Genomic DNA, 144,179 nt, shown 5'->3' with positions numbered 1-144,179 from the left:
TCTGTAGTACTGCAAATGGGATTGGGCAGTAAGACCTGGAGAATAGTATTCCTGCTTGTTCTGCGGTACACAGTACAGACTGCATACAGGTATGTACAAATAACTTGTTAAAATGTCTTTCGTAATTTCTTAAATCAGTGAAATGGTTCGGGCATCACCCTTCTGACAGAGTGATTACAGTGCAGCACTTTTAGTTGTTTGTTGGCATTCAATGCTGATTGGTATCAATGATACATAGCAGCCCAAGTGATGTACAGCTACTAGTCCGGCTTTCAAATACTGTACCACAACATTAAGATCGGAATGCATCTGTGGATTGCAAACAAATGGTTAGATGTGCTTGCTGTCTTCAATTGTACTTCTGGCTTCAAAAACCTGTTATGTGACTTAGGCTTTAAATAGGAAGGTTGTAGCTTGTCTGTTCAACTTTCCCTTTTTCTAAAAGCTGCATTTGCATTTTAAGCTTTACCAGGGCCATCAATGAAGCAACATGATCGACATAAATTTGCAAAAGATCACAGTGCAATAACTGAAATGTCAATTGTAATTTTGTTTGGGGTTTGGAGAAGGGGAGGGCTGGGTGTGTAATTGCCTGCAACTACAGAGGCAGCTTGATCTGCCATTGAGTTTTTGAATAGTGGAAGTTGAAATAATACTACTTATTTACTTGCTCTTGAGTCTGTCAGACCCCCTTAGTCTGAAACGTGTTACCTATTCATTGTACTTGGTTATTCTCCTGTAATTTTTAGTATAGGCTGGATACTGTATGCATTTTAGCTTTTGACAAGCTAATTTCGTGATGACTAACTGCAATCTACCTTGAACCACTGGGTTATCTGGCCAGGAATCCTAAGACCAGGCATTGTATAATATACTTGAATATAGGATGATTGATCTAAAGTTCAGATTTTTAATATATACCTTTTGCATATGGTAGATATCATTTCTGTAAATGTCATTCACTACTTCAACTGCATCTGGCAATATATACTGAAAATAAGAGTTTATTACTAATTTACTACTTTGGTAGAAAATCAATCCTTATGCCATGCTTTGACTGGGTATATAGCTATTTGGCTGTTCAGGCTTCTGGATGTCATTAAAAGTCATTAGCTTGAGTAGCCCTCAGCCAAATCACATTTCTTTGGCTTTGCTTTCTTTGAAGCTGTTAATCAGCAAATGGCTTATTAGTCAATCCAGTAAAAGAGAATGTTCCAATAATCATGATCACATCAGTACTGAGTTTGACATAGTGGTAGCTTTCTGATAAGCTTGTCTCTGAAATATAATTCCACATTCTTGAAACCATCCAGGCGGCAAACACTTGATAAACATAATGAAAAGTTGATTTTTGTCTTAGTAGTTCGGATTACTTAGATTAACTAAACGTTTGTAAAGAATGTTTAAGATTAGGCTGCAAGAAGTTGTAAATGTTGTCTTGGTCGTTGACCTGATTGTTCAAGTCTTTGGCCATTTTAGTTTATCCTGTTGCAATGCTGGAATTTTGACACAGGGCATCTGTGTAAATTGCAGTATTCTCTGGTGAAAGCTGAATTTAGTTCACAAAGCAAACAGCAAGGTTAACACTTAATGCAATATTAGAGCTGAAGTGTTGGTCATGCTTGTATTCTGTTTTTGGGAGATATATTTGCTAAATCAAAAAAATTCTGTTTGGACTGAGCAACGAAGTATGCTTGCTGTGTAAAAGGCAGTCTTTGGCTTGTCCCTAGTGCTGAAATCATGTTTCAATTCTTTATATTGGACGAGTGGGATCTGAAAATAGATAGTTAAGTGTCTGCACTGTATTCCTTCTTGATTATCCTCTACAAGACTGAGTTTTTTCAGTTCAATTTGGCTACAATATTTTGAGCATCTGTGCAGGAGAGTGATGCCGGAACATAATAGGGATACTTGGTGTCTATTAGTGTTGTAAAACAGGTTAGAATCACTTCTAAGATGACTGTAACTTCCCTTATGCCTGATTTGGCATCATCTTTCTGTGCCAACTTGGTCAATTTATTGGCCTCTTCAAAGCTTTAGAATTATTAATTTTTGAATTGTTTTAACCTTGTTTTCATAATGCCTTATTTGCCAAAGTGAAGCTTGGCTTAATGCATAACTTTTGCTTTGCACCTTTCTGTGGAGCTTTGCAGGCAAGTCAGTACAAAAGTACAGTTGTTTTTCTGGTGTAATTCACTGATACACATCAGTTGTGTGAAAGATACATTTTCTCTGTATCCTGCCACCAGTTAACTTACTCCTTCCCCATAATTATTAGTCTATGGGTGCTACTGTGGAAACAGTGGCACTGAGACTACTGGGGAATTCAATTTTTTTTCTGTTCTGGATCACATTTAGACTGGTTTTGTATGACAAAGTTTTCTGATGTAATGTGATCTGTGATAATTAGTTAACAGTTGGTGTTGTGTTCACACTAACTTGATGTGTTCTCTTTAGGCATGGAAAGAGCTTGATGCATGTTGACAAGCAGCTTTTGCATTAAAGTATGCTGGTAAGTGCCATATTCCAGAATTCTGGCGTAGACTTTTGATCATGCTTAGAGGGCTGTGAAGAATGTTAAGCCTGAAGTCTTAGATATGTTTGCACAATGGCAGAAAACAGCCATTTGACCCATTTGCCCCCACTTGTCCCCTGTCCATCATTCTATTTGTACCTGAATCTGTGTCCCTGTCATTGGCCCTGTAGCTTATGCTACTTTGCATCCATGCATAACTCTACCTTAAGCCAGCTCTTAACTAAAATTGTGCATCTTGTTTAGCAATGATGACCAGAACTAAACAGATCCATGGGCTTTATTTTCCTTTCATTAGTTTGCCTTGTGCAATATGCCTTACTGAAATGTTCCTTAAGATTTCATGTTTTGTGCTGTGTGGCTTTGCATGTGAACTCTGCCCTATGTTTTTGCTTTAAAATTCCAAATGTTTTGAGCATCTCATACACAACAGGACTGGTGTGTGATTGTCTTACACTGACAACCTAGTAATGGAATGCAACTTACATTTTGGGTAGAGTAGCCTACTTGGTTTGGGAAGCAATGTTGTGATTGAAAATTAAACATCCTGATTTCTGCTTTCATTTCCAGCTTCTGTGTAAAGCCACATAACCAGAATGTTTCAAATCTGGTCTGTCATTCTTGCGTCATGAAGAGGGGTGAGTATTTTAAATTTGAAAGCCAGTTATTACTATTGTATCCGGTCTGCATGAAAGCTTGCAATTATTAGTCTTAATTGCATTCTCAGTTCGCATTTTAATACATTGCTGCTTGACATGTTACTCTTTTGTACCTGAAGTGCAGAACATTGGAAATTCATTGCTATCTTTGGGAACATCTATTTGGAATGAAGTTTTGATCACAATAGATGCAGGAGTAGGCTATTCGGCCCTTCGAACCAGCACCACCATTCACTGTGATCATGGCTGATCATCCACTATCAGTACCCTTTTCCTGCCTTCTCTCCATATCCCTTGACTCCGCTATCTTTAAGAGCTCTATCTAACTCTCTCTTGAAAGAATCCAGAGAATTGGCCTCCACTGCCTTCTGAGGCAGAGCATTCCACAGAACCACAACCCTCTGTGTGAAAAAGTTTTTCCTCAACTCCATTCTAAATTGTCTACCCCTTATTCTTAAACTGTGGCCTCTGGTTCTGGACTCCCCCAACATCGGGAACATGTTTCCTGCCTCTAGCGTGTCCAATCCCTTAATAATATGTTTCAATCAGATCCCCTCTCATCCTTTTAAATTCCAGTGTATACAACCCCAGTCACTCCAATCTTTCAACATACCACCATCATGGAAATTAACCTCCTGAACCTACGCTGCACTCCCTCAATAGCTAGAATGTCCTTCCTCAATTCACATTCAGTAAATTTTGATTCTGTCCTATCAGATCTTAATACCCCACTAGCCACTGAACCTAGAAACTTTTAACTGGTTAATTTACATTTGTAAACTTGGATTTCCTGATTTTTTTATTTGTACAGTTTGGAACAGGGCTATTTACAATGACTGATTAACCTGAACGTCGGTAGAAGGCAGGAAATCAAAGTACCTGGAGGAATCCATGTGGGCAATGGTAGAACATACAAATTCCCTGAAGACAGTGTTGGAATTGAAATCTGAACTCCAAAATGCCCCAAGCTATAATAGCATTGTACTAACTGATGCTACCATTGTCTCTGATTTTAAATCCCTTCTAAGACTATTCAATAAAGAACTGTAGTAGAGCTGGATGGGTGGATGGTTGAACTGTAAATCATCTTTTATTGGGCATGCTTACACTGGGAGAAGTTGGATAAATCCTTGAGGTGGTCTTTGGTGTGCTGAGAATGGAAGGACCCAAAATGCCCTGGTATGGAAATTGTAATGATGTTGCAATATAGCAAGTTATTCATAGCAGATTTTGCACTGAAAATGGTCACATGCAATTAAAGCAACAGATAAAAGATGAGAGTTTCGGCCGGAAACGTCGACTGTACCTCTTCCTAGAGATGTGCTTAGCCTGCTGCATTCACCAGCAACTTTGTGTGTTGCTTGAAATTCCAGCTTCTGCAGATTTCCTTGTACATGCAATTAAACTTGGATTAACCTTTTGTATGCATAAGGATTATTCATAGTGCTTTGATGCATTTTTTTATACTTGATTAGTTAGACTTCTGAGCCAGTTAATAGCTTTTGACAAAACAAATTTTTATTCATGCAAGTTGGATTATTCAAATTCAGCAGAAGATTGAAAAAATACCATGGCCATCTCCATACTGAGAATATTATGTTTATTACAATTTAGAACACATGTAATAGACTGTTTAAAAAATGAATACAAGCCTTAACTTTTTTTTTAATTCCCCACAGGATCTTGGATGGCGGTTCACCTGGAAATCACAGCCTCAATTCATGACACCAGTGTATTGTCATTGTAAATAAAATTAATAACTCAGTTTTTGGAATTGTCGTCTTTGTAGGGATATGGTTGACAAATTGGAGCTGTTTTGAATCACTTGCGATGAGCACTTGTTGATGTAGTCCTGATTAAGACTGATAAGATCTTAAGCACAGTGCCATATTTTGCTTTTTTTTTTGGAGGGCTCCTTGTAGGTGTTGTCCATGTACTTGATCTTGTTTGCCCAAGTAACTATAATCATTGGGAGAAGGCCACTTGTCCCCTTTTAGTTTGCTCAAGGTTTCATCTACCATTAATCATGTCACTTTGTGCTCTTAACTCCAAGTACTATCATAGGGGTTCAACCTTGTAAGAATACTGAGTCAATCCAGTTATCAATGTGGTAACCTCTGAATTACTACTTCTACATTAATATCTTTAAAGATGCCAAAATGTGTGGAGTATGTCAGTTGTTCCTGTTGGTTCTCCAAATAATATTTGTATCCAATCCCCTTGCAATGAACTTTGATTACTGTAGTACCTGCATTGCTGTATTTTCCATGTTAATATTCAGATCCCCCAACATCTGAGAATGCCATCTCTTTGGCTAACGCCATTAAATATGGTTGGTTAACCAGTCTTTCTGTCCTCAAGTTTACATCACACCACAGATGTTATTTTCCATAATAGATTTTGGGTTTTTTCTAAGTACACTTACGTATATAAATTGTACAACCTTGATTGGTCTGCTTACAGGCAGCCACAAAACAAGAAACTGGAAGGAGCTCAAATTTTGAAGAGCAGCATCCAATGTGAAAAGCAGAAAAAACTAAAAGCTGGCAACAGCATTTGGAGTGAAATGGGAGTCTGTAGACATGAAGCACGGAGTGGTGGTGTGGGTCTTGAGGCTTCTCTATCAAAGTTCAGACTGATAACAAGAGGAGAGCATAGCCTGGCTTGGGGTGGTGTGTGTGTCAGGGTACTTGATGGATGCTGCTTTCCATGAACCGTGCTCTGTGTACATCTGTTCAATGGTGGGGATGGCTTTACCTTTGTTGGACAAGGTTGTATCCACTACTTTTTATAGAACTTTCCGTTCAAGAGCATTGCTGTTTCCAGTCGTATTCCCCTCCACGCATCTGTAGGTGTAAGTCAAAAGTTTTAGAAATCACTTGCATGTTGGGCCCAGCACTGATCCTCTATTATGGTGATGCTGAGAAATTTAAAGTTGCTGACCTCCTCCCAACTCTGATTTCCCCCAATGAGAACTGGTTTATGGACCTCCAGTTACCTCCTGCTGAAAATCATCTCAAAGGTGGTTGTGGCACCACTGGACCAGATTTTCAATGACCTTCCTATGGGCTGATTCATCACCACCTTTGATTTGACCAAATACAATCTGCATTGGAGCTGTGCTGTGTTACCCTCACCATAAGTAATCTGAACTGTCTAGTGTCAGCAAATGCAGAAATCAAGGATCTAGTTACACAATGAGATTAATATTAGAGGCCTAGATCTTGAAGATTATTGATTAGTTTTGAGGGGTTGATAGTATTAAGTGCTGAGCTGTAGTCAATGAAGAGCCAATGAAATGGCATCTGCTGTTGACTTGTGATGGTAGACAAATTGAAGCAAATCCAAGTCACTTCTCATGCAGGAGTTAATGTTTCATCATCAACCTCTAAGAACTTTATCTCAGTGGGTGGAAGTTCTATGGGAAAGTAGCTGAGGCAGGTTACCATATTCTTAGGCACCAGTATAATCGAAGCCTGCCTGAAGCATGTGTGTACCTCAGACTGTCAAAGCAAGACATTAAAGGTATCAGTGAACAACACAGCCAGTTGATCAGCATTGGTCTTTATTACTCAGGTACTCCATTCAGGCAGGATGCTGTCATGTCAGCCTCAGACTGAAATCACAATAATTTGGGGGCTATGGGAGTTTGTGAAGGTGCCTCTGTGTTTCAAAAGCATTGAGCTCATCTGGGAATGAAGCCTTTTTGTCACCAATGTAGCTTGGTTTTATCTTGTAGGAGGTGACAACATCAAAGCCTGCCACAGCTGCTAAGCATCCTTCTGTGATTCAAGTTTTGTCCAGTTTTGCCACTTTGCATGTGGTTTGCTTTCCAGCGATAAATCTTGGGATGACTTGTATTTAGCCTAGTCACCAGACCCGAATACCACTGATCCTACCCTCATATTTTGGATATCATGGTTAATCTAGGGCTTGTAAGGGAAGACTGGATGATTTTGTGGGGGGAACATTATTCTATGACTATTGGAAATACAGGAAAGATTCTTGCTTGGATAAAGTAGTAGCTGATTAGCAGGCAGCAAAGAGTGAAAATAAAGGGAGCTTTTTCTGGTTGGCTGCCGGTGACTAGTGATGTTCAAAATAGGTTTTTTAATGTTATGTCCATAATTTGGCTGATGGAATTGATACAGATGATATGAAGATAAGATGGAGATGCAGGTAGTTTTGAGGAAGTAGAGAGGCTACGCACTTGTACAGATTAGGAGAATTGGCAGATTAGATAGTGTTGCAAAGTGGTGCATGGCAGACTAATTTCTAAATGGAGGGAAAATACAAAAAAAATGAGGCACAAAGGGTCTAGGGAGTCCTTGTGCAGGATTCCCTAGAAGTTTATTTGCAGGTTGAGTCTGGTATGTAAGGCAAATGTGTCGGCATTCATTTTAAGAGGACTAGAACACAAGCAAGGATGTAATGTTGAGATTTTTTTTTATATAAAGCACTGGTGAGGACTCACTTGGAGTATTATGAGCAGTTGAAGAGGATTATCTTTAGCCAGAGAGTGGTGAGTCTGTGGAGTTCTTTACTGTAGGCAGCTGTGAAGGTCAAGCCTTTATGTATATTTAAGACAGTTTGATTGGCCAGGGCACAAAAGGATATGGGGAGAGGGGGGAGATTGGGGCTGAGAGGGAAATTGGATTTGCCATGGTGAGATGGTGGAACAGACTCGTGGGCCAAATGGCCTAAGTCTGCTCCTATCTTGTGATATTAAATCATTAGAAAGGGGTGATATAAAATTGGAAGGTGTAACGTGTCTATAGGTTGAGTTAAGAAATGGCAAGGGTCAAAGGACTCTAATGGCAATTGTACACAGGCCTTCAAACAGCAGCCAGGATGTGGATTACAAATCACAGTAGGAGATAGAAAAGGCATGTCAGAAGGGCAATGTCATGATAATCGTTGGGGATTTTAAACATGAAAGTGGATTGGGAAAACCAAGTCAGTACTGGACCTTGAGAGAATTTGTAGAATGTCTAAGGGATGGCTTGTTAGAACAGCTTGTTGAGCCCACTAGGGGATCAACTGTGCTGAATTGGGTATTCTCCGATGATCCGGAGGTGATAAAGCTTAAGATTGAGGTAGACCTTAAGGAACAGTTATTACAATATGATTGAGTTCAAATTGAAATTTGAGAGGGAAAAAAATAAAATCCAATGTGTTGGTATTTCAGTGGAGTAAAGGAAATTACAATGGCACGAGAGGTGAACTGGCCAAAGTTGACTGAAAAGGAACATTTGCAGGATGGACAGCAGAGCAGCAATGGCTGGAGTTTCTGCATAAAATGAGGGAAGTGTAAGACATATATTCCAAATAAGAAATTTTCAAATGGAAGGACACTACTGTGGCTGGTCAATGAAGTCAGGGCCAAAATAAAAGCAAAAGAGGATATACAAGGAAGCCAAAGCTAGTGAGAAGATACAGGATTGGGAAGCTTATGAAAACTTGCAGGAGAAACTAAGGAGGTCATTAGAAAGGAAAAGAATTATGAAAGGAAGCTGGTGACTAATACCAAAGATGTTAAATGTTTTTTAAGCATATAAAGGGTAAAAGAGAGTTGAGGTTAGATAAATGACCAATAGAAAATAATGCTGGAAATATTGTAATGATAGACATAGAGATGGCAGAGGAACTGAATGTGTATTTTGCATCAGTCTTCACAGTGGAAGACAGCTATAGTATACCAGACATTCAAGAGTGTTAAGGGAAATGAAGTATGTGCAGTGAAAATTACGACTGAGTGCTCAGGAAGCTTAATGGTTTGAGAGTGGATAAATCTCCTGGACCTGATGGAATGCACCCTCGGATTCTGAAGGAAGTGGCTGGAGAGATTGCGGAGGCATTAACAACAATCTTTAAGAATCGATAGATTCTAGCATTGTACTGGATGACTGGAAAATTGCAAATGCCAGTTAAGAAGGGTGGGAGGCAGCAGAAAGGAACCTGTTAGCCTGATGTCAGTGGTTGGGATGTTGTTGGAATCGATTGTTAGGGTTGAGATTGCAGAGTACTTGGAGGCATGTGACAAGATAGGCCAAAGCCAGAATAGTTTCCTGATAGGAAAATCCTGCCTGACATACCTCCTACAATTTTTTGAGGAAATTACAAGCAGGGTAGACAAAGATGCAGTAGATGTGTACTTGGATTTTCAGAAGGCCTTTAACAATATCTGGTAAGGCTGCTTAGCAAGTTAAGAACCTATGGAATTACAGGGACCGTGCTAGCATGGATGGCACATTGGCTGATCAGCAGAAAACAGTGGGAATTAAGGAATCCCATTCTGGCTGGCTGCTGGTTACCAGTGGAGTTCCACAGGGGTTGGTTTTGGGACTGCTGCTTTTTAATGATGTATGTCAATGATTTGGACAATGGGATTAATGGATTTGTGGCTAAATTTGCCGATGATACAAAGGTAGGTGGAGGACTGGGTAGTGTTGAGGAAACAGAGCCTGCAGAGAAACTTGGATAGTTTAGATGAATGGGCAAAGAAGTCACAAATGAAACCTAGTGTTGGAAAGTGTATGGTCATGGACTTTGGTGAAAGAAATAAAAGGGCAGACTATTATTTAGATGGGGAGAGAATTCAAAATGAAGAGCTGCAAAGGGACTTGGGAGTCCTTGTGCAGGATACCTTAAAGGTTAACCTCCAGGTAGAGTCTGGTGAAGAAGGTGAATGCAATGTTGGCATTCATTTCTAGAGGTATAGAATATTAGAGCAGGGATGTGATGTTGAGGCTCTATAAGGCTCTCATGAGAACACTTGAAGTATTATGTGCAGTTTTGAGCTCCTTTAAGAAAGGATATACTGACATTGGAGAGGGTTCAGAGAAGATTCACGAGAATAATTCCAGGAATGAAAGGGTTACCGTGTGAGGAATGTCTGGCAGTTCTTGAGCTATATTCCCTGGAGTTCAGGAGAATGAGGGGGGGATCTCAAAGAAACATTCTGAATGTTAACAGGCCTGAACAGATTAAATATGGCAGAGTTGTTTGCCATGGTAAGGGAGTCTAGGACAAGAGGGCACAACTTCAGGATTGAAGGATGTCCATTTAGAACAGATGCAAATAAATTAAAAATGCAAACACGAGGAAATCTGCAAATGCTGGAATTTAAAGCAACACACATAAAAGTTGCTGGTGAACACAGCAGGCCTTATGGAATAATAAAAGACCAAGAATTAATAAATGTCACTTACAAAAATTGAAAAAGGATGGAGGTCTTGCTTTGCCTAATCTAAGAATGTATTATTGGGCTGTTAATGTGCGATATATGTCTTTTTGGTTATACTGGGTTGATAAGAGTGATCGGCCAATTTGGGTAGACCTGGAACTGAAAGTTGTAAAACAGTTTTATTTAATCCTCGATATTGGGAGCTCCTTTACCTATGCAATTAGTTAAAGTTGTTAATTTAAACCTATATTCTGTGATTAAGTATTCTTTACAAATTTGGCTCCAGTTCCGCAATCTTTTTAATCTTAAAAAATTTAAACTTTGTAGTTTAATTTACCGAAATCACTTCTTTGAGTGATCCAATTTTTTTACTTTGGAAAAATAAAAGTATTAATTCTTTTTTGGATTTATTTAAAGAAGATAGATTGATGTCTTTGGAACAATTAATTGATAAATATTCTCTTTCATACTCACACTTTCTGCAATACCTTCAAGTTGGACATTTTTTACAAAAATATTTAAGTAATTTGCCTTGCATATTGGAGGCTGACCTGTTAGATACTATTATGAGAATGAATCCTTTGATTAAGGGTTCTATTGGAAGAACTTATAATTTATTATTACAATAGGATAAGCATCCTTTATCTAAGATTAAACAGGATTGGGAAAAGGAACTTAATTAGACTTTTATGATGGAGGATTGGTTGCGGATTTTGAAGTTGGTTAACTTCTTCAATTTTGCTGGCCATTCATTGATTCAATTTAAGATCGTACATCGTTATCATTTGACAAAGGAGAGGTTTTCTAAAATCTTTTCTAATGTTGATAGTTATTGTGATAGATGTAAAACTGAGATAGCTACACTGACGCATATATTTTGGTCTTGTTCTATATTGGAACAGTTCTGGAAGTCGGTTTTTTCAACAATTTCTAAAGCACTTAAAATTAATTTACAACCTAATAAATTAACTGCTTTTTGGAATAATTCCTCAAAATATTCATGGTATTTCTGTGTCTGACCAACATGTTATTGCATTTGATACACTGATAGCTAAGAGGGCCGTTTTATTGAAGTAGAAGGATACATCAGCCCCCACTTTGTCACAATGGTTCTCTCAAGTGATGCTATGTCTTAATTTGGAGAAGATTAGAAGTCGAACCTTTGAACCTCTATTTGATTTTGAGAAAAGATGGGGCTTATTTGCTCGTTATAATCATTTGAGTTCATTGATATAATTTTTCCACGATCTAATTGTAAATTTTTTAGTATATTTTCTTTTCTTGCTCATGGTTTGATGTTTATTTTTAGAAGCTTTTTGTATGACGCATGACTCTGGGGTTGTATGACGCATGACTCTGGGGTTGTATGACGCATGACTCTGGGGTTTTTTTTTCCTCACTTTTCTGCTTAGTAGGTTTTTTTGTTATCACAATTTTTTTTCAATCTTTAAGATGTCTTTTTTGAGACATTGTAAGTGTTGTTACTTCAATGTACTCATGTTATTTTTCCTGTATAATATAACAATAAAAAGATTTGAAAAGAAAAGAAAGAACGCAGCAGGCCAGGCAGCATCTCTAGGAAGAGGTAGAAAAAAAAAGGGGAGGGGAGAAACCAGAGGATGGGCAAGGGGTATAGTGAGGGGGCAGAGGGAGAAAAAGGAGAGGGAGAGAGAGGAAAAGGAATATGTGTATATAAATAAATAACGGATGTACCTCATCTGTTATTTATATGCCACCTCCCCCTCGTACCCCATCTGTTATTTATTTATATATACACATTCTTTTCCCCTCTCTCCCCTTTTTCTCCCTCTGTCCCTCTCACTATACCCCTTGCCCATCCTCTGGGCTTCCCCCCTCCCCCTTTTTTTTCTCCCTAGGCCTCCTGTCCCATGATCCTCTCATATCCCTTTTGCCAATCAACTGTCCAGCTCTTGGCTCCATCCCTCCCCTTCCTGTCTTCTCCTATCATTTCGGATCTCCCCTTCGCCCTCCCACTTTCAAATCTCTTACTAGCTCTTCTTTCAGTTAATTCTGACGAAGGGTCTCGGCCCGAAACATCGACTGTACCTCTTTCTAGAGCTGCTGCCTGGCCTGCTGTGTTCACCAGCAACTTTTATGTATGCTGCTTGAAATTCCAGCATCTGCAGATTTCCTCGTGTTTGCATTTTTAATATCCTAGTGGGAAGGTTTGTTAATGCTACACAGTAGGGTTTAATCTGGAATTGCAGGGGGGTGGGAACGGTTAGTGGAGAGGTTGTGGAGATGGATGTTGGTAAGACGTCAGACAAAGTCAAGGATCAAAAGGTTGAGCATGGTGTGACTAGTGTCCTGAGCTGCTTATATTTCAATAAAAGAAGAATTGTAGGAATAGCAAATGAGTTCAGAGTACGGATCAACACCTGGAACTATGACATTTGTAACCGTTAGTGAGACCTGGTTGCAGATGGGGCAGGACTGGCAGCTCAGTATTCTGTGGTTCCATTGTTTTAGACGTGACAGAGCAGGAGGGATTAAAGGAGGAGGGGTGGCACTATTAGCCAGGGAAAATGTCATGTCACAGCAGTGTTCAATCAAGACTGACTGGAGAGGTGTTATGGGTGGAAGTGAGAAATAAGAAAGCTACTTGTCCAAATGTGACACGGATTAATTCCTCTGTTGATAAGTAATAAACATTTTTATTGTACTGCAGTAGTATTGATAGTGTTCTAATTTGTATTTTATTTAATACAGAACAAATATAATATATTATTTAAATATTAAATATATCAATTGTTTCTCAGTTGTCTTTTTTTTATACCTTATTAACTACTTCCATGAAACTTCAGTTAATTGGGGCAGATGTTTATTTGGACTAAAATATTCTTGTCCTGATATATCCCAATTAACCGGAATCCACTGTATTCATCTTTCTGAAGTGAATAACTATTTCCTCTTTGACTACTGACTGCAGCATTTTGTCAATAATAGCTGTTAATGTAACTAGTCCATCAAGTCCTGGAAACCTGTCTACCTTTATTTTCTTTAATATCCCTTGTAATTGGGATTTTTGTATGTTAGTGCATGTGATATTCTAAGGATATTAGAAATGCCTTCCTTGCTAATGTTGCAAAATTTATTCAGCATGGCTGTGCTTCAGAAGGCTCCAAAAGAAAAATCCTGGCAACTACAGACCAGTGAACCTAACACTAATGGTAAGTTATCAGAGGATTTCAAGTGACAGAATCTACGTGCATTTGATAATGCAAAGAATGATTGGGGGTGAGTCAGCATGACTGTATGTGGGAAATTGCATCTCGTGAATTTCTTTGAATTTTTTTGACACGGTGATCAAGAAGCTAGATGAGGGTAATGCAACAGGTATCCACATGGGTTTTAGCAAAACCTCTAACAAGATACTATGTGGTAGGCCTGTCTGGAAAGTTAGATCACATGAGATCCAGAGTGAGCTAACCAACTGGATCCAAAATTGGCTTGATGATAGGAGTCAGGGGAATACAACGGATTATTTTTCAGAATGGAGGCCTATGACCAGTGGTCTATTGTTGTTTGTAATATTTATAAATGATTTTGAATGTGAATGTACAAGGAAAGATGTGCTGGCATTGGAGATAGTTCAGAAGAGGTTCATAAGGAAGATTCCAGGACTGAAAGGGATTATCATATGATGAGTGTTTGGCTCTGGGTCTGTACCCAGTGGAATTCAGAAAGATGGTGGGTGGGGGGGGAGCAATCTCAGTGAAATCTTTCTAATGTTGAAAGGCCTAGACAGAGTAGATGTGGAAAGGATGTTTCGCATGGTGGGGGAGTGTAGGATAAGAGGGTGCAGCCTCCGGATAGAGGGGCATTCATTTAAAATGGATGTGGAGAAATTTCTTTAGCTAGAGGGTGGTGAATTTGTGGAATTTATTACCACAGGCAGGTGTGGAGGCCAGGTTCTTGGGTATATTTAAGGCAGAGATAATTGGTTCTTGAATGGACACAGCATCAAAGGTTACGGGGAAAAAGCTAGGAGTGGGGCTGTGGAGGGGAAAAAAATCAGCCATGGTTGAATGGTGGAGCAGACTTGATGCGCCAAGTGGCCTAATTTGACTCGTATGTCTTATGGTATGATCACATTAACGTGGCTATATTACAGACCACCCAACAGGCCGAGGGATTTAAAGGAACAAATTTGTAAAGAGATTGTGGACTGTTATAAGAAATCATAGTAGATGATTTTAACTTTTCACATATTGATTGGGAATTCCATACTGTAAAAGGACGAGATGGGATACAGGTTGTCAAATGTGTTTAGGAAAGTCTCCTTTATCAGTGTGTAGAAGTCCAATGAGAGAGTGCAATACTGGATCTGCTATTAGGGAATGGGGCAGGGGTGACAGAAGTGTGTGTAGGGGAACACTTTGCATCCAGTGACCACAATGCCATTAGTTTCAAAGTAAATATGCAAAGAGATAGGTCTGGTCTGTGGGTTGAGATTCTAAATTGGAGATGGGCCAATTTTGATGGTATCAGAAATGACCTAGCAAGTGTGGGTTGGGACAAAGGTGTACTTGAAAAGTGGGAGGCCTTCAGAAATGAAATTTTGAGAAAAGAAAGCTTGTATGTGCCTGTCAAAGTAAAAAGGTAATGATAACAAGTGCAGAGAACCTTGGTTTTTAAGAGATATTGAGGACCTAGTTAAGAGAAAAAAAGGAGGTGCACAGCATGTGTAGGCAAGTAGGAACAAATGAGGTGCTGATGGAGTACTAGAAATGTAAGAGAACACTTGAGAAAGAAATCAGGAAGGTGAAGAGGAGGGCATGAAGTTGCTCTAGCTGACAAGGTGACGGAGAATCCTAAGGGATTCCTTGGTAATGTTAAGACCTAAAGGATTGCTAAGGACCAAATTTGCCCTTTGTAGATTTGTCCTGGGTGCAGATCGTTGGGAGTAGGCAGTTTAAATGGTTTCAGCATAGACTAGATAGGCTGAAAGGTTTGTTTCTGTGCTGTTCTTCTCTATGACTCTAATCTCATGATATCTGTAACCTCTAGATTTATACTCTGTCCTTTCTGTTGCTGTGCTTCATCGGTTCATACTTGTATCCTCCTCTCCACTTATCTTCCCTTGTCCCCACTGAGTTTTAAATCATGTTCCTCTCTCTCTGCAGTTAACTAGGGCATGCACTGAGCATAGTTCTGTTGTAGATCAGAGATTATTTGGAAATTCTGCCTCATTTGGTGTGCAACTCTGCTTCTTGTCCTGGCCACATTCCCAGCCATGTGTCATGACAATTTAATTTTCTCTTCCTCACCCCCTGCCCCCATCAGGTTGCCTTCCAGCTCAGTGCATATGTCTTAAATCCTTGGTGTCAGGCAGGCAACAGAGCTTTTGAGATACTTGCTCTTACTGCGCAGAAGTGTTAATCCACTATACTGCTGTTACCCTTAAATATTTTGCTTCTACATTCCCGGGTAACAGTGTAAAAGGTGATTCATTACTACTAACTGAGAGAACCTAATCACCCTCCCACTGGACAATCGAGAAAGTTAGCATCCCTGCGGTCTTCTGATTTGGAATCTGCACGTCTTGTGCAGTGCTTTATTGTCAGGATAAGTAAATGGATAATGGATTGAATGGTGGAGTACCTAATAGGATGGCAATGGAGTAACTGATTTATTTATTTATTGAAATACAGTGAGGAATAGGCCTTTCCAGCCCTTCAAGCCACTTCCCCCAGCAATCCCCTAGTCTATTCCTAATTTAATCCAAGTCTAATCATGGGACAATTTGCAATGACCAGTTAACCTACCAACCAGTAGGTCTTTGGACTGTGGGAGGAACCTGCAGCACCCACATGGTCACGTAGAGAACGTACAAGCTCTTACAGGCAGGGGCAGGAATTGAACCCAGGTTGCTTATACTGTAAAGCATTGTGCTAATCACTATGCCACGGAGTCACCCCCTTTGATAGTATTGGATTTGCATTGAAGTTACACTTCTAAGCAACTGACTCTTCAATCACCTTGGCAAATGGTGTTGGAATGGCCTTGAAATATCAACCTCATGTGAGCTATTTGTAGCTGGACCATTTAAATGCACTGAAAACACCAAAAAGTTGTGTTAGAGATTCTAGTAGAGCCTTTTAAATCCATTTGTTTGTTCCATTGCTACAGTTTCAATAGAGTGTGATGACTGTATCCTGTAAAATGGAGGAAATAAATTCCTTAACCCATAATGCCCAGTTGGGTTTTGTTTTGCAATATGAAGACTGGACCAATTTAGAGCAGGCCAAAGATAAGTAAGTTAACCCTTTACAATTAACACATTGAATCTGACATCAGAAGACGCATATTTGTGAAGAAAATATTGATCAGCATTAAACCACCCTACTTCCAGAGTTTGAGTTCCTAATGATGGAACTGCAAGCATCTATTCAGACTGGTCCCTGAAATTGAAGGATGTCAGGACTGCACTTATGTTTATGCTATATCCATAGATTGACAAAAGACACCTATTGGTATACGAATTGGTGTAGTTTAATTGAGGAATTTTATTTGAAGTGCATTTAAGATTTCATTAAAATGAAAGTTGAACTCATTGGCATAGGCAGAAGCACATGTATACATGGGTGCAATGCAAAACTTCATGTAGCATTTGCATCATAGCATCAGATACACACATTCATAAGAAAAACATAAATTAAGTATAAATGATACAGAAAGAAATCAATTAGAACAAAAAGAAACAGTATAAAAAAAATAGTCCATTGCAGTGCAGAATGGTCATACTGTTGTAAAACCAAGATAGCAATTGGGAATGAGCAGGTTGGTTTTACAAAGGGATGGTTGAAGAGAATTAGATATTCTCAAATCTGCTGGTCCGAGGCTTCAAGGTTTGGTAGCAGTAAGATGATGTCATAACCTGGATGGTGCTGATTTTTGACAGATGTTGCCTTCTTGATGCAGCATCTTGTAGAGACCACTAATGATGAGGAAGGATGCGCCTGTGATGAATTGGGCTGAGTCCACTTGACCGAAGTTTGGGTTCCTGTGAATTCATATTGCCAAACCAAACAATGCTGCTCCCAGTCAGAGTACTTTCAGCACTATAGAGTACTGTACAAAAGTCTTAGCCACATTTAAAAAAAATCTAAATTGAAGATGCTTTCAAAAATAATGACAAAAACTTCCTAAATACAAAAAACTATAAAGAGCAATAAACATCAAAAACTATAAATCAAATCAATATTTGGTGTTACTGTCCTTTGTCTTCAAAACTGCATCATTTCTCTGAGATATACTATCATGCAGTTTAATTTAAAAAAAATGGCTGGTAGGTTGCTCCAAGTTTCTTGGAGAACTTGCCGCAGTTCTGCAAACTTTGGCTGCCTTGCTTGCTTTTGTTTTTCCAGGTAATTCCGGGCAGCCTCGATGTTGAGATCAAGGTTCTGTGGAGCACTACCATCTGAAATCACATAAAAATTCCAGGGTGTCTAGGATGTTTTGCACAGCACTGTATGTGTAGAAAAATATTAGTGATCATGTGCTCCATTGATGAATAAATGAAGAGTGACACATTGAAACTACTTAAGCTTAAGACCCTGGCAGACGTTCCTTGTGATTGCATCTATTTGCTTGGCCCAGAAGCGATCATTTGCTATGTTATTATTCAGGAATTCAAAGCTGCTGATGCTCTCCATCGATGTAGATGGGTGCATGTTTGCTCTCCTTCTCCTTCAATCAGTCAATCAACCTTTTAGCCAAATATATATTTCTATTGCAATAAGTGCTATAATGGTGGATCAGATATTCAGGTTCTAAGAAATTAATGTAAGCAATTAATACTGGAGGTGCTTAAAATGAAATCATAAGACCATAAGACAAAGAAGCAGAAGTCAGCCATTCAGCCCATCGAGTCTGCTCTGCCATTTTATCATGAGCTGATCCATTCTCCCATTTAGTACCGCTCCCCCAACTTCTCACCATAACCTTTGATGCCCTGGCTACTCAGATACCTATCAATCTCTGCCTTAAATACATCCAATGATTTGGCCTCTACTGCTGCCCATGGCAACAAATTCCATAGATTCACCACCCTCTGGCTAAAAAAACTTCTTCACATCTCTATTCTGAATGGGCCCCCTTCAATCCTTAAGTCATGCCCTCTCGTACTAGACTCCCCTATCATGGGAAGCAACTTTGCCACATCCACTCTGTCCATGCCTTTCAACATTCGAAATGTTTCTATGAGGTCTCCCCTCATTCTTCTAAACTCCAAGGAATACAGTCCAAGAGCGGACAAACGTTCCTCATATGTTAACCCTCTCATTCCCGGGATCATTCTAGTGAATCTTCTCTGTACCCTCTCCAACGTCAGCACATCCTTTCTTAAATAAGGAGACCAAAACTGCCCACAGTACTCCAAATGAGGTCTTACCTGTACCTTATAGAGCCTCAACATCACATCCCTGCTCCTATACTCTGTTCCTCTAGAAATGAATGCCACCATTGCATTCACCTTCTTCACCACCGACTCAACCTGGAGGTTAACCTTAAGGGTATCCTGCACGAGGACTCCCAAGTCACATTGCATCTCAGAACTTTGAATTCTCTCCCCCATTTAAATAATAGTCTGCCTGTTTATTTCTTCTGCCGAAGTGCATTACCATACACTTTCCAACATTGTATTTCATTTGCCATTTCTTTGCCCATTCTTCCAATCCATCCAAGCCTCTCTGTTTCCTCAGCACTACTGGCCCCTCCAGCTATCTTCCTAACATCAGGCCATGTTGTATTCTCCTGTTTCTGTCTGTGAGACTTGCATTTAGCCTTGCTATACTTTTCCATTTTACAAATCTTCAAAATATTTTTAAAAAATCTAAGTCTCTTTATGTTTGAAGTATGCCAAGTATTAACTTTCATTTCGAAAATGCCAGTAATTTCTTCTCTGGCCTCCCACAAAGATTGAGGATGCATTTTGTCAGGCCCTAGGGATTTATCCATCTTAATGCATTCTTAGGCAGCAAATATCTCTTACCCTGGTATATGAAGTTCTCCAAAACATCTCCATTTGTTTCTATTTTCTCTTGAGCAGCCATGATTTGATCAGTAAATGCCGAGGAGAAACATCTGTTAAAAATCCCACCTGTGTCTTGAGGTATAGGCTGTCCTGCTAATTTCTAAGGTGACTGACTCTCTCCTTAGTCACCCTTTTTAATATAGCTGTATAACCCACCTGGTGTTTTCCTTAACCTTGCCTGCTAGGTCCATTTCACATCCTCTCTGCCCTCCTGTTTTCCCTTCTAAACAGTCACCTGATGTTGCCTGACCTGCGGAGTTCTTTGTGTGTTACTATGCAATGCATGTTGCAGGCCAGGCCAGTTCAGTTATCAACCGTCCAGTTCAAATTAACCTCAAAGACAACCAAGAGACTACAGGTGCTGGAAATCTGGAGTAAGACATAATACGCTGAAAGGACTTAGCAGGCCAGGCAGCATCTATGGAAGAAAATAAGTAGTTAACATTTTGTCTAGACTTTTCATCAGGATCCAACTTCAAAGACACTAGTATCCCCAACACCAACCATTAGGAATTACCTCATACTTCCCAATCATCTGGAAAATGGCCATTCACTGCTAATATATTGCATTCCTTAGAAAGTTTTGTAAGCCTTCTCCATTTATTCCCTTGGGCTATTTTCTTCAAATCAAATCAACTCAACTCTTAATTCACCAAGTGCACTTTAAAAATATGGATGCTTACAGTCAACTTTATCAGGGATCTCAAAGAAATCAGGCACGGCCCTAACATTTACTGATTTCTTTTGACACATTTTTCCAAGTAGACTTATTTGCTCCAAGTTATTACCTAAAATCCCCATGACTGATTGCTTTGTAATTCTTAATTTTTTTTTCTGTTCTTTTTATTAAAAGGTGTTAATTATTGTTTATTTTCACTTGCGAAAGATTTTTTGGAAGCCCTTTTGTGGCACCTACAAATCTATTAAATCGTATACTCTATTTGTCACCTTCATTTGGTTTTTTTTAGTTTTTACACTACTTGTATTCTGCAACATTCCCCTGAATTTTGTTTATTATGCTGCCTTTTTTTCTGTTTCACTATAATCCTTACTTTACCAACCCAGTGAGTACCAGATTTGGATGTTTCTCTGTTGTTGGGCTCAAGTCCTGTAACTTGGCACACTCATGCATTCTTAAAGTGCACATTTGACGAAAAGTCTGCATCAGATCATGTTTAGCAGTGTGTTAGCAAACTTGCTGGGAAATTATGCTTATGAAGCAGATTAATCTTTATGGTACCATGCATATTATGTGGTGATATGTCACTAAAAAATTAACAATAGATTAGATTTATAGCAGTCTTTTCTAGGTGCACGTAACTGTGCTCAAACCAATTGATTGTGAATAGGGGGGGGGCAGCATTTATTGATGTACTATATGCTAATTTGTTATTTACATCATCCAGGAACACATCACATAAAACAACAATGGCTTCTGGAAGCATCATGGTTTAGATATGGGAAAATATTAGTAAAATGGCAGAGAAATTTTTTTTTTTGCCACTGTACATCGTTATTAGTTTTGTTGTTTCATTTCTTTTGAAATGAGGAATATTTACTGCAAGTAGACATTGAAAGTTCAGTATTGGCTATTAAATATGAAAGTTCACAATGCAATAATTTTCAAAAGTGGGCTAGTTATTCTGGCTTCTTCTGCCTTTCTCTCCAGTGCTGATGAAAGGTCTCGGCTGGAAACATCAATATATCTGTGGCTTGACTTACGGAGTTCCTCCAGCTCTTCGTGTGTGTTCCTCACGATTTCTAGTATCTGTAGAATCCCTTGTTTTCTAAAAGGTTGATTAGAAAGTGGGACTTATTCACCAGGTGTTGTCTAGGTTTAAAGTTTCATTGAATGGTGCATCACTTTAACATTTAACAGTGAATAATGCAGCACAGTACAGGTCCATCAGCCCACGATATTGTGCCAACCCTTTAACGTGCTCTTTCCGTTTTCTTTCATCCATGTGCCTTAAATGTCTCTTAAATGTCCTTAATGTATCTGCCTCTACCACCACCTCTGGTAATGCATTTCACATACCTACCACTTTCTGTGTTTAAAAACCTACCTCTGACCTTCTTAACACACAATCAAGTTTCCTTAGATCCCAGGCCTCCCGACTTCCTGAATCAGCCTACCATGGGGAACCTTGTCAAAAGCTTTATTAAATTCCATATACTGTATACCATATCTGCCATTCTACCTTCAGGAATTTGTTTTACTTTTTTTTTTTGAAGAAGTCAATCAGGCTTGCGAGGCACAACCTGCCCCTCACAAAGCTTTGCTGACTGTCCCTAATCTGGCTATGTTTCTCTAAATGCTCACAAGCCCTGTCTCTAAGAATCCTCTCCAATAGTTTGCCCATCACTGATGTAAGACTCACTGGTCTTTAATTCCCAGGATCATCCCTATTACATTTCTTGAATGAAGGATTAACATTTCCTTCCATAGAATTTTCTGGTCCTCGTCCTGTGGCCGGTGAGGATGAAAAGATCATGGCCAATGGCACAGCAATCTCCTCTCAGACTTTCCGTAGTAACCTGGGCGTATATCGTGTCCTGTTCTGGAGACTTGTCCGTCCTAATGATTTTCAAAATTTCCAGCACATCCTCTTTCTTAACGTCGACATGTTCCAGCAAATCAGCCTCCTCTACACTGACCTCCCATTCATCAAGATTCCACTCACTGGTGGCCTCCCCTGCCTCCTCCAACTCCAGGCATGTTTACTCATTTATCCCTGTTTGCTCGTACTCTCACTTCAGTCATTCTCCTTTTCATACATATCGAACATGCTGGGGTTTTCCTTAATCCTACTTGACAAGTCCTTCTTATGCTCCCTTCCAGATCTCCTCAGTCCATTCTTAATCTCCTTCCTGGCATCCTTGCAACTCTCTATAGCTCTGACTGATCCTGTTTTTTAATCCTTAAATATGCTTCTTTCTTCCTCTTGACTAGATATTTCACATCCCTGGTCAACTTTTGCCCAAATATACAATGCAGGATAATAAACAATTTTACATTTTCTCTATTGCACATGTTATCTAGGAGTTGAGGCCTGGGAAATTCAAGAGTGATGAACAGCAGCTTGAAGCAACATAACCTTGGCCCTCTGCGCTTGCAGTCATTGAACTGGGAGCTTAGGTCACCAAAGGGAGAAGTGTAACCAAAAAATAGTTGCGGTACCAACAGCTTCCCCTCATTAAAGAGAAGCAGAAGGAAATTGGTGGTATTGGTCTTGAAAGAAATTGTAGAAAGGGGTGGGAATACATAGATGAGAAAGGGAATGCGGTGATGGCTTGCGCAAAATTTCAACGAGGGAATTTGTAAATTGTTCTTGGAGGCCAGCAACTCAACAGCCTACTTTCAGACTCACTGTAACTTTGGACAGAAAATGAATAAGAGAATCAAGTTTGAAATCGGAACTGTAAATATTCCAGGTTACAACTCAAGGGTGTTTGTCTCTTTAAATATTAAATATGTGTCAGTAGCATGCAAGAGCAATCCCGTAAGTTAACTTCCCCACCTTTCTTCATTGGCTTGCATTTTCTCCTTTCAAGCACTTATAACTACTGCAATTCCACCTGCCTGCATTGAACACTCTCTTCACCCTTTTCCCGATGTATATTCCAGCCTTGAACTAATTCATCGTCATCATCATCATTATGTGCCGTGTTGTATGACATAGGCAATCATGGACTTCCATCTTCTCTATCCATGACCATGGTTGTTCTTGGTAAACTTTTCTACAGAAGTGGTTTGCCATTGCCACCTTCTGAGCAGTGTCTACAAGATGGTGACCCCAGCCACTAATGATGCTCTTCGGAGATTGTCTACCTGGCATCAGTGGTCGTGTAACCAGGACTTGTGATATGCACCTGCTGCTCCAGTAGCTTCACGTGACTCTGATCAGGGGGCTAAGCAGGTGCCACACCTATCTTGCCCAAGGGTGACCTGCAGGCTAATGGAGGGAAGGATGGCCTTGCATCTTCTTACCAGCCGTTGAACTAATTACCTGTCTTAGAAGAAGCTTTTCCTCACATCACTTCTGTTCCTTTTGCCAAGTACTATTAAACCATGTGGCCTTAAAAAGTTTTCATAAAATTGAAGTTGGTGGGCAAATCAGGCGAAAATCGTCTTTTAAGTGGAATCACACCTAACAAAAAAAGGTTGTTTCAGACCAGTATAATAAGTTCACCTACTTCAATCATCTATCCTTCATAAATAACTAAATTAATATGCTCTATGATTGTGCAGAGTTCAGCTGTATTTACATTTTTAGTTAATATGCCATCAATTGGAAATGAGTCGAAATGTCAAGTAATAGCTATGCTTCAGATCTGCCATGTACTTACAATCAACAAGAGAGACACTAACTTCATCTTTGCATTCTTGTTAATGAGGGGATGATTGAAGCATACAAAACCACTAAATATGCTAAGTTGTGTGGTTGGATGATCAGGTTTATCTTGAATGAAACACTCAGTAAAGTTTAGAAATAACTTGCAGATCTATCAGTGTTTGAATAGCAGATGAATAACCTTTCGATATAAATTTTTTGTAGTGCTGTGACTGAGTTGTAACAAATATTGTTATTCAGAATTTCCTGTTTTTGCTTTAAGCTTTTTCCAATAATTTGTACATAAAAACCCCTCAGACTATCAACCCATTTTCTCCCTTTTGTACACAAGTGAAATAAACCTGAGAAGATTGATATCTGTTGATCTATGATAATTGATAACCTGGATCATGGATAATTTATAAGATCTATAATACAATACTAGGCTTCACCAATTCATTATTTATATACTGATATTTGTTAAGTATTGAAACGGTTATTTATAAATATACTAATACCAATGGCGTTTTGCCTAATCCCACTGAGCTTAATGTCCTGCTTAGTTCTGATGTTTGAATTTTATTGAACCGAAGAAGTAGGAACAAGTTGTCAGGAATGGCTTGTTGCCACCATCCAATCTTCTGGTACAACTTCTGTGGCCAGTCCAGTGAGGATGAAAAGTTCATCACTACTGGCTCAGAAATCTCAGCTGCACTCCTTACTCAGATTCAAATAGTTGTCCAGGCTAACGTGATAAAGAATCATCTCCTCGGTGATATCACTCTATAAGGAGTCATCAGCTCTGGGTCTCAGAAGTATTTACAGGGACAAGGATCACTACTGCCCAGTAGGCTTTGAGTTTTGTGCTCGACTGCGAAACTCCCTTTTCCTCAGTCGATCAATTGTGCTGCTGTAGTGAGGTAGTGTTGGATTTCATCATCCATGTGTGCTGCAGTTGAGATGTCAGCAAAATGATCAATGTTTTAAAGGTCACACTGTGAACCTTTACGGTGGGAGTGCAGAAGAGAGTAGCCAGTAGAAGATCTTTGTCTTGCAGATGTTAGGAGATATTGCCATCCCACCATACAATATGCTTTCAATTAAATATCCTTGTCTTCTTAGCATGCAGTAATGTGAGTGAATTGCTACATTGCTGCATTGCATGCTCCAACTCAGCTGCTGAACATTGGGTGATCTTGCTTCTGGAGTGTAGTTTTGTTTGAGCATCTTCCCAGTGGTGCTGCTGCTGTTTTGGGAAGTGTGTTGGGCAAGAAATACAACACTGCAACATGAGGGATTGAGAACATCGACGGCAGTCAACCCAGACCAGTCTTGCCAGCACCCATGACTATGAAGAAGCCTGCTATACACAAACTAAAAAAAACACATAGCCTCAGGAGCAGATGCTATGCTCACTGAACCTGGCACAAAGAACTTCAGTCATGAATCCACAGCCTCGATATCCACATCTGGGAACAAGAAAATATTCTGGGGAACGGAGGGACGCTGTAACTTGACTGTCTTCGAGAAAGGAGTTTGGCTGATAACTACAGAGGAATCTATCTATCTGCTGTCTGACAGCCCACTGCTTGGCTTCTTCTAGATCACCTCTGTGGCTCAAGCACAGTGGACGTGATCTCAATCAGTGAAATGCAGACTTCTGGGTGGAAAGAAATCTCCCTCAGATCCCCTCCCAGTCTCTTACTCCTAATGTTAAACCCATGCTTTCTCCTGTGGGGAGAGTTTTGTTATTGTCTTCCCTGTCTATGGCTCTCAAAATTTTGTATGTCTCTCTCAGATGCCTCTCGAGCCTCCTATGCTTCAAGGAAAACAAACTCAGTCCTCGTTGAAATACAGAGTATGAAAGGCCTAGACAGGGAGGACGTGGAGAAGATATGAAGATATTTCCTACAGTGGGGGAACCTAGGACCAGACTCAGAATACAAGGACGTCCCTTTAGAACAGAGATGAGGAGGAATTTCTGTAGCAAGAGGGTGGTGAATCGCTGGAATTTGTAGCCACAGACGGCTGTGGCGGCCAATCCATTGGGAATGTTTAAGGCAATGATTGATTAGTAAGGGCGTCAAAGGTAGGAGAGGGATAATAAATCAGCCATAATAGAATGGCAGAGAAGTATCAATGGGCTGAATGACTAAATTCCTCTCTTATGGCTCATGGTTTCACCTTAACCAAGTTCACGTAGTAGATCTCTGCAATGACTTCAGTTAGTTTTCTGCTCACGGGATCACAGCACTCAAACGTACTCACCCAGTTGTGTCTTGAAGGCAGTGTATTTATTGAAGCACAATTCTAAATCTGTTCACTGCTCTCTCATTTAAATGCCAGTTTATCTAGCCAGTGAGTATTGGCTGCAAGGAAGGACTGTCATGGTTAAAAATGATCTGGACTCTACCACTGGTGATAAAAGCACTGTTTTCTAGATGGGAAGTCAAAGGCATTTGAGGATGAAAAGGGCTATTAATTAGATTTTTGCAAACCGAACCAGCATTTGAGGGGTGTGGTTATATCATTGGCATGGAATACAAATGTATTATTAGCATTAAAAATAATTGGAAGATAATATTTCATCATGCAGTTATCTTGAACGAAACTGTGCGCTTGTTCAGTTATAACTGAAGGCACTGACCATCTATTGTGAGTCAAAGCCTATTATGCTCCCCAGCAGATGGTAGAAGCTCCAAGGCCACTTATTCATCTCAGGAAGTCAGGCACAAAAGTCCTAGTGACACAACCTGTTTCCATAGGAACACAAATGAACTGAAATGATCAGGGTTTGCGCTAGGGTGCACAGGAAGTGACTCGACAAAGGAGTTAGACTAAGATAAACAAGGCAAACAAAGAAATAATTCTTAACTATCAACAAATAATTATTCCCTTGAGAAATAAATTGTATCACAGCCGACAATAAGGACTGAAGGAAGAGGCTTTTAATGCTGCCAAAAGTAGTAAGCTTTGGAATAGAAGGCTTTCAAATTCAGCAAAAGACAGTCAAAAAATTAATAGAGAGAGGTAAACAAAATAAAATTTAACTAGAAAACAATGTAAGCAGGGACAGTAAATATTATAGTAAACAGTAAACAGATGGTACATGGATGGCCACCTGAGGAAGTCAGGAGAGTAATCAGTCAGTGCAGGGTTCCCATGTGGCCATTTCCCTCAGAAACAATCATACCCCATTGGATACTGCTGGTTGGACGACCTATCAGGGCAGAGCAGCAGCAGCCAAGCCAAGGGCACTGAGGTCAACCCTGAGGCTTAGCAGGAAAATCAGGCGGAGTGGTAGTGAGAGGAGACTCGATAGTTGCGGGGGGGGGGGTGTGGACAGGAGATTCAGTGGTGGCAAAAGAGAAGCCAGGATGGTGTGTCACCTCCCAGGTGCTAGGGTCCAGGATGTCTTAGAGTGGCTGTGGAAGTTTCTCAAGAGGGAGGGTAAGCAGCCAGAGGTTATAGTGCACTATAACATAGGTAGAAAGGTGGAAGAGAGCATAAGGAGTTAGGGAAAAGGATGAAGAACAGGACCTGTGGATTACTCCCAGTGCCACGTGCTACTCAGGGCAGAAACAGGATGATGGCACTGATGAATAAGTGGCTGAGGAAGTGGTGCAGGGGGCAGGGTTTCAGATTTCTGGATCATTGGGATCTCTTCTGAAGAAGGTATGACCTGTACAAAAGGATGGGTTAAACTGGAACCCAAAGGGGACCTTTATTCTCATGGGCAGCTTTACTAGAACTGTAGGGGATGGTTTAAACTAAACTGGCATGAGATGGAAACCAGAGTGTTAGGGCTGAGAATGGGGCAGTTGGTATACAAGTCGATGAAGTGTGTAGTGAGACTTTGAGGACGGTCAGGCAGGTGATAGGGCAAAATTGCATTCAGTGGTATGAGGTGAGGTGTAACATGGAGGCCAAATTGAAAAGGGTATTGAATTCAGGAATGAAGTGTTATATCTGAATGCACACGGTATACAGAATAAGGTAGATGATCTTGTAGTGCAGTTAGAGTATAGCAGATATGACGTTGTGGGCATCACTGAGACGTGGCTGAAAGAAGATCATAGTTGGGAGATCAACATCCAAGGATAGACATTGTATCAGAAGAACAGGCAGGTAGGCAGAAGGGGTAGGATGGCTCTGTTGGTAAAAATGAAATCAAGTCATTAGAAAGAGGTGACATGGGATTGGAAGATGTAGAATCCTTGTGGATAAAGTTATGAAATTGCAAGGGTAAGAATACCCTGCTGGGAGTTATATGCAGGTTACCGAACAGTGGCTTGGATGTGGGATATTAATTCCAACAAGAAATAGAAAAGACATGTAATCCGTTCAATGTTACAATAATCATGGAGGATTTCAATAAGCAGGTAGATGGTGAAAATCAGGTTGGTGCTGGATCCCAAATGAGGGAATTTGTAGAATGCCTAAAAGATGGCTTTTTAGAGCAGCTTGTGGTTGAGCCTACTAGGAGAAAGGCAATACTGGATTGAGTGTTGTGTGATAAACCAGATTTGATCAGGGAACATAAGGTAAAGGAACCCATAGCATCCATTTATTGCCTTCTTCCTATCAAGTGATAGTCGATAATTTGTGGCTCTTTGTTCTTAATTAGCAATGAGCTCGAATCACTCCAGACAGCCACCAACCCCAACATTCACAAATCTGCATGTTATATCCACCAAAGAACATCTAACAAATAACTTCTTATTTGGAAATTATCTCCAGTCCAACAGATTACCTGAAATATCTTTGCGTCTTCTTTAAAACATTGATCAGGCTAAGTATGTCAAGTTCACAAAAATGGAGAATAGAGTGTCTTCATAAAATGGCAGCCTCCATCCCCCAAGCATATGGCAAGAACAAAGACAGTTAGTCTGTCTGCTTCCACTGTCCTTGATTCATTTGAAATCACTGATTTATAAAATGTAGTTCTTTCTGGCCAACAAAGGCAAGCTCCTCTCTCATGCCTCTGTACTTCCCTTTATTCCATTGCAATACTGATAAATGTGACTTATGCTTCTCCCTCTCAAATTGCAGTATGAATTCAATCATATTATGATCACTGTCTCCTAAGGGTCCCTTTACATTAAGCTCCCTATTAAGATCTGGGTTATTACACAACACCCAGTCTAAGATAGCCTTTCCCTGAGTAGGCTCAAGCACAAGCTGCTCTAAAAGCCATCTCGTAGGCATTCAACAAACTCCCTACTCGGAGCATGAAAAATTTGATCTCGTCCTTTAAGTATAAGATCATTTCGCTCTATGTTTAGCATACTTTTGGCATTGCAATCATGTTCACATTATGAAGCAACAATACATGTTAGTCTGCATTGTCAGTTCACTAAGGAGACAACCCGTGTGTAATCAATAAGTAGACATAGGAACATAGAAATCCTGCAGCACAATACAGGCCCTTCGGCCCACAATGCTGTGCTGAACATGTACTTATTTTAGAAATTACCTAGAGTTACCCGTATCCCTCTATTTTTCTAAGCTCCAGGTACCTATCCAAGAGTCTCTTAAAAGACCCTATTGTATCTGCCCACCACCACCGTCGCTGGCAGTCCGTTCCATGCACTCACCACTCTCACTGTAAAAAAAACTTACCCCTGACGTCACCCTTGTACCTCCCTCCAAGCACCTTAAAACTATGCCCTCTCGTCTTAGCCATTTCAGCTCTGGGAAAAAGCTTCTGACTATCCACATGATCAATGGCTCTCAGTACCTGTGCTCCTCACTAAATAGATATTTATTCGCTGTTTTATTAGTCACAGTAGAGGGAGGGATACTCTGGGGCTATGAAGTTACATTTTATAGTGGATTTAAATTCTGTTGCTTTTGAAAGCCTCATGGATTCCCAATTTGTAACATTAGATTAGTTATCAATTTAGCAAGGGAGTAGTAACCCAGCACACAATAAATGCTCCAGGAAATATGACCTGACTTTATCACCGCAAGGATATGCAATTATCACTGGGTGTATACGATCACTGCAGTGGAAAGGATATAAAATTCAAGCTCAGTCTGCTGTGAAGTGTAATTTCCAGTTTAAAAGATATCTGTCTTGACTTGAATCAATAGCTGGGGAAGGGAATGTAGTCAGTGCTAAGGGCAGGAAGTTTATGAGTGTAATCAGTGCTGAGGGCAGGGAGTTTATGCAAGGGTCAAAGTTGTTCTTCAGAATCTTAAGGATACTGTTAAGAGCACTTTACAGCTCATGTGACGTATCTCCACCCTGCCATCCAAAAGTTTCCTTAACGGCTTCAATATCCTAACTCCATATGTTGATCCATGCCTTGAACTCATCTGCCTTTCCTACAATACTTCCTGCATTGAAATACATGCATCTTTGAACATTAGCCCCACAATGCTCAACCATTTGCTTTCAGACTTTGTCCAAGGTCTCAACAACAACTGTCTCCACAACCACTGTACAATCTGTTCTGGCGCTCTGGTACCCAGCCCCCTGTATGTTAAACCCTCCCGTGCAGTACTAGCAAACCTTTCTGTTGTTTATTTTATATTTCAGTAATATTTGAGTAATTTTGTATATATATAGTTTAATTAAGCATTCTTATTCATTTAAATAATTAATTATGGGTTGCATGTAAAAATACATTACATTGCATATGTTATCATGCTACCACGTGATACATGCACAAGTCATGGAGTTACACCTACATTTTGCACTCCTTTGTCTTCCAGGCGATCAGGTATTTTTAAAACAAGCCCGACATGGCTACCAACATGTTGAAAGTGCAGCAAGATAGTCAAAATAAAATGAAATGCAGCGAGGAACGATTGAGTTATGAAAAACATATGTTCTTTGGAAGGGAAGACATGAATGAGTTTTTCTTTAAAAATAAAGAAATTGGAAGAATTCACATGTTTCTAAAGAGTGAGTACTGAGTGACAATAATCATTTTCAAAAAAACAGAAATGGCTGGCTACATCAGAAAGATTGATGAGGTTGATTACACAATAGGTAATTGGCTCATGTTTACTGTACTATTGGAACAGTACTTTGAAGCAAATGAAATAGCTAATGAAAGCGAGTGCCCATTTTGCTAAGTGCTTTGCATTTAGAGGCACACAGTTTGCTTCAAAGTTCAACTGATCCAACCAAACCAGCAGAAATGAACTTTGGTGGAATTGTCAAAGTCATACAGGAACATTTGGAACAAAAGCATTGTTGACTGCAGGATGCTTTAGTTTTCATAAGAAGAATAAAAAAAAAGTGGGGTCCATTTCAATGTACGTAGCTGAATTGAAGAGATTGAGCATGGGCTTAATGATACATTAAGTGGTTGTTTAGTTTATGGAATGTGACAGGAAAGCTTTCAAAAATGGCTCCCAGCTGAAGTACAACCCGCAGTGGAAATCGCTGTATCAATGGAAACAGCAGTCAGAGACACAGTTGAGTTGCAGTCATGAATGAAAGTGAGCATGAATAAAATTGCAATGACTAAACAGAAGCTGGCCTGGCCAAACAAATTGTGTTACCAATTGTGGCAGTGGCTCATATTCACCAAACAATTGCAGGTTTAAAGATGAAACTTGCAGAAAATGCAACAAAGTAAGTCATGTACAAAAAGTAAATCGGGTAGACAAAAATAAATGGGCTGCATAGGGAAGAGGAAATGCTAAAAAGTCAAGTTGCAGTTTCAAAAAAAGTACTGATCTTCCTGCTGCTGTTGAAAGATGATAATAGTGACACAGGATTGTGTAGCCTTGGGAGTTACAGTGTGAAAATTAGCAATAGACAAGAAATATGGCTTATACCAGAAGCAAATGGTAAATTAATTAAAATGGAATTGGACACTGGTTTAGCTGTTTCAGTCATTGCAGAAAATGAGTTTTAACAGCATTTCAAACATATTAAACTAGTGCCTCTAGATATTTAACTAAGAACTTATACTGGAGAAAATATAACTCCTGTGAGAATGACACTTGTGACACTCCAAGCACTCAGTGTTACCTGGATGGCATCATTGTTACTGGTAATGATGACGAGGAACATCTCCAAAACCTCAAGCCAGTGTTAAAAAGATTAGAAGATTATGGGTTTGGAGCATGACACGACAAGTGTGAATTCTTTAAAACAAGCATCACTTCTTGTGGTCAGACGCATGACACACAAGGAATACTCAAATGTGCTGAGAAAACTCAAGCAGTGGTGGATGCCCCAAGGTCAAAGAACATGCCACTGTTGTGGTCCTTTTTTAGCATTTGTCAACTATTATAACAGGGTCCTTCCTAACCTGGCTACGGTGTTCCACCCCTTGAACTTGATGGACAATGCAGTGTGAGGTGGCTTTCAAAAAGGTAATGGAAATGATGATGTCAGACGCTGTACTCACACATTATGATTCACATCATCCAGGGAAACTTCCCTGTGACACCAAGCAGTCCTGTCGAGGGACGACAGAAGTGATCAAAAGTAGCTACTCATAAAGATTAAGGACTGAACTGGACCACTGTCCTGCGCAGTGCAGGTTGCGTCTGATGTCATCTGAAAACAACACATCAATCAGTTGAGGAAAGCGGAGACAACTGATAAAGCAGAAAGTTGGCTACTGCTATCAGAACCACTTCCTGCAGTCTCAGAGTCAACTCCTACAAGCACCACAGAGGAGACCCCAGAACTTGTTTCACAGCCACGAGTCCCACCTGCCAAGCAGAGTGATCCCCCTTTTCAGGAAAGACATTACCCCACAAGAGTAAGAAATCCTCCACAGCGATGAAATCTTTAGGCCTGAATGGGACAATTTGAAATTTATTATGTTGTGAATGTCTGTATATAGTAGTCGTATTATTTAATATACTGTGTATATTGTTACATCCTCTATTGAACTGGAGTTTATAGCTAAGCAGGGAGGAGTGTTTTGTATTTAATATATCAGTAATATATGAGTAATCTTGTATTTATATTGTTTGATTAAGCATTCTTGATCATTTAAATAATTAATTACAGGTTATATGCAAAAGCACATGAATCGGATACATCACCATGCTACCATGTGACATGTGCACTCCTAATTTAAAGTAAACTCGAACTAGACCAGTAACTCCCATTTCTTCCTTTGAATTAGTTTTATGGTTTTCAAGTACAAAACGTTACTCTTCCCACTTGGATATTAGTCCCCCTGCAGTTCAGGTGCAAACTGTCCCTTCTGTACAGGTCCCACCTTCCCTGGAAGAGAGACCAAAATGATCCAAATATCTTATGCCCTCTCTCCTACACCAACTCCTTACCCACAAATTAAACTGTATAATCTACCTACTTCTGGCTTCACTGGCACATGGCATGGGTAGCAATCCTGAGATCACAATCTTGGAGGTCCTGTCCTTTATGAAATATGAAATATGTCCAGGACCAGCCTATTGGCTCAGGGTGTCTGACCCTCCAAGGGAGGAGTTGTAAAGTTTGATGGCCACAGGCAGGAATGACTTCCTATGACGCTCTGTGTTGCATCTCGGTGGAATGAGTCTCTGGCTGAATGTACTCCTGTGCCCACCCAGTACATTATGTAGTGGATGGGAGACATTGTCCAAGATGGCATGCAACTTTATATGGGCTACGACCTCTGGCTGCTCACCCTGTCACTTATGTATGCCGAGGACTCGATCCAAGTTGTCCCGGATCCTGGCACCTGGGAGGCAACATACCATCTGGGAGCCATCTGGGTGAAGAAATCACATTTCTGTATTGAGGAACTGACCTCTTATTTTGAGATTGTTACTCCAAGTTCTGGAAACTTCAGTCAGGAAAAACGTTATCATTGTATCTTGTCAACTCTAGGTTTCAACTAAATCAACTTTTAAAAAAAAATCAGTAGGTCTAATGGCATTACATAGCACATCTACGCCCATCCTCCCATCCTAGAAATCAATGGTGATTTTTTTTTCACTGCCCTCTCTCTATTGGAAAAATAAGGAGAACAGATCTTCACATAACAATGAAGGTGCAGAGGTGTGGCCTCATATATAATTCAAGTCCAATAAAGAGAACGGGCGAGGTTATGGTAGAAGGAATACATTGGGGAAAAATGTGAGGTTAGGTACTCTGGAAGAAACAATAAAGGAAAGGGTATATTTTAAATGGTGAGAGATTAAAAGGTGATCAGATCGCACCGAATGTCATTGTACATGGACCACTGGAAAATATTGTGGAGATTCAGCAAGGACCTGGGCACCAAAAAACTTAGACAGTCCGCCATTGCAGGAGAACCCAAGTGCAAGTATAAGATGTTGTTTGCAGGCGAGTTTGTATGTACAGTGTACAAGTCTGGTCTCCAATTCGAAGGAAGGATATTATTGCATTTGTGGTTGACTGGTTGAGAACTCAAGGTCTACACTCCATAGAGTTTAGAAGAAAGGGGAGTGATCTGATTAAAAAAAACGGAAGATGCTTACAGGATTTGACAACGTGGATGCAGGTTTGATGTTTTCCCTGGCTGGAGTGTATAGAACCAGGCGTCACAGTCTCAGATCAAAGGGCACAGATGGAAAGAAACATTTCACCCAAAGGATGGGATATCTTTTAAATTCTTGACCAGTTGGGAGGTGGAGGCTCAGCCAATGAACATATGCAAGATAGTGATGATTAAATATTTTAGAATTCAAAGCAAATGATGTTAGTGGAGGAACAGATAAACCACGATCTTATTGAATATGAAGCTGCCACAAAGGACCATATGGACTTCCCTTGTCCCATGTTCCTCACATTCATGTTTTACTCATTATTAAATCCTGTTGTAACATATAACTTGGCTTCCCATGGCCTAATATATCTCCATGCCAATGTTCAGTCATTTGGATCCAGACTTATCACATTAACATGGCCAAAATATATAGTGAACTTTATCACTTGCATTAACAACTAACACAGGGAAGGATGTGCTGGGGACAGCCCACAAGTATTGCCACACATTCTGGGTCGACATAACATGCCCACAACACTTGGCAGAACATCACAGAACACAACAAATCAGAACACACCAATCAACAAAACAACAACAGCAAAACGAGTCCTCATCCCTCCCTCCCTCTCGCCCACCCAGCAGGCAGGGTCACTGAACAACTTTTCAGTCTGTCTCCAGTTAAGAAAAAACATCCTCATTTTCTGTTCTTTCTACCAAAATGAACTTCAGATATTTTTCCTCCATCCCTAATTATTTCTCCTGAAATTCTACCAGCTCCTGTGTGTACAGTGTGATGGGGCAGATAATATTTTACTTCACAGCCACCAACATCTATCATTTTACACAGAAACATACAAACACAAAGATGTAAAGCATAAAGGGAAATGATATACAATTAAGATGTTTAAGTTTTTTTAAATCTTAACAAATCAAGGTGTGCAGGATTTCAAATGCTTTTATGGATTAAAGATTGTTCTGTCTGAAACTTGGATTGTGCTTGGAGAATGTTATGAGTAGTGGGCACCATCCTGATGGTTGGGCAGCATGGTAGTGTAGCGGTTAGTGTAACGCTGTCACAGCTTGGAGTGTCAGAGTCTGGAGTTCAATCCCAGAGCCCTCTGTACGTTCTCCTCGTTGAATGCATAGGTTTTCTCCTTTTTTCCCCCACAGTCTAAAGGCATACTGGGCAGGTTAACTGGTCATTGTAAGTTGGCCTGTGATTAGGTTATGGTTAAATCGGGATGTCAGAGGTTGCTGAAGGCGCAGTTTCTAGGGCCAGACAGGCCTATTCCTCACTGGATCTCGAAATAAATAAATAAATAAAGTTGTGCCATATTGACCCAAGCAGTTATCTCCTGGGTGAGGTACAGGCTGGCATCTAATCAAGTTCTTTTGCCATAAATGGTTGAAATATAATGGAGTTTAGTAAACTTATTTTCTTGCAGAGTTGAAGACAGTATTTTTCTTACCATGGCCAAAACAGTAAGGTCATTAAACTTCTTCCAATACCATTCATTTCTGGTGCTCCTGATTGAGGAACATTGTGGTTGCTTTAGAGAGGAAAATTCTAATATATGGCAGTACCGTGCAAAAGTCTTGGATGCATATATATTTATAGCTAGGGTACCTAAGACTTTTGCACGGCACTGTAGTAATTTTATGCATTGCACTGTTCTGGTGCAACAAAAAAAACAGATTTCGTGACATATCTGATAATGATAAACCTGATTCTGATATGGGTCTCTATTGTGGACTGAGAGTGGAAAGGGGACAGGGAGAAGGGGGTCATGTTTGGGAAAAGGGGAAAGGACAAGCAGAGGGAGCGGGATGCACCAGAGGAACCCCAGACAAAGGATCTCGATCAGAAACATCGATCGTTTACTCTTTTCCAAAGATGCTGCTTGGCCTGACCAGTTCCTCCAGCATTTTGTGTGTAGGACATTCTATAGTGATCAATCCACCAATTGTGTGGAATCAAATGACCTTGCCTGGTGTCTCGGAGCTAGATGTGTCTACACCCATGCCATCCCCTGCCCCTGGCACTCCACCACCGGTCCCACACCCCACCTGTGGCACTCCACCCTCACCATTCCCAACATCCTTTGCTCCCGCCAGATTTACAAACTTGATCTCCGCTCCACGTTGACAAATACAATACTATGCAAAGGTCTTAGGCACCCTAGCTATGTATATGTGCCTAAAACCTTTGCACGGCACTGTATTTTGCAGCATTTGCTAAACCTCCTGTGTTTTTGTTTTAATTAGAGCATAACATTATATTTATTTTAATGCTGTTTCACAGGATCGTGCTTTACGCCAGCGCTGGTATTAACTGACCATGAGATTTGCGCGATTCCTGCTTCACATCCCGGCGCGAATATGTGGGTCACGTGTCGTAAACCATTTTTTTTTCCCGCAGTGAACACTTATTGGAAGAGAGTAGAAACTTGATACAAACAATCTCGCCGCCCACTAAATAAAACAATGGAAGTATAAATTTCCGACCAGGAGTCGGCCAGCCCTTTACAGCGTGTTCTGCTCAAAGGAAGACAACCGAACCTGCTGTTGTTAGTAGAACTGGAAACATTACAGCAGGAAAAAAACGTCAGGCTAGATTTATTGAAATTTGCAACAGATAAAGCCCTATTTAAACTAACAGAGGAAATATTTAAATATTTTGCATAGAAGCAAATATCAACTTCAACAGAAATAAATTGCTCCGCGTGTTTGGAATCGCGAAGTAATGCGGAGTTTGGGAGATGGGCTATGCTTTCGGTTGGTTTGCTCTTGGCAGGTAACAGTGTTTGCCTGGATGTCCCTTTAAGAGTGCTTGCGTTTTGCCCCCCCTTGCGTGTGAACTTGGCGAATTGGTGCTCATGGCGTTCATGTTCGCGGCTCTCCGGTTGGTTGTCGGGTTTTTATTCGTTTTTACGGGGATGATCAAGGTGACAGATTGGATCTCCCCTGAACTGTACGCCGAGGGGGTGAGTGTTAGCTGGGGTAGACGCCCCCGTCCGTTCCGTATCCCGGGACAGCAATCAGCAGCGCCCCTTTCCACCTCTGTTCAATGGCGCTAAATGAACGCCGGCGGCAAAAGGGGAAGCTGGCGAGTCGTGAGCGTTTCTGTACAAAACAGAAATTCCGCACGGGATCGAGGAAGCGACATGTCTGTGTAACTCCCCACAATAAACGTACAGCAGTTTAGATGTCTAAGCGTGGCGATTTTTACTTGCAGTGCCACTGCGGTTCCGGATCTCCGAGCGCGGTTACATTTCAACTCGGTGCTCAGTTTGCACCGAGATTTGTTTCCAAGAATCTGACACAAGTCCAGGGCGAAGCGGCTTTGTATTGACTCGCCAAGGTAAAATGGAGGTACATTTTTGGAAAACAAAATGTGACAATATTAAAAAAGACAAGCGCGCGTGTTAATGGGACTGGAACCTAGTTTTGAAAATGCTAAAGCCCTCAAGGGTAAAATCACGAGGGCGAATGCATTCAGTCTTTTACCCAGCGTTGGGGCGTCAAGAATTGTAGGGCATAATTTTTGGTGAGAGGGGAAGATGCAATCTTCTTACACAATAACAACTTAAAATAATAATTTGTACAGGTACAAGGATTGGAACGGGGTTTCCAACCTCGGGTCCACAGACTCCTCTGTTAATGGCATAAAAAGTTTGGGAACCTCGGATTATGGGCCAAGTGCTGGCAAATAGGACTAGTTTGGAAGGGTATTGTGGTTGGTATAGGAGAGTTAAGGGCCTGTTTGGAGTGCTCTGTGACTGTGGTAACAAATATGATGTCCTTAATGGGTCAGCCCATTGGGTTTTCTACTGAGGTTTATAACAAGGAATTTTATTTGTGTTAAAATATTCAGAAGAACTCAGTGGGTTGAACAGAATCTGTGGGAGGAAAGGAATTGTGAAGGTTGATCAGGACTGAGAGGAGTGAGGCAAGATAGCTGGAGTTTATAAGGGGAAAAAGTAAAGACAATGCAGTTTTTTGTTTCTTCATGCAGATGATGCGGCTTGGCGCTAAGGAAACTTGGTGATGAGGATATTTGGTAGGAATGCTGTCCTCCATAAAATGAGGGTTGCCTGTAATCAGTTCTCCCACACCTGCCCATTAACACCTACAGAGGTATAATTTACAGTAAGCCAATGAACTCAACATGTTTGGGAAAGGAACCAGAGCGCCTGGGGGAAATCCATGGTTAAAAGGGGAAAACCCACCATGGACAGCATCCGAGTTCAGAATGGAGCCTAGTTGGCAGTGTTTGATGTGGCTTTGTACTGCCCTTTTTGTGTTCAGAGAAGTTCTGGGTACTTTTCTGATTGGGTGCTGACGTTGGCAGCTTTGGTGATTATAATTGAGAAGAACGAGAGTGTTTACAGTATTAGTGTTATGGAATATGGGTGTCCAGGGAGGTGTAACACCTCTGGTGAAAGGGCTTTGTATTGTCATTCTGCGGCAGCTCATTAACATTTGGTCCCCACTGAACACTTGGCTCTGATGTGTGGCTCCAAGTGCCCACACCCCAGTACACCGCTTTGAGAGGCAGGCTAAACCAGGTGAGGGTAGCCGGTGGGCCTCAACCTGGTGAGATAGGGACATGTCTGTCCTAGCATGTGAATTCAGCTCTGGCGGACTGGGTGCATCAGATCAACGGGGAGATCAAACGGTCATGGAGACTTTCCTGCAATATTTTGTGGAGAGTGAAGAAGTCATGGTCACTCACTACAACCAAGGAAGATCCCATTTGTGATGACTACTCATACCGCTGGACCCGAACTTCCCAGGTTGAGAGAGTGGAATTGCTCCAGTGCAAATGCTTTTTAAAAACTCCCCTGAACAAGTTTCTCAACGCAGTTCACATCATCTAAAAATAACTACACAAATCCAACTGTCATCATTGGAAAAGACAGACAACCAATCATTCAATCAATCAACATGGAATCCAGGTAAAATTGTTGGTTCACTGTGAATGAGGTCCAGGGAACTTGGCTGGTGGACAAGGTGAACTTAGAGACATCAGGACAAGAGATAAGAAAGCCCAGAATGTAGGGAGAATCTACCTGCCTGTCCCACCAGAGTCTGGTATTGATGATGTCCACCTTGGGTGGACTGTTACATATATAATCCCTAGAGGGATTGCTTGACACTCTCATGATAATGTTGCTGTCTTGATTTCTTGGTGTTCAAAGGTTACGGGGAAAATGGGGTTGAGAGGGACAATAAATCAGCTGTGATGGAATGACAGAGCACTCAATGGGCTGAATGACCTAATTCTGCTCCTATGTCTTGCCACAAAGCCAATTCAAGTGTTTTTTTTAAAGAAATCTGAAGTAGGCATTCTGTTTTTGAAGATGTTGGTATGCTAGTAGAATAGCACTGCTAACTGATGTTCAAGTTCCACAAGTACAGTAAACTTTGACAATAGAGGGTACCACAGCCAAGCTCAATGCTGGCCATCTGTGAACTCAGCACTAGTAATTGACATTGAGAAACTCAGTCAGCGATCATTCCCTCATTAACCCAAGGGAACTGCTGTCAGTTATACTGTAGCTTCACACATGACTTTCTCGCAGAGATCAGCTAAGTCAGTAATATCTTGGGATACGATGATATGCAGAACACTTTGACAGGAAAAGATGGAAGAGCTGAGAGATCAGTGTACTGACTCTCCTTGCAAACCTCAGGGGAGTCTAAGATGACACTTGTTTTGATGTGAATTTGTCACTGGTACATCACTCCCAGAGGCAGTAAACAGCAGGAGCCTTGTGCTGATCCGTTCCTGGAACCAGCCCTGCATGTAAGCACTTTCTATCACATGAGAACATCTTAAAATTGTGTTTTTTTTAAAAAGAAACACAGCCCATATAGCTACATTCCTTTTAATGACTTTGGCATCTAAGATTAACAAAAAATAAGATGGTTTATCTAGTTAATCTTGTTTGCAGCAACACTGCAGACAAAACCACTTCATGTAGTTAGTTGGTGTCAATAATTTCCTGATTTACAGTATAATTGGGAACACAACTGTGGCATCATAAGAATGTGCAAAAAACTGCATTGTTTACAAGGATTCAGATTTATATATCACATGTACATCAAAATATACAGTGAAATGTGTCTGGGGCAGCCTGCAAATGTTGACACACATTCCAGTGCCAACATAGCATGCCCCCTATGCTCATCTCCCAAGTCAATGTGCTGGTAGGAACATTGGAATCACTAAGACAGTCTCTGATACAAACAGCATTTTCCCCCACTTGCGCTGTTTGGCAAAAATGAACCTTAAATTGACGTCATTTTGGAGAAACCAAGTGCAGATTGGGTGATCGCTTTTCAGAACACTGGGTGCTCTGGAGCACCTGCACCAAGTCCCCATGCAATCACATCTTCCTAATAGCTATTAGATCATATTTGTATGTAGCTATTTGTGTCTTCAACTCACCCATCTTCTTTTATGCGGTTGCTGCATGCACTCAAATAAAGAATGTTAGCTTTGATTTTTCTTTCACAATCTTACTCCAATTTTTTTCTTTTGATCCACGTGATTTTGTTTTTTCTTCTGCTCCTTTCTGTCCTACTTTGTCATTTCCTCCTTGGTAGCCTGTGTCACTGCTGTCCTACAGAGGAGAAGTTCACACCCTGCACGCACAGGTGCCAAGATAACAACCTCTCCCTCAATATCCAAAAAAACAAAGGAGCTAACTGTGGATTACAGAAGGAATGGAGATGGATGACATCAATGGGACTGCAGTTGAGAAAGTGAGTAGTTTCAAGTTGCTCAGTATACACATCACCGAAGATCGAACCAGATTTGGGAACAGCTTCTTTCGAACTGTGATAAGACTGCTGAACGGATCCTGACCCGGATCTGGGCTGTACCCTCCAAATGTCCGGACCTGCCTCTCGGTTTTTTTGCACTACCTTACTTTCCATTTTCTATTTCCTATTTATGATTTATAATTTAAATTTTTAATATTTACTATCGATTTGTACTCCAGGGAGCGGGAAGTGCAGAATCAAATATCACTGTGATGATTGTACGCTCTAGTATCAATTGTTTGGCGACAATAAAGTGAAGTAAAAAAAGTAACCTGGACTGTACACACCGGCTCTGTGGCAAAAAAAAAAGCACAGCAGCATCTCTTCCACATCAGGTGACTGAAGAAGTTCGCCATGAGCCCTCAAATCTTCAAGACCTTCTATAGGGGCACCATTGAGAGCATCCTGACTGGCTGTTTCACTGCCAGGTATGGGAACTGCACCAACCTTGATTGCTAGGCACTGCAGAGAGTGGTACGGACAGCCCAGCACATCTGTGGATGTGAACTTCCCTCCACTGAGGACACTTACACAGCAGGTGCATAAAGAAGGCCTGGAAGATCATCGGGAACACCAGTCACCCCAACCATAAACTGTTTCAGCTGCTTCCATCTGGCAAACACTACTGCAGCATTAAAGCCAGAACCAACAGGCTATGGGACAGCTTCTTTCTACAAGCAATTAGCCTTAGAAATTCACATGTCTGTACACTGCGACGGAGTCATAATGCAATGATTTTTACTCCCTCATGCTGTGGGATGGATGTAAGATTTAAATGAATTCACGTTTCCTCTTGATGTATTAAATAGCTCGTCCTTGGAGCCCCAACCCTTCTGAAAGAATGTTAGGCAAATACTTGTTCAGCTAATTCTTAAACACCTTGCTCTCTTACCAGGTGTGGTAAGAAACTCTTAGATAGGCACATGGATGATAGAAAAGAGGACTATGTAGGAAGGAAGGATTAGATTGATCTTAGAGTGGGTTAAGTAGTCGGCACAACATCGTGGGCCAAAAGGCCTGTATTGTGCTGTACCGTTCTATGTTGGCCCCACTGTGTCGCATTTACTGATGGATGAAATTTGCATTATTCTTTGGTTTGGTTGCCTTATGAGTGAGATTGTATGACGACGCAAGTAGTCGATGAATTTGACAGCCTTGAAATTATATCGTAAAGAAGGGTTTTGGCCCAAAACGTCAACAATCTATTCATTTCCTTAGATGCTGCCTCACCTACTGAGTTCCTCCAACATTTCGTGTGTGTTGCTTTGGATTTCCAGCACCTGCAGACTTTCTCATGTTGTTGGAATTTATATCTGCCATCTAAATGTTTCCTTTGAATGAAATCCTTTATTACATTTAATGAGAGGGCACCGCCTCATATGAATGGGCTCGAATATGTGTATGGCTTAATTCCAGTGCTCGTGTCTCTTAACAGCAAGTCACCCAGTGGCGCATTCACAGTTTGATTGTTCAGAGATTTGTCTGTCAGCAGTTTTAAGGCTAAGAGTGCTGTTGGTGGTTTTGGCAGCAGTTCATTTAACTGGGATGTAATTATTGATTACCACTTTGCTTTTGAACCTCATTTCTAGATAGCTTGACAAAGCTGGGATTAGCCCTGTGTCAGGACGTTACTAACTGCTGGTTGGAGAGAAGGGACCTCTTTGAAGTAAATTATCTCCATGGCTGATTACTGCATACAGTGGACTTTGTTCAGAAACCTCTCTGGTTAATCTTCAGTAGAAACACGCTGGTGTTGACGTGCACGCTAGTTTAGTGGGCTCTGACTTGTTCTCAATTTTTGAGACACCACAATTAAAGAAGTCTTGGGTTAGGGGTTGAGGGATAGGGAAATTGGCACCTGTGACAATACTGGTATTGATTTGTCAGAGTGGATGGATTCATGGGGGGGTGAGGGGGTGGGAAATCTCTTGCACAGAAAACTCAGGCACCAGCCATGAATGAGTCTCATTTAGACCTCAGGGTGATGGACTCATGTCAATATGCACATCACAAAACAATTTAGTCTGGCTGACAGCTTTGCACATTTTCCTTAGTTTGGAATAAGATCAAAAAAGTTTCAGCACACCAGGTGCTCTATGTAACAACACAAGCTTTCTATTGGTATTTTTCAGAATGTTTGTGTTTAATGTAGGGCTATTTTTTTAACAGATAGACATTTTTTAATGTTTGGAAGCACATTTTAGGGAGCCGAGTTAGTTCATTTCTAAGTGAGAATGGACTCTGTTGTACACATTATGTTTTTCTAGTTTCTGGTTGCTCCATTTTTTGTTGTATTTTGGGCAATTTTGATCGGGGCTGGTCTGTAGATAACAAACAGCACAGAGCTAGATTGAAATGAACTGATCTGAACTGAATATTCCTGGGCTGTTTTGATTTTGTGTTTTATATTCTGTGTTTTTTTTTCCTTTTTTGCCATTTGTGAGATTTGTTTCTCTTCTTGGGGGGGGGGAGGGGGTCGGTATTGATGTTTATCTTTGAAGGGTTTCCAGGATTCTCTTTTGTTTCGTGGCTGCCTGTGGGAATGCGAGTCTCAGGGTTGTATACTGCATGCAAACTTTGAAAATAAATGTACTTTGAACCTTTAGAGTTACTCTGACCTGCTAAAACCCATAGGAGGTGGCGCGGTAACGTAGCGGTTACCGCGTGCATTTACAGCGTGCATTTACAGCACCAGCTGTAAGATCGTGGTTTGATTCCCACTGCTGTCTGTAAGGACTTTGCCTGTTCTCCTGTGACTGTGTGGGTTGTGGAGCTGGTGACGCGTGTGGGTTGCCCCCAGCACATCCTCGCTGAATGAGTTTGAAGCTAGCTATACATTTCACTGGGCCAGGCAGCATCTATAGGAAGAAATACAATCGACGTTTCAGGCCGAGATGTCGACTGCACTTCTTCCTATAGATGCTGCCTGGCCTGCTGTGTTCCACCAGCATTTTGTGTGTGTTGCTTGAATTTCCAGCATCTGCAGATTTTCTTGTGTATACATTTCACTGTATGTTTTGATGCTTCAATACACATGTGGTGCTCCTTGATCCTTGATGATAAATGTAAAACGTAGCAGTTCCGAATAATGTAATTTTATTTCTGGCTTGGCTCGCGTTCTTGCGTCTCCAGAGGCAGTTCATTTTATATGAATGTCACTTCCTGTACATAAGCTGTTTTTTGTATCATTTCCTGCGCAGGTTGGTTTTGATTCGATTTGAAGCATATGGTGGGAGACGTTCATTTCCATCACTCTGTTTTTGCTTTTGTAACAGCAATATCTTTTCACAAGTAAGAGATCTTATTGAAAACCCTGAAGAAAGCTTTAGTCTGTAGTGATTTTTGAGGAGTTGTTTAGCTCTCTGCATAGCTTTGTAGAGCACGCAGGGCAGTAGAGTGAAAAGAGCAGGTTTTCAAAGGCATTGTGTGTGGACTAGAGATGCATCTGAATGCTATAGATGATAATTTTGGCTTTGGACTTGAGCAATATCAATTGCCGAGACCTGGAAGTCAGTTCAGAATTCAATTCAAGTTTAATTGTCATTCAACTTTGTATGAATACAGCCAAACGAGACAGTGTTACTCCAGGGTCAAGGTACAAAACACAGTACCGACAGTCACACACAGCATAAAGCACACATAGCATGTATAAGATGGAAAGGTACAACCACTCAAACTGCAGCCAACCGATGGCGCCAAAATCTGCAGATTATCTCAACAGAGCTTGTCTTCTACTGAGCGAACACTGGGAGGTTGTGGGGTGGGGCAGCACTGACTCAAGTCTGGATTCTGCGCCACACTGGCTCCAGTGCTTCGCCCTGGCAGCTGTAAACAGGCAACACCTCATCTTGAGGCCTAGTCCTTGCAAGATAATAGGATATCAGTTAAATACAACCATTCAAAATCTGTATGTATATATGTAGTACAGACCCTCAGTCCATTGTCCTGCCAAGCGCTGCGGGGTAGGGGCAGCACCAATTCCAGCCCGGATGCTGTGCTACGCTGCCCCGGTGGAGTGCACTGGCCCTGATACCTCTTTCCCTTGAGGCCCAGAGTCCAACTGAATATTGCCAAAATCTGCAGTCGACCACAATGGAATGTGGTGCATCTACAGTGTCTTCTCGATGCTCAGGTGAAACCACAATTAGTATAGCTGCAGCACAAACTTGCAGAAGGAATGAGAGCAGCAAATGCTAACTGTGAAGTTGAGATGCAAATGGAGAAAGCATGCTTCAGCATGGAGGAAGCAGGGATGAGGTTATAGTAAGTGCACTCAAGGAAGAACATGTCTGTCTCAGCAGAGGCAAAGTGTATGAGCAGCAGCTGACGTAGACAGTGGTGTCTGTAACTGGTCACGCTTTGCCATCACAACAGCCATTGCACCTTACCAAAGAATCTGTCCAAATGCACCTTGGTTATAAAAAAGACAGTGATGAAGCTGTCCACAACACTCAACCAGCATGACTTTGAATTGAATTGACTTTATTTCTTACATCCTTCACATGCATGAGGAATAAAAATCTTTACGTTACATCTCTCTCTGAATGTGCAATGTGCAAATTATAGTAATTTGTCATAAATAATATGTACGGTAAGATATACAACAGAACAGTCAATATAGCTTAGGAATCAGCTTGAATTAATCAGTCTGATGGCCTGGTGGAAGAAGTTGTTCCGGAGCCTGTTGGTCCTGGCTTTAATGCTGTGGTACCGTTCTGGATGGTAGCAGCTGGAACAGTTTGTGGTTGGGGTGACTCGGGTCTCCAGTGATCCTTCGGGCCCTTTTTATGCACCTGTTGCTGTAAATGTCCTGAATAATGGGAAGTTCACATCAACAGATGCGCTGGGCTGTCCGCACCACTCTCTGCAGAGTCCTGCGATTGAGGGAAGTGAGGTTCCCATACCAGGCAGTGATGCAGCCAGTCAGGATGCTCTCAATTGTGCCCCTGTAGAAAGTCCTTAAGACTTGGGGACTCATGCCAAACTTCTTCAACTGTCTGAGGTGAAAGAGGCGCTGTTGTACTCTTTTCACCACACAGCCGGTATGTACAGACCAAGTGAGGTCCTCGGTGATGTGTATATTGAGGAACTTGAAGCTATTCACCCTCTCAACCTCAGATCCATTGGTGTCAATAGGGGTTAGCCTGTCTCCATTCCTCCTGTAGTCCACAACCAGCTCCTTTGTTTTTGCGACATTGAGGGAGAGGTTGTTTTCTTGACACCACTGTATAAGGGTGATGACTTCTTCTCTGTAGGCTGCCTCATTATTATTTGAGATACGGCCAATCAATGTAGTATCGTCTGCAAATTTAATTAGCAGATTGGAGCTGTGGATGGCAACACAGTCATGGGTATGCAGAGAGTAAAGGAGGGGGCTTAGGACACAGCCCTGGGGGAATCCTGTGCTGAGGGTCAGAGGGGCAGAGGTGAGGGAGCCCACTCTTGCACATTATCCAGGTATCCATAGTCATGATCTGCACCAGTAAAGACCTACTCTTGCAGTTCCATGGAGAGGTTGTAAACTGATTCGAAATTGGCTGTGTGGGAGAAGACAGAGTGGTAGTAGATGATTGTTTATCAGACTGGAGGCCTGTGAGTAGTGGTGTGCCTCAAAGATCTGTTGTGGGGCTATTGTTGTTTGTTGTCTATATCAATGTTCTAGATAATAATGTGGTAAATTGGATCAGCAAGTTTGCTGATGACGCTAAGATTGGAGGTGTTGTGGACAGCGAGGAAGGCTTTCAAAGCTTGCAGGGGGATCTGGACCAACTGGAAAAATGGGCCGGAAAAATGGGCCAGAAAATGGCAGATGGAAATTAATGCAAGTGTGAGGTGTTGCATTTTAGAAGGACAAATCAGGGTAGGACATGGTAGTAAATGGTAGGGCACTGAGGAGTGCGGAGGAACAAAGAGATCTGGGAGTTCAGATACATAATTCCCTGAAAGTGGCATCACGGGTAGACAGGATTGTAAAGAAGGCTTTTGGCATCCTGGCATTCATAAATCAAAGAATTGAGTATAGGAGTTGAGATGTTATGGGGAGATTGTATAAGGCATTGTTGAGGCCAAATTTGGGGTATTGTGTACAGTTCTGGTCACCTAACTATAGGAAAGATATCAGTAAGATTGAAAGAGTGCAAAGAAGATTTACTAGGATGTTGCCAGGTCTTCAGGAGTTGAGTTACAGGGAAATATTGAACAAGTTAGGACTATTCCTTGGAGCGTAGAAGAATGAGGGGAGATTTGATAGAGTTTTGCAAAATTATGAGAGGTATAGACAGAGTAAATGTGAATAGGCTCTTCCCACTTAGGAGAGATAAATACGAGAGGACATGGCTTTAGGGTGAAAGGGGAAAGGTTTAGGGGGAACTTTAGGGGGAACTTCTTCACTCAGAGAGTGGTGGGAGTGTGGAATGAGCTGCCATCTGACGTGCTAAATGCAGGCTCACTCTTAAGTTTTAAGAATAAATTGGACAGGTACATGGATGGGAGAAATCTGGAGGGTTATGGACTGGATGCAGGTCAATAGGACTAGCGGAATAATGTTTTGGCACAGACTAGAAGGGCCAAATGGCCTGTTTTCTGTGCTGTAGTGCTCTATGGTTCTATGGTTCCACCACAGCAAGAACCTCAGTCAGGAATTGTCACTGATGCCAATCCTATCTGCACAGGCGTGGATAGGCTGAACTTCCACCCATCCCAAGACCCACATTTGGCAAACCAGTCGCCACAATGTTTTGATTCAGGAGCTGCAGGTGCATTAGATTTGGCTTGGTATCTGGCTTGTTGAGACCTAGTCACAGCAAGACTAAACATGTTCGACAGATAGTCTGCCTGTTATCTGACCTGAAAATTAGGCTTTCACAAGGGCTAAACCTCAAACCTAGTAAGAGCTACACCTTCTCTGGAAGTGGCTTAGTGGGGAGTCACTGCAGAGCAGTTCACATTAACAACCCAGCTACGGATTTACATATGTTGGGGCAGAAGCTGAACAAATGCTGTGGCTCTTTGGAGGCAGTCTAAGAAAATCTCTTCAGCAGACGCTATAATTTTCCAAAGCTCTTGCACAAAGAAACACAGAGGGTACTGGAGCTTGCAGATTTGCTGTTGGAACTGCAAGCCGCAAAAAATAAGGGTTACCTACTAGGGCTGAGTTTCTTGGACACAGCAAGAGGAATAAACCCTATAATGGAGAAACTACTGAACAACATCCAAGAATGTTGGGTAACTGAAGATCTCAGGTATACGACAGAGCATCATGCCCTGTATCTGCCATTTGCATTCTTTGTGGAATTTACTTGCCACCACGCAGAAATGTAAAATGACCCCAGCTTTAAGTTCTCAACTTCTGGTAACACATCACTCAAAGAGAGGTCTCCAGCAACAACATTGAAAACCAAAACCCAGATTACAGTCAACAAAACTGAAGAGGTAAACTGTATTATGAAACGTGATAGACCAAAAGAAACCAACCTAACCCTTTAAAGAAATGCAGAGGATTCACAGGGGAAAAAAAAGCTTGCAGACTGGAGACACTTTCTAAAGGAACACTCAATTTGTTTGGCGGGGTGGAGATATGTCTCTACCAAAGGCAGTGTAAGGCACTCCCTACATATGGGCCACCCTTGGGCAACCTGCTTAGCCCCCGATCAGGGTCATATGAAGTTATGGGAGCAGGTGGTGGATGGTCGTACGAACAGCTGGTACGTATCACAAGCCCTGGTTATACGACCACTGACACCTGGCAGACAATCTGAAGAGAATAGATAATGGCAGGGGTCACCCACCTTGTAAAGACACTGCTCAGAAGAAGGTAATGGCAAACCACTCTGTAGAAAAATTTCCCAAGAACAATCAGATCACCATGATTGCTGAAGTCATATGACATGGCACATGTCAACCACATCATCAAGTTCACCGATGACACGACCGTGGTGGGTCTCATCAGCAAGAATGATGAGTCAGCATACAGAGAGAAGGTGCAGCGGCTAACGGACTGGTGCAGAGCCAACAACCTGTCTCTGAATGTGAACAAAACAAAAGAGATGGTCGTTGGCTTCAGGAGGACACCGAACGACCACGCTCCGCTGAACATCGATGACTCCTCCATAGAGATCGTTAAGAGCACCAAATTTCTCGGTATTCACCTGGTGGAGAATCTCACCTGGTCCATGAACACCAGCTCCATAGCAAAGAAAGCCCAGCAGCATCTCTACTTTCTGCGAAGGCTGAGAAAAGTCCATCTCCCACCCCCATCCTCACCACATTCTACAGAGGTTGTTTTGAGAGCATCCTGAGCAGCTGCATCACTGCCTGGTTTGGAAATTGTACCATCTGGGATTGCAGGACCCTGCAGCGGATAGTGAGGTCAGCTGAGAAGATCATTGGGGTCTCCCTTCCCGCCATTACAGACATTTACACCACACACATCATCCGCAAACCAAACAGCATTATGAAGGACCCCACACATCCCTCATATGAATTGTTCTCCCTCCTGCCAACTGGAAAAAGCCACCGAAGCATTCGGGCTGTCACGACCAGACTATGTAACAGTTTCTTCCCCCAAGCCATCAGACTGCTCAATACCCAGAGCCTGGACTGACACCAACCTACTGCCCTCTACTGTGCCTATTGTCTTGTTTATTATTTATTATTATTTATTGTAGTGCCTGCACTGTTTTGTGCACTTTATGCAGTCCTGGATAGGTCTGTAGTCTAGTGTAGTTTCTGTGTTTTTTCTTACGTAGTTCAGTGTAGTTTTTGTATTGTTTCATGTAGCACCATGGTCCTGGAAAGCATTCTCATTTTTACTATGTTCTGTACCAGCAGTTATGGTTGAAATGACAATAAAAGGTGACTTGACTTGATGGTGAATATATATGATATGATTATGAGGACACGCAGTCCCCTTTTATTGTCATTTAGTAATTCATGCATTAAGAAATGATACAATGTTTTTCCAGAATGATATCACGAAAACACATGACAAACCGACTTAAAAACTAACAAAAACCACATAATTATAACATATAGTTTACAACAGTGCAAAGCAATACTGTAATTTGATAAGAACAGACCATGGCACGGTAAAGTCTCAGAGTCTCTCGAAAGTCCCATCATCTCACGCAGATGGTGAACCTCCAGCGCCACCAACTTGCCGATGCAGCATCCTAGAAGCATCCGACCACAGTCTGACTCTGAGTCCGTCCGAAAACTCCGAGCCTCTGAGCACCGAGCACCATCTCTGCCGAGTGCTTTGACCCCGGCCCCGGCAACAGGCGATAGGCAAAGCCGAGGATTTGGGGCCTTCGTCTCTGGAGATTCTCGATCGCACAGTAGCAGTGGCAGCGAAGCAGGCATTTCAGAAGTTATTCCAGATGTTCCTCTGTGCTTCCCACGGCTGTCTCCATCAAATCCGGATTGTGCACGGCCCCCTAGTTACAGATAATTGATATTCATTCGGAACGGCCGCGCGCGCTGTGTCGCCATCTTCTCCTCCCTTGAATATGTTTCAAGTGTTGTGCTTTGACTGCACATACCAAACAAAAGACTGTAGAGCTATCATGCACTGCACTGATCGCAACAGTGGCTAGCACATATCGGCATTCATTCAGGGCCCGCACCTTGGACTACTACTCGTTCCAGCACACCCGCAGCAGAGCACAACGGGGAGCCAGCTTAGCATCAGATGTAGCTACTTCCTCATGTACAGTGGTATGCAGGACAGTCTCCCAAAGCAAATCCTGCTCTAAACTATTTCCAATCAACCTCTATCCGAAAGGACACCCTGAGGAAAAAAAATAAAGCCTTATGTGCTATTGGATTATCAGAGCAATCGGACTTGGGCAAAATCAGCATTCTTTGTCATATTCAAAGTTCTGTTTCCCTATACACTCTAAAGACATGTTCTAGAACATCGGAAGTTGCTGGAAGAAGAGCCAGTGGAATTGTTGTGGAGTCAATAGGAGGGGAGGTCTGCTTACCCTTGCCAAATATCATTGTGTAGCCATATTCCCAGCTCCTGAAGGTGCACATGGTATTCGTGTCATAAGGCCGTAGATGACAAAATTTCCCCACTTTGTTCTTCTGATAAGGTTTGACAGAGACACTATCTGTGTGCACAAGGTATGTGAACAGCCCAATGGTTGGCACAATGCGCCTTATGCCCAATGACTGGACTTGGGTTGGGCCATAGTGGGTTGTTGTGGCTATCCCCCGAGGTCAAGGATGATGGTATTCGGTCTGAAGAAGCGGCTCACAGAGCGGAGACGCCTGTGCGTGTATTTGTTTAATGTGTACTTGATGTTGCACTCCAAGAAGCACATGATACTTCACAAATCCATCAACTGATTCCAATGGCATGGAAACCACGACGATTGGAGCTGATGGGTTTGTTGCAGCCTTCATCCATCTTCACAGCCTTTGAGTTCGAAGTAACTTCGTCCGCCTGTTCCACCGTTGAGGCCTTGGTTGGATTGTTCTTTGTCAGGGATCTCACCCTCGACCTTACCGCCATGGGTGACCCTACCTGGAGTGTAGCTCCAGACAGCATTGCTCTCGGGATCACAGGACCACACAAGCCTCTCCACCACGACAAGGTGACAATCCATGGAGAACCATAGTGGGTGAAGTCTGCCTCGATGATGCTCATCAGCCCACTGACAGCACATTTAAGATTAATGTCCTTGATAACCAAAGAGCTGGACACAGAACGAGATGATATCAAGTTTTTTTTAAAACAGGCACCAAGGTTGTGCTTGGTTACATATTGAATGAAGCAAGGAGATTCTATATTTATGTACGTAACAGGATCTAACCTATCATGTGATCAACTCAGAAGAGCCAGTGGAGCTGTGTTCCTCGTGATATAAACCCAGCTGATTTGGCCACAAGAGGGCTCCAAGCTAGTCAGCTCACCCTCCCTTCATGGTTAACTGCCCCAGCGTTTCTTGGTGATCCTCAACTTGAATGTTGTCAGCAGGAACCTTTTGGTTTAGATGTAGATGTAGAACTACGTCCTCAAGTGTTGACTAACATCACTCCATTATCACCCCTCCAACTTGGCAGTGCATGCTTTGAGCGTATTCCGAGCGGCAAGTCGCTTACCAGGCAATTGCCCAGCTCTCATGTATTGCTCATTCCGTTACAGGAGTAGCCGAAGATAGCCTTTGCAATGGCTGGCACATTTGTAAGACACCTCTCAGTGCAGACCAACTGAATCGGGCAAAGGTTAGAATCCTTCTTGTTGGTCAAAGGCAGGTGTACGCAGAGGAAGCGCTGTGCATCCCAAAGCAGGAATCTCTCCCAAAGCAAAGTCCTCTTAGTAAACTCTGTCCCTTTCTTGACTCTGAGGACGTATTAAGAAAGCACATCATACTTCAGAGGAAGCTCACCCGTTTGGCATCATGTAATCTCTCTGCTCATCAGACATTACCACGAACAAGTATGTCATCGAGGCCGTCGCTTTACTAAAGGAGCTGTAAGAGCGGCCGGTTTATAGATTGTTGGAGGAAAGTGAACTATCAGTAGCCTTGGGTGACATGTTGCAAGTTTTTGGAGCGTAGACAGTAGGAACAGCAGATGGCAGACTTGCCAGCAGATGGCTTAAGCACTGACCCAGCATTTATGTATGTGGGTTTGGATGTTTTCTGGTCGATGGTCCATCACTGCAAGGAAAACACGTGGAAGTCATGAAAATTGTAAACGTTGAGCTGTTACTTTTACATGCATGAGCACATGTGCTATTCACATTGGAGCAATCGAATCAATGGACTTACCTGGTTTCATCAATGCCCTCCGACATTCCTTTGCAATCAAGGGACCAGTGAAGCAGTTAAGGCCTGACTGTGGAGCCTGTAGAGAGCTTCAAATTGATGCCAAAAGCTGCAATATTAACCATGTGAATAACTACCTCTCTGACCATGGTTACACATGGATTTTCAATCCCCCGCACGCTTCACATATGAGCAGTTCTTGGGAAAAGATCATCGGCATTGCGCATCGGTTCCTGGATACAATGTTCCTTAAAATTTGGTCTCTGAAGTTCACACATGGCATGCTGATAACCTTTATGGTTGAGGTCACAGCTATTGTAAACTCCAGACCACTTACTTCAGTCTTTACAGATGCAGATGAGCCTCATACTTTAACCCCTACACAAAAGATTGACTCCCCTCCTGATCCACCAGGTCACTTTAACAATGCACACCTATACAGGCAGCAATGGAGGCAAGACTAGTGTTTGGCCAAAACCTTTTGACTGAGGTGGTGAAAGTGATCACTTTAGAAATCTCCAGAGTCAGAGAAAGTGGAGAACTGGGAAACCAAATTCAAAAGCAGGTGAGGTCACCTCACTGAAAGACAACCAAGCTAAGAGGTATGAGTGGCCTTTAATGTTAGTCAGACAAACCTTCCCTAGTGAAGTTGGGAATGTTAGAAAGCTCAAAGTGAGAATGAGTAAAGATGGTGTAGTAAGACTGTTTTCAAGACCAGTATCCGAGACTGTCATTCTTTTGCCAAAGACTTGATGAAATGATCATTTGACTTTTAGTTCATTAGTTAAGTTTGACATGCTATGGATACTAGATAGGTAGTGTTCTAGTTCATTTTGTATGAACATCACTTCCTCCTGTACGTATCATTTCCTGCATGGGCTCGTTTTGATTTAACTTGAATCATACAGTGGAAGACATTCATCTCTGTCCACTCTTTATTTGCCATTGAAACGGCAATATCTTTTCTCAAGTAAGAGGTCTCATTAAAGATCCTGAAGAAAGCTTCCATCTTGGGTGATTTTTGAGAAGAGTTACTTAGCTTGCTGCATAGCTATGTGTAGGCACAACAGGCAGTAGAGCTCACCTTGAGAAAACACTGGTTGTAATAGTTCCAGATGCTCTAAGCTGACTTTGTATCACCCCTGCCACAGGGTTCAGATCTCAACCAGCCCCTGGCTGATGCCACCAAATAGGAAAATGTACTGGAGAAGAATGGCTAGTGAAGGAGTTTACTTGGATTAAGCCAGACCACGAAACACCTGTTTAAAGTTCAGAGTAAATTTATTATCAATGTACATGTATGTCACTATCTACAACCCTGACATTAATTTTTTGCGGGCATTCACAGTAAATAGAAGAAACATGATAGAATCAATGAAAGACCGCACCCAACAGGAAGGACGAACAGCCATTGTGCAAAAGTCAACACATTGTGCAAATATGAAAAGATTAAAAAGAAATAATAAGTAAATATAAAGAACATGAGTTGAAATGTCCTTGAAAATGAGTCCATAGGTTGCGGGCACAGTTCAGTGATGGGGCAGGTGAAGTTGAATGAAGTTAATCACCTCTGGTTCAAGAGGCTGAAGGTTGAGGGGTAATAACTGTTCCTGAACAGTTAATGCTTAAATGTTAAATGTTTAATGCTAGCACTATCTAGACTATATTGTGGAAGTAAAATTCTTTCTTCAAGTCCTCTTCATGGTGAGCATCCAATCTTTACATTAAGTACTGCAGTAACAATGTGATTATTTGAGTCAAGTTTGATGTTCTTCTCAGTGATTATTCCCTTAATGGGGGACACCTGTGTGTGACTTTGTTTAACGTGGGGAGGCTGAAGCACGGACAGCCGCCACGTGGTCCTTGACAGATCAGGGTCGGGGTCCAGTCGCGTTGAATGCAAGGTGACTGGGCCCCGTTGCTGCAGCCTTCCTCTGCCTTCACCACCATTGGGATGTGTCAACATCTTCTGCCAGCTCCTCTGTTGAGTTCTTGGTTGAATCACTCATTGTCTGGAGCCTCCCGCTTGACCTTACCACCGTGAGTGATCCTACTAGGAGCTCAGCTCCAGATGGTACCATTTTCGGGATCTCTCCACCACGACAAGGTGTCAAGCCTCAGTAGATACACAATGTTTGGTACTCTATGTTGTGGAAACAAAATTCTTTCTTCATGATGGTGATGAGCACCCCATATTTACTTCCTTTTTCCGGCAGCTGCCCTCTGACAGAAAGCCAAGTGGGAGCCATAAATTAACTATGCTCAGTGAGCTGTAGGTGAGCAAGAGTGGCCAAGTGATAATTGTCCTGTAATCTTTTGAGATTATTTGATATCATCAGTAACAGACTTAAAACAAGGCATAAATAACACTCAAACACGAGGAAATCTGCAGATGCTGGAAATCCAAACAACATACACGAAAAATGCTGGTGAACGCAGCAGGCCAGGCAGCATCTATAGGAAGAGGTACAGTCGACGTCTCGGCCCGAAACATCGACCGTACCTCTTCCTATAGATGCTGCCTGGCCTGCTGCGTTCACCAGCATTTTTCGTGTGTGTTGCATAAATAACACTGCTATGATATCAACTTGATGGACTAGTTTCAGGCAGATCAGCCACTATAGTATTTTCTGGAGCATAAATAAATGAGGGTAGGAAGGGATGCTTAATAAAACTTGTCTATGTAAAATATAATTGATGCAGAATAGGTTGCTTAAAGATCTGGTATAAATAGGATAAAAGTAAAACGAAGAGAAGATGATGGAGAGATATATTGAGAGGATCAGCCAATAAAGTTGATCAAAGAAAACAATCTAACTTGGACAAACGCCATACAATGTCGGAGGAACTCAGCAGGTCAGGCAGCATTTAGGGAGAGGAATAAACAGTTGAAGTTTTGGGCCGAGAATCTCTATCAGGACTGTTGAGGAGGGGGGAAGAAGCCAGAATAAAATACTGGGGGGAAGGGGCTGGAAGGTGTTAGATGAAACCAGGTGAGGGAGGACGTGAGTGGGTGGTATAAAGTAGATGGACTTCCACTTGTTTCATAGGTTCTTATGTCTTTTGATGTTCTTTCCCTTTATCTGTGTTTTGTTAACAGCTGGGGGAGTTTGTGAAGTTCGCAGACGTATTTCCATTAAAGAGGTTCGGGATCAGCATAGAACCCATCACTTTCCTAACAGCGGTGGGCTGGATCGAGCTGGTTGGAGGTTTGCTGCTAGCAGTTGGGCCCAGAATCTTGCAGGAAATCAGTGATATTGTCCTCTCAGTCATCATGATAGGTAAGGAATTGCGCAACACGCACTTCAGTCAGACATACTGTGAACACGGCTGGACGTGTGTACACATTGTTCAAATATTTGATCTGCTGATGTCCGTGCAGAACCCGCAGGTCAGCGAAACACTTTGGATTGCAGACAAGAGTTTCCAGACCAGATGTGTCGACTTACGGGTACAATGGAGAAAAAATGGTATCTTGTTCTCAAGGTATATGAAGGGTAAACAGTAGAAGGATATTAAACTCCACATGCAAAAGAAATTTAGAGCATGACAAAAGAATAGGAGATGATACCAGGAGGCGACCCACAAATTTGGGACTGACGTCAGGACCGATCTCCTCACAGTTGGAATCGAACTAGGAGGAATTGAGGACGTTGACCTATCACCAACTGGTCCAGGTTAGGCAATTCACTGTGCAACTCTTTAATTAATCAAAACTTGCACTTTATTGACTGTGCATGAATATCAACACAACTCTGTCGACCCCAGGCCAACAACTTAAGTCATGAATTCTATTGTTCCCTCTGTGCCAGAATTCCCTCAGACCACTTTTCCAATTTATAACACTGAAACAGGGGATCTCCCGTTGGTGAAATCATTTTTCTCCCAGTCCCGGCAAGGGGGTCATCCCTTTGCAGCTAATGTAGAAGTCTCTAAAACTACCATTCTGAGTGAAAAGTACATCTAAAAGCAATGTTGCAAAGCCACAGAAGAGTGTGCACGCGAATCATTACAGTCTGAGTTGTGTCGGGCATCTTGTGTTAAATCTAAGATAAAATAGTGATGCTCCCAACCACCAAAAGGGTTGGAGTTGAGGTGGGAAAATGACTTCCTTTTCATTCCTAAGGTCAGAGATGAACGTCAGTACATAATTCCAGCGGTAGAGAAGCAGTTCCTGCAAATTACCCTGTTGTAAGTGGATAGTAAGAAATAGCCTTTTCCTTACCCACTGTTTCTGTACTTAATTTATTTTACAAATTGAGATGTTTAATTTTCTAACTCTTATGTTGGTTCAATGCTGTTAAATAAGCCATAAGTGTATGAGGGTTATTCTGCTCCCCGATTCTTGCAATATACGGTGTCACCTTGGGTCAAGATGAGGTTAGTGTGATAATTAGTGTCAGAACCTGATGGCGCTAGACTCCTGGGTTCAGGCCTGTCTTCAACCCCAGTCTGCATTGAGCTTTCATCTTTTCTCCATGATTGCATACCCTTCCTCTGGGTGGTGTGGTCTCCTCCCACATCCAAGAGAAGTACTAGGTGGTTATAAACACAAGAGATTCAGTCCTGAAGAAGGGTCTCGGCCTGAAACGTGGACTGTTTACTCTTTTCCATAGGTGCTGCCTGTCCTGCTGAGTTCCTCCAGCGTTCTGTGTGTTTTGCTTTGGATTTCCAGCATCTGCACGTTTTCTCATGTTTGAGATCCTGCAGATGCTGGAAACCCAGAGAAACGCACACAAAGTGCTGGAGGAACTCAGCAGGCCAGGTCGCGTCTATGGAGAGGAACAAACAGTTGACGTTTCAGGACAAGACCTTTCATCAGGACTCTCATGAGGAAAATGGCACAGAAACAATAGTATGGATGCTGGAAATTTGAAATATATGAAACAGAAAATGTAGGCTACAGAGAAACACATTGGGTGGTATCTATGTGGGAGAAGAGAGATATAGAGTTAACAATTCAGGGTAGAGGAATTAAAATAGAGATCATAAGGAATGGAGGAATGGAATTAGAGCTTTTACGAAGCTAATCCTTGTGCCATGACTGGGGATTTCAATAGAAGAGTCTGTGGCTGATTTGAGACAAAGGAAATGGTACCTGTGACAGCTGTTGGGCTATCCATGAATAATGTTTGTATTTCATTGGCCCTGGAGTGTGTGTGGTGATTGGTGTTTATTTCGGAGTAATCCTTGAAAGGTTTTCTCTAAAGTTTCTCTGTTGGAAAGACAATGTCACAGATGGTAGCGCCCAACCCAAAGCAGCCCGTGATTGTTTCCCACTCTTCATCCCCTCCTCACTCCTCCCCACCTTTCTTTCACTGAACTACTTTCACTGCTTCTCGAGACGGGAAGGGAATTAACCAGGGTGAACAGTCTCAGTTACTACCAGTGATTCTTGTTAGGAAGTGCATCTTTCATTCAAAATCTTGCTGATTCTAAGCGTAGCAGCTATTCGAACAAAGCAATGTCGCTGCTGGTGACTAGACGAGTAGTTATCTTCTATGATGTGCCCTCTGATCAATCCAATAGTAATGTACTAAAAAGTCAAAGAAATCTATTCAATCCTTTATTAACACATACAATCTTGAAGTGACGTAATTAAGTGGTCTACTACAGATAGGGCACCCAGCGGACCCCAGCTCTAAGCTACCGAGAACAAAGCACAAATACGTAACTAACCACTTTGCTTTTACTGTGCACCCACCCACGTGACTAGTTACCATAATAAACGCCCAACACGGCATACAATGCAGATGGAAAACAGATGCATGGCTCTTACACTAAGAAAGCCCCACTGGGCAAGGTGGGCGAATAAAAACGAAGGGGATAATTTGCATGTTTCCTATCACTAACTTTGGGAGATGAAGGGTTGCAACTCCATCCTTTCGTCATCTTACATTTAATTGACCTGCTGATTTATTATGCCAAAATTCTGATTACATGCTGTGTAATTAAGAGGATGAACAAAATACAGAGCTAAGAATGTATGACTCTAAAAATACAAGATTGGAATCAACGGTTCTGATCTTTCCACCGTAAGGGTGCAAATTGTGCTGACGTACTGTCCAGTGGGGGCGAGAGTGCTGCAGTACTTCAACCTGGTTACTGGTTTTCATGTACCCTCCGTTGACCCCACAGTGATTTAATGACCCAATGAATGAAAGCTGAAGCTTTGGTTCACACTCCAACCCTGTGATATGGAGGTTGCCTTCTCTCTCCTCTCTGTTGCTCCACTGTTGTGACAAACCTCTGGAACCTAATCTCAAGACTTTTTCTCACTCCTGTCTTCCTTCCTATTTCTGTTTTTCTCCCATCTTTAACTGTCACACATTTATCTTCCTCTCTACCTCCTGACCTCCATCATCTGACCTTCTCCTCTCTCTCTCTAACCCCATCTCTTTTTCTCTCTCTATCTCATTCTCCATTTATCATCTTTCTACCCTCCCTCTCGCTTTCATCCTTCCTATTTCAGCTCCTCCTCTCTCCTTTCCATCCCACTGTCTTTCACAGCTCCCCACCCTTCTCTCCCTTTCTCCTCACCACTCCTCTCCATCCATCTTTCTGCAAGTCCAGAGCCCCTGTCTAATTGGGTACAGCAGTGGGAACATTGTGCTCCAACTATACAGGCCTCTGGTGATACAGCACTTGGAGTACTGGGCGCATTTCTGGCTGCCAAGCTATAGGAAGGATGTCATTAGCCCAGAAAGCCATTAGTGCAGAAAAGAGTGTCGCTGGGACAGAATGGTTTGAGATACAGTACTATGCAAAAGTCTTAGGCACATATATATAGCTAGGGTGCCTAAGACTTTTGCACAGTAACTGTAGTCATTTTGTATATTACATTGTACTGCTGCTGCTACCAAAAAAAAAACAAATTTCATTACATATATGACTGATGATAAACCTGGTATGTGTCTGTACTGCGGACGGAGAGTGGGAAGGGGGCAGAGAGAGGGGAATCATGGTTGGAAAAAGGGGAAGGGAGAGAGGAAGCATGGTTGGGGAAAAAAGGAAGAGAAAGGAGGATCATGGTTGGGAAAAGGGGAAGGGAGAGGGGAGGGAACAGGAAGCACCAGAGAGACATTCTGTAACGATCAATAATTGGAATCAAATGACCCTGAGTGGTTTATCAGGGCTGGGCGTGTCTGCACCTGCGCCATCCTCTGCCACCTGTCCCACGCCCCTCCTGCAGCGCCCCACCCTCACCATTCCCACCGTGCTTTGCTCCGCGGTTTACAAACTCGCCCTCCGCTCCACGTTGACAAATACAGCACTGTGAAAAAGTCTTTGGGCGCCCTTGGCTATATATATTTGCCCAAGACTTCAGCACGGTAATGTGCAAGAAGGGGTTTGAGAAGTTGGGGTTATTTTCCCCGGAGTAGGGAGGCTTATAGAGGCAGTTTAAATCCTGAGGGGCATGGATAAGGTCATGGTCATTTTGCTGGGTTTGGGCAGTCCAAAGTGGAAGATTTAAGGCGAGATAGTAAAAGTGTAAAGGAGAACTGAGGGCAGCTTTTTTGAGGGTGGTTGGTATATAAAATGAGCTGCTGGAGGAGGTGTAGAGGTGTGTTCAATTACAATTTTTAAAGCAACATTTGAAAAATAGTTGATTCGGTGCCCAGGCCTCTCCACCCTCACCCAATTGAGGGATTTCACACTTCTGAGGTCATTGCCTTAGTGGAAAGGAGTGTAGCTGGAACCTTGCTTGCTGACACCGTTAAAAGGCAGGACAATGTATATCCAGTCAAGGAGCACAGTAGTTTCATTGATCCTATATAATGGATGTGGATAGGATCGAAGCAGTAAGAAGAAAGGCTTTATTGCCACACTAAAAATTCTGTGGAAGCTGAAAATCCTTGCCACAGTTCAGGCCTGGTGAAGAGAGAAGCAGCGAAAATGACTCAGGGCTTGTCACCGCAGCTTCCATTTCCCTCGAATGGGCAAGAAATTTTAAAGAGAAATGCAGTGCAGGCCAGAGTTTAGCATGAGAGTGGCAGTGAATAAATATTTGACAAGGGTGATGGTGGCAGAAGTCAGTGATACTGGCTTTATTTGCCTGCCTTGCAAAACTTGGCATTGCAGGACGTGTGAATGGCCACAGGCGAGCTGCAGAGGAGGAAGGTGTGGGGAGAATCTGGCAGAAGTAGGCAAGCGTTTAACCAGCGTCAGTGTCACGTAAGAAGGACCCCCACAAGAGCCCTTGTACCAGTTCAGCATTTCCCTACCCTGATCTCCAGAGAAAAATGGTTAAGCCGTCTAGGTGATGCATTATCTTGGGAGCCCAGCGTTAAATTGTAGTTGCAGGAAAAGAAAGACACATGGAGTGTTTTTCTCGCAAACACAAGAAAATCTGAAGATGCTGGAATTTCAAGCAACACACATAAAAATTGCTGGTAAACGCAGCAGGCCAGGCAGCATCTACAGGAAGAGGTACAGTCGACGTTTTGGGCCGAGACCCTTCGTCAGGACTAACTGAAAGAAGAGATAATAAGAGATTTGAAACAGGGAGGGGGAGGGGGGATCCAAAATGATAGGAGAAGACAGGAAGGGGAGGGATGGAGCCAAGAGCTGGACAGGTGATTGGCAAAGGGGATATGAGAGGATCATGGGACAGGAGGGCTAGGGAGAAAGAAAGGGGGAGGGGGGAAGCCCAGAGGATGGGCAAGGGGTATAGTGAGAGGGACAGAGGGAGAAAAAGGAGAGAGAGTGAGAAAAAAACTAATAATAAATAAATAACGGATGGGGTATGAAGGGGAGGTGGGGCATTAACAGAAGTTAGAGAAGTCAATGTTTATGCCATCAGGTTGAAGGCTACCCAGGTGGAATACATGGTGTTGTTCCTGTTCACTCTCTTAATTTTGCTGGTCCCTGGTGTATGTAGTCGAGTGACTGTTTATATGCTATTATTTATTCAAACTTAAAGTTGCAGTACTCCTTGATTCTATAATGGACCACTAGATGGCGCCAGAAGCAAACATAAACTCAATCTTGTAAGTTAGACAGCGTAGAGAAAGCACTAACATAAACAGGATTGTCTGCAGTGGCTGGAAGTTTGAAACAACACATACGAAATGCTGGAGGAACTTAGCACGTTGGGCAGCATTTTTGGAGGGAAATAAACAGTCGACGTTTTGGTCCGAGGCTCTTTATCAGATCTTATAGAAAATGCAATTGAAATGTGAAAAATATGAAATGTGTTATTTTAAGCAAAAGTGGGGAATGGAAAGTCCAATATTTTATTGAATTCCTTTAGAATCTGGACAGTATCTCTTGATAACACTTTGAATTTTGAGAGCAAAATTCTGGAGGGACTTATCAGACCAGGCATCATTGATGGAGGGAAGTGGGCCAGGTGAAAGGTCTCAACCTGAAATGCCAGCTGTCCACTTTAGTCCCTTCACCTGTCCCATTTTCCTAAACAAGTGCTTCCTGACTCACTGAGATCCCCCAGCATTTGTTGTTTTGCTCCTGATTCAGGCTTGTGCGGGCTCCTGTGCCTCCAGTATTGGTTGAAGCTTGGAGCCTGGAGTTACGAGGCCGTCCTGTACAGAGGGCCGTGAATGCCTCTGGGTTGCGTGGAAAACTGCAGTGACATCCGACCAGTTCAGGCACTGAGGTGCAAAAACCATCTCTCAAGCAGTTCAACTAGGGCCTCCATTCCCTGAGCTGCAGAGTGTCATAATTTTCTCTCATTCCACTGAAAGTTGTTCAGAAGAAACAAGCAATACTGTCCTCAGTATGACTTAGGGGGGCATCAGAATCAGGACTAGGTTTAATATCACTGGCATGTGTCATGAAATTTGTTGTTCTGCTGCAGCAGTACATTGCAATACATAGTAATAAAAAGCTACAAATTACAGTAAGAAATAAATATGTTTTAAATTAAGTGTGCAAAAAGAGATCAGAAAGAAAATAAAAAATAGTGAGGTAGTGCACATGGGTTCATCTTCCATTCACACATCTGATGGCAGAGGCGAAGCAGCTGTTACTAAGATGTTGGGTATGTGTCTTCAGGTTCCTGTACCTCTTCCTTGATGGTAGCAATGAGATGATGGCATGTCCTGGGTGATACGGATCCTTAAATAATAATAATAATAATAATAATAACAACAACAAGTACTTTATTGATCCCGAATGGGAAATTCTTTCATTACATCAGTAACATTTAAAAACACACTTAACAGTATGCACACTTAACTAATTACAGTATAAAGTACAGAAAAATAATATACACAATTATAATGGACAAATGTGCAATAATAATATACAAAGTAATAAAGCACAGACTATTGTAATATTAGTCCTGGTTATGACTCCAAACTGCAACTGGTGATGAGGCTCTGATTGGGAACTTTCAGAGTTTTGGGGAAAGTGGAGTTACCCCTTAGTCATTCATTGCTCCCAGGCCCGCTCTGACCCGGAACGGTAGCACCTGCAAGGGTTCTTGCTCAGGAGACGAACGAAGGCCAACGGCAGATCCGGCAGGTTCAGTAACTGAGCTTGGATGGAGAAGGCAGATGAGCCAGGACCTCAAACGTCAACGGCTATAGTACAGGCGAATGAACATTTGGGAAGAGAAATGGTCATTTCTTTACTTCACCCAACGGTAGGCAATAGCAAACCACCGTTGCTAGATACTAGGTTTCCTAGAATCTATTTGCTAAGAAAACCATGGTCAAACTCACAAAATGTATCGCACAACAACAGTGTCAAGAGGATCTTCAAGACAATTCTGAAGCTGTTTCGCTCGGTAGGGTTGATTCTGGCCAGCAGGGGATCCCCAACCTTCATCAAGCTACTCCTCATAAGATACAAGTAACACAAAAGAAAATTATTGCCACTTGGAATGTAAGAACCCTATATCAAGCAGGAAGATTGGACAATGTGAGAAATGAAATGGAAAGACTAAAGATGAACATCATGGGAATTAGCAAAGTTCGTTGGATAGATGCTGGAAAATGTCAGATTAGAAATAAAACACTAGTTTATTCTTGTGGAACATCCCATACTAATGGAGTAGGAATTCTTATGGATGAAAACATGGCAAAAAGTGTTTTAGGACATTGGACAATAACAGAAAGAGTGCTCCTTGTTAGATTCAGAGGATAACCATTTGATTTAGCAGTTATACAGATATATGCACCAACAACAGATGGAACAAATGACAATATACGTAAATTCTATGAAGAGCTTGAACAAGCAAGGAATGCTTGCAAATCTCAAGATATTGTTATTGTCATGGGAGATCTAAATGCTAAAGTAGGACAAGGTGCTGATGGAAATACCATAGGAAAATTTGGACTAGGGGAAAGAAATGAAAGAGGTGAGAAATGGGTAGAATGGTGAAAAATGAAAAGCTTATGTCAAAAAGCCAAAGAAGAATGGTTAAACCAGGAATGTGAACAAATAGAAAGAATCCCTATTACTGATCCAAAAAGGTTACATCAACAAATCAAGAATATCACTGGTAAAAAGCTCCTCTGTTCTTCAGGTGGATGTTTGAAAGCAAAGGACGGTACCATTATCATGGAAAAAGGTAAGATTATGAACAGATGGATTGAGTATACTCAGGAATTGTTTGAAGACGATCGAGGTGAAAAACTCAAAATTAAGAAAAACATTGAAGGTCCAAGTATTCTAAAATCTGAAGTTTGTAATGAATGAATTAGTAGTAGAACAAATTATCGCCCTTGAAGATTATGGAATTGAAAAACTTACTGATTTAATCAATGACATTTATGAGACTGGAATAATACCAGACGAAATGGAAAAATCAGTATTTATCATTCTTCCTAAGAAACCTGGAGCAATAGAATGTGAATTACATAGGACCGTAAGTTTAATGAGTCATATCACCAAGATACTTCTAAGAATTTTGATGACAAGAACTAAAGATAAGATACAAGCTGAAATAAGTAAAGAACAATGTGGTTTTGTGAAAGACAAAGGTACAAGAAACGCAATATTGATGTTAACGATACTATCAGAATGAGCTATTCAGGTGCAAAAAGATTTGTTTGCTTGCTTTATCGACTACACAAAAGCATTTGATGAAGTGAAGCACAATAAGTTATTTGAAATATTACAGAAAACTCTAGATCTAGATTCGAAAGACCTCCGCCTAATCAGAAACCTGTACTGAGAACAAACTGCCGCTGTAAGAATAGATGGAGAAGTGAGTCAGTTTACGAAAATCAAGAGAGATGTTAGCCAAGGGTGTGTTTTCTCCCCTGATTTTTAAAATGTGTACAGTGAAACAATATTACAAAAATTAAGAGACATCTTGGGAATCAAAGTTGGTGGTGAAAACATCAATAATTTCAGATATGCAGATGACACTGTGTTAATTGCAAGTACGGAGGAAGAACTACAAAACTTAATTGATATAATTGTTGAAGAAAGTGCAAAAATGGGTCTATCAATTGCAAAAATACAGAATGTATGGCGATATCCAAAAAGAAGGAGAATCCTATCTGCAGGCTGAGAATAAACGGGGAAGACATAAAACAAGTAAAGAACTTTTGCTACTTAGGAAGCTGGGTGACTTCAGGTGGCAGGTGCGACAGGGATATCAAAAGAAGAATAGGGATGGCATAAGACACCTTTACGAGAATGAAGAGTATACTGACCAATACTAAACTAGGCATGACAACCTGCCTCAGAGTACTGAAATGTTACGTTTATCCAGTTTATGTTATATGGCTCAGACTGTTGAACAATATCTAGTAACATGAGGAAACGAATTGAAGCAGCAGAGATGTGGTTTTTGAGGAGGATGCAAAGAATATCATGGATGAAACAAATATCTAACGAGGATATCATGAACAGAGCAAACACAAAAAGAGAAATAATTTATGAGATCATGAAAAGGCAACGTAACTTCATTGGACATGTGATTAGGAAAGAGGAGTTAGAATGCACGGTAATTATGGGAAAGATTGAAGGGAAGAAAGCAAGAGGAAGACAAAGACAAATGGTGATAGAGACAGCAGCCAGAGAACTGGAAATGAATTCCAATGAATTGATCCACTTGACCCGAAACAGGAGTGTGTGGGCCATGGCAGTCAAAGCTCAAACTGGGCATGGCACCTGATGATGATGATGATTATAGTATGATGGGTGTTCCCCTGTCACACAGAGATGAACTGTTGTATCTGCTTATTGCATTTGGTAGACTTAATGATAAATGTTGCTTTTCTGAGGCATCACCTTTTGAAGATGTCTTTGATGCTGGGGAGGCTAGTACCCATGATGAAGCTGGCTAAGTCTGAGATCCATTCTTTTGATCGCAAAAATAACTTTCTTGCCCTCACAATCTAGCACGTTATGATCTTGCACTTTATAGTTTACCTGCACTGCACTTTCTCTGTAGCTGTTACTCCTCATTCTACATTGTCATCATTTTCCCTTTTTCTACCTCAATGCACTGTGTAATGATCTGATCTGTATGAGTAGTGTGCAAGGCAAGCCTTTCACTGTATCTCATTATGGGTGACAATAATATTCCGATTACAAATAAACTGGAATTTTCTGAATGTTAGTATTGAAAGAACATGTGCAGTTCTTTGGAGTTTTGGTGATGATAAGACTGACTCTAAAACATTGTAATTTAAACACTGTTTTCATCTTGTGTACCAGCCCTAAGAGAGGGCTTTATCAGTGGTTTTCTGAAAATGTGGCCTCACTGTGCATCGGCTTTATTTCCTTCCTTTTTTTCTCCAGTGTGACTCCATTCCTTCCACCAACAACAATTCTCCATGCAGGTACTGGAAGTTCTGCAGAACATTGCGAATACCTTATCTAAGAAAGGATGTGCCCGGCATTGGAGGGGATTCAAAGGAGGTTCATGGAAATGATTCCTAGTTCATAGTCGTACTTTATTGATCCCGGGGGAAATTGGTTTTTGTTACAGTTGCTCTGTAAATAATAACTAGTAATAGAACCATAAATAGTTAAATAGTAATATGTAAATTATGCCAGTAAATTATGAAATAAGTCTAGGACCAGCCTATTGGCTCATGGTGTCTGACCCTCCAAGGGAGGAGTTGTAAATTTTGATGGCCATAGGCAGGAATGACTTCCTATGACGCTCAGTGCTGCATCTTGGTGGGATGAGTCTCTGGCTGAATGTACTCCTGTGCCCACCCAGTACATTATGTAGTGGATGGGAGACATTGTCCAAGATGGCATGCAACTTAGACAGCATCCTCTTTTCAGACACCACCGTGAGAGAGTCCAGTTCCATCCCCACAACATCACTGGCCTTATGAATGAGTTTCTTGATTCTGTTGGTGTCTGCCACCCTCAGCCTGCTGCCCCAGCACACAACAGCAAACATGATAGCACTGGCCACCACAGACTCATAGAACATCCTCAGCATCGTCCGGCAGATGTTAAAGGACCTCAGTCTCCTCAGGAAGTAGAGATGGCTTTGGCCCTTCTTGTAGACAGCCTCATTGTTCTTTGACCGGTCCAGTATTCCGGGATTGAAACGCTTATCATATGAGGAACATTTGATGGCTCTGGGCCTGTATCAACTGGAATTCCAAAGAATGAGAGGGGGATCTTATCGAAGCCTATTAAATGTTGACAGGCCTCGATAGAGTAGATGTGGAGAGGATGTTTCCTATGGTGGTGTAGTCTAAGACCAGAGGACACAGCCTCAAAACAGGAGGACGTCCATATAGAACAGAAGTGAGGAGGGATTTCTTTAGCCAGAGAGTGGTGAATCTGTGGAATTTGTTGCCACAGGTAGCTGTGGAGGCCAAATCATTGGGTAAATTTAAGGCAGAGCTTGATAGATTCTTGATTACTCAGGACATGAAAGAATGTGGGGAGAAGGCAGGAGATTTGGGCTGAGAGGGAAATGGAACACCTGTGTTAAATGGTGGAGTTGACTCGATGTGCCAAATGGCCGAATTCTGCTCTTATACCTTATGGTCTTCATACAGGTCACTGATCATATTAGTTGAGAGGTAGTAATATAGAATTCCTCTTTTAGCTCACCTAGATAGTCATATGGTTATATGACGTACAACAAGACTTCAGATGTCTCAGATACTTTATCTCCCACCTGTGCTTGAAGGATATTCAGTGGAAATAAAAAGACCATGAGCAGAAAATGCGACTTGCTAGCGACAGAGATGCTATTTGCTAGTGGCAGCAATGGTTTAGCTGGAGCTGAGCACTAGCATTAGCTGGCCAGTAGTGTAGTGGTATCCGTACCGGACTTCAAGTCGTAGGTTCAAATCCAGCTGGCGCCTTGCACCCTCTCCATCTGTGCTGAGCTAGCAACTTGTCCCCATGAGAAAACGAGCTAAAGAAATGCTAAAGAAACAGCAAGGTTGCCACCTGATGCACCACAAGCCGTGGGGAGGAAGAACACAAGCACCAGCACATTGTGTAAAAAGCAGAAGGCCAGCAGCAAGCAACAGACAAAGGGAAGCTGATTGCTGGAGCAGAAATCAAGTTTAAAGGAACAGTCTGCCACATTTACCACACAGCCAAGCTGGTCCTTAAGTACTAAAGTTCTGTTTTGAACAGTTAGCATGTCCTTAAGTGTTGGTTTTGTACAGCTTCCCAAGAAATATTATGCTGACCTAAAACAAAGACAGTGGAAATGTAAAAATGTCATGTAAAGGTATCATTTAAAAGGCTTTGTGGCAAAAAAAAGCACAACAGTGTCACTTCCACCTCAGGCGACTGAAGAAGTTCGGCATGGGGCCCCAAATCCTCAAGACCTTCTACAGGGGCACCATTGAGAGCATCCTGACTGGCTCTACCACCGCCTGGTACGGGAACTGCACCAACCTTGATCGCTGGGCACTGCAGAGAGTGGCACAGACAGCCCAGTGCATCTGTTGAGGTGAACTTCCCTCCGTTGAGGACATTTATAACAGCAGGTGCAGAAAGAAGGCCTGGAGGATCACTGGGGACACCAGCCACCCCAACTATAAACTGTATCAGCTGCTTCCGTCTGGCAAACGATACTGCAGCATTAAAGCCAGGACTGACAGGCGACAGGACAGCTTCTTTCAGCAAGCCATTAGACTTTAAAATTCACTTGTCTGGACATTGCGACGGAGTCATAACACAAAGGTTTTTACTCCCTCATATTGTGGGATGGATGTAAGATTTAAATAAATTCTAATATTCCAACATTCAACAACATTTACAAGGATGTTACCAGGACTGGAGGACCTGACTTATAGGAAAGGCTGTATACGTTAGGATCATTTTTCCTGGAGTGTAGGGGAAAGAGGGGAGATTTGATCGAGCTATACAAAATTATGAAGGGTGTGGATAGGGTAAATGCAAGCAGGCTTTTTTTGCAACGCACATAAAAGTTGCTGGTGAACGCAGTAGACCAGGAAGCATCTCTAGGAAGAGGTACAGTTGACGTTTCGGGCCGAGACCCTTCGTCAGGCCTAACTGAAGGAAGAGCTAGTAAGAGATTTGAAAGGGAAGGGGGAGATCTGAAATGATAGGAGAAGACAGGAGGAGGAGGGATGGAGCCAAGAGCTGGGCAGGTGATTGGCAAAAGGGATATGAGAGGATCATGGGACAGGAGGCCCAGGGAGAAAGAAAAGGGGGAGGGGGGGAAAGCCCAGAGGATGGGCAAGGGGTATAGTCAGAGGGACAGAGGGAGAAAAAGGAGAGAGAGGAAAAGAAAGTGTGTATATAAATAAATAAATAACGGATGGGGTATGAGGGGGAGGTGGGGCATTAGCGGAAGTTTGAGAAGGCAATGTTCATGCCATCAGGTTGGAGGCTACCCAGACGGGATATAAGGTGCTGTTCCTCCAACCTGAGTGTGTCTTCATCTTTACAATAGAGGAGGCCGTGGATAGACATATCAGAATGGGAATGGGACGTGGAATTAAAATGTGTGGCCACTGGGAGATCCTGCTTTGTCTGCCAGATCTGGAAGGTCCAACTGCTGGTGAGTCAGTATCCAGGTAAAAACTACACTGTAAGGTCAAAATAACACATCAAGCAACCGCGAAAAGGTTGTCGTTGAATATCAGTTGGAGTATAGTTAAGTCAGTCATCAAGAAATAGAAAGAGTATGGCACAGCTGTAAATCTGCCTAGAGCAGGCTGTCCTTGAAAACTGACTGAACAAGAAGGGGACTAGTGAGGGAGGCCATCAAGCAACTAATGACATCTCTGGAGGAGTTACAAGCTTCAGTGGCTGAGATCGGAGAGACTGCGCATTGGATTACTGTTGCCCAGGTGCTTCACCAGTCGCAGCTTTATAGGAGAGTGGCAAAGAGAAAACCACTGTTGGAAAAAGTCTCACATGAAATCTTGGGTACAGTTTGCCAGAAGGCGTGTGGAGAGTCTGAAGTCTGCTGGAAGAAGGTTCTATGCGCTGACAAAACCAAAACTGAGCTTTTTGGCCATCAGACTAAAAGCTTTGTTTGATGTAAACCAAACACAGCACGTTATCAAAAGCACATCGTCCCAACTATGAAGCATGGTGGTGGCTGCATCATGCTGTGGGGATGCTTCACTGCAGCAGGTTCTAGAAGCCTTGTGAAGGTAGAGGGTAAAATGAATGTGGCAAAATACGGGGAAATCCTGGAGGAAAACCTGATACAGTCTGCAAGAGAACTGCGACTTGGGAGAAGATTTGTATTCCAGCAAGAAATTTACCCCAAGCATAAAGCCAAAACCACACAGGAATGGCTTAAAAACAACAAAGTTAATGCCCTGGAGTGGCCAAGTCAGAGTCCAGACCTCAATTCAATTGAGAATTTGTGGCTGGACTTGAAAAGGGTTGTTCACTCACGATCCCCATGCAATCTGACAGAGCTTGAGCAGTTTTGTAACGAAGAATGGGGGAAAATTGCAATATCCAGATGTGCAAAGCAGATAGAGACCTATCCACTCAGACTCTAAGGCTGTAATTGCTGCCAAAGGTGTATCTATTAAATATTGACTTGAAGGGGGTGAATACTTATGCAATCAATTATTTTGTGTTTTATATTTGAAGTTACTTTAGATCATTGTGCTCTGTTTTCACTTTGGCATGGGTCTTTTTCTGTTTATCGGTGTCAAGAAAGGCCATATTAAATCCACTGTGATTCAATGTTCTAAAACAATAAAACATGAAAACCTTCAAGGGGGTTGAATACTTTTTATAGGCACTATATTACAATATTGCCTTTATAAAATGTGAAATGTTTCCTTATTTATATTGTTATAGAAAACCCTCAAACTATCTATCTAATATACACTCGCTTAGAATAGCCATCCCCAGTTGTTGGTGGTAAATGTACAGTATCATACCCTAAAGGCATACATTGAGTTGTGGATACAATGTACACCTTGCTGATGCTTCAGTGTTACCTGAGATAACACTATTGGCAGGTGATAAAGTTCAAGGTATGTTGCTAGAATAAAACTTCAGAATCTAATTTAGAAAGTGGTTGCAAGGGTAGCAATATGTAACAATATATGCATAACATGTTCTATTTGACATACTGAAGTTGACCCACAAAGTTCTTGTTGGAATTTTGTCAACACTATTTCATTGACCAGTCAAAGCTAACCTGCTGTTTATCATCTTAGCACATATCCATGGGACTTGTTGCCTCTCTGAAGTCCACACTCCTTAACGAGTGGCTTTCTGGCCAAAATGAGGGATGCACGTCATCCAAGAGTTTATGAAGCTTGCATAAAGACTGATCGCAGGCAGGAGTAGGCACCCCAGTTTTCTGACAGGAATCCTGAGGCATTGGCAAGGGAGGGTGGAAGGTAGGCCCACTAATTACATGAGACCAAGTAATCTCAAGGGAGTTAGACTCTAGTATGCTGGGTGCCAGCTCCGTGCTATAGTGTGATATCTTGTGCAGTTCCTGTGTCTATCATGACTTCATATGGTGTCTCTATGATGATGTGAGTGGAGCATTTGGCTCTGAGCACTGCTGGGGAAACCTCAAATCCTGGCAGTCACTCTGCAGGCTGCTAAATTGTAAGTGAAGCTTATTGCCATGTTCACAAGTACAAAGGGCGGCACAGTAGCACGGTGGTTAGTGTAATGCTCTATAGCATCAGCGATCAGAAATTTTGGGTTCAGTTCCCGGCACTGTCAGCAACAAGTTTGTACTATCTCCCCTTGACTGTGCGTGTTTCCTCCAGTTCCCTGCTGCTTTCCAGACATGCAGAGGTTAGCAAGTTGGGGGCATGCGATGTTGGTGCCGGAAACAGGGCAACGCTCGCAAGCTGTTGCCGCAAAAGGTGCATTTCACTGTATGTCTCGTTGTACGGGTGAGAAATAACGCTAATCTTTAAAAAAAATGTGGATGCCCAGGGGCGATGAAATAGTTTCTTGCAACTGCGTCACAGGCACATAACGTCAGATACACAACTTCACAAGAAAAACATAAATTAAGCATGAATTGTACAAGAAATCTCCAATTAGAATAAAAAAGATGCTGTTGTGGTGTGAAATGCCGGAGTGTTGCTACACTGAGGTGGTATTGAAGGTCATACTAGCTGGTTCAGAACTCAAATGGTTGAAGGTGGCTTTGGGCATTCAACTGGGGATGTCTGTGCTGTACAGCATTGTGCTAACCACTGTCCTGACGAAGGGTCTGGGCCCGAAACGTCGACTGTACCTCTTCCTATAGAAGCTGCCTGGCCTGCTGTGTTCACCAGCAATTTTTATGTGTGTTGCTTGAAATTCCAGCATCTGCAGATTTCCTCATGTTTGCGTGCTAACCACTACACTACTTCTGTCGCCCCAACTCTTACAATGATATTCTCATCAGCTCTTCTCGGCCTCTTTCACACACTAGGGGTAATGGTGCGGTGGACAATTAACCTCCTATTTCTCATGCCTTTGGGACGGAGGAGGAGAATGGAGCACCTGGCGGGAAGCCCACACAGTCACAGGGAGAATGTGCAAACTGCACACAATAAACACCAGAGACCAGGGTTGAACCTGAGTCACAGGAGATATGAGACAGCAGTTTTGCTAGCTGCACCACTGTGCTGGCCACAGTCGTCTGCTGTCTGGAGGTCTGTGGACTCTTCGTGCAGTATGTGATAGCGTAATGGGTTTCAGTTGAACCACAGGACTGCCGTTTGCCCACTTTCCTGTGTGATGTTTCCTGTGCAAAATGGTGGTGTGAGCAGCTACTGATGAGGCTGTTGCAAGTTGAATACTGAAAGTTCAGACACCTACGTGCACTCGGAGTACAACACTAAAACAGCAGTGCCCCGCCATTGACCTATGGCAATGGCATTGTTTTTAAAAGAGATCTTTGTATATATGGCAAAGTTTGAGAATCCAGTTGACTCACCACTCAGTGTTGTTTTGTCTGCTGTGGAAAATAGCTAGTCTGTCAGTAAAGAGAGAGAGAGAGAGAGAGAGTGTGTGTGTGTGTGACATCAGCGATGCACAGTTGCTGCAGTTCTCCTCAGCAGTTCTCTTTCCCTTCCTGTAATGGGAATCTCTAGTTCAAGCCCCACTCCTGAGCCTTGAAATCCTGGCTGACACCAGGGCTGTCGCCGTGCGGCATTGTTCTTGGTGAACTCTTTCAGACGAGGCGTTCAACTAAAGATCCACATACACTCATAGGCGTTTTCCACTGATGTAAAAGGTCATTAAGCCCATCAAATCAGTGCTGGCTCACAGATCAATTACAACCCCCTACTCATAGAACAGTACAGCACAGAAACAGGCCCTTTAGCTGATAGTGTCTGCACTGAACACAATGCCAAATTAAACCTTTTCTACCTACATATGGTCCATGTCCCCCCAGTCTCTGCATTTTCATGTGTCTGTCTTAACCTCCTCAAACTCTACTGTTGTATTTCTTTCCAGCCTGGCAGTACAATCCAGACACTCTCTGTGTTTAAAAAAAAACTTGCCTTACATATCTTTTAAACTGGCTCATCTCACCTTAAATGCCTGTCCTCTAACACTTGACATTTGTACCCGGGGGAAAAAATATTGACTGTCTAATAAGTCTCTGCTTCGCCTCTAACGCTCCAGAGAAAGTAATCCAAGGTTTATTTAAACAGGTTCATCGAACATAAACTCTAATCCAGACAGCATTCTGCTAAACCTTCTCTGAACCCTTTCCAAATCCTCCACGTCCTCCCTGTAATGGGGTGATTGAATTTGCACACACTGCTCCAAGTGTGACCAAATCAAAGTTTTATAGACTTGCAATGTGACTTGCTCTGTATTCTCTTACCCAGCTCATGAAGGCCAGCATGCCACCTGTTTTTTTTAAGCACCCTATCTATTTGAGGGGCCACTTTCAGGGAGCTATGGATTTGCACCCTAAGATCATCTTTCCCTCAGGTGGAGGAGAAGATGGCGGCGCGATGCAGTGCGCGTGGTTACTCCGGTGAATGATGTCTGTTATGTGTCAAGTAGGGTACTGTGCACAATTCTGATTTGATGGAGACAGACGTGGGAGCACAGAGGAACATCTGGAGAAACTTCTGAAATGCCGGCTTCGCTGCTGCTGCTACTGTGTGGTCCGGAATCTCCGGAGCAGAAGGCCCCGAATCCTCGGCTTTGCTTGTTTCAGCGGCCGGGGTGAGGTCAAAGGCGCTCGGCAGAGGATGGCGCTCGGGAGGCTGTATCGGAAGGGCTGGTCGGAGGCTCGAAGTTTTTGGACGGACTGACTCAGTGTTGGCTGTAGTCGGGTGCTTCTAATGCATCGGCAGTTGTCGATGCCTGGAGGTTTATGGCAAGGAGTTTCTCCCTTTTGCTGCCTGCTATCAGGGACTATCGGGAGTCAATCAGGACTTTGAGACTTTTTTTTTTACCATCCCCATGGTCTGCTCTTCATCAAATTATGGTATTGCTTTGCACCGCTGTAACTATATGTTATAATTATGTCATTCTGTCAGTGTAGTCTTTGGTTTGTCCTGTTTTTCTGTGATACCACTCTGGAGGAACATTGTATCATTTCTTAATGCATGTATGCATTTCTAACTGACAATAAATGAGGACTGAGTGTCCTCAGAATCTAATCTAATATAGCCTGTTCTTCTTACATCGCCATCACCTGAGATTCAGTTTCAGATTTAGATTTATTTATCACATGCACATTGAAACATACAACAAAATCTTAACCAACACACCCAAGGGGGTAGCCCACAAGTGTCGTGTCACAACTTCCAGATGCTTTAATTTTATTTTAAGTTGAGATAAAGGACGGAATAGGCCATTCTGGCCCTTTGAGCCATGCCCCGATTTTAATCCTAGCCTAATCACAATGACTAATCACATCTTTGTGACTGTCAGAGGAAACAGAGCACCCGGAGGAAACCCATGTGGTCAGGGTGAAAACGTACTACTTACAGGCAGTGGCAGGAATTGAACTTGGGTACATATAATCAGGGGGCAAAGGTTGAAGAAAAGGAGTATCAGATTTAGAGTGATTTGAGAATGGATTATTTTTCACCCAAAGAGTGTTTGAGATGTAGAACCTATCTCCTGAGAGGATAGTGGAGACAGACGCTGTCATAAACTTTAAGCAGTATTTTGACATTTGGTTTGTATAATTTATGTGCAACATATAATTTATATTCTGTGTGTAACCCTCAGGTCCGGCCAGCGGCGTTAGTCTAAGGAAGACAGTCTCTGGCCCCGCCATGCATGTGGATGCTGTGTGATATTTTCCCCTGTTACAAATCAGTAGCACAAAGTAACTGACAGTACATTGTATGCAATTAAACAATTTAGCTTTATAATTCTTAATTTGTCTAGAGGGTTAGTAAAGAAAAACAAAAAGAAAAGGGCCCATTTTAATAAAACAGTCCAATGCGCATGTTGGAGCTCACGGTTTCCCTTCTGGTGGTCCTCCATCGATTTCCCCTGGATTTTGTCGACTCTCGGCCCCAGTCCAAGTCCGCTCCTTTCAGGCATCTTCTCTCTTCATCTTCCGCCGAGAAAAAGACCCAGATCGCCTCATTCTCAGGCACACAAGAAGAAAAAATACTCCCTATATTGTACTGTGCACATTCCAAAGCCCCTGTTATCTCTAGTGTTACGTACCCCGTAACTGGGTTGCCAAACCAGCAGAAATGGATCACTCAGTTGGAGTCTGGATTACTAAAACTAAGAAAGTTTTATTAAAGAAACAAGCAACACAGTACTCTAATCAAAAGGACATGTACACAGAATTAAGATAACAGGATCAATCAAGCTCTATCATTGTCTAGGGGCAAATGACCAGTTTCAAAGTGACACAAAGTTCAGTTCAATTTAGTTCAGTTCGCAGTAATCGTTGCCGTGGCGATGGACAGTGGGGGGGGGGGGAGGAGAGAGAGCAAAACGAATGAGTATTCAAAACAGCTTCCACACACAGACCTTCGCAGTCAGCTTTTGGGCGAGCCCTTTGTGATGTCATCTGAGGTCACCGACCGTGACCCCTCCGTTTCCAGATACGACCGTTTCTCTGCGCTGAACCTGGCACCCAGGCAAGGGTGGACACACACCAGGTTCCCGCCGATCGTGCCTTTCCACCCTGTGTGTCTAAGGCTTGATCCCGCGATCAGCCGTCCAAAAGCTTCCCACCGACTTGTGAGAGGCGCACCGCTTCCAGGGTCTCATTACCTCGGGTGTCGTGTGTGTCCTGCCTTAGCGAACCTGTCCCTTTTTATCCCCCTGCTGGGGTATCGCCTGTCCATCACTTCAAACAGTTCAGGGTTCAAAGGGGGAGCGGCTTTAGACAGCTCTCTCTCCCGTCCCTTCATTACACATCTCCAAATGCTGCTCCATTGTTTTCCTTATCTCTCTCTCTCCTGAAGGCAGGTGGCAGACCAACTGCTGATTCCACAGGACAGCTAACATCTTAATCTATGTGTATTCCTGTCACACTTCCCCCCCTTTAAGGATTTTTACCGGGGGGTAAAAATTACAAACATGAATACATTATTTGATACACACACAAATATACATCTTTATCAGCTATTTGGCTAATACAGCGAATTTGAAGTTGTCAACACCTTGACAGACAGTCAGCAATCACATTTTCTGTTCCTTTTATATGTGTTATTAATAATCCCTTAGACCAGGCTCCAACTTAGCAAACTTCATAGTGGCCAAAAACACTGATGAATTGCGATCAATGTAACCTCTCATTTGGTTTTGTCCCAGACCACAATAACAAGGGTCGTCCCATTCCGACTTAGTTTTCTCTCGCAAGGGCTTAGTAGGAGGGGGAGGGGTAGTGACCGCAGAGTTATTGCAAAACTTCCTACAGTACCCCACCATCTCCCAGAGCCTTCTGAGGGCCCTCTTGTCTGTCGGGGTTGGGAGGTCAGCGATAGCCTGCACTGTAGCTTGCATCGCTGCCAGCTGCCACTGTGTCACCACAATTCCCAGGTAAGTGACCCTCGTGTGGCCGAACTCATTTTTTTCAAGGTTCACCATCAAGCTGGCTTCAGACAGCCGTATTAAATTGCCAATACACACCTCTGTGTTTGTCAGCCCTTTAGTCACTGAATTACTCATTCTATATGGTTGTTGCTCACTAGGGTGACCTATTGTAACAGACACCACCCAACGTCCCAGTTCTTTGCATCGCCTTGGGACAAACAAACACACGGGTGCGAGTCATTTAATTACTTCTCCGAAAGAGTCGCTTTGTTCGGGGATTAAGGGAGAGACCTTATCAGCAGACCTGGCCAAAACAATAGCCTTCTCCCATCTGGTCGATACCATACTCATCTTTTCAAAATGGTTTTTTTCTCTTATCAGGGGGACCCTAGCTTCATTGATTTCCGCGCTAACATCGACTAAGTTTGTTAGCATATCAAAAGCCTGTGACCGTCTCAGTTCGCGTTGGTCATAATCAATAACATCCTTCCTCCTGGGCAGCCGGTAAACCTCTTTCATGATTCCACCAACTGTTTCCCCCAGCACCGCAAAACGTCCACCGGAGGTTACCTTGTGGGCCAGGTTAAAAACCTCACCCCCATAACTCTTTTGCACCACCCCCATTCCTCATCTGCGGGCACGGTACTTGGTCTCCCTTGCTTCCTTAGCACTTCCTCCTCCACACAATAGCCTACTAGTTCCCTTGTCAAGTCTGTGTCAGAGAGAGCTGTCTCTGCCAAAACCATCAGCCCCTCGTCTCGCTCCTGCGTCTGCACAAATTCTTTCCTGGCTACTGCTACGTCTGTCCCAGCTCCCTCACTACCTCTTGCCTCACTACACTCCTTTTCACTTTCTACCCCCTTCTCGTACAAGACTGGCAGAAACGTTTCAGCTAAATTTACTACCGCAGTCCCGTGATGAACCTGTGAGTCCATGGGCGGGGCCGCACTGCTGGCAGGCTGACCTGTCAATCTCACGACTGGGAACACGATTCCCCCGGCGACGTCATTACCGAGCAAGACTTCCATGCCTTTCATCGGTAATTCGGACCTCACCCCGATCGTGACTAGTCCAGAGACCAGGTTGCTTTGTAAGTGTATCTGGTGCAAAGGGACTGACTCTGTCCCTTCCCCAACACCTTTGACCTTTACCTCCCCAGTCTGGGTCTCTGAGCTAAACTCTAATACACTCTTCAGTATTAGTGACTGACATGCTCCCGTGTCTCTCCAGATCTGCACTGGAAATGGTTTTAACCCCTCCTTCACTGACACCAATCCGGCCGAGATAAACCTCTCGCGCCCTTCCTGAACTTTGGCAGACCTGTCCTTCCCTAGCGGTTCGTTTACCAGCTCGATACAGCCAGTCAAAATCGCTGTTTTCCCTTTTCCCGTCTCCTTCTTTGGGGCAAAGCACCTGGACGCAAAGTGTCCGACTTTCCCGCAATTATAGCAGATGATCCCAGGAGACTTCCTACCAGACTGCTCCTGCTCTACCTTATCCTTCTCACTAGTCTCCGGCTTACTTTCTGACTTTTCTGGCGGACTCTCCCCGCCGTCCTGACTACCCTTCTGGTAGCCTTTACTCGGGGCAAACTTCATTTTATGCATCAACGCATGCTCATCCGCTAACTTAGCAGTTGCGGCTAACGTGGCTGCCTCTTTCTCATCTAGGTAGGGTCTCATACCCTCAGGGACACAACCTTTAAACTGCTCAATCAGGATCAGCTGTAGCAGTCTGTCATAATCCCCCTCCACCCCCTTTGAGGCGCACCAACGCTCACAATATGTCTGCATCTCACGGGCAAACTCCAAATACGTGCGGTCCCACTGCTTTCTCGCATTCCGAAACCTCTGCCAGTATGCCTCCGGGACCAACTCATAAATCCTGAGGATGGCCTCGTTCACCACCTCATACCTCTGGGCATCTTCCGCAGACAAAGCTGAGTAAGCTTCTTGGGCTTTCCCTTTCAGTACACTCTGAAGCAAAACCACCCACTTATCCCTCAGCCAGTCCTGACTTATAGCCACTTTTTCGAAATGGAGAAAGTACCGATCCACGTCGGTATCGTCAAATGGGGGAACCAGCCTAACCTCCTGGGTCGCCCGGAACCCTCCACCTTGGTTCGGCACGAGCCCCTGCTCTGCCCTTATCTTTAACTTCTCCAGCTCAAATTCCCTTTCCCCCTGTTTCTCCTCTCGCTCCAGCTGTCTCTCTCTCTCTCCCTCTCTCTCTCCCGCCTTTCTAAATCTTTCTCTTTCTCTTGCCTCTCTAACTCTCTCTCCTTCTCTTCTCGCTCCAACTGTCGTACCCGGAACTGGTGCTCGAGTCTCAGTTTTTCAAGCTGCACCTGTACTGCATCTCCACCAGGTTTTTCAATAGACACCACCTCCAGCTCGCCTTGGGGAAACACACCTTTAGATACATAGTGCTCTACGATAGCTCTGTGTATCTCCTCTCTCCTCATTGTCGACTTCCCCTTAGCAAGATTCAACCGTTTGGCCACAGCTACCAATTCCGATTTCCTGGCATCCTCTAATGCCTCCAAGGTCGGCGCCTTTATAAATTCCTCAACCTCCATTTCTGCTGTTTGTCTTTTCTTTCTTTCGGGAATTTTGACCCAATCAATTAACTCCGTCCCAAATTTAGTGTTAAAATCACGGACGAGAACCCCACTTATGTTACATACCCCGTAACTGGGTTGCCAAACCAGCAGAAATGGATCACTCAGTTGGAGTCTGGATTACTAGAACTAAGAAAGTTTTATTAAAGAAACAAGCAACACAGTACTCTAATCAAAAGGATAATAAATGCAACAGTTCAGCAATGATAAACACACATGTACACAGAATTAAGATAACAGGATCAGTCAAGCTCTATCGTTGTCTAGGGGTAAATGACCAGTTTCAAAGTGACGCAAAGTTCAGTTCAATTTAGTTCAGTTCAGTTCGCAGTAATCACTGCCGTGGCGATGGACAGTGGGGGGGGGGGGAAGGAGAGAGAGCAAAACGAATGAATATTCAAAACAGCTTCCACACACAGACCTTCGCAGTCAGCTTTCGGGCGAGCCCTTTGTGATGTCATCTGAGGTCACCGACCGTGACCCCTCCGTTTCCAGATACGACTGTTTCTCTGCGCTGAACCTGGCACCCAGGCAAGGGTGGACACACACCAGGTTCCCGCCGATCGTGCCTTTCCACCTTGTGCGTCTAAGGCTTGATCCCGCGATCAACCGTCCAAAAGCTTCCTACCGACTTGTGAGAGGCGCACCGCTTCCAGGGTCTCATTACCTCGGGTGTCGTGTGTGTCCTGCCTTAGTGAACCTGTCCCTTTTTATCCCCCTGTTGGGGTATCGCCTGTCCATCACTTCAAACAGTTCAGGGTTCAAAGGGGGAGCTGTTCTAGACAGCTCTTTCTCCCGTTCCTTCATTACACATCTCCAAATGCTGCTCCATTGTTTTCCTTATCTCTCTCTCTCCTGAAGACAGGTGGCAGACCAACTGCTGATTCCACAGGACAGCTAACATCTTAATCTATGTGTATTCCTGTCACACTAGTCATAGCCCAAACACTGCTGCTACAGACAACCATTACATTAGCAGTGAAACCTTTCCCAGGACATTACATGTGTGTTGTCTTTGTCTATATGCCTGTGATGTTGCTGCAAGCATGCTTTTCCTTGTACCAGTACCTCACCATACTTGTGCATAGGACTATTATCGCGACTTGATATTTTGATGAGTCAAGTGCAGGAAAATAGGTTCAGTACGGATAGGTACTGAATAGCTAGCTCTGGAAGTTGAGGGGCTTGTTTCCCGGCTCTGGCACTTTGACTGCTGTCTGTTGGACAATCTGTTGTTGGATCACTGCTGGGTTGATACAGACAAATCGATTGTGTACCTCTTTTGCCTGCAGGATTTTCTGTCTCTGCTTTAGTGCAGTGGTCCCCAACCTCCGGGCCGCGAAGAATGCAGCGGTGCAGCGGTAGCTGGAACGCACCCAGCACATCTTTAAGAAAAAAGCCGAAATAAACAAGCGAATTAATTAGGTGCCGCCTGGCATGTAAACGTCGGCTCAGATCAGAGGTGACGCAATCCTTTAAACAGGCTGATCAATGAAGGGCACGACGGAAACTGCTTTTGACTGGCCAATGAGCCAACCCGCTCCGCGGGACACCATATATGAAACAAGAATGTACAGCCTGCAGATAAACGCTTCTGAGAGAAACTGAAGGAGCAACGTTGACAACACTTTTCATTATGGCCGTGCTGGTGACGCTGTTGAACTAGTAATCCAGAGATCTGGACTAACAGTCCACCCTTCAGTTCAGGTTAATTCCCAGGACAGCTTCCTACCTTCCAAACAAACAGCAATCACTCTGCCACTACAACCTCATACGTGACTTCCTCCTCTCATGTGACATCCACATCAACCACTCTGCCAGCACATTTCAGACTTCTCCCCCCTTCTCCCCTGATTGCAGCTGCCAAGCCCCCAGATCGTGACCCATGACCTGATCCCGAGGCGTGCCTGTTCTGCAGAATGGTTTCGGCCTGAAACATCAACAGTACTTTTTCCCATAGATGCTGCCTGGCCTGCTGAGTTCCTCCAGCTTTTTGTGTGCGAAACTGAACAGTGGAAGGATCTTGGTTGTGCCAGACTTAAAAATGTCATTCCTTCTGCATAAGATGCCTTGGGCCTTTGTCTGTCAAGCAATGCATCTTTTGGCACATAATGTACTGGAAACTGTTCACAGTGTGAAAGCAAGTCCAGGATTTTGTTCTTGACAAGTTGTGTCAATTCTGCCTGTCAGGCTGGACAAATTAGCTGCTGGGATATGCTACAGTTGGACTGACCCATCTACTCTGGCTTGGATCAAGGAATTCAATGGATTTGATTGGTTCCCTCCCAGTCGTAGTGGACTGGGATCAACTGATTGATTTGTTTACAGGTATATTTTGTGAATCTGGGTTAAAATCACGGACTTTTCATGAATGTAGTGTTCTAGTTTTGCTTGTCTGTGTTGTGGTTAAAAAGAGCGTGAAGTGGTTGCAGGTTTGATACTGGGGTTACTGCCAGGAGGGATCGAAGACAATCAATTAAAAAAGTCTGATAATGTAATAATGATCATTTTTACATTGATTATCAGTTTCAGTACATTAAATACATCCAGAAAAAAATGTGGAGCTAGAGCTTGATGTATGATGAAATGTGATAAAGTGTTGGATGGAGAATGATGACATCTTGGAGAGAAGTTTTCTTTTTTTCTCCAGTGCTTGGGGAAAAGAGGCTAGACTGCGCAGGCATGTGACGTAGAGCGCCAAAGGTTTAAAAAAAGACCACCATACACAGTGGGCAGCGGAGTGAGAGGGAGCAGAGTGGGACGGCTTTGGCTCAACAGGCTTCAGCGCGGACAGGCCGAGGCGAGGGTAGGTTCCGCTAGGTTTTGTTTTGTTTGCTTAGAGTAGAGAGACTTCCAGGCCGGATGTTGGAGTGCTCCTCTTGCAGGATGTGGGAAGTCAGGGAGACCTCCGGTCTCCCCGACAACGACACCTGCAAGAAGTGCATCCAGCTGCAGCTCCTAACAAACCGCGTTAGGGAACTGGAGCAGGAGCTGGCTGACCTCCGGATCATTCGGGAGAATGAGGAGATTGTAGATAGTAGCTTCAGGGAGGTAGTTACACCAAAGGAGCAGCACACAGGTAATTGGGTTACTGTCAGGTGAGGAAAGGGGATAGGGCAGGCAGAGCAGGGTTCCCCTGTGGCCGTTCCCCTCAACAACAAGTATACCGATTTGGATACTGTTGGGGTGGGATGACTTACCTGGGACGAGCTGCGGCAGCTGGATTTCTGGCACTGAGTCTGGTTCTGCAGTGCAGAAGGGAGGATGGAAGAAGAAGAGAGTGGTAGTGATAGGGGACTCGATAGAGGTACAGAAAGGAGGTTCTGTGGTTGTGACAGAGACTCCTGGGTGGTTTGTTGCCTCCCAGGTGCCAGGGCCAGGGATGTCTCTGATCACGTGCACAGCATTCTGAAGCGGGAAGGTAATCAGCCAGATGTCATGGTGCACATCGGTACCAATGACGTAGGAAGAAAGAGTGAGGAGGTCCTGAAGAGTGAGTGTAGAGAGCTTAGGAAGTTAAAAAGCAGGACCTCGAGGGTGGTAATCTCAGGATTGGTACCTGTACCACGTGCCAGTGAGGGTAAGAATAGGATGCTCTGGCAGATGAACACGTGGCTGAGGAGCTGGTGTAGGGGGCAGGGTTTCAGATTGAAGAGAAGGAGTTTCTTGCTATCTTGAGGCAAATCAGAGTAGATAAATTCCCAGGACCTGGCAGGGTATTCCCTCGGACCTTGAAGGAGACTAGTGTTGAAATTGCAGGGGCATTGTTAAAATGTCGGTATCTATGGGTGAGGTGCCGGAGGATTGGAGGATAGTTCATGTTGTTCTGTTGTTTAAAAAAGGCTCTAAAAGTAATCCAGGTAATTATAGGCTGGTAAGTTTGACGTCAGTAGTAGGTAAATTACTGGAAGGAGTACTAAGAGATAGGATCTACAAGTATTTGGATAGACAGGGACTTATTAGGGAGAGTCAACATGGCCTTGTGCATGGTAGGTCATGTCTGACAAATCTATTAGGGTTTCTCAAGGAGGTGACCAGGAAAGTGGATGAAGGGAAGGCAGTGGATGTTCTCTAAATGGACTTTAGTAAGGCCTTTGACAAGGTCCCGCATGGAAGGTTAGTTAGGAAGTTTCAGTCGCTGGGTATACATGGAGAGGTAGTAAATTGGATTACACATTGGCTCAGTGGAAGAAGCCAGAGAGTGGTAGTGGAGGATTGCTTCTCTGAGTGAAGGCCTGTGAACAGTGGTGTGCCACAGGGATCAGTGTTGGGTCCATTGTTATTTGTCATCTATATCAATGATCTGGATGATAATGTGGTAGGTTAGATCAGCAAATCTGCTGATGATACAAAGACTGGAGATGTAGTGGACAGTGAGGAAGGTTTTCAAAGCTTGCAGAGGGATTTGGACCAGCTGGAAAAATGGCAGATGGAATTTAATACAGACAAGTGTGAGGTATCGCACTTTGGAAGGACAAACCAAGGTAGAACGTACAAGGTAAACGGTAGGGCACTGAGGAGTGCAGTAGAACAGAGGGATCTGGGAATACAGATACAAAATTCCCTAAAAGTGGCGTCACAGGTAGATAGGGTCATAAAGAGAGCTTTTGGTACATTGGCCTTTATTAATCAAAGTATTGAGTATAAGAGTTGGAATGTTATGGAGAGGCATTGGTGAGGCCGAATTTAGAGTATTGTGTGCAGTTTTGGTCACCAAATTACAGGAAGGATATTAATAAGGTTGAAAGAGTGCAGAGAAGGTTTACAAGGATGTTGCCGGGACTTGAGAAACTCAGTTACAGAGAAAGGTTGAATAGGTTAGGACTTTATTCCCTGGAGCGTAGAAGAATGAGGGGAGATTTGATAGAGGTATATAAAATTATGATAGGTGAATGCAAGCAGGCTTTTTCCACTGAGGCTGTGGGAGAAAAAACCAGAGGACATGGGTTAAGGGTGAAGGGGGAAAAGTTTAAAGGGAACATTGGGGGGGGGGCTTCTTCACACAGAGAGTGGTGGGAGTGTGGAATGAGCTGCCAGATGAAGTGGTACATGTGGGCTCACTTTTAACATTTTAAAAAAAATTGGACAGGTACGTGCATGAGAGGTGTATGGAAGGATATGGTCCAGGTGCAGGTCAGTGAGACTAGGCAGAAAAATGATTCGGCACAGCCAAGGAGGGCCAAAAGGTCTGTTTCTGTGCTGTAATGTTCTATGGTTCTATTTATTTACTGTGACAAGATAAGACTTGTGTGACATGGGGTAATCTTAACAAGCAGTTTGTCACATTTGAATAAAAGTTACGACTGTGGTTTTATTTATTGTGTATAGGAAATAGCTGTTTACTGCACTAATTCCGAGCATCCCTGTAATATGCTGGTTCAAAAGATTTGGTGTATGAAAAGTACCATGTCATTTTAAAATCATTTTTGAACCCTTATACTGACTTGTGGTTTTCATTATTGAAAAGTTCTGCAAGTTTTTAACTAATTCTCAGCACTTTGAAAATGCAACGCAGACGGGAAGTACACGAGGAAGGTAACTTTTAAGAAGTACTTAGTTTGACTAACCACTACTGCTGAATGAGACAAGATCTTTTTTTGGGAAAGTCTTGTCTGTGTACAGTGAAGTGAAAAAAAGACAGAATGAATTCAGAGAAATTCTGTACCTAAGACTGGGAGATGTTTGTCCGTGAGACTGATGTTTATGTCAGTGTCTTAGCTTAGTCACCTGAGCCTGTGCAGTGAATGTTTGGTGAAAAAGGAGCCTGATAAAGATAATCCATATTCTTTACAATCAAAGATGAGACTGGTTGCTGATAGAATGTCGGAACAGCATAGCACAGGAACAGGTCTTTCAGACGACAGTGTCGGTGGCAAACATGATGCCAAATTAAACTAAATCTCTTCCATTATATCCCTCCATTCCCTGCATAGTCATGTGTCCATCTAACGAAGGAATTGGTTGTTGACTTCAGAAGAGTAGTGGACCACACGACCCCATTTACATCGGTGGTACGCAAGTGGAACAGGTCAAAAAATTTAAGTTCCTCGGGGTCAATACCACAAATGATCTGACTTGGTCCAACCAAACAGAGTCCACTGCCAAGAAGGCCCACCAGCACCTTTACTTCCTGAGGAAGCTAAGGAAATTTGGCCTGTCCCCTAAAAGCCCCACTAACTTTTATAGATGCACTGTAGAAAGCATTCTTCTGGGGTGCATCACAACCTGGTATGGAAGTTGTCCTGTCCAAGACCAGAAGAAGCTGCAGAAGATCGTGAACACAGCCCAGCACATCACACAAACCAATCTTCCGTTCTTGGACTCACTTTACACCGCACGCTGTGGGAGCAGTGCTGCCAGGATAATCAAGGACACGACCCACCCAGCCAACACACTTTTCGTTCCTCTTCCCTCCGGGAGAAGGCTCAGGAGCCTGAAGGCTTGTACGGCCAGATTTGGGAACAGCTTCTTTCCAACTGTGATAAGACTGCTGAACGGATCCTGATCCGGATCTGGGCTGTACCCTCCAAATATCCTGACCTGCCTCTCGGTTTTTTTGCACTACCTTACTTTCCCTTTTCTATTTTCTATTTATGATTTATAATTTAAATTTTTAATATTTACAATCGATTTATACTCCAGGGAGCACGAAGAGCAGAATCAAATATCGCTGTGATCTATCGCTCTAGTATCAATTGTTTGGCAACAATTAAGTATAAAGTATAAGTAAAGTATAAAGTATAAGTATAAAGTATAAATAAAGTATAAAGTATAAGTATAAATAACAGCCTCTTAAATACCACTGTTGCTTTTGCTTTCCCCACCATCCTGTTCCAAGCACCTACCAAAGTTCAAAGTATTGTTAAAGTATGTGTACCATGAGACTCGTCTCCTCACAGCCGACTACAAAACAGAGAAACCCAAAAGAACCCACATAAAAACAGAAGACTGACGACCAATGTGCAGAGAGAAAAAAAATCAAATTGTGCAAACAGTAAAAGTAAGCAAATAGCATTTAGAACAAACGTGAGCCTCAGGGCTCAGAGCAGCTGGAGCAGGCAATAGCCCCAGCCTCAGTTCAGCTCCTAGCAGAGTAAACGTTGCGGAGCCTGCAGACACAATGCCCGGAGTAGCCTGTATTGTTTTTATATACAGAGAACACTCTCTGTATATTAAAAAAAATTACCCTGCACGTCTTTAAACTTTTTTCCCCTCTCACCTTAAATACCTGTCTTCTGGTAGCTGACATTCCGGCCCTGGGCAAAACACTCTGCTTCTATGTTTTATGGTCTTTCCTTTTCTCTGCCTCTCGTTATATTGTGAACTTCCGTCAGGTCTCCCCTTAGCCTCCGAAGCTCCAGAGAAAACATCCCTAGTTTATCCGGCCTCTGATAATGCAGAATTAGCTAGTGATTAAAAAAAGGCTTCAAGAGATATAGACAAGCTAGGTGAGTGGGTGCAAACATGGCGTATCGAATATGTAATCTTAAAAATGTGTGGTCATTCACTTTGACACACGGAACAGAAGGACAGATGATGTTTTAAGTGGTAGGTTAAGAAATGTTGATATTCAAAGGAACCTAAACGTCCTTGTGTACAAATTACCGAAATGTAAGATTAAAGTTCAAAGTAAATTTATTATTGAAGTACATGTATGGCACCATATACAACCCTGAGATTCATTTCCTTGTGGGCATACTCAATAAATCAATAGAATAAAAATAATAACAAAATCAAAGAAGACCACACTAGCCTGGGTGATCAACCAGTGTGCAAAAGGGAACAAACTGTGCAAATACAAAAAGAAAGAAATAATAAATAAATACATAAACAAACAAACAAGCAAGCAAGCAATAAATATTGAGAAAATGAGATGAAGAGTCCTTGAAAGTGAGTCCACAGGTTGTGGGAACAGTTCAGTGATGGGGTGAGAGCTTGATGGTTGAAGGGTAATAACTGTTCCTGAACCTGGTGGTGTGAGTCTTAAGGCTCCTGTACTTTCTTCCTGATGGCATTAGTGAGAAGAGAGCATGTTCTGGGTGGTGGGGCCCTCTGATGTTGGATGACGCTTTCCTGCAACACCATTTCCTGTAGATGTGCTCAGTGGTGGGGATGGCTTTACTTGTAATGAACTAGGGAATATACACTACTTTTTTGTAGGATTTTCTGTTCAAGGGTATCTCCATACCAGGCTGTCAGGCAATTACACATCCATAAAAGTTTGTCAAAATTATGGATGTCATGCCAAATCATCACAAACTCCGAAGGAAGAAGAGGAGCTGCTGTGCTTTCTTTGTAATTGCAGTCATGTGCTGCGCCCAGGACAGGTTATCAGAAATAATAACGCAAAGGGATTTAAAGTTGCTGATCCTCTCCACCTCAGCCGAGGACTGGTTCATGGGCCTCTGCTTTCCTTCTCCTGAAATGAATAATCAGCTCGTTGGTCTTGCAGACATTGAGTAAGAGGTTGTTGCCATGGCAACACTCAGCTCGGTTTTCAACCTTCCTCCAATATGCTGATTCATCACCGCCTTTGATTCGGATGCAGCAAAATTTAGGAAGTTGTTGGCTTTTTTTACAAGAGGACATGAATATAAAAGGAAAAAGTGTCTGACTGCAATTATAGTATATGAGCCTTGCTGATACTGTCCCTGGAGTATTGAGTAGAGTTTTGGTCTTTACCTCAAAAGGATATATAGGAGTGCAACAAAAGGTGCGTCCAGAGATGGTAAGATTGTCATTCAAGGAAAGGTTGAGTAGACCGACTCTTTTTTAAGAGTTTGGAAGAATGGGAGATGATCTTGTTCGTACTTAAAGGATCAAGTTTCAACTTTATTTGCTGTACACATTTACGTGTACTAGGAAATTGCTATGTTGGTGCTACATGCAACAAAAAAAACAATATTCAACAATTATACAGAATAAAGAATTAGATAAAAATAAAGTTATGAGCACAGATATGTAATAAAATGTACACAACTATCTGCATGTGTTTACCATGTAAACAGCATTATAGAAAGTGGTTTTAACTGTTTACAGTGCATTGCCGTGACTGAGGTAATAGATGTAGAGTGGGGCGGATGTTGGGGGTCTAATTAGAATGGTTGGTCAGTTTAACTGCTTGGAGAAGGAAACTTTTATAACCATATAACCATATAACAATTACAGCACGGAAACAGGCCATCCCAGCCCTTCTAGTCCGTGCCGAACTCTTACTCTCTCCTAGTCCCACCGACCTGCACTCAGCCCATAACCCTGCATTCCTTTCCTTTCTATATATCTATCCAATTTAACTTTAAACAACACCATCAAACCTGCCTCAACTACTTTTACTGGAAGCTCATTCCACAAGCTACCACTCTCTGAGTAAAGAAGTTCCCCCTCATGTTACCCCTAAACTTTTGTCTTTTAACTCTCAACTCATGTCCTGTTGTTTTAATCTTTCCCACTCTCAATGGAAAATGCCTATCCATGTCAACTCTATCAATCCCCCTCATAATTTTAAACACCTCTATCAAATCCCCCCTTAACCTTCTACACTCCAAAGAATAAAGACCTAACTTGTTCAACCTTTCTCTGTAACTTAGGAGATGAAACCCAGGCAACATTTTAGTAAACCTCCTCTGTACTCTCTTAATTTTATTGACATCCTTCCTATAATTCGGTGACCAGAACTGTACACAATACTCCAAATTTGGCCTTACCAATGCCTTATACAATTTCAACATTACATCCCAACTCCTATACTCAATGCTCTGATTAATAAAGGCCAGCATACCAAAAGCTTTCTTCACCACCCTATCCACATGAGATTCCACCTTCAGGGAACGATGCACCATTATTCTTAGATCCCATTGATCATTTTAAGATGGCATGAAATTCTTTTGCTTTAATAGCCCTGTAGCACTTTCCGGAAGGGAGCTTTTTGAAAAGGTAGTAGGCAGGGCTTGACAAGGTGGGGGCAGGGTTTCTCCATATGAGTTCAAAAACCATAGTTACTGTCTCAGAATAAGGCTTGGCCGTTTAGGATTGAAATGAGGAAAAAATCCTTCACTCTGAGTGGTGAATCTTTGGAGTTCTTTGCTCTCGAGTTCTGAAGGCTTAGTAACTGAATTCATTCAATCAGATCAATAGATTACAGATATTAAAGGAATTAACCGATAGGTGAACAGTGCAGGAAAATGTAGGAAAATAGTGTTGAGATTGAACATCAGTGCTAATCTTGATGAATGGTGGAGTAGCCTCGAAGAGTTAGTTTCCCTTAAATGTCATTTACTAACACAGGAGAAATCATACGTAAGCAAGCAACCTGCACCCATTAAAATAAATGATTTTCTTTAGCATGGCCTCTTGAGTAGCAATCCATAGGCCCATCGTGGAACCTAGGGAGCAAGCCAGGAAGTGTCTAAAGTGCAGATCATTCCCATTTAAATAAGTTTATCTTCTCCAGGACCATAGCCCTTGGGCCGGTGACAGTGACATGATCTATCGGTCCTTAAGAGCAGGGGTCCCCAACCTTTTTTGCACCACGGACCGGTTTAATATTGTCAATATTCTTGTGGACCAGCCGACTGGGGGGGTGGGGTGGTGTTCAAGTAGGGTTAAACTCACCTCAACATGTCTTTTACAGTTAAAATTGCCAACTTTCTCACTCCCAAATAAGGGACAAAAGTCGCAGTCAAATCCTGGGACACTTTACCCCATGAAAGACTACCATGACCATGAAGCCTTGCGCGGGCACCTGTGTGCGCATGCGTGACGTGCGTATTCACGTACGTGCCGACTTCCCCCTCACAAATCGCTTTTGCCTTCATCTTCCCGACTATACTGTACATACATTACTTCTACTTTATATAGGCTGTGTATTTATCATATCATTCCTGCTTTTACTATATGTTAGTGTTATTTATTTTCAGTTTTATGTGTTATTTGGTATGATTTGTTAGGTTATTTTTTGGGTCTGGGAACACTCAAAAAATTTTCCCCATTTAAATTAATGGTAATTGCTTCTTCGCTTCGCGCCATTTCGGCACGAAAGGTTTCATAGGAACGCTCTACTTTAGCAGGGGAAATACGGGACAAAACAATTTAGCCCAATATATGGGATGTCCCGGCAAATACGGGACAGCTGGCAGCCCTATGTTTAAGTTCAACAGTGCGTGACAGGGAATGAGGAAAGGTGCAGCTGACTCATATCATTTCCTCACGGCCCGGTGGTTGGGGACTGCTGATTAAGAGCTACTTATTTACACTCTTAACTGGTGTATGTCGGTGAAACCCAACGTAGATTGGGAGACCGCTTCGTCAAGCACCTATGCTTCGTCTGCCTGAAAAAGCGGAATCTCCTGGTGGCCACTCACTTCAATTACTTCCCATTCCCATTCCGACATGTCAGTCCATGGCCTCCTCTACTGCTGCGATGAGGCCACGCTCAGGTTGGAGGAGCAACACCTCCCGTCTGGGTAGCCTCCAACCTGATGGCACGAACATTGATTTCTCAAACTTCCACTGATTGTCTCCCCTTCACCATTCCATTCCCGTTTCTCTCTCTGACCTCACCTCCTTACCTGCCCGTCACTTCCCTCTGGTGCTCCTCCCCCTTCCTTTCTTTCATGGTCTTTAAAGGGAAAAATAGATAAGGGGACGGAAGGTAACTACAGGTAGGGTGGAGTGCAGAATGGACATTACAGAAAATGGCCTTCATCTTATTAAATGAGCGGGTTTTAAGGGTCCATTGATATATCCCTGTTCTCCATTCATATGTATTCCTGCAAATAATCTATGCAGCTCTCTTCCCCTCCCAGTACACTCATCCTCACCCTCTGACTTGCCCTTTCTTCTCATTTGGGCTTCCCTTTGATTTGCCCCCACCCTTCCTGCTCTCAGTCCAAGTGGCATAAATTTGACTATGTTTACTATGTACCGGGTTTAACCATTCATGACAAGATCCGACTGGGCCACATCAAAGTACCTCACTCTGTGCTCGGGTTCATCTGGAAAGCACCAGTAACTCTTGCTGCTGGTCTCTGTCTGTAAGCTCTTAAATTGCTCCACCCCTTCTAAAAAAAAGTGACGGCTTTCTTTGTCACCAGCATTGAGACCGTCCATTGATTTCTTTCTCTCTCTCTGGTTCCCTTTTCCAATTGATTAAACCTTTACCACAGGTGTTTCTGCTTTCTGTAAATGTGCTTTGTTTCTCAGTTTCGCTCTTACCTCCACATACCCACTGAGCACACCTTGTCTAGGACACTCTATCCTGCATTCAACCTGAGCCCAACTCAGCTGCTGACAACCCACCAACCATGGTATATGAATACCTTGGATTCCACAAATACAACTTTGAATATACTCAACAGCTGAGCATCCACAACCCTCTAGTGTAAAACATTCCAATGATTTGCAAACCTTGAAGCAAAGAATTTCCACCTGACCTTAGACCTAATTATTTTCAGATTCTCCTTACAAGAGAAACGTCCTGAGTTCCTTCCGAATCCAATATCTTTCAGGGGGTTTGCAACTCATCCTTAACTCTGGAGATTACAGGTCCATATTTCTGCCTCTCAGTGACAGCTCCTCATTTCCAAGAATCAGTGGCCTGTTGCACTGCCTCCGATTTAAATATTTTTCTTTCTGCGATAGAGGAAACCCACTTACTTCCAGTACTTCTGATGTTAACTTCAAACTCCTTGATCAAGGTTAACTTTCTATTTGACTCCCTTTTCACTTGCTGTGCCTCCTTGTTAACTTTCTTTGATCCATATCTTGCTGGCTCAGACATCTGGAGTCCTTAAGCAACCCTTTTCCCTAATAGCAGTTGGAAGTACCTTTAGAAGTTAAAAGGTTTCAAAGTACATTTGTTATCAAAGAGTGTGTAAATTATACAACCTTGAGATTCATCTGCTTACAGGCAGCCACCAAAACAAAAAACCTGAAAGAACCCAATTGAAAAAAGAGACCGACACCCAATGCAGAGAGAAAGTGAAAAATAAGACATACAAACACAAATCAGGCAAACAATAAAAGCAAGCATCAGCTTTCCAAACCAAATTGAGTCCAGAGGCAGCTGGACTAGGCCTATGGCCTTGTTCTAAGTTCAACACGTACCGGGGCAAATTGCCACAAATCGCGTAGCAGCCGGAGGGGGCCCATGGCTTCGGTGTTGGTTCACACAGCGGGGCAAGTCGCCGGGAAGGTCACAGACACGGAGCACGTAGCAGCTGACGTTGTTTCACAGCCTCAGCGCTGCAGGGAGAAGGGTAAACATCATGGAAGAGTGAGTGGAATCGGCGAATCTGTACTAATAAGGATTTAACATCTGAAATTCCCTGCATACACAGTTCAGCTTTTCAAACGGCCTCTTAATTATTTATTGAGGCAATGTGCGGAATAGACTCTTTTGGCCCATCAAGCATGCTGCCCAGCAATCCCTGGATTTAATCTGAGCCTAATCATGGGTCAATTTACAATGACCAATTAACCTACCAACCAGTACATCTCTGGACTGTGGGAGGAAACGGAAGCACCCGGAGGAAACCCATGCGGTCTCGCAGAGAACCTACAGGCAGAGGTGGGAATTGAACCCCGGTCGCCTGCACTGTAAAGTGACATGCTAACCACTATGCTACTGTGCTGCCCGATCCTCTCTGGTCCTTTTACGGGTGCCTAACTAAAACACTTGAAAACTGCCTTGCTGTAGGTTCTACTTTTACCTGCAAGCATTCAAGTTGTCTTGAAGCAAACAGTGCTTGTACGGTTTACATTATTTTGTGTTTCACGTCACTAAGTAGCTCAAAGTGTGCAAGGACTTGCAAATTGAATATGTTGATGTTTGTAATCAAAATGATATTAGATAGATAGATAGATAGATATACTTTATTGATCCTGAGGGAAATTGGGTTTCGTTACAGCCGCACCAACCAAGAATAGAGCATAAATATAGCAATACAAAAACCACAAACAATCAAACAACAATATGCAAACTATACCAGATGGAATTAAGTTCAGGACCAGCCTATTGGCTCAGGGTGTCTGACCCTCCACGGGAGGAGCTGCAAAGTTCGACGGCCACAGGCAGGAACAACCTCCCGTGACGCCAGTGTTGTATCTCGGTGGAATATGGCCGGGGTCCAACAGCAAAAAGTTCAATATCCGGTCTACAAACACGTTCCTCGATCGTAATATGACCCGGTTTGCACCATCCGTTGTTAACCAGAACAGTAAGCACCCAACTCCTTTACGCTTACCACTCTCAGTGCACTTCCGGTCAGCCCGAACGGTCTGGAAGCCGTCAGTGGAAAAGATTTGATCGGGTATGTCCTCGTGCAGCCCCGTTCCAGTAAAACACATAACACTGCACTCCCGAAATGTTCTCTGACGCCTGGCTAGCGCCGTGAACTCGTCCATTTTATTACTCACCGAACTCCTCTTCTCCATAAGTCTCTGTTGTCCCGACCCGGTCCTCTTACCTCGTTTATATGATCAGCAGCACACAAGTAGGATTTGCAGCTCTTCGACCTTGCATGATTTTCTGTGAGATGTTTGTAACCAGAAGAGTGCTGAAACAGCACAACAATCTCAACAAGGGGTTTGAAGCCTGCATGAACAAGGCAAACAGTTTTGTATCTCTCTAACCATCAGATATAAATATTCTTAGAGGGATAAACAGACTTAATCAGTAAGTGGGAATTAGTATAGGCAATTCAGTGATAAAACAGGCAAGATAAAGAGAAGGAAGGAGTTTGAACTCAGAAAGAGAAATGTAAAGAGACAATTAAAAAGTGGAACAGCAAAATATTTCAACATTTTGCTTCCTATATTATAATTAGAATGAAACTCACATTTTTTTAAAAAGAAAATTATTAGCATAAGTTTGTTTGGCAATAAGACATACCATTGCTCAAGATTTGAACAGGTAATCCCTAATCTTTACAGATGTATTTTGTGGTTATGGCAACATACAGCCATGCTAGGAATGCTAAGTTTCTCAGTAAGATTCAGGAGAAGCATTGCACCGCGACAAAAGATTTTTGATTTCTGTGTTTACTCGGAAACACATGGACCTACTCCTTAATAACTCCTTATTTTTACCACAGAATTTTGACCAATAACATAATCTCGGCATTATAGAAACTACGATGGCAATAAAGCACCTTCCATAACATCAGAACAAACCAATGTGATTCACAGCCAAAAAACTACCTCTGAAGTTTGGCTGCTGTTTCGTAGGCAGAAAGAGACTAATTTTTGTTCAGGAAGCTTGCAAATATTGGTGAGATAACTGACCGATTTGATCTCTTTGGTGTTTGCTAAAGACCGATAGCTTGTCTAAAACTGTAAAAGCTTGACGGGCCATTTGGGCCATTATTATACTGATAGGTGATTTTTTAATGTAGTGTTGCCTTCTGACATAATGTTTATTGATACATATACAAGTTATTTTGTTAGCAGGTTATAGATAACTATTTGCAAGTTTCGTTACCACTTCATTGAATAAATCAAGAGTTGGTTGAAAATATGAAACACTTAAAATAATCTTTTAACATCCAGTGGAATGGAATAAAAGAGGGAAGGATTGATTTTAATTTGATTTAAGAAGTTGAAATAGCATTTTAAACTGGCAGCTTTTATCATGTTTTTTTCAGAATGAACACTTAATCCTGACTTTGATCAAAATTTCAACATTTAAAGTTGCAACAATCAAGTCTCTCAAGGTTTACTTTGACTCCACTTTGTCCTGCAAAGGTGTCCATTATCTGCAGAGAGACATCAGGTTCTTTGTAATCTTACTTGTTTACTGCCGGTTACGTCATTTGCGTTTAGGGCGGCAATGAAGGTCCTCCATCTCTGTCTCTCAACACAGATATAGAAGAATTCTTCATTGCTATTTCCTTAACACAAGGGAAGGGCATTAGGACCCATACAGCTTGGCTCTGGTGTCGTCGCAGAGCAATGTGTGGTTAAGTGCCTTGAGCCATGCTGCCTCAGCCAAGGCTCAAACTAGCGAGCTTCAGATCACTAGACAAATGCCTTAACCACTTGGCCACGCGCCAACACAAAACACAAGGCCCTGACTTCAGCCAATGTACTTAGCTGTCTGGGTCATGGAGGCGTGCAAGCCTCCAAACCCTACGACAAGGTTGTGGTCCTCTTGGAGGTTCTTTGTGATCATTAACGTCTTAATTTCAGCTATTATTTCTCATTGACTATTTTTATTCCTCTCCTAGGATCCTTTCACAAGTAAGAGAGTCTCTGTCAACATTCATTGAAATTGCACCTGCTTATGTGGATTCACAGGGGAAGAATGTAAGGGTTGTCAAATGCTTTGTGTGCAGAACAGTACCTGATTCTTGGAGGGAAATTCCAAACCATAGCATTTAATTGACAGAATAATGGGAAAGTGTCTGATTACAGGTATTGATTTTTTTTAAAATGGTTTCATCTGCACAGGAAGAACATGTCAGAATGACTCACTTACTATCTCATCTGAGAACACTGGATCTGAGGGTACATTCTGATTTTTATCTGCTTGCTGCAATTTGATATACTGTGGTTTTTAAAAATTTTTAGTATATGACAATCACTGACATATAGAAGTTGCTTTTGTTTAAATTTCAAAAGGGTAAATTATTTGATTATCTTTTTTAACGTTTTGTCCTGACAAATGTCTTGTTCTCCCTTGAATGGGTTATTCACAGTGTCCAAAATGGCTGACTTCTATAGGTTGAATTCATTCTCTATCAAATAACCAATATCCCTTAGAAATGGAGTCAACATCATCCATGTAATATGATCTGTATGTAGTAGGAATATCCATTGTTCAGCCTCTGCTGAATTCAGCTGACTCTTCTATGTGTTTGGAGGTCAACGTACTGAAGTGTGACGTGAGATTGAGTTGACTCGGTCTGTGTGGGTTGTAGTCGAAGAGGGGAGTTTTAAAGAAGTTGAGAGACATTTTAAAGTGGTGACCTCCTTTTCTAACTGAAAAATGTTGACAGGGCTGGACAGGCAGGCTGTAGGTAGGGTAATTGCCTCAGCTGAGGAGGGGTAGCATCGAGAACTAATGGTCACAGTCCTACGATACAGGCAAGATTTAGGACTGAGATGAGGAGAAACTTCACTCATAGGATGTAGAATCTGTGAAGTTCCTCACCACATGGGAATGGGAACTCCTAGTCACTGAATATTCCAAGAATGGGATATATAAAACAAACTCCTGATTTTGAGCACACTAGGGCCCCATTCCCATATTCCCTCTAAACCAGACGTTCCCCACATGGATCCACGGACCCCTTGGTTATGGTAAGTGTCCATGACGTAAAAAAAAAAAGCATGGGAACCTCTACTCTAAACTCATCAGGGTCTGTTCCCATATTCCCTTTGTACTTGCCTGGTTCACTGGCATTTTACTGTACTACTGTGTAACATTTTAAAATGTCTTAATTAAAACTGTCTTGGTATATTAACAGGAGGAAAATCCAACATTCCAGGAAATTTGCCGGTCCGGCACCATTAAGTCCCCAACGATATTGGATTATTAGAACTGTATTGTAGATAGTTTTCTGAACTAAAGTGGGAATGGGCAGAGAGGAGTGCTGCGATATATTGTCCATGAAAGTGGAAAAGAGTCAAAGGGGAAAATAGCTGTTCTTCATTCTATTTTTCTGTGTTCCTTTGATATGACATCATCACTGAGCTGAATGTGTTGCCTACTTATAGATGGCTTTGTAGTGGTAGACTTAGCCAGGGTTGTGTAACTGTACTATCATTCCTAATCCTCTTCCACCTAACACAGTTCACTTCCATTGTGCTTTATGATGTGGGTAAGTTAAAAATGTTATTACAACTGCTGAAATAAAATGATGAACAACAATTTAGATGTTGGACGTTTTCCCTGAGACTTCCTTACTGTCATCTTTAGAAATAGTCTGTCCTTAAAATCTGGAGATGTGGCCGAGGGGGAGCAGTAAAATTTGTTAAAGAGTGACTGTTGGATATTTAACCCTGTTAGTTTATGGCTTTATAGGTGACCTGTACCGCATACTGGCACTAAAGAAATCCCTTTATATGTGTGTGCCAACTTCTGACTTTCTTGGCGCACTGATGCTGCTGCTTTGTGTGTGATACTGGCATTGGTTTTTTATTGTCACATGTATCAAGATACAGTGAAAAGCTTGTCTCACATACTGTTTATGCAGATCAAATCATTACACAGTGCACTAATCTAGAACAAAGTAAAGCAATAACAATGCAAAATAATGTGTAAAAGCTACCATAAAGCCTGGTTTATACTTCTGCGTCAACGTGTCGCCGTAAGGTCTGCGTCGCTGCAAAGCCGACGCAGAACCCTACGCGAGAGCCTGCGTTGCGACGCGCACCTCTCCCAAAATGTAACCGCGTGTCGCGGCAACGCGGAACGCAACGACTGTGATTGGTCCGCTTGGTAGCATCGCATTTCATCCTACGCTGCAATAGCTTCCCATTGGGCGACTGAAGGGCAGGGAAGGAACTCTGGCTGCAATGCTTTCCAGAAAGCTTTACAGACCTCCGACATTATGGAGGACGCATTTCGCTTTTACGAAAAAAGATGCTCTCTTCTTGCTTACCCCGAGAAAGACTACCATGACCATGAAGCCTTGCGGGGGCAGGTGTGTGCGCGAATTGCAGAGTGACGCAGACACACCAACGTGAAGTATAAATGCTCACAACGCACGTCAGTCACTTGCGTAGGTAACGGCGTCCAGTTAATGCAGAAGTATAAATCAGGCTCTAGAGTGCAGCACTGGTAAGGGATAAGGTGTAAGATCATAGCAAGGTAGATTATGAGGCCAAGATTCCATCTTATCATACAAGAGGTTCCATTCCTGAGCCTGAAAACTGGGAGAGAAACTGTCCTTGAGCCTGGTGGTGTCAGGGCTGCACTTACTGACACCTCCCAGTCTCCACCTAGCCAATAGGATTCACCTGCTGCTCTTTCCAGACTCATCACCTGCAGCCTATTTAACCCCAGTTCTCATTCACAGTCCTTGTTCATTCTGCGAACCAGCCAACCTCAAACAGTTTCTCCTGGCTTTCACTCTCGCTGCTTACAGTTTACCTTGTGGCCTGTTGTGTTTGGTTTCCGTTCTCTTTTGTTTTGTACCCCCGCGGCTTGCTATTTGGCGGTCTAGCATTAGTGTTATCATTCACCACTGAATCCCCATCAGCCAGGGGGATGAATGGAAGATGGTGTTCGCACACTGGCCACTACGAATACTTGCTGATGCCTTTCGGACTTTCCAACAGTCCGGCCATTTTTAAGCCTTCAGTAATGAGATCCTCTGAGACATGATACACAGGGATGTGTTTGTCTTCCTTGAAGACATCTTCATCTTCTCCAAGAACCCCCAAGACCACATTTATTACGTCTGTTCAGTCCTTGAGCTTCTCTTTGAAAATCAACTCTAGTGCAGTTTAGAAAAATGCTACTTCCACACCCCAGTCATCTCCTTTATGGGTTACGTCCTTTCACACCAAAGGCATAACCGTGGACCCAAACAAAATGCGTGTGATCATGGAATGGACTCGGCCATGTGGCTTTAAACAGCTGCAATGCTTCTTGGGTTTCAGCAACTTCAGCTTCATCAGAAACCACAGCTAAGTCACCACTCTTCCCGCCTCCCTCACCAAGTCGCCTACCTTGCGGATAACCTGGTTTGCCACTGCAGACCGGGATTTCAAGGAGCTCAAGAGCAGCTTCATTACTGCTCCCATTCTCTGCCATCTGGAAACAACCACACCTTTCATGGTAGATGTTGTAGGCGCGGGAGCCATCTTCTCCCGGCGAGGAGTGGACGAGAAGACGCACCCATTAGTACCATAATGGAGTAGGGGACAGGGAGCTACTTGCTATTAAATGGGCCTTGGAGGAATGAATATTGGCTGATGGGAAATACCGAGCCCTTCCTGACCTGGATTGACCGCCAGAACCTCATATCCATACAACAGACCCACACGTTCAACCCACGTCAGGCTTGGTGAGCCCTCTTCTTCGAACAGTTCAACTTCACCACCTCCTACTGGCCTGGTTCCAAGACCACAAAAGCAGAGACATAGGATTCAGCCAATGGGATTCACCTGACGCTCATTCCAGACACATCACCTGCAACCTATTTAACCCAGTTCTCATCCACAGCCCTTGTTCACTCATCAAACCAGCCAACCTCAAGCAGTTTCCCCTAGCTTTCACTCTCCCCGCATAAAGTTTATCTTGTTGCCTGCTGCGTTCAGTTTCTGTTCTCTCTAGTTTTGTGGCCCCTCGTGGCGTGTTATTTTGTGGTCTGTTATTAAAGTTATTTATTGCTCACCTCTGAATCATCTCCACGGCTCTGCTTTTTGGATCAAGCCTTCTCGACATTTCCCGAGAGGTGGTATGTGCTTTAAGATTTTGTATCTTCTGCCCGATGGGAGAGGGGAGAAGAAAGAATGTCTGGAGTGGGTGGTGTCTATGGTCATGCTGGCTGCTTTACCAGACAGCATGAAGAATAGACAGAGACTATAGAGGGGAGGCTGTGAGGTGCTGAGTTGTGTTTACAACTTTCTACAGTTTCTTGTGGTCAGGTACAGAGCACTTGCCATACCAAGCTGCTGTGCATCCAGATGGAATGCTTTCTCTCGATTAAATTTGGAGAAGAGCTTAAAAAGCGAAAAGAAAGGTAGCCCTCACTTTCCTGGTGCCGGGGGATGTTTGGATCGTGAGTACAATGATTATTTCAAAATTACCCTCTGTCAGATATAACTACTGAAGGGGATTAATATGGTGTCTGATTTGAACTTGGTAGTTCAGATGGGAACAAGCAAGTTAGAAAAGAGAAAAGGCAGGGAAAGAGAGTCTAGCTGATGCCTTAAATTTACAGTTTGACCTGAATAAGTCTGTAAGCCTCAGGTACGGACAACTTTACCCTGAGATTTGCGCAGCTTTCAGTAGATGCTATTTTTAAGATTTTTAATGGAGCCCTTGGAACATAATTTTTTGTGTATTTTTATGTGCACTGATTATTGGTTTGAAATAGAAAATCTGGCACAGTCAAAAGTGTTTCGAATTGTCTCAGTAGTCTTCAATTTTGTCCATTTTGCTTTGGTTGGTATCAGTCGAGGGTGAGTTGTAAGGACTGTGTAAATTCTCCCCATTCCTGATTGGTCCGGAATCAGGCACTGGAGAGCGGAACCGAAGCTGATACATTCACTTATGATACATTTAAGGGTAGCCATGCCATCTTCAGTTGAGATTTAAACCGTGACCTTCCATGGCATCAGAGATGAATAGAAGATACCTTCTGGTATTGATTTGGAAAAACAGCAGCAGCCTTTTTGGTATTCTTTCCTTGCCATTATTTATCCTTCAACTAATGTCACTAAAATACACTTTCTGTTTCTTACCACAGTTGGTGGGAAATTCCTGTGTGCAAACCAGTTGTCCACTTCCCTATATTATAACTGTGTGCAAACTTTAAATGTACTCCATTGGCTGCAAAGTGATTTGAGCTGGTCTGGGGTTTGAAAAGTGCGATTTAAATGTAACTATTTTTTGTGTTGAAGTGCCTTTACATTACTTTCATAGTCACTCTGACAGAAAAGAAATGGGAGATTATGAGATTTAAAGTGCTAATTGACTAATGTTTACAGCTTGTTATATGTTCTTGTTTCTTTTGCAATGTGTTCACATGCGCTGACAATCATTGGGAGCTGTAAAAGTAATTGTGGTTAAAATGCATACTTCTCATCGTGCTATGGTGGGATTATAATGTGAATCCAACAGATTTGCTGCAATAACAGTGGATTATATGTGCTTTTAAAGTTTATAATTCTTTCATGATTAATTTTCATTGTTGTATTAAGACAAGTTTGTAATACAGTGGATTCCGGTTAACTGGTCCATTGGTTAATTGGGGCAGCTGTTTATTTAATGCAACTCTTAAAGAACAAAAACAAATCGAGGAAAATGGGCAGGATTCCCTTTGTTTATTTGGGGCACCATGCTGCTTAATTGGGACAGGAAACTGTTGCCGAACAGTTTCTAACTAGCATCAGTCGTGTGCACGTCATGCGGCTGTTAGACACTACATCATGCTCAAAGCGAACAGTTTTAAAATAGCATCACTTGTGTGCTTGTGTTTAAAAAGCAGTGATTTTTGTCACCCATCATTGGTGAGCAATAAACAGTAAGACAATTCAGAACTGCTTTGCTCACTGTGGTTTCAAGCATTCAAGATTGGAGATGCCAGAAACAGCCGGGAGTGAAAATGAAATTACTTCACTGCTTCAAGAAGTTAGGAACTATAAAGAGTTAAATTCATCTCGAATGTTACAGTTAAAATGAAGCTTTAGAGGATACAATCATCAGAAGCACTGTTTGAAGGCAGTCCACTATCTGCACTGATCTGTTCACTTACAGTCAATCAGCGTACACTGAATGAATTCCTCTGATAACTATTAGCAACTAGTACAGTTTTATAGCTCTGTAGTAGTTTTGGTATTGTTGTAATTTATTCTGTATTTCACTTAAACACATAGTTTGTTACTCAGTTAAATAGTAGTCTCTATTGTATCTTTTTAACTATTTCCATGAAACTTCGGCTAATTGGGGCAATGGCTTAATTGACCCAAAACATACTGGTACTTGCTCTTTTCCACTATGGGCCGAAAACTTCATTAGAGTTTAAATATTTCTATTATTAAAGAAAAACAGCTGTCTTTCTGTGTTTGTATCTATGTATCTTTCTGTTTTACTGAACCTTTTACTAACTCTTTCATTTTCACCATTCAGCAACTGAACCTGAACCCCTGTTCCATTCCTTAGTTCTTCATTACCTCTGCCTACCGCATGCTGTCATTTCACAACTTAAGATCCAAATGTTTAAAAAAATGGGCCGGCTGGTGGCGCAATGATGTCAGCGCCGGACTCTGGAACGGAGGTTCCCGAGTTCGAACCCAGTCGGGTCCGCTCCCAAGTATGCTTTCCATCCGCGCTGGGTTGAGTGTTGAGATCGCAACTCGACCTCATAAAATAAAGGGAAAGATACTGCGAAATGTCTGTGTGAGGAGTGGCGTGCCACACAGTCTCTCTCTCTCTCTCTCTCTCTCGCTCTGTGCCTTGTAAAGGCATGAAAAAGACATCGTCCCGCCAACATCGCGCGCGCGCACACACACACGCACGGATGCATGCACATGCAGACGCACACGTACAGACGAACACGCACGCACACGCCAGAAAGAAAGATCCAAATAAAAAGATTGTGTTTAAATAAAATGTATTCTAAATACGTTGAGTGAAATTAATCACCTTCAAAACAGCACGATTTGTTCTGCTGACCACTCTGAATTTTATGAAAGTTAACATCAGTTTTATTACTTGAACTGCTTTGTGAGACATTACAAAGAAAAGAGGTGCATTCCAGTAAGGGACTTACGTGGATTATGCTGATGAAATATCTGCCTAGGGTGTGCCATTAAATGATAGTCAGTTGGCATGGCCTTACAACGCTTTACAGTACACATAAACTGGGTTCAGTTCCTGCCACTGCCTGTGAGGAGTTTGTATGTTTTCCCCATTCCCGCCAGAGTTTCCTCCTACAGTCCAAAGGTGTACTGGTTGGTAGGTTAATTGGTCATTGTAAATTGTCTTGTGATTTAGGCTCAGATTAAATTGGGGGATTGCTGGGTGGAGTGGCTTGAGGAACCGGAAGAGCCTATTCTATGCTGTATCTCAGTAAATAAATAAAAGAAATATTTTGAGGGTGCTGCTGTATTGAAAGGGAAGCCAACTTGTCGGAGGGTTAACTGGATGGCGCAAGTTGAGTGGAAATTAGGTCCCTGTTCCGCTGAGTTCAGAGACAGGAGATCCCTTGGGTGTAAGACTTGCTTTCACTTCAGTTCAGTGAGATTCAAGGCGACTTGACAAAACTGGAGTGAGACCCGGAGTCTGTGTCTTGGGTGGAGCAGTTTTGGGAGATGGTGCAACCCACTGTACATTACTGAGGTGCTGTGGTCTGATGAGTGGGCTTAAAATTCTCAGTGCCAAGCTGAGGTTCCACACCTGGACACGCCAGCATGGAGTTTCCTGACATTTCATGTGAGTGCTGGAAAACTGACCGGCGTAGGAGATAAAATCTAGGCAGAGTTCTGAACCGCAGTTTAATTGAAGGAGTGAAAAGGTGCTGTCGGAATGCATGGCTTGGAAGCTGAGGATGGGACCTTGTTACATCATCATTCCTTCATCAACCCCATTTTACAGTTCAATCTAAAACATTATCTTAATTTTTAAGAAAAAATTTAGTGATACAGTGCAAAGTAGGCCCTTCCAGCCCTTTGAGCCACGTCATTACAGCAAGGCTCGACAAACCAGATTAACCCTCACCGAACCACGGGACAATTAACAATGACCAGTTCACCTCCTTTGGACTGTGGGAGGAAACCAGAGGAGCCGGTGAAAATCAATGCATTCCATGTACAGAGACTCCTTGCAGAGCAGCGCTGGAATTGAACTCCGAACTCCGGAGCACCCCCGAGCTGTAATAGCGTCGCGCTAACCGTTCGCTATCAAGACGCCCAACTTCTCTTTATTGCCTACGCCCATCTAACAGGCATCCTTTGCATCGTGGTTCTTGCTGAATTGTGAAGTTTTCTTCATCCTGATCTTCTTCCAATCTGCTCAATGACCTACGTCAGATCTTACTTTTCAAATTAGATTAATTTATGTGTGGAAACTGCTGCTATCTTTGAGAGTGGAAGTATCCATCTCTCTTCATAGTTCAGTTTCCTAACATCGGGTGAAAAATTCTTCTGCCACTTCCACACTAGAGGTTGGGGATGGAGTTCATGGTCTCTCTGTTCTCTGGCACATCCAAGTCTTTTTGCCAGGGAGTGATTGAATGCATCTGCCCAGATACGATGAATGTGTTCAAAAGGGCCAGTCATTTGTGCCCATAGGCCTTGCAGATTATTTATAGTTTCTCTTGTTGCTGCATTCTGATAAATGTTAAAGTCCAGCAGAGGAATGAATTGAACAAAGGTTCCAGCCTATCACTAAAAGCAATCTTTTTGGAATAACAGCTGTTTTTTATTTATTTGTTGAGATACAGTGGGGAATGGGGCCCTCTTGCCCCTTGAGCCTCGTCGCCCGGGAATCCCCAACTTAAGCCTAGCCTAATCACAGGACAATTTATAATGACTCATTAACCTACTAACTGGTACGTCTTTAGACTGTGGGAGGAAACCGGAGCACCCAGAGGAAACCCACGTACAAACTCCTTATAGGCAGCAGCGGGAATCTCACATGTAGCTAACTACATGTTCCTTCCTTTCTTCCTTAGTGAGGCATCCTGACAGAAGTGGAGATCCTACCTTGAATCTTCCAGCGTTAGTAAGTGACCTTAACCTCTAGAAGTTGGCTGGGATTGAGATGGTCCATTAATGCAGGGGAAAAAAAATTTGCCTCATCTTATGAATCACTTAATATTCAGCAGTATTTAAAACCTTTGTATCTGACCTAGCTGTTAATGTCCCCTTCATACACCATTGGGCAAATCAGCTACAACACTTAATGCAGTATGACCAGACCAGTTAATCATTTAAACCTGGCAATCTCCTACTGTTGCTCTGTAGTGTACATCTCATGTTCAGAAATCTCTGGTCCGTGAGCAAATCTAATCGAAAGGATACAACCTTTTAAATTTTTGATTTCAAGGAATAAAGGTCTGATTCTTAAAAACCACAGAATAAATTTTTTGAGATTGTGTGAAATTTTTGGGACTGTTTTTCACAGATACCTTGTTAGTTTTGTGCAGTTGTGAGCTACGTTGAAGGCATGTCAAGAGAGGAAGGTGCTTTCCTCTTGGTAGCTCATCCCCGCTGTGTGGTTTTTGCCCGTAGTATCTAGACCAGGGGTTCCATCCTGGGGTCTACAGACCCTTTGCTTAATGGTATTGGTCCATGGCATAAAGAAGGTTGGGAATCCCTTATCTCGACTAATGAGGATATAAACAATGGTGGTTCCTCCCCAGTTTGTATCCATGATTGCCAACCAGCTTATCTCAATGGAAAGGGAATGTATCAAACACTAGCAATTAGGACTAGGTGTGAAAGGACATGAAATTTCCTTGCAATATATAAAATATACTATAAAGTACAATAAGACATCATATAAGTAAATATAAATAAAGTAAGAGCAAAAAGAGAACAAAAATGGTGTTGTAGTGTTTATGGGTTCATAGTTCAGACAGATATCTGATGGTGGAGGGGAAGAAGCTCTTTCTAAGATATTGAGTGTGTATCTTCAGGTTCCTGTACCTCCTCCCTAATGATAGTAATGAGAAGAGGGCATGTCCTAAGTTGAGGGGGTTCTTAACGATGGATGTCCCCATGTTGAGGCATCACCTTTTGAAGATGTCCTCAATGCTGGAGAGACTCGTGCCAATGATGGAGCTGGCTGAGTTTACAATGCTCTGCAGTTTTTTCTGATCCTGTACGTACCGGACAGATGCTTTCCTTCGCACATCTGGAGAAATTTGTTAGTCTTTGGTCACGTACCAAATCTCCTCAAACACCTAATGAATTTTTGCCACTGGTGTGGCGACTTCATAATTTCATCAATACGTTGGGTTTCAGAGATATTGACACCCAGGAACTTGAAACTGCTCAACCTTTCCACCGCTGATCCTTTGAGGACTAGAGTGTGTTCCCTTGACTTCCCCTTCTTGAAATCCACAATCAATTCCTTGATCTTCCTGACGCTGAGTGCAAGGTTATTGCGACACCACTCAACCAGCTGATCTTGCTCACTGCTGTACGCCTTCTTGTCACCACCTGAGATGCTGCTGACAACAGCTATGTCTTCGGCAAATTTATACAGGGATGACATTTGAGCTATGCCTAGCCACACAGTCATGGGTGTAGAGTAGAGCAGAGGGCTAAAGCAGGTAAAATGTTGCAGGTTGTTTAAGAAGCTGGAGCTTTCTTTGATGAATGGCTCCACCTTGACGTGTTACATCAAGTGGATTTTGTGCTGTAAAGTGGTAGATTCTGGGGAAAGCTCTGAACTTTGTAAAAAGCAGCTGGTAATATATTTTAATTTTTAAAATTATTTATAATTTTTCAGGTGCCATCTATTCCCTGCTGATGCTGAAGAAACCCCTTTACATGTGCATACCTGCCACCGCCTGCCTGGGCATATTACTCGTACTCCTCTATGTCTGGGGAAGAGACAGAGAGAAGCAGAAGAAAGAATGACCGACTCGCCTCAGTTCCATATTCCGTGCATCAGTTTAGGTTCTGCGCAGTATCAGAATTGTTTTTTAATTCAAAAGTTATGTAAAACATGCTAACAGCAGGGATTTAATACCATATTTTGATAAGCAAATTCTGTAAGACGGCTGGAAAAAAGCAGGTGGAAATGATGGAATGCTCTCTGTCAAGGAGATAACACACTCATGGAGTAAGCAGTCCAACTGGTAAATTGATAGCAGAATGTGACTGGGTTTTATCATCAGGGAGGGACATTCAGGTACTGAATATCTAATTTGACTGGAGTAAATCACTGGTTAGTGTCAGAATATTAAATTAAGAGCAGAAGCATCTAATTCTTCAGACCCGTTCTGCTGTTTTGCAAGATCATGACTGATCTGCCATGAAACCATTTCTGAGCACGACACCCATTTTCCGTGATTGCCTTCATACCCATAAGTCTATCAGTCTCTGTTTAGAGTTAATTCAGTGACTGAGCCTCTACACCCTTCCATGGTAGAGATTCGCCATGCTTTGTGTAAAGAAACTCACCCCTATCTCAGTCCTAAAGATTCATGGACTAATTCTGAAATTGTGACCTCTGTTCCCACACACCTCAGACAGGAGAATCATGATGCCTGCACTCAGGCTGATGAGCCCTGAAGAATCTAGTCCTCTCAAAATGAATGCTAACATTGCATTTCCCTTCCTTACCTCCGACTCAACCTGCAAATCAACCTTTAGGGAATCCCAAGTCCCCCTGTACCTCTGAGTTTTGAATTTTCTCCCCAAGTATGCGTCATTACATACCATCCAATCCAGAACTGCTATTACCCTAGTGGGCTCAACCACAAGATGGTCTAGAAAGCCACCTCATAGACGTTCTACAAATCAGCACCAATCTGATTTCTTTCGTAACATGCCTCTTCTATCTCCCACATCTTGGCTACTGTTCAGAGGCCTGTATATAACTACCATCAGGTTCTTCGTGCCTTTGTGATTTTTATTTTTACCTCTATCCACATATACAAATGCGATTTCCTCTTGTTTTCCTTAACCTTAGAGAATACAGGTCTAATTTACTCAATGTGTCCGTTGATAAACCCACCATCCTGGAACTAGTCTGATGAATTTTCACTACGCTCTCTATGGTAAGAGTATATATTCTTAGATAGGAAGTTCACAGGCTTCTCTGATTAATGCCAAATACTCCCAGATCTTAGCAGATAGAGTTACAGAGTCACACAGCACTAAAAGCAGCCCATTCAAACCACCTGATCCACGCCAGCTGAGGTTCCCTTCTCAGCTAGTCATATTGGCCCAGGTTTGTCCTGTATCCTTTCCTATTCATGTACCTGTCCAAGTTCACTTTCAATGGTTTTAATAGACTGTACCAGTGAAAAAAGATCTAGTGCTTTCCTGGCATATATGACGAATGAAACTCTTCTCGGGCTTCCAGCAAGGTACAATATTGATTTTATCTGATATTTGGATGGCAGAGTTTGCCATGGAAATGTTGGTTAAAAGCAATGCCTGTACCTGGCTGGAAGCCTGAGAAGAGTTTACTGTACTAGCCTTAACTTCCCCAGGCAGCTCATTACATGGCCAACCTCGAAGTGAAAATGTTGCTCCTCGAGTTTTTATTAAATCTCTCCCTTTACACCATGAACTCATGTCCTTAAGTTCTTGATTCCACAGCCCAAGTAAACTTGGCTGTGCACATTCACCCTGTCAATGCTTGTCGTGATTTTATATGCCTCGGCGATATATGCCATCGCTTGTTCTCTGACGCTCCAGTAAATAAGGTCTCAACCTGCTCAACCTCTCCCTATAACTCAGTTCCTTGAATCCTGGCAACATTCTTGTAAATCTCTGCAGTCTGCCCAGCTTAATGGCTTCTTTCTTCCAACAGGGTAACCGTAACTGAATATAATATTCCAAATGAAACCTCCCTGATGTTGGTTTTATGAAATGTTTTCTACAAATGACCCACTGTGAGTTGACTATTGTACAAATTTAGAAATAAATCATAAGCATTTACAAATGATATGATATTCATGGATGATGGCCTATTTTTTACTTTTTTGTTAAAATCTTTTTGTATTTATCAAATAATTAATCTGCCGCTCTGCAGGGAAGTAATATATCATCTTACATTTGAAGTGTAATTGGAGGAGTGTAGTTTGTTCTGTGCTCTTGAAATTTGAAATCTGACCAAATTCATTCGGTGATGAAAGATACTTGGCAGGTGTGGACCAGGATTGAACTTCAAGAAAAACATTCCACACCGGGCTGGAGCAGGGTTCTAAATAGTGTTAATTCCAGCACAAGTGAACTGGTAATTGTGGTACTTCATTGTTATTAAAATATATCACTGCTGAGGTTATTGTCAGTAAAGAGGAAACAGCAAGCAAGCACTTTTACCGATAAATGAAATCAAATCACACATCATTAGGTTGTCTCTTCAAAACATTGTGCCTGTTCTGAGTAATATCATAATTGAGATTCAAGTAAAAAAATAGTTTTAATAAAGAGTTGCACATTGTAAACCTTCGAATGGAATTAATTTTCAACAAAATTAAAACGGTTCTGCCGGAGCAACTCCCTTTGCCACCTCTAATTGAGTTGGAGGGAGATTAGAACAAGGGAACTGGAATGTCACAAAACTTATGGTGGGTTAGGGAATGCAAGATAATTCTTTAACCATGGAGAAGTGAAAATGTGGAACTTGTTACCACAAATAGCTGAGGCTTTTAGCATTGATATACTTAAGGGGAAGCCAAATAAACCCACAAGGAGAAAGGAATAGAAAGACTTGTTTATAGTTATAATTGGTGGAATATAGAAGGAGATGTGCACAGTATAAAAAAATCAGTCTGGGCCTGTGGAGCTGAATGCCTTTTGCCTGTTTTGCAAATGTAATGTAACTACATTTGGTGACCACTTTATGAGGTACATTTGTACACCAGCTCATTAATGCAAATATATAATCAGCCAATCATGTGGCAGCAACTCAATGCATAAAAACATGCAGACATGATCAAGTGGTTCAGTTGATGTTCAGACTATACATCAGAATGAGGGGAGAAATGGGATTTAAGTGAGTTTGATCATGGAATGATTGTTGGTGCCGGATGAGGTCGTTTGGGTGTCTCGGGAAATGCTGATCTCTTGGGATTTTCATGCACTATAGTCTCTAGAATTTTCAAAAAATGGTGCGGAAAAAATCCAATGAGCCGCAGTCCTGTGGGTTTAAACACCTTGCTAATGAGAGAGGTCACCAGGACAATGGCCAGACTGGTTCAAGCTGACAGGAAAGCAACTTTAACTCAAGTAACCACATGCTGCAACAATGGTGTGCAGAAGAGCATCTATGAATGCACAGCACAGAAACATAGAAAACCTACAGCACAATACAGGCCCTTCCGCCCACAAAGCTGCGCCGAACATGTCCCTACCTTAGAACTACCTAGGCTTTACCCATAGCCCTCAATTTTTCTAAGCTCCATGTACCCATCCAGGAGTCTCTTAAAAGACCCTATCGTTTCTGCCTCCACCACTGCCACCCGCAGCCCATTGCACGCTCTCACCACTCTGTGTAAAAAACTGACCCCTGACATCTCCTCTGTACCTACTTCCAAGCACCTCAAAACTATGCCCTCTCGTGCTAGCCATTTAAGTCCTGGGGAAAAGCCTCCGACTATCCACACGAACAATGCCTCTCATTATCTTGTACACCTCTATCAAGTCACCTCTCATCATCTGTCGCTCCAAGGAGAAAAGGCTGAGTTCACTCAACCTATTCTCTTAAGGCATGCTCCCCAATCCAGGCAACATCCTTGTAAATCTCCTCTGCACCCTTTTTATGGTTTCCACATCCTTCCTATAGCGAGGCGACCAGAACTGAGCACAGTACTCCAAGTGGGGTCTGACCAGGGTCCTATATAGCTGCAATATTATCTCTCGACTCTTAAACGCAATCCCACGACTGATGAAGGCCAATGCACCGTATGCCATCTTAACCACAGAGTCAACCTGTGAAGCAGCTTTGAGTGTCCAATGGACTCGGACCCCAAGATCCCTCTGATCCTCCACACTGCCAAGAGTCTTACCATTAATACTATATTCTGTCATCATATTTGACCTACCAAAATGAACCACCTCACACTTATCTGAGTTAAACTCCATCTGCCACTTCTCAGCCCAGTTTTGCATCCTATCAAAGTCCTGTTGGAACCTCTGACAGCCCTCCACACTATCCACAACATCCCCAACCTTAGTGTCATCAACAAATTTACTAACCCATCCCTCCACTTCCTCATCCAGGTCATTTATAAAAATCACAAAGCATAGGGGTCCCAGAACAGATCCCTGAGGCACTCCACTGGTCACCGGCCTCCATGCAGAATATGACCCGTCTACAACCGCTCTCTGCCTTCTGTGGGCAAGCCAGTTCTGGATCCACAAAGCAACGTCCCCTTGGATCCCATGCCTCCTTACTTTCTCAATAAGCCCTGCATGGGGTACTTTATCGAATGGCTTGCTAAAATCCATATACACTACGTCTACGACTCTACCATCATCAATGTGCTTAGTCACATCCTCAAAAAATTCATTCAGGCTTGTCAACTTGTCAAACTTTGAAGTGAATCAAAATCAGGTTTAATATCACTGGCATATGTCGTGAAATTTGTTGTCTTTGTGGCAATAGGAACAATGCAATGCATAATAATAGAAAAAAGCAGAGTTACAGTAAATAAATTAGAAATGTATATATAGTTAAATAAGTGGTGCAAAAATAAAAATAAAAAAGTAGTGAGGTTGTGTTCATGGGTTCAATGTCCATTCAGAAATCGAATGGTAGAGGGGAAGAAGATGTTCCTGAATCATTGAGTGTGTGACCTCGGGCTTCTGTACCTCCATTGTAGTAACAATGAGAAGAGGGTATGTCCTGGGTGATGGGGGTCCTTAATGTTGGATGCCACCTCTTTGAGGCATCACTCCTTGAAGGTGTCTTGGGTACTATGGAGACTAGTGCCCATGACGGAGCTGACTAAGTTTACAACTCTCTGCAGCTACATTTGACGCTGTGCAGTAGCACCCCCTCCACCCCGTTCCAGACGGTAATGCAGTCAGTTAGAATGCTCTCCATGGTATATCTAGATGGATTATAGCAACAAAAGACCAGACTGGATTCCACTTTTGTTCTTAATAAAGTGGCCACTGAGTGTAATGAATTGACATAATGCTGTGTTAACCATTATAAAAATTTAGAATTATGTTTCTAAATCAAGGCCCACCTTTGGTGCAACTTTATATTTGGCCCGTATTTTGGAAGACCATTTCATAGAACATAGAATAGTACAACACAGTACAGGCCCTTCGGCCCATGATGTTGTGCCGACCCTCAAACCCTGCCTCCCATATAAGCCCCCACCTTAGATTCCTCCATATACCTGTCCAGTAGTCTCTTAAATTTCACTAGTGTATCTGCCTCCACCACTGACTCGGGCAGTGCATTCACGCACCAACCACTCTCTGAGTAAAAAACCTTCCTCTAATATCCCCCTTGAACTTCCCACCCCTTACCGTAAAGCCATGTCCTCTTGTATTGAGCAGTGGTGCCCTGGGGAAGAGGCGCTGGCTGTCCACTCTACCTATTCCTCTTATTATCTTGTACACCTCTATCATGTCTCCTCTCATCCTCCTTCTCTCCAAAGAGTAAAGCCCTAGCTCCCTTAATCTCTTAATTTCTTTTGAAGTCATTTCTCAAAGGGAGGCATTCATTAGCAAACTCTATTGCAATAAGTGCTTTCTTTTAGAAATGAATCCAGGACTAGAAAGAAGGTCAAAAACCATGCAGTGTTTGATAACTACCTGCTCCTGTGCTCAAGATGAAGGGAAAGGTGATGTCTATTGTAATAGGTCAGTTGTTCTTGGAAAATCTTCATTAATGATCCATTTCAGAAAGCAAAGGTTAGAAATTCCCCACATTCTTGCCAGTTTATGGTGTTCAAGTAAGTGGACAAGGTCTGATGTGTTGGAAAGTGGGAGAGTGAAAATAATGACATTATTTCCTTAATGGAGGAGATAGGAGAGCTTTGCCCAGATATAATGCGTACTTGTGTATACGGCAGGAAAACATAATCTGGTCCAGTGATTTGTGGCCAAGCAGTTTTATGCTTGGAATGTATTCCTGGAATCTAGTGTTGCACATTTACTTAAATGGATCATTTGTTAATCATGTAGACCTGGCTGCAGTTAAAATGCATATTTACAGCCTTGTTCATAATGAACAGCTGGTCCTGATGTCCATAAGACCACATATCAAGTGGAAAACTATTATGATTGGCTTCTCTTTATCATCTGTTGCAAACAAGAATTGTCACTTTAAGTGGGCCTGTCTCCATGATGCAGTATGGTGGGTGAACAAAGCGCCCAATGTCATTTAACTAGTGTGCATAATCATTTCAACATCGCATCTTCCAATTCATTTTTCTTCTACCAGTTCTGCCCATCAGACCAGGGCTCTTCTAAGTATTAAATCCATCAACCCAGCTTGATTCTATCACCCTCATACATTACCACCAACATTATGTGCCGTGTCGTATGACGGTCATGGTCTTCCATCTGTCTTTAATCTGAGAAGTTCTAATAAGTTCTTCAAAACTTGGTGTCGTCCTTTGATGTCATGCACTGTCAATCGCAACATTTTCTTTCATCAGTTTTTCCCGTCACGATAAGATGTTCGAGCTTCTCTTTCCTTAGTACATGTCCCAGAAATTCCACTTGCAGTTTCCTGATTGATGGTATCAGCTCTCCTCGTATTCCTGCTTTTCGCAACACTTCCTCATTTGTTACTGTGTCCTTCCGTGATACTTCCATCATGCTTCTCGAAAACCACATTTCTGTAGCTTCGAGTCTTCCCTCATTTTGCTTTGATTTATTATTGAAATAATCTCCCCCCCATTACTCTCTCAAAGATGATCAATTTCAGTTCTGAAACTTTCAATGGACCCCAATCTCAACAGCCTTTGCATTGGGGAGGCATGATAGCATTGCTTTTTCAGTTTCCCAGAACCTTGGTTAACCCTCTCCATTCCAGACACAGCAATTAGGCTTGATGGTTCACAGTACACTGCCAAGATAGAACTGCTGAGTCTTTCAAAGGCAGGGGAGGTGGAGTTTGCTTCATGATCAACTCCTTGTGGTGTACAAATGTTGCAATGCTGTCTCAGTCATGATCACCCGACCTGGAACACTGATTTAGATTTTATCTGCTGCGGGAGACTTCAGCGATCATCTTAGTAGCAGTGTACACCTCACCTTAGGCCAGAGTGAAAAAAGGCTCCAAACGAACTGAGTGATGTAATCAACAGGCATGAAACGGCAAATCCTGTTGCCTTCCCTGTCATTATTGTGGACTTTCACCAGGCCAGCTTGAAAAAGTCTCTAAATAATTATTTTCAACAATCATTAGAAGTTAGAACATCAGAAAACTTTTGACACGAACAGGCTTTTCAAAGCTTGCCAAGTTCCTATACACATAGTGTGTGGAAACAACTACGGAGTTTAGATCTGAACATCTCTACTGTACTTCTCTCAATTACACAAGTAGGTAGTTTGTTTCATGTGTCCACAACTCCCTTTGTAAAGAAATGCTTCCTAATGTTAGTCTGAAATTTCCCCTTAAGCAGTCTCCACCTATGGCACCCTGTCCTTGATGATGGATTAATTTTGAAGTAGCAGCTGACATCCACCTTAATTATACCCTTAATGATTTTGAACCCTTCTGTCATGTCTCCTCTCATTCTACGTCAAGTTAGGCTAAAATAATTTAATTCTTTCAACCATTCTTCAAAGCTTATACCCTGCGGACCTAGAATGTGTCTAGTCACCCTTCTCTGCACTCTTGCCAGTATCTTCACATCCTTCACACAATATGGAGACCAAAATTGTACTCAGTATTCAAGGTGTGGCCTCACAAGCACATTAGGGAGAACGTCTCTAGACTTGAACTCCACCGAGCACATTATATAGCCCAACACTCTATTAGCCTTCCTAATCGCTTCTGTGCATTGTCCAGATGTTGATAGTGATGAGTCTAGCAGGACACCCAAATCCTTCTCATACAGTGCATTTTCTAACTCAAGACCCCCATAGTGTATTTATATCTAATATTTCTACTTCCTATATGTAATACTTTACATTTTCTTAGATTAAATTTCATCTGCCACTTATCTGCCCAAATCTGGATTTTGTTTAGATCTAACTGTGTTGATTCTGATGCCTGAATTTTATCAGCCCGCCCCCCTAATTTTGTGTTATCGGCAAACTTTACTAGTTTATTTGTTATCTGCTTATCCAAATAATTAATGTAAATTAAAAATAGCAGTGGCCCCAAAACTGATCCCTGCAGAACCCCACTTTTAACATCTTCTAGCTGTGAAAATGATCTTCTCACCATTACAACAGGAATTCTGCAGATGCTGGAAATTCAAGCAACACACATCAAAGTTGCTGGTGAATGCAGCAGGCCAGGCAGCATCTCTAGGAAGAGGTACAGTCGACGTTTCAGGCTGAGACCCTTCGTCAGGACTAACTGAAGGAAGAGTTAGTAAGAGATTTGAAAGTGGGAGGGGGAGGGGGAGATCGAAAATGATAGGAGAAGACAGGAGGAGGAGGGATGGAGCCAAGAGCTGGACAGGTGATTGGCAAAGGGGATATGAGAGGATCATGGGACATGAGGTTCGGGGAGAAAGACAGGGGGGCGGGATCCAGAGGATGGGCAAGGGGTATAGTCAGAGGGACAGAGGGAGAAAAAGGAGAGTGAGAGAAAGAATGTGTGTATAAAAATAAATAACGGATGGGGTACGAGGGGGAGGTGGGGCATTAGCGGAAGTTAGAGAAGTCAATGTTCATGCCATCAGGTTGGAGGCTACCCAGACAGAATATAAGGTGTTGTTCCTCCAACCTGAGTGTGGCCTCATCTTGTTTTCTGTTTTTGAGCCAATCCTGCACCCATTCATACACCTTACCCTGAATCCCTACCTCCAGTAATTTGATTATTAACCTCTTGTGGCGTAGCTTGTCAAAAGCTTTCTGAAAGTCCAAGTAAATGATATCAACTGCTCTATTGTTATCATAAGTTTTAGTTGCCTCTTCACAGAACTCCAGCATATTAGCAAAACATGATTTCACCTTTCTGAACTCATGCTGACTCTCTGCTAACATGCCTGGTCTTATCAGCTGTTTTTCCATCTCATTCTTTATTATTGTCTCCATTATCTTGTCTGTGATACACATTAAGCTTACTGGTCTATAGTTACCAGGATCAGTGCAGTCACCCTTCTTATATAGCGGGACAACGTTAATCTATTTCCAGTCCTTAGAGATTTTACTAGTCTTCACTGACACTTGAAAAATACGTGCTAGGGCTTTGTATATATAACCACTGACGTTTTTAAGTACCCTTCGATATATATTGTCTGGCCCTGGGGATTTATTAGCTTTCAGTCTTTTTAGCTGAAGCGGGACCCCACTTTCTAAGATCTCTAAGTCACTTAAGGCAACCTTATTTTTCTCTACATTTACTGGCATATTGCTTACATCTTCGCTGGTGAATACTTTAGCAAATTATGAGGAGTATCCACTAAGTCCTTCTCTGCATAATTTAAAACCCCACTATTATTCCTAATACATTTAACTTCCTCCTTGACTTTTATTTTACTACTAAAGTATTGAATAAATCTCTTGGAGTCAATCTCAGCACTATCAGCAATAGCTTTCTCAACCTAGCTTTTGGCAATCCAAGTTTCCCTCTTGACTATAGCTCTCATATTTTCTTATGCCCTATGGCTAACATCATTACTAATTTTTATGTATTCTTTATATAGATATCTTTTCTTAATTTTTGAATGTATATCTTTATACTTCCATGTCATTGATCTATTGTTTTTTTACTTCTCCAGACCTTGGGTATGAACATTTCCTGCACTGTTTGTACGACCTCTCTAAATCGAACCCATTGTTCGTCAACTGACTCTACATCAAGCAACTCCTTCCAGTTTACCTGCTGAAGTCTTTGCCGCATCTGCACAAACTTTGCTGTCTGAAATTGAGTTTAATGGCTTTGGTTTTTGCTGATATACTCTCTCAAATTACTTCAAGACTAACGATGTTATGATTACTTGTTCCTAAAGGCTCGACAGCTTCCGTACTCAGAAGTCTAGCCTGGTTGCTACAGAATATCAAATATATACCGGCCTCCCCTCTTGGTGGTGCATCACACACTGGGTCAAAAAACAATCATTCAATAACTCAATGAATTCACTTTCCTGTAATCCCTTAGTCACTGGGTTCTCAACCCTCAATATTTGGGAAATTAATATCACCCATAACTAGAACATCATCCTCAGAACTTGCTTTTCTAATGTTCTGATAGAGTTGTTGATTAAAGTCATTATCAGCATTGGGGAGGGGTCCTATAAAGTACACCCAATGTTATTCCTTTATCCTTACAGCTTTCAATTCTCACCCAGATATCTTCACTAAGTCTCGATTCATCTCCTATCATAAGCAGCCTCATATTTAAATTCTCTTTTATGTATGTGGCTACCCCTCCACTTTTACAATCTTGCCTATCTTTCCTAAGTAACATATATCCTTTAAAACGATATTCATCACCATACTTTGAGGTCAGCCAGCTTTCAGTTATTGCTATTGTATCATGTTTGTACGCACTTGCATATAATTCCAGCTCATTTATTTTATTCTTAGTACTTCTTGCATTTATACAGGTCATCATTCTATTCCAAGCCATTTGTATATTTTTATATTTTTGAAGCCTGTAATTGGTTTATGCCCTAATACGTTATTCTCCACTCAGGTGTTTAAACAGCTGAGCCTGGCCTGTTCTAAGTTCCCTGCCCATCCCCCATTCTCTAGCTTAAACAGTCCTCAACTAACTGAAGCATTAGCCTGCCTGGTAAATTAGTGCCCCTCTGGTTCAAATGCAACCCATCCCGGTGGTACAGATTCCATCTGCCCCAAAAGGTGCCCAGTGTCCCATAAACCTATGTTCCTCTAACCTACACCATGATTTGAGCTGCACAGTAAGTCTAATCTCCTCCATTTTACCTGGACTGGCGCATGGCACAGGCAGAATGTCCAAGAAGACAAACTTGCCAGTTCTGTCCCTAAGCTTCCCACCTAACTCTTAAAATTTGTCTTGCAGAGATGACAGCCTGCTCTTCCCTGTGTCATTTGTTCCGATGTGGACAATGGCTACTGGATTCACCCCAGCTCTGGCCAGAAGTTTATGTACCTCATCTAGGGAGGTCTACTTGTGCTCCTGGTAGGCAATACACTGTGTGAGATTCCTTGTCAGTACACACATGATTCTCAACCCCCCTGATAATGGAGTCCCTTACTATCACTACTTCCTTTTTACTGGGTTTAGGTTTAGGATTAGACTGGGTCCTGTGGGGCTCTGCTGTCTTGCCTACCACCTCAGAGGTTTCATGGTTATAGTTGACCATCTCTTGATTTTCAAAGTGGTTGGACACTTCCAAATCACTTGTAGCACCAGAGGAACCAACACACCGGACCACTGTTACACCACCATCAATTGTGCTTACCGTGCTATACCAAGCCCACACTTTGGAAAGTCTGATCACCTGGCTGTACTTCTACTCCCCAAGTTTCAACAAAGAACGAAGACTGCAGCACCAGAAGTGAGGACCAGGAAGGTATGGACAAGGGAGGCGCAGGAGCACTTACAGAACGGCTTTGAATCGGTGGACTGGACTGTATTCAGGGATTCATCTTTGAGTCTGTATGAGTACACCATAGCTACCACTGACTTCATTAAAACCTGTGCGGATGAGTGTGTGCCTATGAGAATTTTCTGTACATACTCAAATCAAAAGCCATGGATGAACCAGGAGGTTTGTAGTCTGCTGAGGGCTAGAACTGTGGCATTCAAGTATGGTGACCCAGTCTGTACAAGAAAACCAGGTATGACTTGTGGAGGGCAATTTCAAGAACTAAGGAACAATTCCAAAAAGTTTGGAGGCGAAATTGGGTGCATATCAACTCTGGCAGGGTTTGCAGGCCATTATTTCCTACAAAGCATAACCTAACATCATGCATGGCAGCGATGCTTCGCTCCCAGACAAGCTCAATGCCTTTTATGCTCACTTTGAAAGGGAAAATAAAACTATACTATGTGGATCCTTGCAGCACCTGGTGACCCTGTGATCTTTGTCTCAGAGGCTGACATCAGGCTGTCTTTTAAGAGGGTGAACACTCGCAAGATGACAGGCCCTGATGGAGTACTTCTCTAAGACCTGTGCCAACCGACTGGCTGGCGTGTTCAAAGGTATTTTCAATCTATCATTGCTACAGTCGGAAGTTCCCACCTACTTCAAAAGGGCAACAATTATACCAGAACCCAAGAAGAACAGGGAAGGCTGCCTTAATGACTATCGTCCAGTAGTGCTTACATCCATGGTGATGAAGTGCTTTGAGAGGTTGGTTATGGCTAGAATTAATTCCTGTCTCAGCAAGGACCTGGACCCACTACAATTTGCCCATCGCCACAATAGGAATATGGCGGACACGATTTCACTGGCTCGTTATTCAGCCTTGGATCACCTGGACAATACAAATACCTATGTCAGGATACTGTTTATTCACCACAGTTCCGAACTTAACACAATCATTCCCACAGTTCCGATTTAAAAGCTCCAGAAGCAGGGCCTCTGTACTTCCCTCTGCAAATGGGTCCTTGACTTCCTAACCAGAAGACCACAATCTTTGTGGATCAGAGACAACATCTTCACCTTGCTGACAATCGGCACTGGCACTTCTCAGGGATGCGTGTTTGGCCCACTGTTCTACTCCCTTTGCACCTATGACTGTGTGGCTAGGCACAGCTGAAATGCCATCTTTATTATTGTTGACAGAATTTCAGGTGGTGACAAGAGGGCATACTAGAGTGAGGTATATCAGTTAGTTCAATGGTGTCACAGCAACAACCTTGCCATCAACATCAGTAAGACCAAAGAACTGGTTGTGGACTTCAGAAAGGATAAGAAGAGGGAACACACCCCAGTCCTCATCAAGGGATCAGAAGTGGAAAGAGTGAGCAATTTCAAGTTCCTGGGTGTCAATATCTCTGAGCATCTAACCTGGTCCCGACATGTTGATACAGCTACAAAGAAGGCATGAAAGCAGCCTTATTTCATTAGGAGTTTGACGAGACCTGGTATGTCACCAAAAACACTCGAAGGTTTCTACAGATGTACCGTGAGTGCACTCTAACTAGCCAGTATTGGTGTGGGCTGGGGGGGGCAACTGCACACGATCAAAGTAAGCTGCAGAGATTTGTAAACTTAATCAGCTTCGTCATGAGTGCTAGCCTTTGTAGTTTCCAGGATATCTTCAAGGAGTGATGTCTCATAAAGGAAGTGTCCATCATTAAGGACCCCAGGCCATGCCTTGTTCTCATTGCTACCATCAGGATGGCAGTTACAGAGGCACAAAGGCACACACTCAACAATTCAGGAACAGCTTCTTCCCCTCTGCCATCCAATTTCTGAATGGACATTGAACCCATGAATGCTACCTCACTACTTACTAAAATTTCTGTTTTTCCCATTGCTTATTTAATTGAACTTAATTTAACCTAATGTATTATTAGGTGCATGGTGACGTTTGCGAGCTGCCCAGCACACCTCAAATGATGACGCAAATGAAGCATTTCACTGTATGTTTGAATGTACATGTGACAAATAAAAACTAATCTTTATCCTTAGGAAGTTTTCATGGCCAACAACTGTAATGAAACCAAATGACATAAACGTGGGAAAGTCTGCAATGCTGGAAATCCAAAGCAACACACAAAATGCAGGAGGAGCTCAACAGGCCAGGCAGCATCTATGGAAATGAATAAACCGTCAAGATTTTGGGCTGAGACCCTTCACCAGGACTGAATTTGCAAGATGCATTTTTTTTCTTTTCGGAGACTTCAAAGTTTTTTACATAAAAGCAAGTTTTGAAGTCAAAAAAATCCCCCCCGTTTCACTCTTTCTCTCTGTTTCAGGAAATCCTTGACTCTCTGTTAGCTGAAAGAGACCCTGTTGTGTAGAGACCTGTACTTGTCGGTAATGTAACTTGGTGACATTGCAATGATCTGCTCACGTTGACACTTTGTTACTGGAAGATTAGCTTCAAAAATTATCACAGGCACTGAGAACAGGAAGTGAATATTAAAGAGAATTTCCCCAACTAGCAAACTCATAAAGAAGCAAGATTCTAATGACCCATATAATGTAAATTTAATCACGTTACCAAAGAAGCCATAACCCTGTGTTTAATTTCCTTTGCTCTATGTTACTTGCGGCTTGCTTAAATACAGCAGTGGAAATATTGAGAGAATTAGCTGTTTCTGTTTCAGGAAAATTATGAGAATAGAATGGAATACACCAAAAGCAACATCATGAACATCAGCAGATGACAGGGAAGGGGAGCTTACCCTTTCTGATTATGTGCTAAGACTAAAACATTTTTAGGTTTGTGATGAGACTAAGCCCCTTTTGTCCATTTTATATTTTTGGAGCTACCATCTTTAATCCAGCAATGTTCACCTAACTTACTTGTTCTCATCAGTTTTTATTCTGGGCCTTGAATAAAACAAAGATATTTCTGACAAAAACATGAAAGATTTATCCATAGATCAGTGAATGTTATTGCTACATGATAGAATTAATCTATAACAAGTTGACAAGTAAGCCTGATCTAACCAAGGTCACTTTTCCCTTGAGTGTTAAAAGATGAACTGGTTGTTGCACATTATAAAGATGAGAAAACATTAGGCTGAATTTTTTTAAAATGAATAAACATAAAAAATTGAACAAACATTTTTTAAAATTGAAAATAAAACTGCAGATGCTGGGAATCTGACATATGAACAGAAAATTTTGGAAACGCTCAGCAGGTCAGGCAGCATCTGTAGTAAAAGAACCAGATTTTATATTTCAGAATTTTGCTTTTATATTCTAGTCCCTCAAAATGAATGCTAACATTGCATTTGTAATCCTTACTACAGACTCAACCTGCAAGTTAACCTTTAGGGAATCCTGCACTAGAACTCCATAATCTCTTTGCACATCTGATTTCTGAATTCCCTACCTGTATAGAAAATAGTCTGTGCTGTTATTCCTTATTCCAAAGTGCATTACCATACACTTCCCTACACTACGTACTGTCTGCCACACTTTGCCCATTTTCCTAATCCGTCAAAGTCCTTCTGCGGACTCCCTGCTTTCTCAACACTACCTGTCTTTGTATCATCCACAAACTTGTCCACAAAGCCATCAATTCTGTCATCCAGATCATTAACATATAACATGAAAAGTAGTTGATCCAATACTGACCCATGTGGAACGTCACTAATCATCAGCAGCCAACCAGAAAAGGCTCCCTTTATTCCTACTTTTTTCTTTAAGCTAGTCTGCTCATCTTTCATCCTTGCTAGTACCTTTTCCTGCAATACCATGGGCTCTTAACTTGTTTAGTGACCTCATGTGCAGCAGCTTGTCAAAAGCCTTCTGGAAATCCAAGTAAACATCACCCACTGACTCTCCTTTGTCAATCCTGCATGTTATTTCCTCAGAGAGTTCCCGCAGGTTCATCAGGAAAGACCTCCCCTTAAGAAAATCATGCGGACTTCAGCCCTTTTTATTATGTGCTTCCAAGTACCCTAAGTCCTTAATAATGGACTCTAAAGTCTTACCAACCACTGAATTCAGGTTAACCGGCCTAAATTTTCCATCTTTTCTCTCTCTCTCTTATGCATTTCCATGCATTTCCATACACCATAAATTCTGTCCCTAAGCATCTTCCACAATAAATGTATGTCCTTCCCACTGAACGGCCCACTGGTCTATATCTCCTGCAGTTATCTCTGTTGTCCTCCCTCTAGAAAGGAATGACATTGGTTATTCTCCAGTCTACTGCCACCTCACCTGTGGCTTGAGAGGATATGGTTTCTCCTTTTGCCAACCTTTTCCTTGCCTCCCCCTCTGTTACCTGGGCTCATCCCACTGCAGTTGGTTCAAACTACCCTTCATTCTCCCCCTCAAATTGTTCCACCTATTGCCCTCTGGTTTCTGTCTCACCCCTCCCTATATACTGGCTCACTTCTCTCTATACTCTTAGTCATGATGCAGGGTCTAGGCTGGAAACCTTAACCAGTCCTTTACCTTCACAGATGCTGCTCGAGCTGCTGAGATTTTCCAGCAGTTTATTTCTACTACAAAGATCTCAGTAATTTCCTCCCATCCTTCCTTCAGTAACCTGGCATAGGTCCCATTAGAGTTGGGGATCTTATCCACATTAATGCTTTAAAATACAACTAACACCTCCTCATTCTTAATATTGACACACCCTAGAATATTAACGAAGCCCTCCCTAATCTCACCATCATCCATCTCCCTTTTCTTGGTGAATATCAACATGGACTCCAGCTCACTGTGATTACAATCTTATCCTTTATCTTAGACTTTACAGTTTATTCTGCATTGTTATTGTTTAACCTTGTTCTACCTTGTGTAGTGATTTGATCTGTATGCAAGACAAGCTTTTCACTCTAACTCGGTGTATCTGGCAATGCTAACAGCACAAATTAAAGGCATCCGTTAGTCTTGCGAGACCACAGATCTGCGCCTGGAAAGTCTTCACTCTCCAGGGCGCAGGCCTGGGCAAGGTTGTATGGAAGACCAGCAGTTGCCCATGCTGCAAGTCTCCCCTCTCCACGACACCAATGTTGTCCAAGGGAAGGGCATTAGGACCCATACAGCTTGGCACCAGTGTCGTCGCAGAGCACTGTGTGATTAAGTGACTTGCTCAAAGACACAACACTCGGCTGGTGCTCAAACTCACGACCTTCAGGTAGCTAGTCCAATGTCTTAACCACTTGACCACGTGCCCACTACCAGCACAGCAGTTAGTGTAACTCTATTACTGCACCAGTGACCTGGGTTCAGTTCTGCCACTGTGCGTGATGCTTTCCTCCCACATGCCAATGACGTGCGGGTTAGTAGCTTAATTGGTCACATGGATGTAATTGGGTGGCATGTTCTCAATGGGATGGAAGTGCCTGCTACTGTGAATAAAAAATAATCATAAACCAAATTCAATATCGAACTACACACACAAAATGCTGGAGGAGCTCAGGAGGCCAGGCAGCATCAATGGGAAAGAGCACTGTTGACGTTTTGGGCCAAGACTCCAGTATCTGAAGACTTTCTCTTGTTTGCGATTCAATACCAAACTATACATTTAGGAACTTGCCCACTGCCTCTCGCTCCATGCAGTTAAGGTGGTCACAAATGAACAGTCCAAGTTTCAAGTCAGGGTGGGAACTCTACGTTCTGGAGCATCCAGGAGGCATTCTTGTATTTTTTCCAAGATTTAAGATTGCACATTGTAAATTTTCAGTATACGAGTGTAAAGGAGAACAAAATGGCTGTTACTCCAGATTGGATGCAGCATAAAAAACACAATACAGAGACAGAAAATATAAATATAAAAGCAATCTTATAAAACACAATGTACAAGTAACTGATATATACATAGATCTTCCGCCAGTGAATCTCAGCGACTTCAGGCTAACGAAACAAGGAAGACAACTAAATACTTTGTTAATCACTCTTTTTAGGCAAACGATCATCACAGCTAATAGTCTGTTAGTTCCCTTTAGACTTGGAGGCCATTTTAGGTGCCGGTGCCAAGGCAAGGCGAGGCAGCGGTCCGCTCGCCGAGAGCAAGGAAGACCTGAGGTTTGATCGATTAAAGCGCTGTGCGGAATCGGGAAGGTCGAGTATAGGCCGAATCCAGGTGGTGTGGTCCAGGCCCCAGAGTGTGCGGAATCAACCAAACCCGATGTTTGGACGACGATTAAGGGCCAAGCCAAATCAGAAAGGTCAGGTACAGGCCAAATCGAAGCATTGGGGTCCAGGCCCCAGAGCATTTCAAGCGACCGAACCCGATGTTTTGACGACGATTTAGGCACTGGGCTATATTGAAAAGGTTGGTGGGGAGGGGTCAGGGCCCGAGGCGAGAGATGGGCCAGATTGCATCGCCTCTGATCTGGGCCGACATTCTGGCGGCACCTAATTAATTAGCTTGTTTATTCCAGCTTTTTTCTTAAAGATGTGCTGGGTGCGTTCCGGCCACCGCAGCACCGCTGCATTCTTCGCGGCAATGTATCGGTCCGCAGCCCGGAGGTTGGGGACCACTGATTTACTTGGCTCTGTGCTGAACTAAGGGTCCATTGACAGACTCTCTTTATAGACTTCAGTTCAGAATGATTTTTGCTTGTGTTTATTGTTTGTAGGATTTGTTTTTCTTTTGCTCTGTACATTGGGTGTTTGTCGGTCTTTTTAAAATGTTTTTTTGGGGTTTCTTTGTTTCGTGGCTGCCCGCTAGAAGACAAATCTCAAGGTTGTATAATGTATGCATACTTTTACAATAAATGTACTTTGAACTCTGACTGACAGTATGCACATAAAGTGACTCTAGCTGATGTGTATGTAGCGATAGTGGGGTGGTACGGTGGAGGTATTGATCAGCCTTTTGGCTTGAGGGAAGTAACTGTTTTTGAGTCTAGGGATCTGGCATGGATGCTGCATAGCCTCTTCCCTGATGGGAGTGGGATAAACAGTCCCATGAGCAGAGTGCGTGAGATCCTTCATGATATTGTTGGCTTTTTTCTCGCATTTCCCTATGTATACTGTACTTATGCGATGTGGAAGGGACTCTCGGGAAATGCAGGGAGCTGCTGGGAAGGTGACATGTTCTTTGTTGCAGTATGATTGTTGGAGGACAGCCAGCTTTGTTTTGGAGGTCCAGGAAGAGAGTTCCCTTTTCAGCTTGGTAACCCAAAGCCACTTTGAAGATACTGCATTTCCTGGATTCTCTGTACTTCAACAGAAGATGGGAAAGTAGACCTCAGTGCAGCTGTTGACTCTCTGACACCTTGGCGGACTGTAAGCAGGGGAGATCATCGCCGTGCTGCCTCAGCCTACCCTGATACCGGAAATGGTTACTCTGAAATCATCAGGTGAGTTACTGCAGGAAATCCACAGTATATATTTACGTAGATTTATTCAAGGTAATAAGAGGAATAGATAGAGTGGAGAGCCAGCGCCTCTTCCCCAGGGCACCACTGCTCAATACAAGAGGACATGGCTTTAAGGTAAGGGGTGAGAAATTCAAGGGGGATATTAGAGGAAGGTTTTTCACTCAGAGAGTGGTTGGTGTGTGGAATGCACTGCCTGAGTCAGTGGTGGAGGCAGATACACTAGTGAAGTTTAAGAGACTACTAGACAGGTATATGTAGGAATTTAAGATGGGGGCTTATATGGGAGGCAGGGTTTGAGGGTCAGCACAACATTGTGGGCCAAAGGGCCTGTACTGTGCTGTACTATTCTATGTTCTATGCTCAGTTCCTTCAATGTGACATTTAACTGCTTCCAGCAGATTATTCCCCTCTCAACCTATGTATTGCTTTCACTTTCTCATTCCACCATCTATACAGCTCCCACTGACACACTGCTTCAGTTTTAGCTAATATCACACCCCTCCTTCGTCATGAGCAAGCAGCCTCTATCCGTATACATTTGCTCTTACTCACAGGCCGCCTCTCTCCCTATCAGAAAGGGGAATACAGAGTACTGCTGAACCTCCAATGTCTACATTTGGCATTGAGCCATAGATACAACACAGAGGCTGGTCCTTCAGCACACTGAGTCTGTCAACTGAGCATTAAACTGGGGCCTTGGTGCAGTCTTCCATACAGGTCCTGCATGTCCCAAATCCTGTGTGGTCTGGGCAATAACTGAGACTCAGGAAACACAATGGGAAGGCCCCACACCTTCTCCTTTCCTCCTCCCCCACCAAAATACAAACCTTGGGATGAGGCTTTACTGCCTCTGAAAGGTATCATTGATTTTAATACAGTAGTTTACAAAAGTCTCTGAAATTCAGATACATATAAGTGCTATCAAAATAGAAATAAGCCATTTATTTTCAAGGAATCCCATACCACCATGCTCGAGAACATCTGATTCTCGTCAAACATTTGGTTTGAACCAACCTGCACAACTCTAACCAATACCTCAATAAAGCAACACCATGACAACTTCGACCAATTTTCACTATAAATGGACCTATTTTTTTGTTTTTGCTCCTTCTTGTTAAAATTATGTATAATTTATTTTAAATTTATGTTTGTCTTGTGGATGCTGCTTTATCGATCCTATGTGCCTGTAATGCTGCTGCAAGTGAGATTTCCATTGTACCTGTGTACATATCAACACACACAAGATGGTGAAGGAACTCAGCAGGCCAGGCAGCATCTATGGAAACGAATATACAATCGACATTTTCAGCTGAGACCCTTCTTTAGATTATGAGAACATTCAGTCCTCTTTTATTGTCATTTAGAAATGCACACATGTATTAAGAAATGATACAATGTTTCTCCGGAGTGATATAACAGAAAACAGGACAAACCAAAGACTAACACTGACAGAACCACATAATTATAACATATAGTTACAGCAGTGCAAAGCAATACCATAATTTGATGAAGAACAAACCATGGGCACAGTAAAAAAAGTCTCAAAAGTCCTCGAGTCGATCGACTCCTGAGTCCCCGATAGCAGGCGGCAAAAGGGAGAAACTCCCTGCCATAAACCTCCAGGCATCGTCAACTTGCCGATACCTTGGAAGCAGCCGGCGACAACCGACACTGAGTCCGTCCAAAAACTTCAAGCCTCCTACCAACCCCTCTGATACAACCTCCCGAGTCTATCCTCTGCCGAGCGCCTTCGACCTAGCCCCGGCCGCTGAAACAAGCAAAGCCGAAGATTTCGGAGCCTTCTGCTCCGGAGATTCCGGTTACCACACAGTAGCAGCAGCAGCGAAGCAGGCATTTCAGAAGTTTTCCAGATGTTCCTCTGTACTCTCACGTCTGTCTCCATCAAATCAGAATTGTGCACGGTCCCCTACTTGACAGATTACAGATATCATTCACCGGAGAGGCCGCGCGCGCTGCCGTCGCGCCGCCATCTTCTCCTCCTCTTCAGGACTGGAAAGGAAGGCAGAAGATGCCGGAATAAAAAGGTGGGGTGAAGGGAACAAGGATAGCTAGAAGGTGATAGGGGAAGCCAGGTGGGTAGAAAAGGTAAAGGACTAGAGAGGAAGGAATCTGATAGGCAAGGAGAGTGGACCTGATAGTATAGGAGAAAGGGAAGAAGGAGGGGACCCAGGCGGAGTTGATATGCAGGTGAAAAAAAGTAAGAGGCCAGAGCAGGGAATCGAAGAAGAGGGGAGGGGGAAGGATTTTATTTTAACTGGAAGGAGAAATCGATATTCATGCCATCAGGTTGGAAGTTACCCAGACGGAATATAAGGTGTGGCTCCTCCACCCTGAGGGTGGCCTCATCTTGGCACCGGAGGCCAAGAACCAACATGTCGGAACGGGAATGGGAATCCAAATTTAGCCACTGGGAAGTTCTGCTTTGGGTGGATGGAGTGGAGGTTCTCGACGAAGGGGTCCTCCAATTTACGACAGGTCTCAGTAATGTAGAGGAGGCTGCATCAGGAGCAATGGATTCACTAGAACACCGTTTAATGAATGTATGGACCCATAATTCTGATTGAAATCTTTGTGACCTTATTGTTGGCAATTCAAGAAAAACTAGACCATACTCCCAGTTGTCTCTGAGTCCACTTTACTTTTAGTGAACTGACAGGTTTGACCTTTCAGATCTGTTGGTAAGCTTTGAGCTTTGGCATTTCACACTGCAATTATAAACTCTGGCAAAACTCATCGTGATCTGACCCTGTTTTTGTTAAGTAGCAAGTGACCTTTAATTTTGTATGGCATGAGGCCACTGTAGCTGAGAAATTTATTTCAGCTTGGAAATGTGCTGAGTGGCACTATGTGGGTGACCAGCATTTAATTTCTTTTGCTGATCACTGGAAAACGAGTTTTATCTTCATTTAATGCTTCCTGCTGATAAGTGACACAGTTGGCATCCCTTCTTCAAATTACACCTTATAAGCAGTAAGGCTCATAACATGTGACATGACTGCACTTATCCCATAAGGCAAGATGTCACAGGGAGGCTTCACTGGGCGATGTGAATCATAATGTGTAAGTATAGTGCTGATGCCACCATTTCCTTTGCCTTTTTGAAAGCAACTTCACTTTGCTTTGTCCATTACCATTACTTCCCAGCCTGTAATAATGAGTTCAAGAGCACAGTAGCCAGGTTTGGCAGTAATCTGATAAAACCTAAAAAAGGACCACAATTGTGACACATCCTTTGACCTTGGGGTGTCCACCACTGCTTGAATTTTCTCAGCACACTTGTGTAATTCTTGTGTGGCAATGGTGTGACCACACTAAGTAATGCTTAGTTTAAAGAATTCACACTCGCAGTGTTATGCCCTGAGACCATAATCTTCTCGTCCTTTTAATACTTTTTAGCGATTTAGGAGATGGCCCATGCCATCTTTACTGGTACAACGATGTCATCCATGTAATACTGAGTGCCTGGAGAGCCTTGACCACCTGATCCACAGTTTTCTGCCAGAGTGCAGGTGCAGATGCTGCTCCAGAAATAAGCCTATTAAAGCAATAAACCATTTTGTGAGCGTTTGTGGTGAGAAACACTTTGGACTCTTCGTCCATCTACATCTGTAGATAGGCCTCAGCTAAGTCCGCTTTGCTGAAGTGTTTTCCTCCAGAAAGGTTTGCAAAGATATCTTTTTTTTCCTGGGGAGATGGTATTGGTTTACTTTCAGTACTAGTTTGTTGGTGACCTTAAAATCACCACAGATCCTGACAGATCCATTCTTGCCTACTGGGACCAGTGGTGTTGCCTGTGGGCTCCACTCAAACTTGGAAGGAATTCCTTCAGCCTCCATACAGTCGAACTCACTGTCTACTTTATCACAGATAGTTTACGGAACTGGGTGGGCTTTGTAAACTTGGAAGTGACATTTTCATTTATCACAATTTTGCCCTTGATATGATTGGGCATTCCAATGCCACCCATGAACAGTGCTGTGGCATCATCCAATGCCTTTCTTAATTTATTTTCAGTTGACTCTTTTACCGTCATGGTCCGGATCGGGGTCTCTTTAAATTACTTTGTTTATGTTACGATCCGGACCATTGACTCCCTGTTTCCCTTTGGTTCCCTGTTTTCCCATGTCCCTCAGCCTTGGTGATTAGAGGCAATTTACTCTTGGCTGAACCGGTAGCTTATAGTCTCCGGCTTTCAGCTGTTCGGCGCGAGAGCATTTGCAAAGTCACCAAGGTATGGCGTGCCAATGTCATCTGGCCAAAGCAAGCCTAGTCGCCACTTGAAGCGAGTGCCAGTAATTTGCCTTTCCTCACCGGAGCAACCCTGTCAAGTTACCTCGCCAAAGCGAGCCTACAAAGTTTCCTCACCGAGGTGGGTCCGTCAGTTAACCCGCCGGAGGGAATCAAGAACCACTGTCTACTGTTCCCGGGCCGAGTCGAGAGCTCGCCACTACCCAGAGGTTGCAAGTCAAGTCCTGGCTCTGGGGGCATTTGAGTACCAAGTCAAGTCCCGTCCCTGGGGGTATCCACATACCGAGTCAAGTCCCAGCCCTGGCAGTCTGGGATTCCTGTCCTACCCCACTGTCTGAATCCCTTCTCTGCCCCTCTCACCTCTAGCCCTTGTCTGCAGCCCTCGCCTGCAACTCGGTCTAGTTCTATCGCCGGAGCTAGATAGGTACTGTCTTGTGTTCTTTCGTGTTGTTCTTGTCTTGTCTTCGCCTCCGTGGGGTAAGTCAGGTCGTCTTGTCGTTGCCCTGTGGGGGATCATGTCTTGTCTTGTCCTTGCCTCCGTGGGGTAAGTCAGGCTGCCTTACAGTTGCCCCGCAGGGGGTCATGAGTCCCGGCCCTATGTCCTGTACCCAAGGAGGGGTCCGGGCTCTCTGTTCTGTGTGTGAGTCCCGACCCTATGTCCTGTAAACACAAAATAATCTGCAGATGCTGTAAAAGGTCAAAGGAATACTTTCAGTACGCTGGATGAAGTCAGCAGGTCGGGCAGCATCAGTCAGAAACGATGAGTCAATGTTTCGGGCTGGAACCCTTCATCAGGACTGAAGAATGAAAGATGGGGAAGGATTTGAAGAATGCTTGTAGCGTCAGTTGATACCAGCTACGCCTGCCTCTTCGTTGGTTATGTGGAACAGTCTGTACTCCAGACCTATTCTGGTACTGCTCCCCAATTTTTCCTTCGCTACATTGACGACTACATTGGTGCTGCTTCCTGCACCCATGCTGAGCTCATCAATTTCATCAACTTTACCTCAAACTTCCACCCAGCCCTCAAATTCACTTACTCTATCTCGGACACTTCTCTCCCCTTTCTCGATGTCTCGGTCTCCATCTCTGGAGACAGACTGTCCACTGACATCTTCTACAAGCCCACTGACTCTCATAACTACCTCGACTATACCTCTTCCCACCCCGCCACATGCAAAAATGCCATTCCCTATTCCCAGTTCCTCTGTCTCTGCCGCATCTGCTCCGAGGATGAGGTTTTCCATTCCAGGACATCTCAAATGTCGTCTTTCTTTAAGGATCGTGGTTTCCCTTCTACCGTCATCAATGATGCCCTCACCTGCATCCCCTCCATTTCCCGCACTTCGGCTCTCACCCCATCCTCCCGCAACCACAACAGGGACAGAGTTCCCCTTGTCCTTACCTACCACCCCACCAGCCTCCGGATCCAGCACATTATCCTCCGCAACTTCCGCCAGCTTCAACAGGGCCCCACCACTAAGCACATCTTTCCCTCTCCACCCCTCTCCGCTTTCCGCAGGGATCGGTCCCTCCATGACTCCCTGATCCACGTGTCCCTCACCACTGACCTCCCACCCGGCACTTATCCCTGTAAGCGTAAGTGCTACACCTGTCCCTACACCTCCTCTCTTGCAACCATTCAGGGCCACAAACAGTCCTTCCAGATGAGACAACACTTCACTTGTGAGCCTGTTGGGGTCATCTATTGCATCCGGTGCTCCCGGTGCAGCCTCCTCTACATTGGTGAAACCCGACGCATATTGGGGGACTGCTTCGTCAAGCATCTCCACTCCATCCGCCGCAACAGACAGGATCTCCCGGTAGCCACCTACTTCAACTCTGCTTCCCATTCCCATTCGGATATGTCCATACATGGCCTCCTCTACTGCCATGATGAGGCTAAACTCAGGTTTGAGAAGCAACACCTCATATACCGTCTAGGTAGTCTCCACCTCCTCGTTATGAACTCTGAATTCTCCAACTTCTGGTAATTCCCTCCTCCTCCCTTCCTCTATCCCTAATTTACTCTACCCCCTCCCCCAGCTCCCTCATGGTTCCACCTCCTTCTTCTATTACCCATTGTTTTCAGGGCTATGACGTCAATGCTTCCCCTCCCCAACCCCTTTGTCTTTCAAATTACTGGTCTATCGACTGACGCTACGAGCATTCTTCAAATCCTTCCCCATCTTTCATTCTACAGTCCTGACAAAGGGTTCCGGCCTGAAATGTTGACTCATCGTTTCTGACTGATGCAGCCTGACCTGCTGAGAGTGTTCCTATGTCCTGTACCCAAGCAGGGGTCCTGACTCTGTGTTCTGTGTATGTGTCTATGGTTCCATGTACCAGCTGTCCCGAGACCGAGGCTCTGTTTTTCCATGTTCCTCCTTTCCCTAGCCCATGTCATGAACGTGCCCGATTCTGGGGTCCGAGCCCGAGGCAAGACCTAGGTACTGGGTTCTTGCCCAGTCCCTGGCTCGGAGTCCATACCACAGCCTCTTCATGTCACCACTAGTTCTGGGATCCAATTCCGAGTCCTAGCCCAGACCCCTAGTCCCACCTAGTCGTAGTCCTGAGTCCTTGTCCAGTTCGCTATTCCTGCTTCCGCTTTGTTCTCCTGGTATCAAACAATAAACTAAATCTAATTAACCTCACAAGATGTGTCTTGCATTTGGGTCCACCCTTGCTCCTGGTGCCCCACCATTGTGACAATTACAGGGAATTTGGCGTGCAAATAGTGGATGGATCTCCAATCAGGTTGTAGTTGTCTCAGCCAATCACAGTCCTAAAACGCTGGCCCCCTGTTTTTACCATATCTAACGCCAATGTGGCTTGTTGATTGTTATATTTCACTGTTACAAATGCCATTCCCACAGGAGTTACCTTTTTCCCAGTATAAGTTCTTAGTTGGATATCTGCATGCTTTGGTTCAGTATCTTTAAAAGGCCGTTCAAACTCATTTTGTGGAATGACTGAAACAAGTGAGCTAGTGCCCAATTCCATTTTAGTTAATTTGCCGTTCACTTCTGGTGAAAGCCACATTGCTTGTCTCCTGTTAGTTTTCACATTGTAAACTTCAAGGTTACCCAGTCTTCATTATTTATGACAGTTGTCCCCTTGCTAGGGAGATGTGAGATGCACAACTGACTTTTATTTATCTTTAACCTCTCATGTGGTAGCTGAACTCTCACCTGAGGTTTCTCTGCTGTTAGGATTCAGGCATTTGCGACTCCATTGCCATCTTTGGAGTCTTCATCTCACTAATTTGACTATATTAAGTCTGGATCTGTTTCATTGTCACCAACGAGTTGGTCCTTTTCTCTTTGATGGAGAAACTCTCAGCGTGTTATAGTCAATGCAGTGTAAGATACGAGTCGGGGAGCTAATGAACTCCAAGGTAAAGTTGCAAGTTTTAGTTTAAGATTCTATTTGCCTAATATCATTTAATTCAGAAAGAATGAAAAAAGAAGTACTTTTGGAATGATACTCATCAGATCTTTATAATATACTTCAAGTGGCACGCCATCGTTACAACTTAATCATCTATATAAAGTAGATTATTTGGTGGTGCTGTCCACTGGTTTGAGGACTCAGCTACTGAGACATAGTAATTTCATTTGTCTACACAGGGATAACTTACAATGAGTAGAAAGCCTTTCTCAAACATCAGACGTGAAACTGACTTGACCGCTTACCCACACTGGCTGATATTACAATGATTTCACCCTTTTTTCTCCGACCACATCCTGATCTCTTCTATTTATGCTTCTAATCAAGAACACCATGTCTGTTAATAAATAGTTACCAAATATGAATGGTATTTTTCTTATGGTATCAGAAATAGATTGAAAGATATTCTTCCATTCTTATGAAAATACTTATCAAATAAAATGCCTTTTCTTCAATAAGTAATTAGTAAAAAAAAATGTTCCAACCTGGGGATGCAAGATTAATGAGGGTTAGTTTGTGGAACAAAGCTGTTTTTGACCTAGCACTGTCTTTTGACACTAACCATGCCAGGACACGTTTTATGGCAGGTGTCTGTTTTTTTGTATTTAATATTTCAGTAATTCTTGGGTAATCTTGTAAATATATTGTTTAATTAATTAAGCATTCTTTGGATTTTATATAATTCATTATGGTTATATATAAATATACATGAATTGTATACAACATGGTGCTATCACATGTGCACCTCACTGAAAGTAAAACACAAACTTATACTCTCATCATTTTGGACTCCGATCTTTTCATTGAAATTAGTTTTTTATGTTTTGGAGTTAAAAAAAACATAACAGCGGTGACAAGGTATTATTTAAAATGAACCTGAGACAGCTACTGACCTGTTGAAGAGCAGCAAGACTTCTGAGTTTAAAAAAAAAGCACAGTAAGGAAGGGTCAAGTAAAAGGAGAGTATGGCACATGCAGAGACAGTCAAATTAAAAAATAGGCTGAAAATGGAAACATTCATCAGCTCATAAACAGTGTGATAATGATTATTAAAAAGAGTGATAATGATTATTAAAAAAAATCAGAAATGGCTGGTTACATTGGAAAGATTGATGCGTTCAAATGCTCAATGGGTAACTGGCTCATGTATTCTGAGCTAATTGAACAATATTTTGAAGCAAGTGAAATGGCCATTGAGAAATGAGTATCAATTTTGCTGCATGCATTGGGTTTAAAAGCAGACAGATTGTTTCAAAGGTCAACTGCTCCAATCAAACCAGCTGAATGAGCTTTGTTGTTATTGTGAAAATAATGTAAGAATGTTTCAATTCAAAACCATTGTTGAATGCAGCACATGTTAGATTTCATAAGAGGAATCAGAAGGAAAAGGAGTCCATTTCAGTATACATGACTCAATTGAAGAGATTGTCTGAGTATTGTTAATTCGGTAATTGGTTTAATGATGCACTGACAGATCATTTACTTTGTGGAATCTTACAAGAAAGCATTCAAAAATGGCCCCTAACTGAAGTAAAACTTACATTTAAATGAGCAGTAGACATAACTGTAGCAATGGAAACAACAGATGGAGAAACAATTGAGTTTCAGTCAGGAGTGGAAGTGAGTTCGAACAAAATTGCAACATCTAAACAGAAACTGGCCGGCCTGGCTGAACAAATTATTATTATTATGGCAGGGGATTACATGCACCAGACGAATGCAGATTACAGGCAAAATTTTCAGAAAATGCAACAAAGTAGGACATGTACAAAGAGTAGGCAAAAATAAATAGACTGCACAGCGAAGAGATAGAGATAAAAAAGTCAAGTTGTAGTTTCAAAATGAGCACTAATCTGCATGCTGTTGATGAAAATTTGATAATGATAAGAGTGACACAGGACTGACTAGCCTTGAGATTTACAATGTGAAAACTAATAATAGACAAGTGATACAGCTTTTGCCAGAAGTGAACGGCAAATTAATTAAAATGAAATTGGACACTGGCTTGGCTGATTCAGTCATTCCACAAAATGAGTTTGAATGGTATTTCAAAGATACTAAACTGAAGCCTGCAGATATCCAATTAGGAACTTTCACTGGAGAAAAGATAACTCCTGTGGGAATGATATTTGTAACAGTGAAGTATAACAACCAATAAGCCACATTGCAAACAAAAGAAAATCTGCAGATGCTGGAAATCCGAGCAACACACATAAAATGCTGGAGGAACTCAGCATGCCAGGCAGCACCTGTGGAAAAAAGTACAGTTGATGTTTTGTGTGTGTTGCTCAAACAAGCCACATTAGGTTTGTATGTGGTAAAAACAGAACATCCAGCATTTTGGGGATGTGAGTGGCTTAGACAACTACAACTTGATTGGAGATCCATCCACCACTTGCATGCCACATTCCCTGCAATAGAGTCAACGTTAAATGAATTTAGAAAAATACTGGATAATACTGCAACTGTCTCCATGCTGTGCACCATGAATCATTGCCCCACAGAGGGCAAACAGGTGTAGGTGCCACTCTCTGTGCATCTGGTTGGAAAGCATTTTGGACCAAGGAAGGACCATGCTGTTCGGAGAAATCATGAAAGTGACGAAAGCAGTGGTCCGACTACAACAGTTTTTGTAGGCAACATATCTGAGAAGGCTTCTGATATGTTAATCAGGCAGTTACTTGCGAAATGTCACTTGGTTTTAAGCTGGAAGAGAATTCAAGGAACTCCAGGAACATTGCAATCGTTTGGCTTTTGTAAATATCAAGAATCAGGTTTTAATCTGCTTGCATTAAGGTTATTACATGAACTTCAAATGGGAGACTAAAAGCTGTTTGTTAAAGTAGATGCAAAGGCCAAAGTCCATCTGAATGAATGGAAGGCCAAAAAGAAAGGAGTCAATGGAGATAGGATAACAGAGGATTTGTCAGGTGACGTTCTGGATGAAGGAACCAAGAGGTGACATCAGAGGAGCCCCAGAACCTGAGGTTGTTTCATAGCCATAAGTCTCACCTACCATGCAGAGCGACTCCATTGCCAAGAAAGACGTTATCCCATAAAAGTAAGAAAGCCTCCACAGCGATTAAATCTTTGGGCCTGAATGGGACAATTTAAAATTTACTATGCGATGGATGTCTGTACAGTGGTTGTATGATGTAGCATACTGTGAATATAGTTGAGATGCATTCTATATTGAGTTGGAGTTTATAGTTAAGTAGGGAGGAGTGTTATATATTTAATATAGGCATCCGTTAGTCTCGTGAGACCATGGATTTACTACTTGGAGGGTTTCCAGGGCGCAGGCCTGGGCAAGGTTGTATGGAAGACCAGCAGTTGCCCATGCTGCAAGTCTCCCCTCTCCACGCCACCGATGTTGTCCAAGGGAAGGGCACTAGGGCCAATACAGCTTGGCACAGGTGTTGTTGCAGAGCAATATGTGGTTAAGTGCCTTGCTCACGGACACAATATGCTGCCTTAGCTGAGGCTCGAACTAGCGACCTTCAAGTCCCTAGACCGATGCCTTAACCACTTGGCCACGCGTCAACACGTTGTGTATTTAATAGTTCAGTAACATACGAGTAATATTGTGTGATTAAGTATTCTTTGTTGTTTACAGCATATAATTTATTATGGTTATATATAAAAAATATATGCATTGCATACTTCATCATGCTACCTTGTGATATGTGCGCTTCTCACTTAAAGCAAAACACGAAGTGAAACTCACATCATTTTGGACTCCCAGCTTTTTATTGAAATTAGCTATTATGGTTTGGAGTTACCAAACATAGCAACTGTGTTTATGTTGTCTGCAGCACTGTTTTGTTTCTTCCCTCAGAGACGTGAATCTCTGGAACTACAGTATACATCCCAGATGAAGATGGAGGCCAGGCCATTAGAAATAATAAAGGTGGAGATTGATAAATATTTGGAAGATTGAGAAATTGAGGCCTATGGGGATTGGCACAAAGCAGGAGTTGAGGCCAGCATGCAAAGGCCATGATCCTATTAAATGATAGGCCAGGCTTGAGGGACCTGGTGGTTTACTTCTGCTCCTGTTTCTTGTGTTCCAATTCAGTTATAATTTGATTATTATGATTATTATGATTATGATTATGAAGACAAGTAGTCCTCTTTTATTGTCATTTAGTAATGCATGCATTAAGAAATGATACATTATTTCCTCCGGTGTGATATCACAAAACACAGGATAGACCAAGACTGAAAAAACTGACAAAACCTCATAATTATAACATATAGTTACAACAGTGCACAATACCATAACTTGATGAAGAAGTCCATGAGCACAGTAAAGTCCAAAGTTTCTTAAATGTCCTATATCACACAGACGGGAGAAGGAAGAAAAACTCTCCCTGCCATGCCGACCGCAATCCGACTCTGAGTCATCCGAAAACTTCGAGCTCTGATCAGCTCTCTGACACCGAGTACTGAGCGCCATCTCTGTCCGAACGATTCGACCTCCTTCTCGGTCGCCAAAAACAGGCAAGGCTGGGGATTTTGAGGCCTACCTCCGAAAGATTCCCGACCACACAGTAACGACAGCAGCGAACGGGCGTTTCAGAAATTTCTCCAGGTGTTCCTCTGTGCTTTCACGTCTGTCTCCATCACATCAGAATTGTCCATGGCCCCTACTTAACAGATACAATATCATTTTTCATCAGAGGGCTGCGCACACGCGGTGTGCCGCCATCTTCTCCTCCTGCCTATTGTTTATATATTATTTTTATTTAGTTAATCAGCACAGTAACAGGCTCTTTCAGCCTACGAGCCCGTGCCACTCAATCACACCCATGTGACCAATGAACATACTAACCCCTTTGCCTTTGGAGTGGGAGAGGAAACCAGAGCACCAGGAGGAAATCTGTGTGGGCACAGGGAGAACGTATAAATTCCTCACAGACAGCAGCAGGAATTGAACTCAGATCATGCCTCCCCATAACATAGTTACATAAAGTTTTTACAGCTGCAGGACATCCAAAGGAGTTTAATTTGAGTAGCTTTTTATATACATATATAGCACTGTCATCATTGTAATATATAATTGCACTATGTAGATGGTGGCATTATATTGTATTGGTTCAGATCATTGCTTGGATATCAAATTGTTTAAATAATTATTCTGAGGAGAAGGCAGGTCCTGAGTAAATCATGGGCTTGTTAGACTAAATAGCCCAACAAGACTAATTAACTATGAGAATTTGAATTGTTGTCAACAATAATTAAAAATATTTAGAACGTGTGTGTGTTCTGGTAAACCTCATGCTGGCTTGTCTGCAGAAAGGATCTTCATTCCTGCTGGACATGGGCACATGGCAAATAGTGTCCAATATTCACGATTGACGATCTCATGCAGAGAAGATGGTTTGTAGGGGAAATTCATGTGGTCACACTGACAGAATAAAACGGGCTAAGATTCATAATGGGGACAGGGCAGGTGGAGCTCAGCTGAGTGAATATAATGAAGAAGGAGACTTTCACTCACTTGGTCACTCCACTCTAAACAGAGCAGTCCCACTCTATCTGTTACTTCTCCGTAAACCTGCAGCTTTCATATCACCCTTGTTTTTTTTTCCACTTATCCACTCATGGAATTTACAGTAGCCAACAACCATTAGCACACGTGGGAGGAATCTAGAACTCTCAGGAGAAATTGTAGGGAGAAGGTACGAATTCCACAAAGAGGGTATCCAAAGTCAGGATCAAATCCCAGTCACTGAAACTGTAAACACACAGCACATGAGGGTTATAGACAGGGACAAGGCTTGCAGGCTTTTTCCTCTTAGGAAGTCTGGACACATACATGGATGAGGGGAGCATGAAGGGCTTTGGCCAGCGTGCAGGCAGATGGAACTAGGAAGAACCAGGATGGTACAGACTAGATGAGCCAAAGGACCTGTTGGTAATGCTCAATGATGATGGCTGGCTGTTGTGCCTTTGTTCCACCTCTTCATCCCGCCACACAGTACTGGACCCAGGTGTGTTTATGCTAGCACCAGATACAGAAAGAGAAGTTGTCCCATTCTGAATGCTAACCTTCTCTCCCCCAACAGGGAGACAGAACAGGTTGTAAGAGCACAAACGCAAGAAAGTCTGCAGATGCTGGAAATCCAAAGCAACACACACAAAATGCTGGAGGAACCTCAGCAGGACAGGCAACATCTAAGGGAAAGAGTAAACAGTCAACATTTTGGGCCAAGACCCTTCTTCAGGACTGAGAAGGAAGGAGGGAAGATGTCTGAATGAAAAGATTGGTGGGGGGGGGGTGTGTGGGAAAAGGCTAGCTGGAAAGTGATAGGTGAAGCCAGGTGGGTGGGAAAGGTCAAGGGCTGGAGAAGAAAGAATGTGATGGGAGAGGAGAGTGGACAATAGGGGAAAGGGGGGACCCAGAGGAGAGTAATAGGTGGGTGAGAAGAAGTGAAAGGTCAGAGTGGGGGATGGGGGGGGAATTGTTTCCTGGAAGGAGGGATTGATATTCATGTTATCAGGTTGAAGGGTACCCAGGCACAATATAAGATGTTCCTCCACCCTGAGGGTGGCCTCATCTTGACTGTAAGAGTGGAACAACTTCTTTGACTTACCCTGATAACAGGAAGACTCTTTAATTTGATAATATGACAAATTTTCGTGCCAGTTGTGACATGTAAAATCCAACCATGAATCAGAGGCACTCAAATGTTCAGGCACTGAAGAAAATAAGATCATCACTAAATCAGCTCTATTTATTACTAATTCCATTCCTTGTAAAAACCACAGCCTGCTTCTGTGCAAGAGGTACACGGGTTTAACAAACACTGCTTAATGCTCTAAAACAAACAGGCCATTTGGATTGATGCATAAACTGTGTGAATGATGCCTCAGTGGTTTATGAAAGTCATCTGAGTCCTGAATTTGCACCGCATGCTAAATGTACACCAGACCTCTCTGCTGATTTGTGAAACGGACACTTTCCCAATAATCATCTACATTTTGTAATTTAAGAAGCTTGCTGCAAACCTGCAAGAGCAGTTAATTTTCCATTGCACACGATAGCAAGCACCAATGTGGCTGGTGACCATGCCAGCAAAATAAAGTTCACTCAAGAAGTGTAAAAAGCAAATCTATTATAAAAATGGATAAAGTATGCAATATGTTCCTCATTGTATTTACTTACTGCCTGTTACACCGCTGGCATTTAGGCCAGCAATGAAGTTCCTCCATCTCTGGCAGTGTTCAGGGCTTCCTTCTTCATGTCAGTAGCTTCTTTTTAGTTTTCACTACTGTCAGTCATGCAAGTCCTGGGTGGAGGCTCAGGAATACTGTCGAACACAGATGTTGAAGGATTCTTCATTGTTACTTCCATAACAATTTTGTTTTACCAGTCACAGTTGTTAGCCATGAGCTGAACCCCCGAACCTGGAGGACCAGTGGACCACTCTTGGTCTGGTCTCTACCCTTTGACCTGTTTGGCATGGGATATCCTGCCAAGAGCCAAAGCATAAAGCCCTTACTCCAGCCAACATAGCTCTCTGGATTATTGAGGCCTTCAAACCATGACAAGGTTGTGATCCCCTTGCAGGCCTCTTAGTAATATGCTCCATTTTATGACCTGTCTCGGAGATATCAGCATTGCTCCAATTCTGGTCTACTGAACAAATAGGAACTTAACTTCTCCACTATTTGCATTCTTGCCTTCCATTGCCAATTCCCTTGCAGATCTTTTTTGGCTGTTACTTCCTATTTGTTTTTTATTTAAGGCAGCCTTTAAATCCTAATTCTTTGACCAATGTCCTTCTCATCTCCTTATGAAGCTTGGCATCAGATTTTGTTTGACAGCAGAGCTGTCGTTACTTTGCCGTGTTAAACTTGCAATGCAAATATAATGATCTAGAAATAGCTCTGACTTTTGAACAACACAGAAGCCAATAATGTGAAGTAGATGAAAGCAATGTTTTGGAGTGTTTCTTCTACTGCAGTCATCGCAAAGGATCACCTTGTTGCCATGGAGAGGCCAATGAGTTCCCAAGAAGCTGAGAGCAATGTCATCCAGTGCTTAGCTGCTGGTAGGGCACCCATGGTGGTAAGGTCAAGGGGAAGGATCCAGACAAAGAGTGATTTGACCAGTTGATGGACTGGCAGAAGATGATGACACATCACAATGAAGTGAAGGCAAAGGGTGGCTGTAGCAGTGACGAGTCCCCAGTCATCTTGCATTTCAGACCCCAATCTGTCAAGGAACACGTGGAGCCTCCCCATGTTAAATAAAGCCATGCACAGATGTTCTCCATGAAGGGAATGACCCCTTAGGAGAACATCAAACTCGACTTGGGTGATCCTGCTGTTACTGCAGTAGTCTGGCATGTGTGAGCCTTACAAATTTTGTGCACATGAACCGCCCCCCTGCCCCGTACTAATTCCACCACAGCTGAGGTTGGGAGAGAAGTCAGATGGGTTGCAGATCTTAGATCCTAGATTGTAGATAGAGCCTGGGACAATGCTGGAAGCCCAGAGCATGAAATGAGGATTGTGGTGTTAAAGTTGAGACATTGAAAGTTAGGTTTGGGATTCAAAGGTTCACTATCAGGGGACAGGTTTGGGTTGAGGTGAGGCTGGTCTGGAACGTATTGAGGCAAGTGATCCCAATGAAAAGCCACACTGAAGGAGTTCATAGACGCAAGCAGTGAGTAGAAACCTTAAAGAAGATCTAGCAATAGGAGGATCCATATACCACATACCCAGGGGCCACAGAAGCAATTTGACGTCCTGAGAAAACCAGGTGCTGGTTCATGTTCAGGATTTTTTTTTCGGTTCTTTTACATTTCATGCAAAATGTTGCTTTATTCCAAAAAAGTTTCACCCAAAGTTGTGGTTCCGGATTATACTCCAAATGGTAATTAAAAAGAGCCGCTTGTAAAAAATGTAAGAATTAATTGCAGAAGTTGGTTAAGTGGAGGAATGATTACATTAATGCAGTGAGCAGAGTATGGCCTCTCTGGGCACCTTCCTAGCAGTACCTTGTACCTCCCAGGCGGGGTGTGAATCAGAGGGTAGGAAAAGACCAATTGATCAGCTGAGTGTTCCAGGTTCATGATTCTACTTAGCCATCTCTAATGCAGCCAGATAAAGCTCGAACTACGTGGTTGCTTCGTATTTCCTCTTCTCGTGGTGGTGCTTTCTCTGCTGTTTCCACCTGAAGTTGCTGCTGCTTTGAAAGATGCAAATCTTAAACATAGAAATATATAGCACAGGGGCAGGCCCTTCACTCAACAATCTTTATGCCAAAAACAATGCAGAATTAAACCACATAATCCATTACCTGCACGAATAGGAATACTTAGGAGTGATATGTTTTATGTGCAGATAGAACAGACTTTGTTTAATTTGACATCATCTAAAAAACTCTTAAAACTTGACGGCAGTGCGCGCGGCCTCTCCGGTGAATGATATCTGTAATCTGTCAAGTAGGGGACTGTGCACAGTTCTGATTTGATGGAGACAGACGTGAGAGTACGGAGGAACATCTGGAGAAACTTCTGAAATGCCCACTTCGCTGCCACTGCTACTGTGTGATAACCGGAATCTCCGGAGCAGAAGGCCCCGAAATCCTCGGCTTTGCTTGTTTCAGTGGCCGGGGCTTGGTCGAAGGCGCCCGGCAGAGGATGGCGCTCGGGAGGCTGTATCAGAGTGGCTGGTCGGAGGCTCGAAGTTTTCGGATGGATGGACTCAGTGTCGGCTGTGGTCAGGTGCTTCCAAGGCATCGGCAGTTGTCGGTGCCTGGAGGTTTATGGCAAGGAGTTTCTCCCTTTTGCCGCCTGCTATCGGGGACTCGGGAGTCGATTGACTCGGGGACCTTGAGACTTTTTTTTACCGTGCCCATGGTTTGTTCTTCATCAAATCATAGTATTGCTTTGCACTGCTGTAACTATATGTTATAATTATGTGGTTCTGTCAGTGTTAGTCTTTGGATTGTCCTGTTTTCTGTGATATCGCTCCAGAGAAACATTGTATCATTTCTTAATGTATGTATGCATTTCTAAATGACAATAAAAGAGGACTGAGTGTTCTCATAATCAAAAAAAACTCATCACCTCTCCTTCCATCATCACCCCTGGCAGCCTACTGAAATCTGTTGAATTTTCCCGGCAGGAATTAAAGCAATACTTTTATGAGGTCAGGGATTCCCGTCCAAAGGATGCAATCACGTCATTCCCTTAGAAATGTCAACTTAATATGGAAATAATTGGAGGTGTGGTGAAGGGGAGAGGTTCCA

General features: G+C 42.7%; 2 protein-coding genes across 4 annotated transcripts in view; both read left to right on the top strand.

The window, feature by feature from the left end:
• sfpq (splicing factor proline/glutamine-rich) overlaps positions 1-4,959 on the top strand; it is a 16,110-nt gene extending 11,151 nt beyond the window's left edge. The window contains exons 9-12 of one of the 3 annotated variants that reach the window (XM_072247311.1): positions 1-89; positions 2,458-2,512; positions 3,104-3,171; positions 4,872-4,959. The exon at positions 1-89 is cut by the window's left edge and continues 3,798 nt beyond it. Coding sequence is in view for 1 of the 3 variants with exons in the window: in XM_072247312.1 (XP_072103413.1) it covers positions 2,458-2,484 (27 nt within the window). In the remaining 2 variants the exon portion in view is untranslated. Of the gene's footprint in view, positions 2,513-3,103; positions 3,172-4,871 lie in introns of all 3 variants that reach the window. The other 2 variants (XM_072247312.1, XM_072247310.1) reach the window with 2 other exon arrangements.
• Positions 4,960-37,066: 32,107 nt separating this feature from the next.
• On the top strand, positions 37,067-109,542 carry LOC140190446 (transmembrane protein 35B-like). Its single transcript, XM_072247049.1, has 3 exons — positions 37,067-37,193; positions 55,915-56,095; positions 106,919-109,542. Exons 1-3 carry the CDS (start codon positions 37,086-37,088, stop codon positions 107,047-107,049), a joined length of 420 nt encoding a protein of 139 aa, XP_072103150.1. The 5' UTR covers positions 37,067-37,085; the 3' UTR covers positions 107,050-109,542.
• Positions 109,543-144,179: the final 34,637 nt, after the last annotated feature.

This window comes from Mobula birostris, chromosome 30 (assembly GCF_030028105.1).
Source record: "Mobula birostris isolate sMobBir1 chromosome 30, sMobBir1.hap1, whole genome shotgun sequence".
Lineage (NCBI taxonomy): Eukaryota > Metazoa > Chordata > Chondrichthyes > Myliobatiformes > Myliobatidae > Mobula > Mobula birostris.
The sequence above is the reverse complement of the archived record's forward strand: the minus strand, read 5'-3'. Positions and strand labels throughout refer to the sequence as shown.

Excerpts from the sequence above, each read along its gene's own strand:
- LOC140190446 (XM_072247049.1), top strand. The coding sequence starts at position 37,086 with ATGGCGTTCATGTTCGCGGCTCTCCGGTTGGTTGTCGGGTTTTTATTC. Across the intron at positions 37,194-55,914 it reads CTGAACTGTACGCCGAGGGG|CTGGGGGAGTTTGTGAAGTT; the intron begins GTGAGTGTTAGC and ends TTTTGTTAACAG. Across the intron at positions 56,096-106,918 it reads CCTCTCAGTCATCATGATAG|GTGCCATCTATTCCCTGCTG; the intron begins GTAAGGAATTGC and ends ATAATTTTTCAG.